The 127,016-nt window shown below is 34.1% G+C and overlaps 17 protein-coding genes and 1 pseudogene across 21 annotated transcripts; 11 read left to right on the forward strand and 7 right to left on the reverse strand.

Moving 5' to 3' along the window:
- The first annotated feature begins 5,024 nt into the window (after positions 1–5,024).
- On the forward strand, positions 5,025–9,001 carry LOC114735610 (phospholipase D alpha 1-like). 2 transcript variants are annotated; one of them, XM_028923306.1, is made up of 4 exons: positions 5,025–5,152; positions 5,471–5,567; positions 6,298–8,197; positions 8,318–9,001. In XM_028923306.1, exons 2-4 carry the CDS (start codon positions 5,478–5,480, stop codon positions 8,749–8,751), a joined length of 2,424 nt encoding a protein of 807 aa, XP_028779139.1. In that variant the 5' UTR covers positions 5,025–5,152; positions 5,471–5,477; the 3' UTR covers positions 8,752–9,001. The 2 variants fall into 2 exon arrangements, with proteins under 2 accessions (XP_028779139.1, XP_028779140.1); XM_028923307.1 differs by lacking the exon at positions 5,025–5,152 and having other exon boundaries at positions 5,468–5,567.
- Positions 9,002–15,369: 6,368 nt separating this feature from the next.
- LOC114735613 (uncharacterized) lies at positions 15,370–16,328 on the forward strand. Its single transcript, XM_028923309.1, has 2 exons — positions 15,370–15,568; positions 15,692–16,328. Exons 1-2 carry the CDS (start codon positions 15,388–15,390, stop codon positions 15,940–15,942), a joined length of 432 nt encoding a protein of 143 aa, XP_028779142.1. The 5' UTR covers positions 15,370–15,387; the 3' UTR covers positions 15,943–16,328.
- A 2,903-nt stretch (positions 16,329–19,231) lies between these two features.
- On the reverse strand, positions 19,232–23,788 carry LOC114735611 (2-(3-amino-3-carboxypropyl)histidine synthase subunit 2-like). The gene is given in 11 exon segments (XM_028923308.1): positions 19,232–19,789; positions 20,010–20,042; positions 20,045–20,145; positions 20,749–20,855; positions 20,945–21,060; positions 21,647–21,714; positions 21,815–21,884; positions 22,164–22,518; positions 22,680–22,788; positions 23,130–23,353; positions 23,571–23,788. Coding segments are annotated over 11 exon segments (1,509 nt in total). The 5' UTR covers positions 23,652–23,788; the 3' UTR covers positions 19,232–19,544.
- Positions 23,789–26,182: 2,394 nt separating this feature from the next.
- LOC114735612 (uncharacterized) lies at positions 26,183–29,726 on the forward strand (annotated as a pseudogene).
- Positions 29,727–30,586: 860 nt separating this feature from the next.
- LOC114735648 (26.5 kDa heat shock protein, mitochondrial-like) lies at positions 30,587–31,720 on the forward strand. The gene is made up of 2 exons (XM_028923348.1): positions 30,587–31,018; positions 31,112–31,720. The coding sequence occupies exons 1-2, from the start codon at positions 30,748–30,750 to the stop codon at positions 31,522–31,524; spliced, it is 684 nt and encodes a 227-aa protein (XP_028779181.1). The 5' UTR covers positions 30,587–30,747; the 3' UTR covers positions 31,525–31,720.
- Positions 31,721–35,609: 3,889 nt separating this feature from the next.
- Positions 35,610–36,673, forward strand: LOC114735614 (L10-interacting MYB domain-containing protein-like). The gene is made up of 2 exons (XM_028923310.1): positions 35,610–35,927; positions 36,014–36,673. Exons 1-2 carry the CDS (start codon positions 35,610–35,612, stop codon positions 36,671–36,673), a joined length of 978 nt encoding a protein of 325 aa, XP_028779143.1.
- A 9,503-nt stretch (positions 36,674–46,176) lies between these two features.
- On the forward strand, positions 46,177–48,138 carry LOC114735615 (uncharacterized; the record flags this gene model as incomplete). The annotated part of the gene is made up of 4 exons (XM_028923311.1): positions 46,177–46,310; positions 46,624–47,137; positions 47,238–47,410; positions 47,759–48,138. Coding segments are annotated over 4 exons (957 nt in total), but the record flags the coding sequence as incomplete, so codon positions are not given.
- A 1,094-nt stretch (positions 48,139–49,232) lies between these two features.
- LOC114735650 (glucan endo-1,3-beta-glucosidase 14-like) lies at positions 49,233–51,240 on the forward strand. Of its 2 annotated transcripts, none has more exons than XM_028923352.1 (3): positions 49,233–49,271; positions 49,709–50,745; positions 51,150–51,240. In XM_028923352.1, the coding sequence occupies exons 2-3, from the start codon at positions 49,711–49,713 to the stop codon at positions 51,213–51,215; spliced, it is 1,101 nt and encodes a 366-aa protein (XP_028779185.1). In that variant the 5' UTR covers positions 49,233–49,271; positions 49,709–49,710; the 3' UTR covers positions 51,216–51,240. The 2 variants fall into 2 exon arrangements, with proteins under 2 accessions (XP_028779185.1, XP_028779183.1); XM_028923350.1 differs by lacking the exon at positions 49,233–49,271 and adding an exon at positions 49,407–49,577.
- A 1,649-nt stretch (positions 51,241–52,889) lies between these two features.
- Positions 52,890–53,902, forward strand: LOC114735652 (cucumber peeling cupredoxin). 2 transcript variants are annotated; one of them, XM_028923355.1, is made up of 3 exons: positions 52,890–53,150; positions 53,340–53,631; positions 53,669–53,730. In XM_028923355.1, exons 1-3 carry the CDS (start codon positions 52,958–52,960, stop codon positions 53,676–53,678), a joined length of 495 nt encoding a protein of 164 aa, XP_028779188.1. In that variant the 5' UTR covers positions 52,890–52,957; the 3' UTR covers positions 53,679–53,730. The 2 variants fall into 2 exon arrangements, with proteins under 2 accessions (XP_028779188.1, XP_028779187.1); XM_028923354.1 differs by having other exon boundaries at positions 53,340–53,902.
- A 4,067-nt stretch (positions 53,903–57,969) lies between these two features.
- LOC114735651 (protein LURP-one-related 5) lies at positions 57,970–59,244 on the reverse strand. The gene is made up of 2 exons (XM_028923353.1): positions 58,877–59,244; positions 57,970–58,673 (listed from the first exon to the last, which is right to left on the reverse strand). Exons 1-2 carry the CDS (start codon positions 59,099–59,101, stop codon positions 58,254–58,256), a joined length of 645 nt encoding a protein of 214 aa, XP_028779186.1. The 5' UTR covers positions 59,102–59,244; the 3' UTR covers positions 57,970–58,253.
- A 9,584-nt stretch (positions 59,245–68,828) lies between these two features.
- LOC114735622 (pseudo histidine-containing phosphotransfer protein 6-like) lies at positions 68,829–69,825 on the reverse strand. Of its 2 annotated transcripts, none has more exons than XM_028923321.1 (5): positions 69,742–69,825; positions 69,427–69,557; positions 69,188–69,331; positions 69,018–69,090; positions 68,829–68,905 (listed from the first exon to the last, which is right to left on the reverse strand). In XM_028923321.1, the coding sequence occupies exons 1-5, from the start codon at positions 69,808–69,810 to the stop codon at positions 68,852–68,854; spliced, it is 471 nt and encodes a 156-aa protein (XP_028779154.1). In that variant the 5' UTR covers positions 69,811–69,825; the 3' UTR covers positions 68,829–68,851. The 2 variants fall into 2 exon arrangements, with proteins under 2 accessions (XP_028779154.1, XP_028779153.1); XM_028923320.1 differs by having other exon boundaries at positions 69,493–69,557; positions 69,742–69,817.
- Positions 69,826–78,908: 9,083 nt separating this feature from the next.
- On the reverse strand, positions 78,909–81,464 carry LOC114735645 (palmitoyl-monogalactosyldiacylglycerol delta-7 desaturase, chloroplastic). The gene is made up of 5 exons (XM_028923346.1): positions 80,825–81,464; positions 80,252–80,392; positions 80,005–80,145; positions 79,776–79,882; positions 78,909–79,449 (listed from the first exon to the last, which is right to left on the reverse strand). The coding sequence occupies exons 1-5, from the start codon at positions 81,371–81,373 to the stop codon at positions 79,251–79,253; spliced, it is 1,137 nt and encodes a 378-aa protein (XP_028779179.1). The 5' UTR covers positions 81,374–81,464; the 3' UTR covers positions 78,909–79,250.
- Positions 81,465–81,814: 350 nt separating this feature from the next.
- Positions 81,815–84,939, forward strand: LOC114735635 (uncharacterized). The gene is made up of 8 exons (XM_028923333.1): positions 81,815–82,054; positions 82,883–83,006; positions 83,160–83,244; positions 83,326–83,404; positions 83,634–83,747; positions 83,837–83,949; positions 84,184–84,294; positions 84,518–84,939. Exons 1-8 carry the CDS (start codon positions 81,964–81,966, stop codon positions 84,641–84,643), a joined length of 843 nt encoding a protein of 280 aa, XP_028779166.1. The 5' UTR covers positions 81,815–81,963; the 3' UTR covers positions 84,644–84,939.
- A 1,817-nt stretch (positions 84,940–86,756) lies between these two features.
- Positions 86,757–88,335, reverse strand: LOC114735634 (phosphatidylcholine:diacylglycerol cholinephosphotransferase 1). The gene is made up of 3 exons (XM_028923332.1): positions 87,710–88,335; positions 87,357–87,494; positions 86,757–87,195 (listed from the first exon to the last, which is right to left on the reverse strand). Exons 1-3 carry the CDS (start codon positions 88,118–88,120, stop codon positions 86,845–86,847), a joined length of 900 nt encoding a protein of 299 aa, XP_028779165.1. The 5' UTR covers positions 88,121–88,335; the 3' UTR covers positions 86,757–86,844.
- A 4,631-nt stretch (positions 88,336–92,966) lies between these two features.
- LOC114735616 (SNF1-related protein kinase regulatory subunit gamma-like PV42a) lies at positions 92,967–94,379 on the reverse strand. The gene is made up of 3 exons (XM_028923312.1): positions 93,934–94,379; positions 93,396–93,756; positions 92,967–93,302 (listed from the first exon to the last, which is right to left on the reverse strand). Exons 1-3 carry the CDS (start codon positions 94,377–94,379, stop codon positions 92,967–92,969), a joined length of 1,143 nt encoding a protein of 380 aa, XP_028779145.1.
- A 1,347-nt stretch (positions 94,380–95,726) lies between these two features.
- Positions 95,727–97,243, forward strand: LOC114735617 (protein TOO MANY MOUTHS-like). Its single transcript, XM_028923313.1, has one exon. It carries the CDS (start codon positions 95,727–95,729, stop codon positions 97,221–97,223), a length of 1,497 nt encoding a protein of 498 aa, XP_028779146.1. The 3' UTR covers positions 97,224–97,243.
- A 3,991-nt stretch (positions 97,244–101,234) lies between these two features.
- LOC114735633 (PTI1-like tyrosine-protein kinase At3g15890) lies at positions 101,235–104,706 on the forward strand. The gene is made up of 4 exons (XM_028923331.1): positions 101,235–101,705; positions 102,133–102,280; positions 103,366–103,628; positions 103,706–104,706. Exons 1-4 carry the CDS (start codon positions 101,662–101,664, stop codon positions 104,352–104,354), a joined length of 1,104 nt encoding a protein of 367 aa, XP_028779164.1. The 5' UTR covers positions 101,235–101,661; the 3' UTR covers positions 104,355–104,706.
- A 100-nt stretch (positions 104,707–104,806) lies between these two features.
- Positions 104,807–117,242, reverse strand: LOC114735630 (pre-mRNA-processing-splicing factor 8A-like). The gene is given in 27 exon segments (XM_028923329.1): positions 104,807–105,278; positions 105,402–105,644; positions 105,847–106,125; positions 106,206–106,403; positions 106,496–106,657; positions 107,231–107,704; positions 107,793–108,047; positions 108,253–108,359; positions 108,441–109,057; positions 109,455–109,708; positions 109,850–109,957; positions 110,108–110,297; positions 110,395–110,518; positions 110,602–110,843; positions 111,241–111,367; positions 111,460–111,914; positions 111,995–112,299; positions 112,415–112,729; positions 112,857–113,039; positions 113,321–113,406; positions 113,525–114,315; positions 114,435–114,918; positions 115,184–115,366; positions 115,369–115,573; positions 115,679–115,771; positions 115,883–116,006; positions 116,803–117,242. Coding segments are annotated over 27 exon segments (7,065 nt in total). The 5' UTR covers positions 117,069–117,242; the 3' UTR covers positions 104,807–105,083.
- Positions 117,243–127,016: the final 9,774 nt, after the last annotated feature.

Here is a 127,016-nt window from a genome sequence, read left to right on the forward strand (position 1 = left end):
TAGTTATTATTAGAACCACTTTTTATATATATAAATTACTAAAAAAGACATAAGTTAATATAATAATTCATAAATAGTGGATTTTATAATATATTTTAATTTGAAGGAATAAAATTGTTAATAATATATTTTTACCAACATAATTAATAATATATAAGATAATCTAATTAATAAACAATTAATATGTGTATATATATTTATAAAATATAAGATTAAATATGTTTATAGAAAAATAATTGAGAGGTGTTAAAGTCATATTACTTTTGAGATCTATTTTGACAGGCACAATCATACTTTCTAATTTGAGCCAGAAGCAGAATTGATTCACTTCTTTTGAAATTATAGTTTTGAACCCAAAACTACGGTTTTAAAGATTTGCCAAGCAGGTCCTAAGTTTAAAAAACATTTATATAGGTACTTATACATCGATTGATAATAAGATTTAAATTTATAACCTTGTGAAATATGAGTTGAGAATTAAACCATTTTTTATTGACATTTATGTGTACTCTTTATTTAATCCAATAAAAAAAACCCAGCAGGTAACCCTGGCGTGAAGTTTAAGGTACATCATTTAAAGGCAGAGAATCCAAAACAGAGATTTTATGTTAAATAAATGGAATTTAAAATGTACTAATATAGGTCATCACATGGGACCCAATTATCCCGAAGTTGATGAGATTTAAGAAACAAAGAAAGGGATCCCACAGCCCCGCGGGTTAGGTCAGCTGGCTGGGACTGTCCTAGTTTAATCACAAGTTTCGGGTTTGAGATGTGGGAACGCAGCACTTCAAGAGGTCAGAGGGCACCATCCAAAAGGATCCTTGCAAGCCCCTGAATTTGGACTAGTTTGAGGTCGCTGTCACAGCTGAAAGACACCTATTACTCTAGGATACGGGATGGAGTAATCCAAAAAAAGAAGAAGAAAGGGATCCCACCATTATCCCTCCGAAGGTGGAATGACATTACTGGCTGAAAAGGAGGGGATGTGACATGCAATCACAGAGAGCACTGTTGTTATAATCTTATCCAATCCTTTGCCCTCTTGCAACAAGCCTCATTTTTTTTTTTGAATTACTCCATCCGATATCTCAGGGAAATAGGCGTCTTTCAGTCGTGACAACGTCCCCAGACTAATCTGGATTCGGGGGCTGCAACAAGCCTCATTTAAAGTCGCTGTCTCGTATTCAATCAACATCATTGAAAAGAAGTGGGAAAATGTGGGCAAAGAAATTAATGTTCTTGTCTCTTTTACTTTAAAAATAATAAATACATAACATCAAATAATAACTAAGCTGTTTAGCATAAAAAAATAATAACTAAAATGTTTTGATGATATGACATTTATTTTCATTTTTTTCCCAATAGAAGACAAAATCTTATAAAGAAAACGAATTGAGCTTGTTGCTTTTGGAACATACATCCAACGACATTACAGTACCTAGCTCGGGGAATATGCCCTAGTTACCTAATACTAGGCTAAACAATATTGGGTAAACCGAATATCGCTATTTTTTCCTCCATCCAATACTATGATCTTATTTATATTCTTAGTGCATCCAACATCTCATAATTTTTTATTGATATTTAGCACCCTAATCGTATTTATAATTTAAGGTTTTGGACACACTATAAATAAGATTGCGGCATTGAAAACACTAAAAAAAAAAGTGCTAAATACACCATAAATAATACTTCTTTGATCCTTAATGTAGGATCTAATATTGACTTAATCTTGATATTAAATGTAAGATTTATTTTTCATGTTTATTAATTTTTTGTAAATTACCCTTAAAAAAGAAAGATATTAAAAAAAAAGACTATAGTGTTTTGAAAAAAAATGTTATATTTTTTATAATTAACTAACTTACTTAACTTTTTTAATATAATCAAATTAGTTAACCATGTCTTACGTTAAGGATCACATCGGATACTACTCTTTTTGGATATTATCACCAACTAATTTGGTTCGGGGATTATGACTTTTCTGCCCTATAAAAGTATCTCTCCTGAAACCCAAACTCGAGACTCAAAAAAATCTAATGATGCCTTGTGCTGTTAAACCAATTCTTTGTTAGTAGTCAGCTTTACCTAAACTATTTATTGTTTTTTTTTAATTTTCAAAAATCATCTTTTTAAACAAAAACTAATGAAAACAGTCAAAAACAAATAATTTAATCAAGTGCCAATGACTTCAATCAATTTCACAATACTACCTCCTGTCATTAATATAAGACCTTGTTTGACTTTTATTTTGATCCTAAATATAAGACCCTAATCCACTTTGTCTCTCATATTTATGTATTTTTTTTCCAAGGTAGTCCTTCTAATAATTGTAATTCTAGCCAATATGGTTGATTAGTAAGGATATTTTAAGAAAGACAACACCTATTTATTACAAATAACTAACTTAACTGCTTTTCTTAATCTCCTCAAATTAGTCAACTGGGTTTTATAATTAGGACCGGAAGTAGTAATATAATAGTCGCAGGAAAAAAGAGCAACAGGGTTATTAAGAAAAGATAATGGGACTAGACATCATTGTGGTCGCTTCTCTTAGAGTAAATTACTCTCTTCAACCCTTATTATAAACCTTTTGCCACGTGTTTTATAAAATAATATATTAATTTACGTAAAGTAGTTAATATATGATACTTCTCTGGTCTTAAACATAAGACTTTTATACTAAATATAAAACCCTTATATACTAGTGTGTATAAGGATTTTATATTTAGGACCGGAGTACTTTTAAAAAAACACAAGAGGAAGTGGGGCATATGTGTTTAATTATGCTCACACACGGGGAAGAAAAGAAAATATATTTTAGTTTTAAACCCATAAAAATAAAGCATAACTTTTTATGCTTGATTTGAATTAAAAAAAGATTGAAGGCATTATTATTTTGAAATTATTTCACGAGGAGCACCAGCTATTCTCAGTTATTTATGAGATCAAATCACTGTAATGTCGTTTTTTGACTAACGAATATTAATATTGATTGTTAACTCTAATTTTGATTGTAATATTCATGAATTCGTTGTGCAATTTTTCTCTTGGGTTAAAATTATATGAAAAAATCTTGGGTAAAATTGTACCTTAAAAAAAAAAAAAAGATCAACAGTCAAATTGCATAGTAGAAAAGTGAAAAATCATGAGTTTAAAATTTTAATTTAGTTATGATGACTAATTTGGAACTTTTCCTTAAAACTGTACTTTTACCCGAAATAAAGGAAATTGAACATTGCGTGTGGAAAGGGTGCGGTGGACAGATGAGCTTTAATTATTAGACTTCCCCAATCCCAATGCATTATTTCACGCTGCAATCACCGTCCTAACTCCTAACCTCAGTCAATGGCTTGTCCTGGGACTCCGCGCAACCTGAAAGCGTACAACTTCATACTGTACTGTAATAATGTGAAAAAAGGCAAAAACTATTACGCACGTATCCATAGTTCTCTGTTGCCGATAAATTTGGTTATTCATAATTTGATAAATTAAAATTTGATTTTTTATTAAGAGAAATGTTTACAAGTATTTAATAGCGCTTTGAGCCTCTAACAGAAAGATATCTGTGTTTAGTAAAAAAGTTTATATTTTTCTGTTAATTTTTAATTTGGGATGTCCGTATTTTTTAAAATTAAGAAGATAATGGTAGATTTAGCATTCGCAAATATTTTTTTTAAATACATTTAATATTTGAAAATATTTTGTGGTGTTTAACACCTTGAAATATTTTCTCAAATATAGTCCATATCTTAAAATATTTTTAGTATAATTTTATATTTACAAAATTTAGAATGCTAGATATGCTGTACATATTTTTCAAAAAAAGAAAAAAACACATGAAACTGTAGAGTTCTTCGTGAGTACCGTCCGCGTGCTAACAAAACAAAGTTACCAAAGCTAACACCACGACTCACGCACTCCTAAGTAATGCAGGCGTCCCTTGACGGAATCCAATTAATTAATGTAATTAAAATTTTGTTAGAAAATATTAATAACGAGCATAAGATATTAAGAAATATAAAAGGACGAATCAATTGAGGACCCCAATAATATTAATATCCAACTACATTGAAAAATATCGCACCGAGGCCGAATTTAAAGCAGAGGATTCAGGCTTCTTACAATTGACCCCTCCCCCATTAACAAATAACTGATTAAATCTTACGCTCCCTTTTTTCTTTAAAAAAAAAAGTCCTTTGTTTTTTTCTGCCGACTTCTAGATCGATCGACCACAATCAAACACGATCGGAACATAAATGAGATGATATATTTTTCTTAAATTCAATGTAAAAGCCGGAAAAAAAAAAAGTAAACGAAATAGGTGATCATAACTACTGAGTCTTTTTTTTTTTTTGGACTCGATCATAACTACGAGTCTACAACAATACTTTTTACCTAATTTGCAATAATTTTTACATGCTTTCTGCGAAAAATGGTTTTACAATCAGCAACCCGGGAGTGTTTGGTAAGTATGAAAAATGTTTTTTTAAAAAACACTTTTTTGCAAATTCAGATAAATTCTTCTAAATATTTACTTTATATACCATAAAAATATTTTTAAAATCATGATTTTGATTCCATCTAAATACTCTTTCAACATCGGTTGACGCGTCTTCACCAGTGTAAGGAAAACGGGGTGAAAGAAAGTCAAATAGTGGGTGAGAAATTCCAATCGCTTAGGCCTTATTTGGTTTTATGATTAAAATTATTTATAGACACGCTTTATGTAAGTTGAGATAAAATTTCTCTTACATATTTATTTTTTATTTTTTTTGTAAATCAAGATTAAAAAATTACTTATAAATCATTTCAAATGGTATTTAAACGGCCCTTGATCGGTGAAGAGGAAAGCAATTATCTTTTTGCCCGTTACTTCAGTGATAGTGAATACAACTGCTCCTTTGATTCTAGATAAAACTTATTTTAAAGTGTAATTTATATTATAAAATATATTATAGGAGGGAGTAGTTGTTTTATGGGATCCGTCTCTGCTTTATCTTTCCACCCTTTTCACTTCTCTCGGGTATCTTCGGTGCACCCCTGTAGTATCTTCTTGTTTAAATGAAATAGTCTAATAGCAAAGATCTGATCTGTTCCTCACTACCCCTTTTTCTCTTCCCTCTGGTATTCGGATCTCTCTGCACTGGTTAGTCTCTTCAATCTTCTATCTCCATTTCTAGCAATTCATTTCTCTAGCTGTTTCTATAATGAACTGGGTTGATGATAAGCTTTTATACTGTTGTTCTATTTATTTAAAGCTTTTGATCTGTCTATCTAAAATCATGCGCACGCCCATTTTCGAATAACTCAACTGTGATTTGATCAAATTATTGATCTCTGAGATCTTCTTGGGGTCTGTCACGCCATTTAATTCGAGTTGATTTGAGTAATTTTAAGCGTTTTTGGCCAGTTCATGTGATCTAAATCCCAGTGGGTTTGTCTTGCTCTCTGAATCTGGTTGCAGGTGAGAGATGGCGCAAATTTTACTCCATGGGACTCTCCACGTCACGATCTTTGAGGTGGATAGGCTGAAGAGCAGTGGTGGCAATATCTTCAGCAAGGTGAGAGTAATTTGTCTATTTGGATTAGCTTTTTCGCCTGATGATTTAATCTTGACACCTGACTTTCGACCTTTGGCTTCTGATGTATGCGTATCCTTTGTATTGAAAAACATGGAGAGACGAAATCTCTTGATGGTAATGATTCAGTAAATTAAACAGCAAAATGGTCATGTCAGCATGATCAGGCATTAGGCGATGTAGATGAATGAATTGAACAGCAAAATATGCTGGAGCTTTTGTCTAGATCTAATACCTTATCCTACCAGGTCAAAATTAAAGCATTCACGTTTCATTAATTGATTTTTAGTGAAGGGAGAGGTCTTGTTGCCACTGGCTTCTGAGTGTATATCTTAGTTGTGAAATTATACATCACATGACTCTTTGTATGTACTTGTGTTACCTCAGTATCCTATTCCTTTGTACCGGCGGTGCTTTTGAATTTCATTTTGATAGCTTAACTTTATAGTTATGATAGCCAGCTGGAATCTTTCCAATCACGGGCTTGAGTGCTTTGCTTTATCTATTCAATATTCTTGTAGAATGCTATGCTCATTCAAGATTTCTCTAGCCCTTTGCCCTCTCCTATCAGATAAATACAGTCATTGTAGATAAATTAGTAATGCTTGCGTACAGCAAATATATGTTCAATAGGTAAGAAGTAGTCGCATTATTTTTGTCCCTTTCATTTTCTCATACATCATATTTGATTTCTTTTATTGCTATTTTGCAGCTGAAGGAAAATTTTGAGGAGGCAGTTGGTTTTGGAAAAGGAGTTACTAAACTCTATGCAACCATCGATCTTGAGAAGGCCAGAGTTGGAAGGACTAGAATTCTAGAAAATGAACATTCCAACCCTCGGTGGTATGAGTCTTTCCACATTTATTGCGCTCACATGGCTTCCAATATTATATTCACTGTGAAAGATGATAATCCTATTGGAGCAACCTTAATTGGAAGGGCATATGTGCCTGTTACGGATATCTTGGATGGTGATGAAATAGACAGGTGGGTTGAAATCTTGGATGTGAACAAAAATCCCATTCATGGTGGTTCAAAAATCCACGTGAAACTGCAATATTTTGATGTCACCAAAGATCGCAGCTGGGCTCGTGGTGTTAGAAGTGCTAAATTTCCCGGAGTTCCATACACTTTCTTCTCACAGAGACAAGGATGTAAGATCTCTCTGTACCAAGATGCTCACATCCCAGATAATTTTGTCCCTGAAATACCTCTTGCTGGAGGTGAGAAATATGTTCCTCATCGATGTTGGGAGGATGTTTTTGATGCTATCACTAATGCCAAGCACTTAATATACATCACCGGTTGGTCTGTATATACTGAGATCTCCTTGGTAAGGGATAAAAGGAGGCCAAAGCCTGGGGGAGACATAACAATTGGTGAGCTCCTCAAGAAAAAGGCAAGTGAAGGTGTCAGGGTTTTAATGCTTGTTTGGGATGATAGAACATCTGTTGGTTTGTTAAAAAGAGATGGATTGATGGCTACCCATGATGAAGAAACTGAGCATTACTTCCATGACACTGATGTGCATTGTGTTTTATGCCCCCGCAATCCTGATGATGGGGGAAGCATCATTCAGGACTTGCAAGTCTCTGCCATGTTCACCCATCATCAGAAGATTGTGGTGGTAGACAGTGAATTGCCAAGTGGAGGATCAGACCAGCGAAGAATTGTTAGTTTTGTTGGGGGTATTGACCTCTGTGATGGTAGATATGATACTCCATTCCATTCACTGTTCAGAACTCTGGACACAGCACACCATGATGACTTTCATCAACCCAACTTTCCTGGTGCTGCTATCACAAAAGGTGGTCCCAGGGAGCCTTGGCATGACATCCATTCCCGGCTTGAAGGACCCATTGCTTGGGATGTTTTATTTAACTTTGAACAAAGATGGAGGAAGCAAGGTGGGAAGGATGTGCTTGTTCAGTTGAGAGAGCTTCAAGATGTCATCATTCCTCCATCCCCAGTTATGTTTCCTGATGATCATGAGACATGGAATGTTCAGTTATTTAGATCTATCGATGGGGGAGCTGCTTTTGGGTTTCCAGAGACTCCTGAAGATGCTGCCAAAGCTGGGCTCATTAGTGGGAAGGATAATATTATTGATCGTAGTATTCAAGATGCTTATATTCATGCCATTCGACGAGCAAAGGATTTCATCTATATTGAAAATCAGTACTTCCTTGGAAGCTCTTTTGCTTGGAGCCCTGAGGGTATCAAACCTGAGGACATAAATGCTTTACATGTCATCCCAAAGGAGCTTTCACTTAAAATCGTCAGTAAGATTGAAGCTGGGGAAAGATTCACTGTATATGTTGTGATCCCAATGTGGCCAGAAGGTATCCCAGAAAGTGCGTCAGTGCAGGCAATATTGGACTGGCAGAGGAGGACAATGGAGATGATGTACAAAGATGTTATTCAGGCGCTTAGGGCCAATGGAATTGAAGAAGATCCTCGTAACTATTTGACATTCTTCTGCCTTGGTAATCGAGAGTTGAAGAAACCTGGAGAGTACCAACCTTCAGAAAGACCAGATCCTGATTCTGATTATTCGAGAGCTCAAGAGGCCCGGCGCTTCATGATCTATGTTCATGCCAAGATGATGATAGGTGAGTTTGAAAGTTGAATCGGTATCCTTCATTAAACAGTCATAACCATATTTCTTTTGCTGTCTTCAAGATATTCTTTGATGGTAGCGGCTCATGGAGCTTCTTCCTCTTATTTTGCAGTTGATGATGAGTACATAATCATAGGATCTGCCAACATCAACCAGAGATCAATGGATGGTGCCAGGGACTCCGAGATTGCCATGGGCGCTTATCAACCATATCATTTGGCTCACAGGCAGCCTGCACGGGGTCAGATCCATGGTTTCCGCTTGTCATTGTGGTATGAGCACCTTGGCAAGCTTGACGATTCCTTCCTCCAGCCAGCAAGCGAAGAATGTGTCAGGAAGGTGAACCGGATGGCTGACAAGTACTGGGACCTCTATTCAAGTGAGTCGCTGGAACATGACCTTCCTGGACACCTGCTTCGCTACCCGATCGGGATTTCTGAAGAAGGAGAAATCACAGAGGTGCCAGGATTTGAATTTTTCCCAGACACCAAGGCTCGTGTTCTCGGTGGCAAGGCTGACTACATGCCACCAATCCTCACAACTTAACTTATTTCGTACTTGCTTCACATAAACTTTTGCTGCTACAGATTCAATTTCTGGTTTCCTTACTATAGTGGTTTGCTAATGTAATAAACACATTGTAGCGTGTGATTTCTCTCTGTAGATGTCACTATCTAGACGAGGATGGCCATGTCAGTTGAGTTCTTGGTGTTTCAGGTTCTGTGATGAATTGTTGTCGGGTTTTATGACTGGAGCTGTTTGATCTAATACGATGACTCGGTTTTATTTTTCTGTATGTTTTTTTTTTGCTGCTTTAGCATCACGTATCTGTTATTCTCTGGCTTTCTGGAATAACTCTGTGATGTCCCAACTTTGCCTGTGTTTGGAAACTTGTCGGCAACGAGCAATTGCAATTTTTAAGACAAAGTTATTCTCCCATTGCACATTTCGATCGAAATCAGAGGATTTCCAAACACACGCTGTATCAAATGAAACAACGTAAATGTCAGTTTCTTCTGGAGATATCATATCAAGAGTTTCTTGTACTCTATAAAGACAAAATTTATGGGGAAATTGGGCTGGGAAAGGAACTTGTGGAACTGTGATTTGACAGAGGATTCAATAATGGGGTAAGCCAGAGGTAACATCATGACATGAGTCGACAGAGAATTGAACAAAAGGTGTGGCTGTGAGAGGTTTCGCTGATCTGCTGGAATTTTCCCATTCGAGCTGCCATGTGGAATCAAACTACGATGTTGTTCTTAATACGCAGTCTCCAACACTACTTGGTTGCTTTCGTGTCATGTTCTCAATGAAGGGTCATAATTGTGAGATAGAGACTAATGATTCTAATCTAAACTGAAATTGTAAAAAAATGGGACCAGTGCCAATTTCTTCTGAAAGTCATTGAACTTATATACTGCCTTTAGAGCTAAATAATTAATTTAAATACAGATGTTTTAAAAAAATTAAGTTAGTTATATATAACAAATATATTTTTTGGTTTTTAAATTACCTTCTTTAATTACATATATTAGAGTTATCCCTTGGCAAAAAGTTATGAATTTGAGAAGCAAAGTAAATTGAAGTTTTATATATAGAATCAAAATGAACTTTTATCTAATTCTTATATTTAAAACTGTAACTAATTTGTAATACTATTTTATTTTACTTTTTAACATTTACCCATCATTTGTGGGTTCAGTAGTAAGAAACCGAACCCTTTTATTAAAAAAGGAGGGGGTTTGGTTATTCACCGCGATTCCTAGAAATGCATCGATTTGAGGTGCTTACGTAAACTTTGAGGATCTTCCACCCAAACTTTATATATGAATATATATATATATATATATATATATATATATCAACTTACCAACGTGTTTCTTGTGTACATTTTTTTGCTAAGCACATATATCTGAAATTAGATATAATCTTATTTAAGACACTGTTAAATATTAAATGTGAGCGCGTGTTTTTTATTATTCAAATTTGTCAATCATGTACTATGCGCGCAAATTATCAAGGTGATTTTATTTTATTTTTTTAAGCGGAGGGGTTTCTTTTTACAAGGTGGTGGAATGATATTCATTAGTTTTTTTTTTTTTCAAATAAAGTTGTTAGGATGATCAATGTCCAATTCACCTTTGGTCTAAGGGAATGTTGGGTCTCTCACAGTTTAAATCTCAAAAACTCCATTTCCATTATCAACATTTGCTAACAATTTGTTTAGGTTTCAAAAGCTTGTCCAAAATCGCATTTCCTCAACTGATCCATGGCAGGTGAAAGTTAGTTAGCAAAACCTTACAAGGCCTTGCTTTCAGCTTTAGCCTTTTGGATTTTATATCATTTTTATAATCTTATATATATATTTCGACATACCAATTTTTTTAGACCAGGACATACGAAATTTACTGTTTATATATTTTTTTAACAAATGAAATTTTATATTCTTTATAATAATTATATATTTGGAGAGAAGTATTCATATTTAGTGTCTAATTGTAATTCAAACAAAATGTCTATACCCTCTAACAAAAAGATACATATATGCTTTTGATAACCACGCAAGTTCAATGATCTCACAATACCCTCCATCCGCATACACAATATTTTTATTACTTTATTTTAATACTAGTATATTAATAAGGCTTTCTTCTCCTATAATGCAAAATGAGTTGTACCAATATAATTCTTTATATATATATTAAAAATTTATATATTGATAAATGATTCATTATAATGGAAATTGATCATTAATTAGTCCCTTTTTTCAGAAAGACATTAATCCAATGTAAGGGGGGAAAAAGAAAGACAATAATCAGCCTCTTCATTTTCGTCCCAAAAATTAATAATTAAAATATTATGCATACCTTTGATAATTAAAAAAAAACCCATCAATTAATCCAAGTGTTTATTCCTCTACTCCCTTCACTTTTATTTATGGCATACATTCTAAGAAGGTTTTCTTAACCTTTAACATATGTCATTTTTCAGTTTTTCTAAATATACCCTTTATAATTATAATCCTCCGATTTTTAATATAGGACCTAACTGTTAAGTTAATTTTAGTTCTAAATATAGGATCTATTTCTTATATTTATCAATTTTTTTTAAATTACTCTTGTGGATACTCCCTCAACCATAATCAAATAAGTGAGGGATAGAGAATATTAATAAAGATGATTATGATGTTTTAGGAAATACATGTCATATTTCTTATAATTAACTAACTTACTTAACTTTCTAAATCTAATCAAATTAGTTAAATAGATCTTATATGAAGGATCAGAGGAGTATTATGCAATTCTCTCTCTTTGACACCCTAATCTAATCAATTTGGAGAACAAAAACATGCCATAAACTCCATGGGCCAAAAAAAAAAAAAAACAGAGCCCTGCCTATCAATATGGTTAAAGACTTAATGGTAATTTTGGAATGTTATGTTAATTTAAGAAAAAAAATAAAACCACTAATTAATTGTAACCTTTTTTAATCAGTTAAGAATATTTATAGCATATCCTCTCCCACACTCAAACACTGGTTTTAGAGGAGCTAATCATGATAATTATTTAGCTTTTTAGAAAGCAAGGCGTACTCAAATACTGTGGTTTTAAATATTTAATAATCATGCACACGTGGTTTCCTCAGAAGCAATAATATTATTGTTGAAAGGGAAATTGTTGGATATTAATATATCCTTATTTTTATTTTTTTTCAGCAAAAAGAATATAAACATAGAGAGAAAAAAGTAATCATGAGAATGTCTTCTTAATTAATATTACATTCTAAAATTATCCATCAATTTTCTTGATGGAAAGGGTAATGCCTTGTGGTTTTTATGTGACGCGTGTCAAACGGTGGTTGATTAATTCTTCATGCTTGTGGATATGTGTTGATTTTTCATTGGCTCATAATCAATTAGTACTGATTTTCACTGGTCGTGTGTGAACAGCCGACTCAGATTACATTTTTCTTTTCTTTTCTTTTTCAAAAACCGATTTTTATATTTTATTTTATTTTTTTTGGTCCCCTTCAAAATGTTGGTGTCTTTATTTTCATGAGAACTTGAATTTGAGCTTAATAGTCTTAATTTATAAATGATTAAATCGATAAAAATATAGGGACTTAGAATGGCTTATATATAAAAGCCTAAATTAAAACTTGTTTAAAAAAATAAAGATGAAAATCAAAACTTACTAAATTAATTCACCAAGCTTCCGGCATTTGAATTGAACGCTCATTTTCTACGATTTTATTACTCTTTCGTTTCCTTTTTACAAACCACATTTCGGGTATATGTAAACATTTATTGTATTTTTTTTTTATTTTTATCTTCAGTTAATTATTTCTCATCTCTTTTTTCACTCTTTATCCCTTCCATTCATCTTTTCCAATGTTCATTAATAAGAGTTTTTTTGAAAAACAAATTACATTTTTACATATTTATTGATTATAACTAATTTTAATAATTTTTTATTAACGTGATTCGTTTAGTCGTTTTGGAGAAATGAACAGAGAGAGCTCTGATTATACTATTTCTTCTTTTTAAAATTCTAATTTCAAATATTTTGATTATAAATTTAAATAAATTAATATACTGATCCAAAATGTCATTCTCGTTACGTTAATTTCCCCACGCGGAAAAGTACGGATACGCGACATTAGATTCCTTCAACGGACAATATTTAATGGGCATCCGAATTCAAATTTTAATCAATTCCATGCACGACCTAAGCTTGTAGTTGTATTAATTATTTAATTTTGAAAATTAAGTTCTTTTTTTTTTATAAATTGAAAATTAAGTTCTATTTAAACCAGAAAAACTTATGGACATTATATAATGGGAGAATTACAATGAGGTCCCAAGTAAGGAAAACAATTGAAAAACAAGTCCCAAAAGTTGTCATTCTCACTATAAGACTTGTCATTGTAGGCTGTTAAAATTGTTATTGAGACTTTTTAGAAATTATTTCTCTGTAGGACTTGATTATAATTCCCCCTTATATAATTCGTATTATTTTCAGATAAAGCTGAACCGCAAATTAGTACTTATATTACAGTATTGAGTCATCAAAATTAGGCAAGCTAATGCATCATATGTAAATATATAAATACTCACTCGTTTCTTAATATATGACCTAATTATTAAGTTAATTTTGATTCTAAATATAAGACATATTCTTATATTTATTAATTTTTTTTAAATTACCTCTATCGATATTCTCCCAATTATAATCAAATAGAAAAGGGAGAGAGGATATTAAAGAAGATGATTTTAGTGTTTTAAAAAAAATCATATTTTTTATAATTAACTAATTTATTTAACTTCTTTAATCTAATCAAATTAGTTAATTAGATTTTATATTAAGGACCGGATGAGTATTTAAATATTTTTACAAGAAATTTGAAAATCTACCGACATGCCTGATACTCAATCAATGATCCAAATCAAATAATCGGATAGTCAGGCAGGTTGAATAGTCCGTGGACAAACAATTCTCCTTTTCATTTTCCAATTCTTAATTATCATAAAACATATTAGAAATATCAAGACAAAAAATCACATCTCAATTTTCTTGATTTCTCCAAATTTCCAGCAATCGGTTTGTTCCCTTTTTCATAGACATTGGTTGAAACAAACAATTGAAGTGGCAAGTGGAAACTATATATGCTGCTAAAAAGCAACAATTATATATGTTCCAAAAAATTAAAAAAATGAAGGAAAGAAACCAAAAGAAGAGAGAAGAAAAGCAAGCGTGTATTAGGCTTTAATCATCATTGTTAGAGGCCAATCTCCAACTTCTTTAATCCTCATTTTATAACCTCATCATGGAGGCCATTTTATTTTTATGCATCCATATAAGCATATCGACCATATCTTTCATAAAACTTAGAATAACACTATTTATTTGCAGATAATCTTTAGTAACTTAACTTGAAAAATGCTCATTTAATTAAGATAGTACCTATTTGCAATACTATTATAGTTATTATTTGCTAGTCAATTATTATTATTATTATTATTTTGGTTGCAATGCCATTATAGTAACTCATGATTAAACTTGTGTTTGTAAATATAGTGATAATTCGCCCTACCATTTTAATCACTTCACAAGTCTCAAAATTTTGATTGTTTTTTATACACACACATATGTATATTATTTTGCATTGTTTTACTAGGAAATTTACTTGTAACAAGAGAGATGACATATGAGGATTTTTTTTTTTTTTTAAGTGAGAGGCAGTAAGATCATCTCATCCACCTTTGCAGTTTGTTTGAATCTGCAATAAATAAGTATATTTCAATGTGAGTCAAGATAAAATTTTTCTTACATACATATTTATTCTGTATTTTATAGTTATTCTGTATTTTTTTGTTTATAAGTCATTTTGAATAAGTCCTAAGATCCTATTGTTGTTATGTCATATTTTTAAGGGAAAAGAGGAGGAATTACAATCAAGTCCCACAAAAGAGAAACAATTATCAAAAAATCCCAATAACAACCTTAACAGCCTATAATGACAAGTTCTATAGTAAGAATGACAATTTTTGAGACTTGTTTTTATTATTTTTCTTGTTTGGACCTTATTGTAATTTTCTTTATCTTTAATCTTGGGGGGATTAATTTGAGTTTTGAATCATTTAGGGGTAGTTTATTATTATGGTTTTACCCCGCGTGGAAAGAGCGGATGTGGAGAATTGGGAGGCCACTTGCAGAGTGTGACAACAAAATCCAAAGCCGACAAGTCATCCCAAGGACTTCAGACTTGACGACTCACTTCATTTCATTTCCATCAAAACAATAAAACCCAAACCGCAAACCGGATTCAACATTCATTCCCTTCCTTCTCTCCCTCTTCTCTCTCTCTCTCTCTCCATAATAGCTTCTTTCATTTTAGTAAGCAAAGCCCCACTCAAACTCTCTCTCTGCCCTTCCCTCCCCTGTTAGACAAATCCAGACGCTTCTTCTGTCTCAACCAATCTAACTCTTAATTCCTATCCTTCTTCTCTCTTTCCCCCCATTTTTCTTGGAAATTTCTTTTCTCTTCATTATCCTCCCCACCACCCCTCCCTTTTTCCCGTGACTCTTCATTACTTTACCTCTCTCTCTCCCCCCTCCATATATATATCTCTGCGGTCTCCTTTTTTGGTCAACACGAGTCTTTCTGTTTCTCTCTCCCATGGCTTCTTCTTCTATTTCCCAGGGTCTTGTTCTGACCACCGCTATGCTTGTCTCCAGCACCGTTCTTTATCTTGGTTTCCTCAGACAGAAGACTTTCCCTCTTCCCTATCTTCCCGGCAATTCAAATTCAAATTCCCAACACCCAAACAAGAAAGCTCTCCGTTCTTGCTTATACTCAGGTTACTTCACTTCCCCTGTTTTTCTGTTTGTTATTTCGTTTTCCTTTCTGATCGATGCTTCTTCTCGTCGCTCGCTTGAGAAAGTTTTGTTCTTTGTTCATTTTTTTTGGTTGGGTTTTCCAGAGGAAAAGAAAAGGGAAAGCAGGATGAAGAAGAAGAAGACGAAGAGGGTGAAATTCGCAGATAATGTGAAGGAAGAACCCGAAACCGAAACCAAGAAGAAGGATCTCCGAGAAAAACAGGGGAAGCAAAGCAGAGCATCGAGCAGTTGCAGATACGAAATCCCAGAGATCCGACGAATGCCAGAGAATCGAATCGCTTTGTACAACGGGATTCTGAGAGATCGAGTTCACAGGCTGGAATACTCTTGCTGACGATGAAGTCGTCGTCATCATCATCGTCATCTCAAGGCTTTCAGTTCTGGATTCATCGTCAAGAACTGAAGATCGAGATGCCAACAGGTACAGGAAACTCCAAGAGACGAACAAGACTTTGTCGTGTCCCTCTGTACGAAGCGTTTTCTTGCGTTTCGATCGTTTAATTTAGGAATTAATTAATGAGTTGGTAGTAATTTTCTGTTTGTGGAGAGGGAAGTTATGAAAAATCTGAGAGAATTCGTGTGGCTGTAAATAAAGAGAGAGAATAGGGAGCTTGGGCCAACTCAAAGAGGTTTTCCTTTCAGCTGTCTTCAACCCTCATGATGGACAGAGTTCTGTATCTCTTTCAATTTGTGTTTGGAATTACTTCTCTGTTCCTCCACGACATTGACACCAATTTTTTTTTTTTAAATTTATTCTCTTCCTACCCTCACATTTCTTCCCTTTTTTTGTTTTTTAATATTATATTTTTTCGTCTTCAGCTCCAAAAAAGATTATACTTTTTCGTCAAATAAATACTAAAATACTATAGATGTGGTGGAAACAAAATAGCACTGTTTTCATATTTCCAAGGTCGAACAAGATTTTTTTTTTTTTATAAGAAGACATGGTACTTCATAATATTAAGTTTAATATAATTTTTAATTTTTAAAATTGGATCTCATTTTAACTTTTGATTTAAAAAAAAACATGATTTCAAATTTTAGTAATGAAAATCAAATTAAATTTTAAAGATTAAAAATTATATTAACTTTAAACATTAAAAATTCTTTTAATATTTCAACATATAAATATACTTACACATGGAGAACGAGTTTAAAACTTTATAACCACTTTGAAAAAAGGATATGTGCTGTTAGACCCAATATGTTTTGACAACATGCTTTTGATGACCCAAAAAAAAAAAAGCAAGAAAAATTTATAATTTTTAATGGAGAGTTTTTTTTGGCCAACTTCTAATGGATGATTGAGGAATATTATTTATAATATACAGGAATTATACTTGCATTTTGAATTATTTTTACTTGTGTTTATAGAATATTGTTTGATAATGATTTTTTGGACCAAATTTTATTGATGAGAACAATTTTTTATGGCAATTTTCACGTGTTGTTGGAAATATTTTAAGAATTTATTCTTTAATACTCTTTAGGTACTAAATATAAAACTAATTTTATAATATAAATTATATTACAAAATAGTTCTTATATTTAAAATCAGAAGAGTATAATCTTTCTCAGAATCATTATTTTATCTTCCATAACTACCAAGATGGATTTTTTCCCCGCAACTTTCTAAGAATCATATTTTTGTGTCCTGTGATACCCTTTATCCAACCCATCACATTCAACAAACCTATTCTAGTATCTTCGTCAAGCCCCCAATAAAATCTTCCACTCAGATATATTGGTTTCATTATTTATGTTCGTTGGTTTTATGATTTGTGAATTTGTTTGTTTCTATGGCATGTTTAATCATGCTCTTTTGTTTGATTTGTTTGATCTTTTGGAAGAATGGAACTTTCTAATAATAATTAACGAGTTGTACCGTACTGCCGTCGCATTATAAGGTTTTATATTATATTACAAATGAAAATTATTGATTCATCATGTCTTAAATAAAAAGAATTAATACATGGATTTGCTTTGATGTTAAACATAAGAGTTTAATATTCTGGTAAAAAAAAAAAAGAGTTTAATATTATTTATCTCTCAACTTTTTTTCAAAATATCTTTTAATTACATATATACGTGAGTCTCCATCAATGAGGATTATTTCTAAGACAAATTATTAGAAGTATTTTGAGAAAACCAATATGCTCTTCTTTTTTTTTTTTAACAAATAATCAATATAACTATTTTTTTAATATTCATAAATTAGTTATCTGACTTCTATAATCATAAACAAGAAGAGTAGTATTTATGAAATGCTATTAAAAAAAAAATCTCAAAACAACCCGAGAAAAAAATAGGTGCCATGTTTGGACACTTCTTTGTTGCATTTTCCCTCTACTTTGTTACTTTTCAGGTGCTAAATATAAGACCCATATCACATACCATATATTTATCTAGATAAAGCTTATTCTAAGTGATTCGGGACTGTTCGAAGAAAATATATGAGAAAAATTTTATATCCTAGAATGCAAAAGTTTTTTTTTTCCCTCTCCCCCCCCCCCAGTGAAGGAAAATGGGAGGCTGGTGGGGCCTTATAGCCTAACGGCTGATATCTCAAGTTTAATCATGCATGCCATCTGTTAGAGCAGACAATGAAGATCCGTGAATAGTTGGGCAAGAGCAAAAGGAATCACATGGGAGGAGAAGAACCAAAGAAGCAAATTAGATCACAGAAATCCTTAAGGCAGCAGAAGAAGTACCATGATGATGCTCTGTGAAGATTAATGAAGGCAGCCCCAACTGATTTGACCAACCCAACTTTTGTCTCAAGCCAATCCAATTACCTAACATTCACCTTGATTTCCCACCACTAATCTTCTCCCCTCAAGTACCGATATTTCATGTTTCACTTTCTCATCTTCACGTGTTATCTCTTTCAACTCTCTGGAGTTTCACATATTCCACAAATTTCTCTCATCTCTCATGCATTGGTTTGACTGTTCGACTAGGTTCAACATTTGGTTACGGAATGGTTCGAGAGGGGCTATGATGATTTGAAATATCTAACGACATCAAGATTATCTGGACCCCACGTTCCCAAATTGATTGATTTATGTGTGTTGATGTGTTCTTCTCCAATTGGGTGTAGGTACCTACCTACCCTGCAAGAGTACCAAGTGCCTTGCAGCCAGCGCCTCTAGCCTGTAAGAGGAGAGTCATGGGTTTGATTCTGAAACCGAGAAGAGGGTTCGTTTGGCATGAGCCAAAGGATTAAAAAATTTATACTATGAAGTAATTCTTTTACTAATGACGGGGTATTTTGTTTAATTTGAACCAATATACTCAACTCTCATTAAAAGTTTGATTTGTTAAACAGATACTACACAGAATTTATATAGTTCCTCGGTTAGATTAGATTAGATATGATGTCGTTTAGGACGACCGTGTTACAGAGCCGCCTCATATATGACCAAATACAAGTGATACATTAGGCTCAATAAAATTCAAGTAACTTGAACTTTGTAAATGAAATAATGGAAGCTCCATCAGCAACTGGCTACAGAAGGGGAATAGTGGACCCACTACGAAAACAAGTGAACTTGGCCCAGCAGTGCTATTGTTGAATTTGAATTCTGGAACTCGTAGAAAAATATCTCCACAAAAAATCAATATGAATAAAGAAGAGCATTTAAATATCTCAAAAAGGAATTTCAATCATGCTCCAACATTAGGGGCAAAAAAAAAAAAAAATTCAGCCACAAAAGCTTGCTGCTATTCAAAATTCAAAATTCTCCAGAACTATTATACAACAAGCATGTTAGTGTGGAACTACTAAGTTAACCCAACTCACTAGCCAAAATCAGTACTTGCAACACAAAGCAAGAATCAAGGTTTGGCCCCTCTTTCCCATATTGACAAAGAGAAGGAATATCAGGGTCAGCCCCACATTCATTTATACTCATCATTCATCCTCAACAACTGCAACTAAGTTTCTTGTTGGCTTTTCTCGTCTTCATAGCCTGACGCCCTTCCTTTCCTTCCTATGAAATATGGCTCAGGTACAGCGTTTTCATCGTCAATATTCAGACCCTGATAAGATCTCGCGGCGAAAAACTCTGCTCCTGATTTAGCATCCCTTTTAATTAGAGAACCAGAGTTATCCCGCAACTGCAGTGCCTTCTCTGTAGCATTAACTAAAGCAAGGGCTTCTCTGTCTTCCTTGGCGTTTTCTGATTAGGTCAGAAGTTTTAAGCGATCAATAGTTAAATGGGAATATAGACACTCTTGGTTGGGAATTAAGAACAGGCAATGACAAGTAGATCAAAGGCCACATTTGCTTAATGACAAGTTATTAGCATTATAAGAGAGAAAATTATTGACAGAACCATTAACCATTCCATTATCATTCAGTTACAAGAAAGAAACAAGGGATAGAAAGTCAGGCAATACCATGGTTATCAATATCTTCCACATATCCACCTGCAGGAATGAAAACCGTGCTTCTTCCTGGTTTCCAGCTTCCACTTGAGGCAACTCTATTAGGTCTCGAAATTCCATTACGTACGATCCTGTCCACTGGCTTCCCCTGGGAACATAAAACACTTTAGCATAAAAATCGAGAAGGAAAGCAAATCACAACTGTCAAGCTTCTGAAAAAAGACACGTCATACGTGAGACATTCAAGCATTGATACCAATAAAGATGGAAACTAGATTCTGATAATTCATTGTATATGTAGTGCATTTTTGGCTACATAAATCAAGATCCTTTTGGTATTATGATACTTCCATTTTTTTTTTTAAAAAAAAAAAATGTAGTATTTTATTACTCATGCACAGAACCATCCCTTTTAATAACAGAAATGACCCTGCGAACTTGTTCTCAGCAAATACGATGTTTTAAAATAAAAATCTACTAAGTTCTGACAATGCAGCAGCATAAATAACATAAAATGGGTTTGACCGTTTGAGTCTCAATCAGTTCACAAAAAGATAACCACAGGAAGCTTGCTATTCCTAGAAAGAAAAATGTCATTTTCCAGTTAGTATATTTATGAATTAAAAAATGGAAAAAATAGAAACGGTGCAGGTGAAGCTGCATGGAACGAAGAAATGATTAGAATGGATGCCAGGAAAGGGCAAAAAAGTCTGATTAACAAGTTAGTTTGAGATATAACAGGATAGGATACCTGCTGAAAGCTATTGTTGCTTCATATGGAGTAATAACTGGGGCTAGATACTCTTTGCTATCCAGTAGAGCAGTTTGGGCACAGGAGACATAAATGAAAACGTCACACTGATGAAAATCAAACTGTTAACAATAGATTCTTTATTTTCAGTCATAAAAAAAGCTATGCTTGAAGTCTCGAATGAACCAAACATTACCTCAGGAAAGTTAGCAAGTTTAGCTGGGTTTGGTCTTCCCATGACCATAGTGTAGGCCTTCTTTCCTGCCCCAGTGATGAGCTCTTTCATCTGGTGTATCATATGAAGATAACCAGCTGCATCAGCAGTTTCAAATCAAACCCCATTTTTGGTAGAACACACAAGTGTTTATACAGAAACACTTGAAACACGTAATTTTTGTTCTTAGTCATTGAAAAGATAAAAGATAACATGCATGTGGTAAGGGCAACAAGAAGACTGGTTGCAAAGCAAAAGAAACTAAAGTTTTGGAACCAAAATAAAATGAATACGGTCTAATAAAGCAAAAGTTAATATTTATGCTTAGCCATGAAAACATGGAAAAAGAAATGAAGCATTTTATAAATGGAAAACTACTCAAGACGGGAGGAACTAGTACCAGTTCAATACATGAAAACAAGAAATGCACTTTCTTTTCTTTTCTTTTTTCCATCAATAACTACAAGAAATGCATTTTCAGAATTTACTCAATTTAGTGAAAAGCCTAGAGTCTGGAAACAGCCTCTCTGCTAGCGGGAGTAAGACTGCATTCCATTATCAATGACTACAGTGGTATGACGATGATGCCTAAATAATGGATGCAACAATATAAGTTTTCATAAACTAATAGTACTTTGGCAACATCCTTGAAAGGAAGACCAAATTTCTAACGGTAAAACATACCAACACCAAGAGTTCCTACCAAAATCCCAATGATATTTGCATCTTTAGCCCTCTCAACTAGGTAATATCTGCATAAAACATCAATCCAACTAGTTAACACCAGAACTAAATTAACTAAGTATTATTTAAAATATAAGATGATTAAAGTTGAGGACAGTGTTTTATTACCTACGTTTAAGAATCCTCCTCTGCTGAGACAAGTCAGTCACCATTCGATTCTCAGTTGCATCATATCTGACTACAGCCACCAGTATCACAATTAAATCAATGATTTACTAAGAATCTGTAGCAGAGAAGTTAATCAGGATTTACATTTAACACATACTAGATAGACAGCATGAGCAGAGATTTTGCAATACTTAGCAAAAGATTAGATATGACAGTGTTAGATTGTAGGTCAGTTATGCACAAGGATTAATCCCCATGTGCAACGTCTCGAGGCTGCACTGGATAAAGAAGACCACAGAAACAAATGAAGAAAAGCTGCAGGACTTTTGACATGGGGTAAATAACCAACCTATTTCACAGGTATTGAATGTAAGCACAACATTTGCAAATGCTGAATTATCATGTCCAATCCAAAAGATAAAGAAGTCATCCATGCGTTTTCCCTCCGGTAATTTCCAAGTCAATCCTCCAATGCTATACCTAGGCGCACCAGTCTCATTAGAACTGCCATTATTGTTCAAACCATTAGCTGGTTCCGCCAGCCCATTTAAGTTTTTGATATCTCTTGAAGGAAACATAGACGAAGACGGAACATCAGGAAAATGAACTTCCGGTTTCAACTCAGATCTACTTGACATTAATGCTTCTAACGTTGCTGTTTTAATGTGTGGTATTGAATGTGCATATTCCAAACCAAAAAGCACCTGCAATTGAGATGGAAATTGGACCAAATGGTAAATGAACATGGCCGGATAGCTGTTTAAATTATTAAATATCATGCTTCATCTTCTACTCATCACAAATCCAATTACTCTTTCTTCGGGAAAAAAATGAAATCACAGAAATAGTTGATAATTGGTTATACCATGATAGGCTTGCTACATGAAAGAGCATATTTCGATAGACTTTCAACACAGTTAGGTATGCTGATAGAAGCCTTCCCAAAAACAAAGAAAGCTGGTAGAGTTGTTGTCCTGCAAAGATCAGATAGAACTTTGTCACCAGAGATAGAATGTGAATCCTCACAGCAACGTAAAGAGTGCATATATGCAACCGAATTTTGCTTCAGAAACTGAGAAAATTTTGGCGAAATAGGGAAAAAAGGAATAAACAGTAGGATCCAAAGGGAACAATGAAATTGAGAGGCATGCATTTTCCATATCACAGAAAATGTAACATCCTAAATATTTATCATCCCAAACAATTATTTATGCAAATAAGATACCGGATTCATAGCATTAACACATCAAGGCAAAATTCAAAGTTCAGATTGTCTAGCTAAGGAAATCTTGCAGAGATCATCAGGAGTACTTACGGGCTAAAACATGTCTGTCCATAATGAATAACACAATCAGCATTGATGTGTAATGCCGCAACTTCATCAACACAGCAACTACCATACGCTGTGTCTGCCATCACGTACAACGCTACCTCTGTCATATTGACAGTTCCTGTGACATCGACTTCTCTTAGTGATTGAAGACGTTGGCTTAATGCTGCCACCACTTTCGTCGAATCTTTTAGAAGATCATCTGGAAACTGAGAAATTAATAAAAGAAAGTCATTACAGCTGCAGAACAAGTTGAGCATTTTACAGTTCAATACTCTACGATGGGGGTTCTTCAAAATAATTCTTCCCAGTGATATGTTATTTGGGGCAACAAGCATGTGTTTCCATCACTACCAGTGTAATATAAAGATTTGAACTTTTATCACGGGCAGGAACAAGCTGGAGAATTGAAGAAATAGGTCTTACTTGCAAAGCAACTCTGGTGAAGTTGCGGCTGTGGATGAAGTCGGCAGTGGCGGAAATATCGTAGCTTGATTCAAAGTCCATGGCCTAACGCGACAAGCGACGAAGAAACAAGCACTTGTCCTGAACTCCACTGTTAAACACACACAAACTATCAAACTCAGAACAAACGATAACCTCTAGCCGTGAAATTTCTTTTCTATTGTGCCGCAAGGTTGAAACTTGAATGCTTTTGCGCCAACCCCAGGCTAAAATTATTGCTTCGATCAAAAATCCTGCGTCTGTTCGCAACTTGCGAGCATATGATTTTATTAATTGAGGTGGGATTAATAATCTTTTAATGAAAATTTTGCATTTTATGTGAATTTTAAATATTTAATCTATGTTTTGTAATTTCTAATATTCATTTATCATTAACAAATCCAAATTCAATCACTACACAGCCCTACGAATCCGTTCTAAACACCAATTAACATCTAAAACCTCTAATTTCTGAAAAGCTCCAGTTTTCTCAACTTTAACCAACGAATTAACTTGACTAATCATCTATTCTGTCTCGGATAAAAATAATCTAGTTATTAAACTCAAATTTAATCATATCCTAACACTTTCTTACACAAAGTAAATAATTCAGAACACAGAATTAGATAAATCTAAATGGATTAAACACTTATTATGGCCTCATTAATTCATTTAAATGCAAATCAACTGTTAAAAACTTAAAGGTTTGGAATCTTAACTTCCCTGACTCTTAAAGTCTCAAAAATCATAAATAAAAGGGTAGAAAATAGGATAGGATCTGAAAACCCAATCCTTTCCCCTCAATATGAATGGAGTTTGTTTGGAGTAAGTGCCTATAAGTATGTTCATATAATTGATAATCAATTCTTCTAGCACACTTACTTTGTATTTAATAAATTATGATTAAAAAATTACTTTTAAATAATCCTATCATGATTCTAATATTAAATATAAGACCTATTTCTCATATCTATCAATTTTTCACAAATTTATGAATCTCCCTCAACAATAATTAAGTAGAAAAGAAAGATAAAGTATTAAAAAAGATGATTATTGTGTTTTAAAAAAAACGTGTCATATTTCTTATAATTAATTAGTTTATCTAATATTTTAATCTAATCAAATTAATTAAATAAATTTTATATTAAGTATACTATTGCTAGCATCACAAACAATTACTTCAAATTCACGTCGGTGCACTTTCTTTCCGACGCTGAAAGACGCTCCCTCAGCCCTTTTGGTTCCATATCGGGCCCTTGAATAAATTTTACTTAATTAAATTCTTTTTCTTAACCAATTAGACTTGTCTTATTCCCCCGTTTACTCCACGCCCATATGTACTCCTATTAACTATTAAGTTAGAGAGAGAGAGAGGATGTCAGGACTTACGCGTTAGGTGCTACTTTCTTCTTATACTGCCTCCTTTACTCATAATATAAAATCTTATTTGATTTTTATTTTGATCTTAAATATAATATTTTAATCTATTTTATCTCTCATTTTTATGTATTTATTTCAAATTAGTTCTTCTAATAATAATAGTTATAGTCAATACACTTGATTAGTAAAGATATATAGAAAATGCATCACCTATTTATGACAAATAACTAATTTAACTTATTTTTTAATCTTTTTAAATCAGTCGAGTAGCTTTTATAATTAAGAGCGGAAGGTAATATAATGGAACTAAATGAGGAAAGAAAGTATTAAATGAAAGCAATTGCCAAGTTGTGATGTGTTTGTGGTCGAATAATTAAAGCATTAGGTGATGTGATTTGGGAAATCAGACCCCTTTTGCGCAAATAAAACAAATGAAACTGAATTATTTTGGTTGAGTTTGATCTGATTTATGGATAATTTTCTATTTCATTTTTTTAACTATTCAACTATTTCAATCTTCAGTGGTACTATCCAATCACATCAAATGATAGTCAAAGTTGGAACCTCCGCTCACCAGAAAAATGTTTAATTTCACATCTTTATGGATAAAAAATGAAAATATTTAAGGCTGACTGACAAATAAATTTAGCCATTAAATTTCCATTTATTTTAGATAATAATTACATCCCCCCCTTTTTTCAAAAAAAAGGCTGAACAATGAGCGACGTGTGGGGTTCGGCTAAGTAAACATAAATGGAAGTTTCATCTTCACCACCTAATTTGTCTTCGTGTTCAAACATGATTACCCACTAGATATATTCCACCATACATGGATTAATAATAATAATAATAATAATAATAATAATAATAATAATAATAATAATAATAATAATCCCTCTAATTCATATCATAAGACACTTCTTAGGACAAAAATTTTTTAGTCCTTTTCTCAAAGACTTTATAATTTGTTTCAATCAGCATTAAATTTTTTTTCTATATATACCTATAATTAATAACATTAGTAGAAGAATATAAATTAATATGATTTTGAAATTTAATGTAGTTAATAAAAGTAATATTAGAAATTACTTTAATCTTTGTGATAAATTTAATACATTTAACTGTTTATGTTGATACCAGTGAATTAATTAGCAAAATAATAATAATAATAATAATAATGATTTATTCATTATAAATAAATACTCACTGCACAATCCGCCATTCTCTTTTGGTATTCTTGTGCTCGGAACGAACTTGAGGAAGAAGAGGAATCCGAGTCGCCGTCCCGTCGGTGTCTTGTGCATCAGAAGGGACGCTATCGATTTCGGGAATCAAATCTCCAAGGTACGCTCTTTATTCGTTTTAGCCATAAATCTAATTGCCTCTTTCGTTTTGTTTGTTTGGTTTTGTTTCTTCGAATATTCACCATCTGCTTTTGTTGCGTTCCGTTTCGTCGTTCAAATTTCTGGGCTTTCAGCATTGCTTTCTGATTTTTCTTCCTGGAATCGATTTTCGTCCTCTTCGATTCCTTGCAAAGTCCTTGTGGCAGATCTGATCAGGCTCTTGGGTATTTCAGACATTGCATGCATGGGGTATGTTTTCTGATTTCAATCGTAAATGAAAGGGTTAAGCCTATTTTTATTGTTGGTTTTAATTATAGTGGGATAACTTCCTAATTATATGAACTTGTATGCCTCTCTTGAAATGATGAAAGATTAATCAGGATGGATTAACGATCCACATGCCCCCCGTTTAGTTTTGGAATATTTTTTCTCCCATGGCCAAACTTTAAGTTTTGGAAATAAGATGAATTTAACTTAGGTCAGAGGTAGACCTGATTGCTGGCTGGCTAAGAAGCATGGGCACTTCATAGAAGGGTTTATTTGTGTCCGACGCCCTTGCAGAACACAGTTATTAGACACCACGGGACACTTAGAATTATATAAGATATTTTACATTTTGTTCTGTATCCATGGGTCCATGTCACTGTCTATGCTTCCTAACTGGTTGGACATCTTGCTCTATTTTACATTACAAGTTGTTGGGTGTATCGGACCAGTTAAAAAATTGACAAAAGTCTGGCATCCAGCTCATCATCAGCTCCAAGCCTCCAACCATGATGGAGTTCTGGATATGTGTGTGTGTGTTGGATAAATTTGGCCATCATCTCAGGTTTTAAATCATTTGAATGGTTTAGAATACTCAAACCAGGATGATGGACAGCATGATGGTATTTCGTTGCTATCTTTGGGTCTAGTAAGTTTACTGTTTATATGTGTGATCAATCTGGTTGAAACAAAGAGTTTGCTGGCTATGTCTAATTAGTTGTCTTTTTGAAGTTGTTGACGATCATTCTGGTCAAATAGTAGTTCCACAGGATGCGATATTCGCCTGAGTGCTTGGCTTCAATGCTTAAGGACCAGAGTAGGAACATAGATGTGAAGGGGAACATATTCATGAGTTGAGAAAGCTGTTGTAGACTCTGCATAATTCGGCTTCCTAACACGTTCAATTGATGTGTGTGTAAACCAAATTATTGGTTGGTTATTAGATTGTGGTGTCTAAATATATGGTAGCTTTTTTGAGAAAATCATTTAATATTGTGATTCATAACAGAATTTAATGTGATTGTAACAGAGCAGTGGTTGTGTTGGTTGCTATAGAAGCCCACACTAATTACACTGGAACCAAAAGAATTTTCAAAACAAAGCAAGGCTGTGAAGAAACCTAGCACATCTGACGATTTCTGGACCACCAGCACGCATGATATGGACAATAGTGCTGTACAATCACAGGGAAGCATCTCATCAACCAGTGTAACAAACCAAGCCCCAGATCCTCATGGTGGTTCTAGCAAAACATGCAATCCCACTGAATTTGTAAATCATGGTATCTTCTTATTGCTCATGTTTTTCAAGGACATTAGGCATTAAGCATCCTTTGCTTCTGTGCGTTTATTGACTTCTTTTCTCACAAGACTGAGATAACGAAGGATGGTTGCCTTTGCTACTTTGTGCATGCGAACATGTGTATTTGCATTTTTTTTTTTCCTTCTCCTTTTTCTTTTCTTTTCTTGTTTTTTTCCCCTCTCTTTTTGTTTTTGGATATAAATGCTTTTGGCTGTAGACAAAGCTATTAAAAGTAGGTTGAATGGCCTCGTGATTTAAATTTAGATTTTTGTTTTGTTCTAACTTTATCCAGGTGTCTTGGTGTCTTAATTCATACATGACACGCTGATGTATTTTTAATAAAATAATTTTTTCTTGGATTGAATAGTTCAGTTATTTGTTTTTTTCCCAAGGCTTCTAGGTTGCTGGCTAGGTTTTTTGGCTATATTTTTATTCTTTCAATTTATCTCGGGTTAGCTGTTTGTGTTTTAATCCCATGAAATTTTGTTAATAAGGTTGGTGGCTGAATGATTAGCAATTTAACTTGCAAGGTCACTTGTAGAATTCAATAAGGCAAAGAAAGAAAAAGAAAAAAATCACTTGGAACCTGTGGTTGCAGGTCTCATTCTCTGGAATCAGACTCGTCAACAGTGGGTAGGAAACAAGAAGCCTCAAATTCAATCACAGCAGCTGCGAGAACCCAAACTGAGGTAATTTGGGCTGTTGGACTAATTTGACGCTTTTTTTCCCTTAATTTTTGAACCCGTGTTTTGGGAACTGGAGTGGTGACTTGATATATCAACTCACGTTGGTTCGTGCTTTGATCACTGATGCTTAGAAAGTGAGAGCGAATCAAGTTTAAAGTTGCATTGGAATGTTCTCCCATAACAGTTTAATAGAAGTCAAATGTAGTAGTAGTTTTTTCTTTTCTATAAATCCATGCATAAATGAGTTTTATGATAATTCCTTCTTGTCTTTAAGACGTTTGTACTAAGTTTATAACAGGGAACTTTGAGGTTATACTAATTTGTTTGTTAAAAAATTAAAATAAATGAAAGAAGCCACCTTTCTTTTACGGGCTGTTTTGCTGAATGATCAGATAACTTCAAAGAGTTATATTCCTGAGAGAAATGACTTGTGTAAACTGGAAGCCTCGATATATAACTATCCAATTGCTGTCTTGGTTACATAGCATATTTTTGAAATGTCAGCACCACTCCACTGCTGGCTTACCAAAATCTTTGCGCATTAGGAATACGTAACATGATTCAAGTGTGGTAAATAGGATAGAATCTGTGGCTAATGAGCCTTGCTTTTTCCCCCTGTCAATATTTATGAAATACGTTTCTTGTATATTGTCAGCACTTATTGTCTGTGCCTTGGCATATGGCTTTGCAGTTGGAATGCGACATATGAAAGTTTACTTGGAAGCAGCAAACCATTCCCTCAGCCTATCCCTCTTCCCGTAAGCATCTACTTCTGGATTCTTGCAGATTAAGATGAGTTTGGTTATCTGATGGCTTGTTGCTTGTCAATATTGACAGGAAATGGTAGATTTTCTAGTGGACATTTGGGAACAGGAGGGCCTATATGACTGAAACACGAGTGATGTTGGATTTAAAATCCTTGAAATAATTTTAGTTCTTGCTCCTGTGTTAGGAAGGGGAAGATTGAGCTCACTGCATTTTGTACATCAATTGTAATTTTATCTGCCCCATGTTATCTGCTAGTGATGAGGCACTAATTTTCTCTATGCTGCAACTTTGTCTCTTTTAAGTGATGCTGATTGGCCATCTTTAGTGCATGAAGGAGCCAGTTTTGATTGAGGGGGTGAAAAAGCCTTCTTTTTCACGCCAGCGGATTAGTGTTACAGTTGCTCTCCAAAGCTTCTTCCAACTTCACTGATTCTCGGCCACCTCACTTCACTCAATGCCACATTATAAGTGTGCTGACCCACTTGGCTGCAATTATTGCAAGTATTTTCGTAATTATAAATCTAGTTTTTAAAAGTATCAACAATTTAATAATTCCTAGGGGTAAACGATCAAATTGGGCTAGTACGTGTGGTTTCGGCGCTCATCAGCTCATCGTGGTGTTAAAATCTCTACTTTCAAATATAATTTCAAGTGTCTAGATAGAAATTTTTAACCAATGATTTTTTAATAAATTGTTTCTTGAAAAATTGATAGTTAAGATATTATTTTCATTTTAGATCTTGCACAGATTAAAATAATTTCTTAAAAGAATAAAACTAAAAAATAAAATATAATTTAAATTATTTAAATGAGATATAGATGGTGCATAATAGTGAAAATCTTAGTATTACGTGAATATAAAATATGTGAAAAATTTTATCTTGATTTGCAGAATAATCATAAGATCTTCATACATAGTAAATATGTGGAGGGTTTATTTTTTAGAAATTCACGTGGCAATTTGTAAATTTTTGCAATTATTTGTATTGTGCTTAAATTATGCATGGGGAAAACACTTGATATATTACAAGTTTTATCATTAAATTTTAGTTTCCAACGGTATCTCATTAAGCAATTAATTTTTTGAAAACTAAACTATAAGTAAATTCAGTAAGTGTAGTACCCTCTGGAACACTCTTGTGTGATCGTCACATAATTGCCTGAGAAGCAACAAGAAGTCTCCATTCGCCAATGCTATTCTGAAATTCCATGAAGCTTTACCTTCTCATATGCCTTCTCCTTTAAATCCTAGAACCTCTTGGAGACTTCTCAAAGCATCCAACGCCAACCCCTTCTTTATTTAAGTTGTCTCAGTTCATCGCACCATTATCCGCATCATAATCAACAGCAAACCGCTCCTTTCAACCTCCAAGGTCTTCCGTTTGAATTAAGAAGTCTATAATTTCAACACCTCAAATGGCTTTAGCTCGTTTAGCTCTGAAACAATTGCAGCAAAGGGTTGGCTCTGCTTCTGCTTTGGCTTCTTCTTCTCCCTTAGTGGAAACGAGGCCAATTGGTTCTGCACAGCAGCTGCTACCGAGAAGCTTTTCGACTGAGAAGGGGAAATCTGATAAAAGCTCTGAGGTTACTGTGTCTGAAGGTAAGAAGTCGAGGTTGTTTCCTAGGAGACAACGAAGAAGATGGCCATGGAGGAACGATGACAGAGACTTCCCCCCTGCCCTTACTGGTACCTACTCTTTTCTTCATACTTACACTACTAAAATCTGATTAACTCGATAAAAGATCATAAACTCACAACATTTTCATGATCTTGTGACAGAGTTCTTCCCTTCAGGGCTAGGGAATGCACTGATGCAAGCGACAGAGAACATCAACAGGTTATTCGATAACATGAACATAACACCATGGTCAGTGAGTGGTCGTGTGAGGGAGAAGGACGATCACTACAAGCTGAGGTACGAGATGCCAGGGATTCCCAAAGAGGATGTGAAGATCACCATTGATGACGGGGTTCTGACCATAAGGGGAGAGCACAGGGAACAGAATCAAGAGGAGGAAGATGATGAGTACTGGTCTTCAAGTAGCTATGGCTACTACAACACAAGCCTGGTCCTTCCTGATGATGCCAAGGCTGACGAAGTTAAGGCTGAGTTGAAGGATGGTGTGCTCACTGTTACTATCCCCAGAACTGAGAAGACTAGCAAGGATGTGAAGCAAATTTCTGTTCAGTGATGGTTGATTCTGGTCTGGACTCTTGTTATTGTGAAAGTCTAGTTGCTAAATCTTTATTCAATGTATGAATAACCAGTGTGTGGTGTTGGCTCAAAAGAATAACCTGTGTATTTCTGGTATAACATGAACCAAAGTTTGAACTTTTATATTTTTCCCTTTTAATTTACATGAATTCTGGCAAGGGTTTTCATATTCACTTCCGGTTATCACTGGCTATGAAAGTTGAGATTGTATGTGAAGTGGGCTTAAGGGGATTTCGGTGAATAGATGGGCCAACCTAAGTAGGCCCATTTTCAGTTGGGCATCAGATATGGCCCGTTTTGAGGCCCAATCAGGAAAGATGATGAGGGAGAACAGAACAGGTGAATGAAAGACCAATGAGACGCTGACAAGAGAACAGAGATGACGTAATAAAAAGGAAGGAAACAGTAACGTGCGGGTGCGGAGGAGACGATAAAGAGAAACGTCCTATCAACAACTTTCACTCCTTCCCTACAAATATCTTGCCCCTCTTTCTTCTTTCATTCTGATTACTGGAGCCCCACGTCATCAGCATCAATCCTTACTTTTGAGTTTTGAACCCTTCTTTTTGTGATTTTTTTTGTCATTTAATCATATTTTTATTTAAGTGAGAGCTTGTATTTTTATCACCAATCAGTGAATGGATGAGGTTTTGTTTTTTATCTTAAAAATGCGTCATTTCATAATTTCACTCTCAGACAAGAGACTATTTAATATAAAAGCATTAGAAAATAAGGAAACTCTTGCGTTCACATGTCATCAGCAAATACAGATTTCACAAAATAGATGCTTTCTCATTAATATCAGGTGCTCGTTGAGTCCAAGAAAAAGGGGGGAAAACATATATCCAAGAAAAAGCAGAAAATATGTGTGTGTGTGTGTGTGTCAGGTGCGTGCTAGTTGGAAACAGACTTAAAATATGAGATTTTGCTTATCATAATGTCATCATAATAAAAGCCTTTCATCTCATGCATCCCTTTCAAATGACACAGGCAAAATTACTCACTGAAAAGGAACTTTATTCACTTCTCTGAGAATATCACATTGTACAAAAACATGTATTCTTGTAAGGGTCAGGTCAACCCAACAATTTGGCTGAATAGGGAACAAGTAAATACCAAAGTAAGTGGGTAATTTAGTGCCCGACAACAACAAAAAAATGTCATTGGGAGTACCCAAGGTTTATTTTCTTGTCTTCTTAATTCACTGTCTTTCACTGTTCCATTTCACTTCACCATTCCCCCAAAAAAAAAACACTTCACTTTTTGATTGGTGAGTAATGGCCATGGAATCTGGTCTCTGTCTCTCCTTCAGGAAACATCACTCCGCTTAACACTTCTGTTTCACCTATCACTACTCGTCACATTTCAATTCAAAAGTTCAAACACACCACCTTTTTCACTGTTCCTTCTTTGCCTTTCCCCCATCATCAAAATCATAAATCGTAAATATATACAGTATTATTATTCCCCTTCTCATCTTGCCTTCACTTCACTGTGACTTACATCACCTTCCCAATGGCTTCACTTTGTTGTAGCAGTAGAACTAAAATCTACCTTTTCCATGGAACTATGCGGGTTTCAATCACTGTGGTTTTCATCTTTTGCCTCACTGTTCTACTTCTACCTACCAAATCAGGTAAATGATACGACCCTATATATATCTATCTGAATCATCTGTTACTTCCGAGAGTCTTTGCCCTAATCATGGCTCTGTCTCAAAATCCACTTAGCCCCATGGTCTATTCTCTTCTTTCTTGCTTCATTTCTGTCGTCACTGTCCAGATTTGAATCTTAAAATACTATTTTGGTTAATTTGGTGGACTTGTGTGTGTGATGGAGCAGGTGGGTCAGGGTTGTTCAGCAGCACAGAGAGAGATGACAATAATATAGAGGAAAGCATGAAGGTGATAGGCTCAAGGCCTCCTAGTTGTGTGAACAAGTGCATGAAGTGCAGGCCATGCTTGGCTACACCGGTGGCTCCTGATCACCAGAGGAAGAAGAACAGTAAGGGTTTCAAAGTGTGGTCTCGTGGTGGGGAAGATGATGATGATCCCTACTATCTCCTTTCATGGAAATGCGCTTGTGGGGATAAGCTATTTCAGCCTTGATTTGATTGATTGAATCATACTCTCTCTCTCTCTGTGTTACCATTTTCATTCATTAAACTAGAAAAAAGAGCTGGGTTGAAGCTTAACTGTAGTTGGAGTTTCTGTCTTTCTTCAGAAGTATATGTATATACAGAGAGATCTTAATGTTGGTAGTTAATATATTCTCATTTCAATATCTAACAATGCATAGAATACAATGTTTCTTCAATCAAAGCTGATATGGAAGGTTATGTCTCCACGATTAAACGCCTCAGGGAAGGAACTAGTGTTGATGTGATTTATTTTAAAAATAAAACATAATACATGGTCACCCTATAATTAGAATATGTTACTATATGGTTTTAGACACTTTGCAGTTTGCAAGCTAGTGACTGTTGGTGAATTTGGAGTTGTTATTAAGTGCCTCTTTGGATTCACTTAAAATGAGCTTAAAGTCAGCTTAAATTTTAAAATAAGCTGGGTTACAACATGGACCTGTTTGGTTTCACTTAAAATCAATTGGGCTTATGGAAAAAAAGCCTGATAGAACGCCCAAGAATCATAAGATAGAGGAAGGAGCTTATGCTTAGCCCAGAAGAGCTTCTAGCGGAAAAAAAAAGAGAGAAACTGTTGCCCGTTGTCAGATACTCAGGTCCTTTTTTCATTTCCCATTTTCCTTTTCCTCTCACAACTCGTTTCTTTTTCACCGAGGAGTCGCACGCCATCGCTGGTCGCCCCGCTGAAGGTCCCTCTCTGGTCGCCGTGAGCTGCGGCGTTGTCATCGTCGTGTGCTTTGAGTCGTGGGTGTGAGGTGTCCGTGGTCGGCTGGAGGTGCTTCTTCCTTGCAAGTCCGAGCTGGTCCCGCCGTCTGCAACCGAGGTCGCCGCCGCCTGCCTGTGGTTTCGAGCTGTGTGGATCTTGTCTTGCGAGTCTGATACACGGTGGGATCTATCTTTGGCTGCCTTCGATTCGGTTGATCTGTTACAGGTTGGTGAGTAAAATTTTTTCTTTCTTTTCTGGTTTGATTCTTGCTTGGATTTGCTATCACCGGTGGAAGTGAAGAGTTCTTTGTCGCCGCTGTTAGGTTTATTATTTTTTCCGTCTGGTTTGTTGCAGTGCTCTGTTTCCGTCTGGTTTGTTCGGTTTATTATTTTTTCGCCAGCCTCTGTTCGCCGGTGGTTTTTGTGGTCCTCTGTTCCTGCTGGCTGGTGGATAATTTATTGTTTGCCTTTTGGTTTTCCGATGTCGCGTGGCTGTGCTTGCTGGTGGTTTTAGGTGAATTAACGGGGAGCAGAACGTAGAGCTTGTATACGTGATGATCATTCTTTTTTTTTTTGGTGAAAACGTGATGATCATTCTGGATATTGTATAAGTGCGTATGAGCTTGTGTATATGTGTATATCAGAGTGTTACACTGATCATTCGGTTGCAATGGTCCTGGAATTTTGAAAGAAAAATGTACAAAAAAAAATAATTTTTTATGTGAAATAGATTGAAGTGTATATCAGAGTGTTACACTGATCATTCAGTGGTTTTATGTGAAATAGATTGAAGAAAGTAATTTGATAACAATTTTTTAGTCCTTATAATGCTGGTTTTTAATAACGTAATTAACTACTGAATTGTCTTCCCTAATTAAATTTCTATTAAATAAGTCATTATTAATTAAGTTTCTGTTAAAATATGCCAGTTCTAATTGAAAGATGAACAATTTTTTTTCAAACAATAAGAAAAACAATTGATTAATTGAGTTTTTGAATAAGAAAGCAAAACAGTTTTTGCAATTATGATGTGTTAATTAATATTTGACGACTTCATAATAATAATTGAAGTTTTGATAACAAATGCATTTACAATAATATTAAGAAAATAGTATATATGTTTGTTTGGTGATTACATAATGTGGCTTTCATTATTACATATTTAGGGTTTTGGTTGATTCAGTTAGTTTTGTTTCCATCAAAAGGATAAGGAAATGGACAATGATAAGGGAAAAGCGACATGGGATCCTTACACGACAAAGATTCTAATCGATGTTTGTGCCGAGCAAATAGTGCACAAGGAACGACAAGGAACATCATTTACAAGGCCTGTTTGGGGAAAAATTGAAAAGAACTTTCAAGAAAGGAGCGGGAGAATGTATGACAGAAGGCAATTGAAGAATAGATTTGATATATTGCGAAAAGATTGGAAATTGTGGGATAAACTGATGTCTGGAGAGACTGGGATAGGTTATGATGTAGCCACAAATAGGATTTTGGCCTCCGATGAGTGGTGGCAACGAAAATTACTAGTAATTATTTCCGTTGGTTGAGTTTTAATTTTGAATATCTGTTACGACTTTGTTTGATTTTGCCTAATTATGTTAATGTAATGTAGGTTGACCCTAATTTCAAGAAATTTAGATATCAGGGGTTGATGTTTGCATCAGAGCTGCAGAAAATATTCAAAGATGTTGTGGCTTCAGGAGAGTATATGTATGCACCATCAGCCTCACAGCCCCAGTCGACACCTGTGACACAGGCTGGTACAGAAGAGGAGGAGGATGTTTATAGAGTTGGCCTGGACCAACAGGAAGGGTCAGGGGACAGTGAAGATGAAAATTTTGGAGTTGACCCAATAGCCAGTGCAGGATTCACCGATGACTTTGCCAGTTGCAACTTAAACACCCCCGCAAGTACTGGACCAAGTGGCTCAGGAAGCTATGGAAAGAGGAAGAGGGGTGAGACGTCTGATGTAAAGAAGAAGAAAAAAGTTGCCGCGTCTACTAAAATTTCTGATAGCCTTAGTGTTATAGCAGCTGCTTCTGACAAGCGAGCAGCAGCACTGGTTGAAGATCCCCAAATAGTTGACAAGGTTTTAGCACACCTGACTACCGTTGAGGAGCTTAATGATGACAATCAACTATATTATACATGTGCCAAGATGCTTACGCGGTTGAGGTGGGCTAGGCGAGCCTATTTGGGGTTTATGCATGATAGAAGCAAGTTGTTGGCGTGGTTAATACCGGCAGCACAAGATCCAGACACATGGAAGTAGGCACCTCTAGAATAGGATTTAGTTTAGGATTTAGTTGTTGCACTTGTTAACTTGAAATGTTTGTTGTTTGAACCTGAACTGATGTGACTTGTTGTAAGAACTTTAATAATGACTATGTAATATATTTATGCTAATTTCTAATTGTCATCTATGTGTTTGGTTTTTCTGTTTGCAGTATGAAAATTATTTACATGGGGTTTAGTGTAGTTCTTATAATGCTTACACTTTGTTGTTATTATAGTTACAGGGTTAACTCCAGAAATGGCTAATTGGAATGATGATTCACAGTGGAATGAAGATACTTTGAGGGATTGGAATGATGATTCACCGTGGAATGAAGATACTTTGAGGGATTGGAATGATGATTCACAGTGGAATGAAGATGACCATTCAAGACGGTTATCCATGATTAATGAGGAATTAACACAATATGAAGCAGTAGGTGCATTGGTTGGTCATTACTGTGAAATGTATATGTTTAAACAACCCTGTAGAACTAGTGAGCAAACAGGAAATTTATGGGTACAAGACATTATGAATGGGTATGATGATCGATGTCCTGAAATGTTTAGAGTGGATAAACATGTTTTCCACCTCTTATGTACTAAATTGGAGGAACATGGTTTGCGAAAGTCTAGGTACGTAGGAATTGAAGAAGTGGTCGCAATGTTTTTAAATACGATTGCACATGGACAATGTAATAGGATGATCCAGGAACGATTTCAACGTTCAGGGAAAACTGTAAGTAGGCACTTTCATAATGTACTACAAGCTTGCCTTAGCCTATCAAGTGAACTTATTCGACCTGTAGATCCTACATTTCGTGGAACTCATAGAAAAATTGAGAATGATCCATGTTATTATCCATTTTTTAAGGACGCAATCGGAGCAATTGATGGTACTCACATACCGTGTGTTGTCCCCGCTGCAAAACGAGATAGATTTATTGGTAGAAAGGGAAATCCATTACAAAATGTCATGGCTGTATGTGATTGGGATATATGTTTCACTTTTGTCTTGGCAGGATGGGAGGGATCTGACATGATGCTTGTATATTTGACAGCGCTATTACAAATTCATCTCTAAATTTCCCTCATCCACCTCCAGGTATATGTTTATATGTTCCAATCATGCACGTTTTTAATTATTTTATATTTTCATTCATTTCATAACGTCTGAAATTGTTTCATGAATCGTTAGGGAAATATTACTTGGTTGATGTGGGATATCCAACACCAAATGGATATCTAGGTCCATACAGATCTGAGCGCTACCACCTTCCAGACTTCCGACGACAAGTAGGATTCCGAAATAGTAACGAAGGCTTCAATTATTATCATTCCAGTTTAAGGTGCACAATAGAAAGAACATTCGGTGTCTGGAAGAATAGATTTCAAATCCTACGAAATATACGCAGTTACGACTTCCAAACACAAGTGTACTTGGTTTGTGCAACAATGACCATTCAAAACCTTATAAGGAGACATTCAAGCTCTGACTTCTATTTTCAACAAGCTGAAGATGGTAATGTAATTGGCGAACATGATCAGACTGAAGCTAGTCAACCATCACCTTCAAATGTCAATTCACAGTCTTCATCTCATATGAATCGCATCCGTGATGCAATCAGAGACCAAATTATCCATAGCTTATCAATTAATTAATTATGTAATATTATTATTTTATTTCACTTTGTCGCAATACTACTAATTGGAGTTCAAAACAGTTTTATCCGTTCAAATTATGTTTTGCTTTTATTTGCCTAATATTTTTTTATGATTTCTCTAAATTTTTCAATTTTAATTCACTCTAAATTTCACCTCTTCATTATATTATCTCAATTCTTTTTTTTTCATGTTTCACTTTATATTTCAAATATTTTTTGATTTTTTAAAAATTTTATAATTTAATCCACTCATTAAATTTTATTTCTTCATATTATTTTATTTTAATTTTATTGTATTGTCTTAAATCAATTTTTCATCATGTTTCATTATTTATTAAAACTCATGCCCATTTTGGTAATTCTTTGGCCAAAATTACTTTTACTCAACTATAATCCAAACAAGCTTTTACCAATCTCATTTTTGTAAACTAGCTTGTCTGAACTCCAATCCAAACACAATTCAGCTTATCCAATTTAACTTTTACCAACTTCACTTTTCTATAAGCTATTTTTTTTATAAGCTGATTTTCCAATCGCTGATTCAAACGGACCCTAAGTTTTAACTGACTAGGCATGCCAGCGGTGTAGTCACCTTTATGTGATGCGGAATTTTCACAGATTTCCAAGGTCCTTTCATATTTCCTCGCATTGGTAGCCTTCATGCCTAAGAATTTAAGACTTATTGTTGCGTTAGAAATTATTTATATACACATAGCTCAAAACAAAAAAAAAATTTTAACCAAATTTTTTTTCTTCTTATGCTTATTTCATATTTCATAAATTATGATTAAAAAATTATTTATAAATTATTCTAAACAGGTCTTAAATTAAAAGTGGATAAATATATTGAACAAAATAAAGACCCTAAATTCCTAATTATGATGTCAAAAACTTTGTCCTAAACTCTCTCTTTTTTGTTGAGAGAGTGTTTGGGTAGAAATAAAACTATGATTTTAAAAGTATTCTTAAGATATATGAAGTAAATATGTGAAAGAGTTTATGTTAATTTACAAAAAAAAATTACTTTTAAAAAACACCTTTAGGATTACTCAAATACCCCCTGAAGAAATAATTGGTATTCTAAACTTTCAAATGTCATTATAATTCTATGGAAGTTTCAAAAATACTGCAGACCAACGTTGATTGTTAATTAAACAATTTTGACTAAGAATTAGAGGTCAATTTTACCTCAGAAGTTTTGCTGAAAGAGCAATTAGTATCCTATACTTCCCCCGTGTAATGTTTCCTGGAAGTTAAAAGAAATGATATGTCATTTGACTGAACGGTACTTAAGATAAGAAGTAATTAGTTAATTTAGATATATTAAAAGAATTAATTAAATTAATTATTTGTAATAAATAAATATTGTCTTTTTTAAAATACTCTTACTAATAACTTGTATTAATTAGAACTATCATTTGATGAAGCACTTAACATGTATAACCACTACAAGAATTACCTTTAAAAAAAAAAGATAAATATAAGAGACAAACTAAATTAAAGATATTATGTTTAAGACCAAATTAAATATCAAATTAACTTTTATATTAAATATTAGAGATAATATTTTTCGTGTGGAGTGGGGCTCACATACATCACATGCCACACGTTGTACCGGGAGGAGGTTCCATGGTTTGCCCAAACTATCAACGAGTAGTTCTATTGTTATTACTTTCCTCTACCCGGTTTAGCCAGTCTTATCTTCGCATTTTGAATTATAATATGTTACTAATTCGAATATTGATAACTAGAAAATATTTAAAAATTTAGAATACCAGTTACTTCTTTAAAAAACACTTGGGACAAAATTGCCTTCTAATTGTAGTATGAATTGTTCAACTAACGTTAGTCACATTTGACTATAGTCTATATGTTACTACAGTGACCTTGCTTTTTTTTTTGAAAAATTACAAATGAAGACCCCATAATATGTAAAATTACCATTTAGGACTTTAAATTGGAAAATAACAAATAAGGACCCGGTTCCACTTTTGCAAATATGAAATCATGATAAAATGTTTGAAATGCCCCTCAACCAAATAACTAGTTGATTATGAAAAATGACAAGTTCACTTTAGCAAATGATAATTTCAGTAGACCAAATCACAACTTGATTGAGGGTATACCAAATAACGAATTGATTATAAAAAATGACGAGTTTACTTTAACGAATGACAATTTCAGTAGACCAAATTACAATTTGGCTGAGGGGCATTTTAAACATTTTACTCACATTTCATATTTGCAAAACTGGGATCCGGTTCTTATTTGCTATTTTTCAAATTGAGAGTCCTAAATCATAATTTTATATATTGGGGATTTTATATATTAGGAGGTTTTTATTTGCAATTTTTCCTCCTTCCCCCCACCTAGGGATGGAAACAGGCCAGGCGGCCTGTCAGGGGCCTATGGCCTGGCCTGTATTTGGCCTGGCCTGGCCTGGCCTGTTTCCCAAAAAAGACAGGCTCAGGCCTGTTTGAAGGCCTGTTTAATTAAACAGGCCAGGCTTAGACTTTTTAAAAAGCCTGTTAAGCTTGTTAGGCCAGCCTGGGCCTATTAAGAATTTATAATTATAATATATATAAAAATTAATTAACGCTATTGTTGTTAATGTGCTCTTTTAATTTATTTTTAATTTTAATATATAGTTAATAGCTTAATCTTTTCTTAGATTTTGAAGTTTAGATGACAAGTGAAGATAAAAATATAATTTAAAATAATAATATTAATAAATAATGTGATTTTTAAATCTTAAAAATATTAAAAAAAATAGGAAAGAAAAATTTTGTTTCAAGAATGATAAATTAACTAACTTACGTATTATGTTAATTTAAGTATGATATCCTCTTTATTCATTATAAAATTAGTTTTTTTCCTCTTTATTTATTTGTCTTAATTTTAATTTTTTGTGTGTACTTAAACGTAGTCTTATTCTAAATTTTAACATATAATTACAATTAGTTTTCAATAACATTCTTATAAATTATAATTAAGATTTAAAATAGTACTTATGATACTAAAATTTAAATAAAAGACAAGACTAAAAATTTAATTATTATGTACGTTTTTTTTAATCTTAGCTTTTTTAAAAAAATAATAATTATAATTTGAATTTTTTAAAAATACAGGCCTTTTAACAGGTTTCAGGCCAGGCCAGGCCTTTACACAGGCCAGGCTCAGGCTGAAAAATAAGCCTGTAACAGGCCACAGGCCAGGCTCAGGCCAATAGGCTCCAAAACAGGCCTGGCCTGGCCTGTTTCCACCCTTATCCCCACCCCCCCCCCCTTTGAATAAAACATTGCATTACTTTGAAGAAAACATTACATCAGTTAAAAGTCCAGGACAGAAAAACTTTCGACCCAAAATTGCTTCTTAACCTTTAATTTATCTATTTATTTTTAGAGTGATTCTGAATTGTGCCATCAGCCCAACCCGAACAAAGGAAAATAATGGGTCAATAGACCCATTCGGGTTGACAGTTAGCCCACAAATACCTGGAGAAACTGTAACAGATTTGGTTCAATCATTTGCTCTTCAAATGGCTCCCCTTGTCTCTACCACCCCAACCAGTGTCCCTCTCTGCTTCCTCTCTTTCTACGCTTTCTCTAATTCCTCCAATCCTTCCTTCTTCCCAATCCCTCCTCGCCCTCTATTTCAACCTCTTACTTCTCATTGCACCATGGGTTGTCATGGTCGGTGTCGCGCCGCCAGCCCCCGCCCTCCTCCTCCTCCCCGAATCGACCCACCTCCCGGGAACAATCCAAGGAAGCTTCAAGGTGAGGACTTTTCACGCCTTTTTTCTTCATTTTGATATCAGTTTTGGGTGTTCAGTTGCATTGAATTGCATTTTTTTTTTTTTTAAGTTTTCTAGTTCGGTCTCAAATTAATGTGGTATGAAGTGTAAGACCATGGTTGTACGATATTAGAAATTTTGGCATTATGTTTTGTCTGAATTTTGCTTTCGGTTCGAACTGAAAGAGGCTAGACGATGTTTTAGGTCCATTAGTTAATGTTAACTTTTGGGGGAAAATTTGTCTTCTTTAAGCAGAGACTCAGTATTTCAAGTTTTTAGACTTTAGTTATGTCTTTTGGAGGTGTGATTTGGCACGGTCTTCTCATTTTTCTATGGTATAGGATAAAAGGCCTAAGCCTAACTCAAAGTCATGGCTGAATTTGCTCCTGTCAGAGTCAGCTGTTTTCCTGCACGGCTGTGCTCCAATTCAAAATAACCCCCATTTTGTTGATTCTAGGATTGTAATATGTGATGAAAATTCTATTAGTATCAAAGGAATTCGCAGATTCGTTGTAGCAAATCGAGATCAGGAGATTGCATAATGCCGATGACCTTTGGCTTCCGGTAAGCAATGATAAGTGGAGAAGCTTTCCTCTCTAAGCCTGTGGGAAATTGGGACGACTCTTGAACTTCTCAAGGGTTTGCTGCTTTTCAGTAATTCTTTGTTCAAGACAATGGAGGCAACCTGTTTGTCAATATTCAGTTCGGAGAATATAAGAACACTTAATAATTGTTTGAATTTGAAACTGACACACTATGTCCGTAATTACCATTTGACTATATCAAGTTATAACCATGTCTAAAATTGGATTACATGGTATGTTCTTCCTTTGATATAAATTGACTGTGCTAGTTACCAAAAGTCCGGTTTCTATTCCTCAGATATCAGGGGCTTTCTAGTGAGCATGCTGCTAAAAATTCAAGAAAATTTAAATGTTGGCTATATAGTAATATGAGTGCCCTTTGGTTTAAAGAATCATAGGGAATGTAATGATAGCAAATAATGAAATGATGATTACAAAGCATTTGTTTGGTATGCCATCAAGGAATCATGGAATGAAATTCATATTTTATCTAGAAGGAAAAAAATAAATGTGAAATGATATTTTTAACTCTATCAAGGTCAAAAATGGAGGGTATAAATGTTTAAGTACTTATTCATAGAAGGTATAGATGTCCATACGTTGATTCATATAAGCTTAAATCCAGATTACACAGGCAAAGTTATGTAATGGGATTACTTGATTTGTTATAATATGTTATTATCAAGATTGCATTGAATTACTTTACTATGTCAACCAAACACGTGAATCAGCAAAATCCATGTAATGTACAGAATTGAATCAAACATACCGAAACTGTGGATCAGAAAGAGATAGTAAAATTAAATATGCTGATACAACAGTATTGAAAGCAAGAACCGTGTTTCTATTGCTGTAAAGTGCAAGAATAATTAACACAAAATCACTTCCCCAACTTGCAATGAGCTGTTGTTTGGTTCTCCTCGAGTTATATAGATTTAATTTTGCATCCCATCACTTCTATAGGCTACGTCTGTTTTGACAACTGCAAAAATGTATTTGTTATTAAGATATCATGTTGATATTTCTTCCATCATATGATGATCTGTTTGATGCGCAATATTGTGAATGAATCATCCATGCCTGAATGTCTCTTGCACGTTACAATGTTTGATGCATGTTAGTGTCTATGGTGTATTTTTTGTGAGAACGATGGCATGTTTTGTCAACATATGGTTTATCAGGTATCCTATGCCCAGCTTCATTTTACGCTTGATTTGCTTGTTTCTTCTTCTATGGCCAGGTGCAGCTCGCAGTACTGACCGACCCTTTTTTTTTTCTGTTGATTTTGGGAACCAGGTCTTTCTACATCTTTGTCCAAAATTAAAGATAGAGTACAGATCTTCTTTGCTGTTCTTTTCTGGATGTCTCTATTCTTTTGGGCGTCTGCATGGAATGGGAGGAATAAACCAAACAAAGGATCAAGACGTAGAAGATAACATGCGAAGCATTTCACTTGTATATATATCAAATTATAGCGTAGGGGATAGAATTGGAATATACAGTGATGGAGGGAAAAAGCATTTAAATGGGTGGAATGAAATGTTCCTGATCCTGAGGCTCCATTATTTTTTCTCTCCTGAGATTTTTTGCATGCTTTGATTGATCCGGTTTCTTGCTAGTTGACAAGGCAACTCTTTAACTAGCCTTCAAATGGATTTGAAAGTCCAAATTCAGGGCTGGAATTTGGAATCACTCCTATAGAGAGACCAGGAGGATCAATGGTTAATTCCTTTTGCCCCCATGAACGAAATCGGACGCAGACAGAATGAGCACATCAGAAGACCCCGAAAATTAGAAACAGCCTAAGCCATTACTATTTGGAACTCATATTTGTTTTGTGAACTAAAATCGTTTTTCCAATGGAATTACTTTAGACACTGACCCTATCGCCCATGGTAAGCAATAAGCATTGGTATAATAGTTTTGGGAAATAAAATGCACCTTCTAGAGTGACCAACTTTGTCTTTTCCATGGATAGATAAATAAAGCTTTTGGTTTCCATTTTGATGATTGGAATTTGGAAGTATCATTGTGTTAGACGCAAGATAAAATATTAAATTAATCTACAACTGGCCAGGTATTTGTCTCCATAGTACATGACACAGTCCAGGTTTACACTTGAGATCCCCTGCTAACCCCCTTAACAATCTTTTTCTTTTACTGTTAATTATTGCGATTATTGCTAATTTGATTTCTAGTGGGTGGGCTGGTACATCATGTAAGTATATAGTTAATTAATAGTCTTACAATATAACTTCTGCTTTACGGTGCTGATATTTTCACAATACTCATTAGTGCATGTAGACTACCGATGGGAGCAAGTGGCTTGCAATCTTTCAATTAACTGTTGCCACCTTCATGAGGCGTGCGATATGATAATTGATAAAGACAACATCTCTTGTTGTTTTCTCTGACCTTTGTACCTAGACAGAGAAGCCAGCGGAAACGGGATAGTATTTTCTGGGAGCGCCACACTATCTGCAATTAAAAAATATATATCTGATACACTACTGCAGAAAATGCTGTGGAATCATCTACCTGGGTGCTGTTTGGATTTTTTCTTAACTTGGTTTTCAACAGCCAGATTTTCACAATAATTCGGATGCCATCTATCTTATGGGTTGTGTTTTCATTGGTCAATATGTTCTGGGTCCTGTGTTTACTACTATTGTCTGTTTGTCTTGTCTTGGCTGTCTTATCACCTATCTTGATTGCTTCTAGCCTGCTTAAGAAAAGCTTAAGCTGTCATGACATGGTCCCTTTTTTGGGTCACCACGCGCACACTTCTTCCTTCCTCACGGACAGGGCTTCAAGCCCAAGCACCCCAGTACAGGATAGAACCTGTGACGTAACTAAGGACTCTGCATGCCATGAGGCCAAGGTGCCTCGGCCACATGGTCCTGTTAACTAGAAGCTAGTAAAGCACTCATGTATGAGCATAAACTTGGGATAGAAGTTATCCTGGTGGGTGAACCTTATACCATGCATATCTCAAAATTTGGTGAGATTGTTGTTTGAAATGATTTATAAACAACTTTTTCATTACAATTTACAAAGTATAAGATAAGCAAGTAAAGAAACTTTGTTTTAGTACATATGAACGTACTTATAGATGATAGATTCACTTAGAGATAATAGATTTAAACATGCCTTTGTAAAATGATACTCTTTCCGGTTTTAAATATAAGAATTATACTACAAATATAGATCTTATATTTAAGATCGGATGAGTACTATTTATGTGACTTGTGTCTCCATTATTCGCAGGTTAGCGCAGCCAAAGATTCCCCCCCCCCCCAGCTGCTGAGTAGGGGTACAAATTTATAATTATGCGATTATGTCTATTCATTTATACCATCGACGTTGACATCTCAGAAGGTGAGGGAAAGTGAAGAAAGCGTAACGTACATGGATGAAAAGATAGATATAATGGTGACAAAAAATGGAGGAAAATTGTTAACCCACGATTGGTTCGCCCCATTTGGGAGCCGTAAAGTGCCAAGGCGAAAAGGATGCCACTTTCTGTCACTCGTCCACATACCATACCAGCTCTCGGCCGTTCATTTTTCCTTACTTCAAATCCTTAAATATCACGTTCGTAAGCTTTTTGATTTATCTACAACTTTCTTAATTTCATTCTATGTGAGACTTTTTGTTTGTTTTTATTGACAATTAATCCCAGTAATCGCCTCATTGAGCTTCTCTTATTATTAGTTTTTGTTCAAACTATCTCTCTCAACACGCACACATCTCTCTGTTCGTCCGTATGATCCCTGCTTTTGCTTTTCCTCGACTTATATTTCTCTGAATTGGGTACTCAGGCTCTTGTATTCTGCAAGTGCTCTTCTTTTTCTTGTTCTTTGTCACCGTCTTCTTGTGTTTCTGAAATGCAAAATATGCTACTCAGAACATCTTCAGCTCCGATTCCAAGCTCATGGCTCCATCATTATTTCGGATACTGTTCCTTTCCTGAATCAGGACCCATTCTCCATCTTCCTCGAACAAGACCAGTTTCACTGACCACGTCAAAAAATGCAACTCAATCCTTTACCTCTGACGCAGACTCTCTCGACCCATCAAAGCTTAACAGCAAAAATCGCTTACCCCATCGACATGGTATTTCACAAAAGAATCAACAGGGCTTTGAGGTCAAAGAAAGTGATGAAGTAGAAAACTCACTTGAGAAAACTTGCTCTGAACTTGTTCCTTTCTCTGGTTTGGATAAGAGTTCGGTGAAGCATGAAGAGGATGTTGAAATGATGGGTGATGGAGTTGGAAGCAATGGATGTAGTGGACATGGGAGTGGATGGTTTTCCTCTAATGATGGGGGAGATAATACGGATTCTTATTATCAGAAGATGATTGCAACTAACCCGAATAATGCTCTTTTGCTTGGGAATTATGCAAAGTTCTTGAAAGAGGTATCTTAACTAACGCATATTTAACGTAGTTATCGGAGCATATTGATCCCTTTTTTTTTTTTTCCTGTTGGAATCTTTCTGATTTTTAAAGTGTGAATAGGTGGTTGCAGATTATGATAAAGCAAAGGAGTATCTTGAAAGGGCGATGTTAGCGAATCCAGGGGATGGCATTCTTCTGTGTTTTTATGCAGAATTGATATGGCAAACGGAGAAGAATGCAGATCGAGCTGAACAGTATTATGATCAAGCTGTTCAAATCGCCCCTCATGATTGGTGAGAAATGAACCTCTATATAACTTCTAGTCCCATTACTTTTTCCCAATCATCAATTCAGTCCTTAAACTTTGACTCTAAACAACTCAATCCTTATAATTTATTGAGCTTAGGAGTTATAGGAATTGAGTTGTTTTCGGAACTTGTTCTGAGTCAATACTATCAGGTCTGAAATGTTACGAGTCTAAGATTCAATGATTGAATTGATAATTGAAGGCAAGTTTAAGGACCAAAGTGATATTTTCCCCCCTTTATTTCACTAATATAATCAATAACCAATATTTATAAAGATCTGGTTTGTTGTTGGAAGTTGATGAAGCTAATGTGGAGACCTGTAATGATGTGCAGTTATGTGCTTGCTTCATATGCTAACTTTCTGTGGGATGCTGAAGAAGACGAAGAAGCCAAAGAGTGGAACCAGAAAACTGATGATGGAAAGCATACACGTGCTTTAACTGCAGCCTCTCGTCTTGATCCAAAATAAGAAATCCCAGTTTTTCAATTCCTAGTGTTCCAGAAAGTTTTGAACTTGTACATCTTTAGCGTCTGAAATTGTGCTAGGAAATAAAGAGCAGCCCTTTTTGTTTTTATTGCCATTTCCCCACTTCCAATTCACCCTTTTTTGGTCAAATAATCAGCATAACTATGATCCCGATACCATATTGCAATGTTAGGGGCTCAAATACATCTATAAATACATGTATGTATGGTACGTATATGTGTATGTATGGATGGTGTGTATATTAAACTTTATGAATGGTATGTATGTATGGTGTGTATATTAAACTTTATGAATGGTAGGCATGTATGCATGGTGTGTATATGTATGTATATGATCGAGTACATGCTTAATTTAAAAAAATGGGAGAATTACAATGAAATCCTAATAAAGAAAAGTAATTACTAACAAATCCTAGTGATAGATTGAAGTCGTTATTTTCTACTCTAAAACTTATCATTACAGGCTACTTAAGTTATTATTAAGATTTTTTTTAATTATGTTTCTTTTTTGAGACTTAATTACTTCTCCCTAAAAAGATTCAGTTTTTTTTTAAATAATGTAAAAAATTAACACTCTGTGAATTTGACGTAGTAATACCAGATAATCAACAATCAATAATTTATATATATATAAACAAGAAAATAAATAATTGAAATAACTAATTTTAAAATAGACTAATAATTTAGTAATAATACAATTTGATATAATTCAAAAGAGTCTCCTGGGGGGAAAATCTGCATAGAATAAGAAATTTAACCGATTTTAATGCTTCAGTTATAATAATGAAAAAAATTTTATTTGTGAGAATAAAATATGTGTGTGTGTGTGTGTTTGATATTTGAAATTGTTTTTTCTTGCTATAACTCATGTGCTTATTATATCCATAAAAAGTTGAACTTACAACTTGGATGCCTAAAAAAACTCAAGGGAGCAGCTTTGTATTCTTGGCTACAAGACCCCGATACATTTGAAATTGTATTTGTGTAGGCAAATTAAATAATCAAAGTAAAATAATGAAGCTGCGCAAGTCTAACAATATCAATTTTGATGGCCAAAAAAAAAAATCAATTTTCCTGTCGGCAAAATATCAATTTTCCTGCTATCTGAGATTTCTTACCCTCTGATAAGAAGTTTAAGAAGCCAGTTTCGGCAGTTACCCATGAAGCCACGAAAAGTATTTGATGGGTCGCTTTCTCACAGGTTTCTAGAGACACAAGTAAATGAAAACGACACTTAGAGCATATGAAAGAAACAACAACAAAAAGTGAACTTTAAGATCCAGAGGCAAAAGGGGTCAGCAGGAAAGGGAAGAATCTATTCTCTCCAATCCCCACAAAACTGCATCGTCTTTGTCTTCAGGTTAAGAATCTTTCCTCTTTTTGTTAGCTTTCTTCTTTGATGCAAGGCTAAGAATCTTAGGCCTTCTATGGCATTCCTGCAGGAAAAGTATTGCATCATGACAAGGATTGTTTATGGATTCTCCTTCACTAATGACGTTACCCCCATTTTACTGAATTACATAATACAGCCTCCCTTCCCCACATTCTTTCCATCATTGGAATGCTCTTCATTTCTAAATAATAATGCTCAATTCCCAGATGGTCTTCTCTTCTTTCCTCCTTTGGCTTCTTCTTCTTATCTTCTCTGTATTTACTTCCCACTATGGTATCATCATCCACTTCTCCTTCTAATTACATTCTTCATGTCACTAAACTACATGTTTTCCATGAGTTTTGTTTATTTGATTAATGTAATGTGATCCTCTAAACCAGTTTTTTCACTTGTTTGGAACGCAGTTATGGCGGATAACTTCTTTACAGGAACATATGGAGTGAACTATGGAAGGATAGCAGATAATCTGCCTTCACCTCACAGTGTGGTGACACTTTTAAAAGCTGCGAAGATCAAGAACATCAGAATTTATGATGCTGACCATAGTGTCCTCACGGCCTTCAAAGGGTCTGGGATTGAGATTGTGATTGGACTTCCCAATGAGTTGTTGACAGGAATCAGTGTAGGGGAAGATCAAGCCATGACTTGGATCAAAGAGAACGTTCAGCCATTTCTTCCCGGAACTAAAATCCGAGGAATTGCAGTGGGAAATGAAATCCTTGGAGGCACAGATTTGCAGCTATGGGAAGTTCTTCTTCCTGCAGCAAAGAATGTCTACAGTGCCCTTGATAGGCTTGATTTAGCTGATGACATTCAGGTTTCAAGTCCACATTCTGAGGCTGTTTTTGCCAATTCATACCCTCCATCATCCTGCACTTTCAGAGAAGACATTGTCCCATTCATGAAACCTCTCTTGCAGTTCTTCTCACAGATTGGCTCTCCTTTCTTCATAAACGCATACCCTTTTCTGGCCTATAAGAATGACCCTGAACATATTGACATTAACTATGCTCTTTTCAAGAAAAGCCCCGGGATTTATGATGCAAAGACAAAACTGCATTATGATAACATGTTTGACGCTATGGTTGATGCAGCCTATGCTGCTTTGGAGAAGGCCGGGTTTGAGAAAATGGAGGTTATTGTGTCTGAGACTGGGTGGGCTTCTCGTGGGGATGCAAATGAAGCCGGAGCCACGGTGGAGAATGCCAGGACTTATAATTATCATTTGAGGAAGCGGCTTCTGAAGAAGAAGGGAACTCCTTACAGGCCAAAGATCAAGGCAAGGGCTTATGTGTTTGCTTTGTTTAATGAGAACTTGAAGCCTGGTCCAACCTCAGAGAGAAACTTCGGATTGTTTAAGGCTGATGGAAGCATTGCCTATAACATTGGCTTCACTGGCCTTAAGGCTTCTTCAGCAACCTCTTCTCGTCTTTCCTTCAAGGTATGGAATACACATCACGAAAACATCAATTATAACCTCAGAGCTTTCTTGAAAATCCCATGTTGTCTGCCATCTTCTTTTAATGTTATGAATGTTTGTTACCTCAACTTCATATATTATGAGTACTTTGTCACATATTTCTTAGCAGCCGTGAACTATTTAGGCACCGAGATGTCACAAGGCAATATGTAATCACTATTCACATCTCTCTGTTTGCCCTTGCTACCCATTTTACTCAATTTCAGGGGAGGCTTAATAAACCAATATGGTGGATGTTTCACTATAGAAACTTCATGGTTAGGTGTTATCTGAGATAATTAGCATAGAGACAGTCAAAAGTTTCCTGCTTTTAAGATAGATCTTTCATGGGCATATATGTTTCTAACATCTATTTTGGCCTGCAGGGAATTGGGTGTTCATACATGTTGGCTATCACAACTAGTGTTGCTTTTCTTCTTTTAACGTTATGATCATGATCGGTCAGAGATGATTGAAGGCAACAAGCTTATTGAATGAAGCATTTCATCAGATTGTGGCATGCCCAGAATGTTTGGGACACTTACCCGTATAAGTAATCAAACCTTAATTATTCTTTGCAATTAACCCTCATCCCAGCATTGTACCCTTAACTAGGCATTCTTTCTTGTCTTGTTCATATCTGATGATCCAATCTTGTTGTTCCCTTTTCCCTCCTTACATCTGAGCGGTGTAATATTTAATCATGTCTGTTTTAATTTATGATTCTTCTCCATGCTAACTTTCTTTGTAATAGTACGCGCGCAAAACTTCACAAGATATAAATAGAAACTTAAATTTATAATAAATTCATTTTATAAATAAAACAGGAAAATAAAGTTTATGAATTAGTACACAAATTATTTTTCCATTCCATAAAAATTCACCGACCTTTTATTTTAAAAAAGAAAGAAAATTCAGCAACTTTTTTGCTTTTTGGGGGGGGGGGGGAGGAACTTTAGAGGATTGTTCATGGGGATAGAGCGGTGGAACGTGCAATTGGGGTTGGGAAGTCTATTTTGACTTTGGAAAGTTTAGAGAAAGTTGGAGGGAGGGATTTTCCACAATTCCAACGCCTTGCAACCAAAAAGGCTGTGCTTTCAAACTTCAAATTACAGACACAAGTGAACGTTGAACTTTCTCGTTGGTCCCATTTACACAATTTCGTCCAGACTTTGAATGTGATTGAGAAAACTAGTCATTATGGCCCCCACCTATCAATCATGCATGACTCCTTAAACTATATATATATATATATATATATATGAAAATATATTATGGGGTTTTTTTCCAAGAAAATTGATATGAGTCAAACTATTCACATACTAGTAATATAGTGTGGATTCATATAAATTATATATATATCTATATATATGTATATATCATACATACTATAAATTAGAGATACTGTCTCTCACGTCATCATTTGGATATGCTTATTTAAGTACTTATAAATATATGTCACGTAAATTGAAATGAAACTCTCATCCCATATTTATATTGCATTCTATAAATTATAATTAAAAAGTTACTACCTCATGTCCTTAATATAAAATCTTATTTCACTTTTATTTTGATCCAAAATATAATATCCTAATCTATTTTTTCTTTCATATTTATCTATTTTTTTTAAGGTGGTCATTGTAATAATGATAGTTCTAACCAATATATTTGATTAGAAAAGTTATTTTAGGAAAGACAATATTTATTTATTATAAATAACTAATTTAACTAGTTTTTTTAATCTACTTAAATTAGTCAACTAGTTTTTATAATAAATATCGAAAGTAGTATTAATAAGTCATTTCAATCTAACCCTGACGTGTCCGGTCGTTAGTACTTTGATATTTATTCATATTATGGGTAGCGACGTGAAATGGCAAAAGGAGATGAATTAGTTACTTTGGCAGATTGGTCGTGTGAGCGTATGAGAATGGGAAGGACGACCCCGCTGCAGCAGTGCATTGATTAAACACAGCAAGCTGAGTTGACTGGCCAACTTGGTCTTGTCTTTGCTTTGCTCAGTCCCGCGTGTTGAATAATCCACACACGCCTTCGCTTTCTATTTATACCCATACCCCTTCTCTTCCATTATTTCCCACTTCCCATATTGTCATTCATCGTTCTTTCTTCTTCTTCTTCCTCCTCCTCCTCATATCTTCAATTAAATCCCACTTAATATAATTAATTATTAAGCATGGCCAAAACCTGTGATTTTTGCGTTGCTGCTGCTTCTGCATTAATATTTCTGCCTTCTCTGCTTCTGAATTGCGCCGCTGCCCAGACTGTGCACGTCGTCGGAGACACCACCGGTTGGACTGTCCCCTCCGATGCCAATTTCTACGCCACTTGGGCTTCTTCCAAGACCTTTCACCTCAACGATGTTCTTTGTACGTACACACACACACATATATGTATATAAATCTCCACACACACACATACACTTAAAGGTGTTTGGGTGATTTTTTCTCAAACCATGGTTTGGTCCCCAAACACCCCCTTAATCTTCATCATTTATATATTCTTATCGATCTTATTATTAATTAGTTTGTTTTCTTTTTCGTTTTTGGTGGTGGTAGCGTTCAACTTCCCTACAAACGTACATGACGTGGTCAGAGTTCCGAAAGCTTCGTTCGATGCTTGCACTTCAGGTAATCAGATAGGGGCCACGATCACCGCCGGCCCCGCCAACGTTACCCTCAAAGAAACCGGCACCCACTATTTCATTTGCACCGTCGGCCAACACTGCCAGGGGGGACAGAAGTTGGCCGTCACCGTCGGCTCCGGCTCCTCCCCGACCCCGGCGGGTGCTCCGTCGTCGTCGACCCCACAAATTCCTTCTCCTCGGCCCAGTTCTGCTCCTCCTCCTCCGTCCAATTCTGCTCCTCCTCCTCCTGCCCTTGCTGGTTTCTTCTTGATCATGCTTTGCTTCGCCTTGGGGAAACTGGTCCTCTAGAGATGATGGCTAAACCTATATATAGATGATGGTATATTTTCTCAGTTTAATAATTAGCAGGATACTGTAATGGTGGGAGTTTTGGCATAGTGTTTGCGTTGGCTTGGGATCTATTTTCAATAATTGCCTTGTATTGTTGATGTCAGGCCACATAATAAAATTTTTTCCATATTAAAGTATTTATAATTTCTTTCTCTTTACAATAATATATTTTAATTTGACGTGTTATTATATTCTCCACCCGTATTTTGGATTTATTAATTCGCAAAGAAGCTAAGAAATTGACTCATCATTTTCCACTCCGATTGATTCTTTCAAGAATGAGACGTCACAGACCTAGTGCCCCCTTCGATTGAAACACTCGTTAAAGACATTTTTGGTAGAAACAGTAATTTTAACTAACTCAGCATATATAATTTTTATGGTATAGAATAAATAAGAATATAAGTAAGGAGGGAAATGGTTTAAACAGAAGAATATTAAATTATATAAATATTAATAAATATTAGCTAATAATATATATTTATTAATATTAAATTAAACTAAAAATCGTAACGAAATGTTCTAATAATTAAGTTACAATAATAAATAAAAAAATTAAACCGCCACGTACTTACTTTGCAAACTCACAAAATTTATAATTACCAGAATAAAACCTTTGACCTCGTCAATATCGATGGGATAACGCGCAGTCTCAATTCTCAGCGTTTAATGACAACAATTGATTTATTTCGATAAAACTTTTATCGTTATGTAGATAAAATTCATACATATATTTTTACCTTATATAAAAATTATTTAAAATTAAACTACTTGAATCAAGTAAGTTGGTAGAATTAATTTATTTGAGATGATCGCATTTCTTTTTCTAAAATTAAAAAATGAATATAATACACTGTATTCTCTCATGAGAAAATGATCTGCACCTAGCTTGGTGATTCTGAAAATTAAATTGGTTTTTAATATTCCTTTAATAACATAAAAATATGTGGGCGTGCAAGTTCCTCAAAGGTATTTGATTCTTGACAATATAAACAGAACTAAATTCTCAGAATAAAATGATTAAATTTAAAGTTAAAAAAGAAAAAAGTTTTGTTCCATATGGACTAGACGAGAGACCCAGTATGAACAATTGAACATGCATGTGCTTTTTTATTGAACGCGCTATTATAAGCTTTTTATTGATATTATCATCTACTTTATATTGTGAATTAATAATTTAATATCACAGCAAAAGAAGACCACGGAATTATTATATTTATGAGTCTAAAAAGATATTTTTGTGCTTTTTTTTTTTGTGTGGCATTGCAGCATGCTCCCGCAAAGAAACGGGACCAGACTCTCCCGAAGAAAAGAAAGCAACAAAAACGAAATATGTAGGACGATATGTATTAAAGATTGAACGTTTTTCTTAATGATATAACTGGTTTGATTTGGTCCCCGAAAGTCACATAATTCAACTTAGAAATAAAACATTTGAATGGCCATTTTCTCGTAGCATGAAGCTTGAACTTAATTGAGATTTATTGAAAAAAGAAGTGTAAAATCACTCGAACCAATTGTGATTTATACGGTTGAGATTAAACCTTATCATTTTTCGGGTGAATTAATGAAAAAGTTTGTAATATTCTTCAATATATGTATCTGGTTCGATTTATAATATTTTAGATTAGTAAATTTATATATAGTATATATTATATATACCAATAATTTTACCATCAATTTGTTTTTTTTTACATTGTTTTTTTCCTAAAAAAAGTGCGTATTAAAGAGGAATAAAATTAAATAATTATTAAATATTAGATCAAATTAATAACTTTTAAGTATTTTACTGCACATGGAGAATGAGGATGTATAGTAGGATGTGTGTGTGTGTGTTGTTTTCCCTTTGCAGAAAAGGATATATTCATGGCTATTTCAAAACGTGATAATTATATGAATTTGGATTTTAGAGATATCAAAAGTTGCAAATAAAATTTTTTTAAGAAAAAAAACAGTGGGCTTTATTTCAATATCATTAGATTATAATTTAATACTCCTTTGGTCTATGTATGATCTAATTTGAAAGTTGATGTCAGTCCTATATGTAAGATTTATTTCATATATTTATTAATATTTTTCTAAACTGACCCTCTTAATATTCCCTTAGTAATAATCAAGTAGAAAAGGGAAGGAGAAAATTAAGGAAGATGATTAAGAGTTTTTTTTAAAAAATATATCATATTAACTAATCTAACTAGTATCATTAATCTAATCAAATTAGTTAATTAGATCTTATATTAAAGATAAAATGAGTAGTTGATATCTCAATGAGATTAAATTGAGGGATCAAATCTATAATTGCATTGTTTTTAGTTGCATATTTTGATTTTTTTAAAAAAATAAATTTGCATTATTTTAGATGCACTGTCTTTTTCTTTGGTACAGAAAAAGTTAAAAAAAAAATAAAAGGGAGGAACACGTCTCATATTAAATTTTATTTGAAATGATAAAATAAGAACAAAACGTTTGGGATTTGAATCACAGAATGAGGTGCAATCCATGTCGGGCGAAGGCGGCACTATCATCAACAATACTTATCTGTTCCTAGTCATAATAACATTAATAAACAAAAACAAACAACATATATATAAATATAAATTTGGCTTTATTAGTGATTCCAAAATCTCATATCTTTGATCTTATTATCCTCCCATTCTGCATTTTTCTTTCCCGATATGACATTGATATCATCAACTTCCAAAAGTGAACCGCCCATCTTTTTATGTATTTCTTTAGTCCAAATTCTTTAGTATTGATAAATTTTATTAGACTCTGAGTAATTTAAATAGAATTGGATAGGACCATATATGTATAGCATTAAATTCCCGTCTTTGTCATATTTTTAAAAGGATACACATACAAGCATCCATACTATAATCTGGCAAAAGAAGGCGACTATAAGACCGTTTACAGCATCTTCATTTTGGGAGAATTCAGAACTGAATCAAAAGGGCATGGGATTTCAAGCCATCCCCAGGCGAAAAACTCTACCCTATTTTAATACCCAGTCTTTAATATAAAATCTAATTGGAGAATTGATATTGATCCTACATGTAATATCTATTTTCATGTTTATTAATTTTTTCTAAATTAATCCTATTATATTCTCCCAATAATAATCAAGTAGGAGAGGGATAAGAAAATTAAGGAGGATGCATGTGGTGTTTTTGGAGGAAAAAAACATTACATATTAACTAATTTAACTAACATCCTTAATCTACTCAAATTACTTAACTAGATTTTACATTAAGAACCTGAAAAATATAAGATCTAGTTATAGTTTAATTTGACCAAAAATAGTAAATAAATAGTTAGGGATTGTTATTTGGAACAATGACAAAAAAGAAGCTAGAATTTTGTAAATGCCAAACAAGAAATGTCAACAAAAATTTATTATTATTTGCAAATTCAGACTTGTCAATACCAAATAACGTTGTGTTACCAACTTTATTTGGAATTTATAATTTTCAGCTTCTTTTTCTGTCATTCTCCCTTATTATTTTAGCTTTGATAAAATTTTGCATAGAAGAAGTTTTATTATTTATGGCACTACTTTCTGATAAAGAGAATAATACAAATTTAAATATCGAGAAATATATTTATTAGGACAATTTTAATCTTGATACTCGTAACTCGACATGGATTATTTTCAAGTTCAAGATGATGTAGAGAATTAGGGGATGGCAATAAAATGATTAGAAAAGCAATGGCACGTTAGGTTGTTGGAAAGAATACAAATGGAATACAATGAGATGATAGGAAATAAAATGGACTAAGAGGGTGTTTAACAACAAAACGAAACAAATTTTTTCACATATTTATTTTGTAAACCGTAAAAACACTTTTAAAATCATAATTTGATTTCTATTCAAATACCTCCTAAAAGATAATGACCACCAATTTTCATGAAAGATTAGAAAGAGACTAATAGAAGGATGAAAATAAGGACACACCCACCATATGCTCGCTGAGGTCTTCGTCGGCGGGAAGGGCATTAGCGTTAGGATTTAGTTCACAAATCCTTCTAGTTAATTCGTTCCCCTTTGATTGTGACTTGTGAGTAAAAGCAAAATAATAGCACTTCCAAATTACTATACAAAATGAACCGTATATTTAAAAAGTAATATATTTTTTTTGTTTTCTTTGGATTTTTGGAGGAAAAGAAAGGCAGGAGAACCTTCACTCAAAATCTAAATCACAAGGCCGACATGAATTTTAAAATGACACATATTTTATATATACCCCCTTGTGCAAGTCACTTGGCCGTTCATGAGAAGTCTTCATTTAAACTAATCAAAAGCTAACCTTTTAACTTTATCAAATATTAATAAATAATTTACACAAAGCCACTCTCAAATGACTTGCATTACAAAGTACAATTATTATTTTAAGGGCACATGAGCCTGTAAAAAAGGGCGCACTAGGTTCCCTTCCAGAGGGACACTTCTTCAGTGGGATCATAATAGTAATCGTGTACAGGGATAAGCTTACGGTTTTAATCCTCCGCGGTGGGGTGCACCGTAGGCTCTGTTCCATTGTCCACGTAATCGTCGCCGTTGATCTGATCCAGAACGAGGACCAATCCCATGGCGAAGGCTCCATCAAACCCCGGCTTCACGCAAAGCGTGAACACTTCCTTCCCCAGCATCACGCTCGTTGTCTGATCCACCTTTCGTCGGATCTCCGCCATGGATTCCTTCGTCGCATTGTACACCGTACAGTTTCTCTGCGGGAAGCAACCTTCGATCTGGTAGTATTGCTGCTCTTCTCCGCCGCTGTTGTCGTCGTACAACTCCACCGTCACGCTCGCTCGTGCCCGCCCGATGATCGATGATCTCTTCACGCTGAAGATCGGCTTGTCGCCGTCCATCCTCTCCCCCTTGTACCCTTCCCACCGTTGATGCAGGCTCGGCCTCTGTTTCACAAGGACAAAACAATTTATCCAATTATAACTGTTGAAGAGAACAATTGACATGACAAAACAACTAATTACAGTGAACCAGCAGTAGAAGTTCAATTCAAGTATGGAACCATGAGAATGAAACATCAGCGTTTTGATGTGAGATTGGGGCCGGGGGGATGAATCTCAGGAATGAAGGATGGTGTATGTATGGTTACCTTCCGGCGAACGGTGAGGAGGCAGAGGCCGTGAGGATCCATGAGGACGAGCTCGTCCTTATCACGGGCGTCGGGTCCGTAAGTGTCCACCCGGAAGACAAGCTGGCCGTGAGAATCGTAGACGGTGAAGCCGTCGCCGGCGAAGAAGAGAGAGGTCTTGAGAACGGTGAGGAGGGTTTCTTCTTTGAAGACGTAGGAGTCTTGGACAACAAAGGACTCTTTCATAGCTGAGAGTAGTGGAGAAGAATTGAGAGCAGAGGAGTGGGCTGACAAAGTAGAGGAAGGCGGGGAAAGGAATATATAGAGGGGGGAGAGGAGGAAGGAAGAAGATGAGAGTGGGGTGGCTGGGAGCAAGCGTGTGCGTATGAAATGGGCGTGAAGGGATGGGGCAAGGGAAAAGGCAAGTGGGCTCAAAAAGGAAATGGCAGGTTATATGAAGTAGTTGCCAACGGTAGCTATCCCCCACAATTTTGACGTTGACGCTGACAAATTTCACAAATGGCTTCATGTCACTTCAAAGAGTTACCGTGTATGCATTTGGAAAGATTACCGAACGCATTTTAAATACTGGCTTTTTTTTTTAAAAAAATTAATTTTTATCCTTATAAATTTGACTCAATACAACTCAATCTTTGTTGTTTTGATTCTTTTATAACTTAGTTCCTAAAGTTTAATTTACTGCAATTCGATTCCTATAATGTTATCTATTTTATAATTTAGTCTTTATTTTAAAAAAAAAAATTACATGTATAGTAAAAAGGGAACTAAATTATAAAATGGTTAAAAATAAAGAGACCAAGTTACAGCAAGTCAAACTTTAAGATTTAAATTACAATCGAATCAAAATTATAGGAATTGAATTGCACCGAGTCAAAATATAAGAATTGAGTTACAAATGATTGAAAACTATAAGAACCAAAAGATTAATTTTCCCTATTTTAAATTTATTTATTTTTCTTTGCGTTATACAAGGATTTTCATCCATGAATAATTATTAAAAAATATTTTAATGAAATAAGCATGCATTTATCGTCAATAAGTATATAAATTAGGTGTATAATTCTAAGTTTAAAATGAAAAGAAATTCTAATTTAATTATAAACTAGATTGTATTAAGAATTGGACGATGGAGTATAGAGATTTAAAGCCATATCATCATATAACTTCCCTTGGAATTTTTAATCATATCGTATGGTACAAAACACATATATAAAGCAACTAGAGTGTGGTTGGTTTACCAAATTAGGTAAAATCTAAGGGTGGCAATATTAGGCTGCCACTCGTCAAGCTAAACGCAATTATTTGTTAGCTACGTTGCGCATGATCATATTACACTTAAGTTTTTATCAAATTAGTGTGAATTTATATGCGTTATGTGAAATTAGAAATATATTGGCCAAAAAAAAAAGAAATTAGATATATAAATGAGTTATGCTATTCATTATCTACAAGTATTGTAATTTATTTAAAACTTTATATATAACACTATATTCAGTGCTTAATATAAGATTTTCTCAACTAATTTGTGTGGATTAAATAAATTAACTAAATTAGTTATTTGTAAAAATATGTATTAATTTTTTTAAAACGAACTCTTAAATTATTTGCATTGAACCCATCCCTTACTACAAACTCTCTTAACATATACAATTGATAAGAAATAGAGATAGTTTAAGAAAACAATAATAAATATGGGATAATAAAGTAGATTATTAATGTCTTATATTTAAAATCAAATAATTTAACTCCTAATTAACTTTTATAGGAGTCTTGACGTATTTTGTGTATAAACTTTGAAAAAAAGACAGACACACAGACACTGGACACTTGTTGATATATGTTATTCATAACTTCTAAGAGTTACTTTATTCATTATATGTTCATATGTTCATATCTTAGTATTAGGATCTCTTCGAATGTTTCATTTTATATGTTTATAAAAATTTGAAATAAATTTTTCTAAAGTTTTATTTTAATAACATAAATACGATTCAATAAAATGAAAGAAAATTCTTTAACTGACTATTATTTTAACGAATAAATGCATAAGCTGATTAAGATAAAAAAGAAACTTTAATTAAAAAACTTCCTCCTCCTCGGGTATGTTTTAGAATAATAAATATTACTACTTCATGTCCTTAATATGAGAGCTAATTTGATATTCAATTTGGTCCTAAATATAATACCAAAATTCACTTTATCTCTCATATTTATCCTTTAAAAAAAAATCTTTATAGTAGTCACACATTTTAAAGGTTTCATCATATGGTAGTTCTAACTAATAAATATGATTAGCAATGGTATTCTAGGAGAGACAACACTTATTTATTACAAATAATTAACTTAACAAACTTTTTTTAATCTACTCAAGTCAATCAAGTAGATCTTATATTAAGAACCAAAGGTAGTAATATAATTTCATTACTAGGTCAATGACGGTCCTTGTACACCTCCTTCAGTCCTTAATATATAAGACTTAATTGATTAATTTGAAAAAATTAAGGAAACTAAAATATTACTTAATCATAATATATGTTACATGATCTCTCTAAAATACTAATATGTATCATTAAATTATATGTCAATTTATTAGTCAGAAAAATTAGTTTGAAAAAAAAGTGGTAAATTTATTTAACTTTTTTAATCTTTTCAAATTAATTAATTGAATCTTATATTAAAAACCGAAAATGGTACTACTTGTTTTTCTTTTCCGGTATTCTCCTTCGTTATACTACACGTGGCAAATATAAATAGTAGCATATTAATTATATATGCTAGTGCATGTGGGAAGACTTTACCAATTTTTTTATCCTCAATATTATATATAGATATACATAATTATATATATACATACTATCTCCGTTTCTTAATATAAGAGCTAATTTATTAGTTTGAGTAGATTAAAAAAGTTTGTTAGTTAGTTATTTATAGCAAATATGTCTTATTTTCTCTAAAATATCTTTATTAATCATATGTATTAGTTAGAACTACCATTCGATGAAATATTTATATATGTAACTATTATAAGGACTATTTTTAAAAAATATATAAGTATGATAAACAAAATAAATTATAATCTTATATTTAGAATCAAATTGAATGTGAAACTAACTCTTATATTAAAGATTAAAAGTAGTATATATGTGTGTATCCATTGGTCTGCACTCAAGGGTTGGAAACTTTCGTTACACATGTGATAAATATAAACATATTCTAACATGTAAGTCTCACTAGATTTTTTAAAAAGAAATAAAAATAAAAAAGGCGACCAAACCATGCAATAATGTATTTATAATTATGTTAGTGCATGTCGGAAGACTACCAATTTTTATCCTCAATATATAACTATATATATATATATATATATGCGCCTATATGTATATATGGTATGTATGTATGCATGCATTAATTTGCACTCAAGGGTTGGAAGGATTTCGTTTTACATGTAACAAATATAAATATATATTCTAGTATATATAAGTCTCACTAAATTATAAAAAAATAAAAAGAAAAGAAACTCAAGTCAAGTTACTTCTATTAATATATTCATTATATCAAATTATCTCAACATATATAAACTGTGTTCTTTTTTGTTTTATATAGATTTATAATTAAATGCTATTAAATACTAATATTTTAAAAATATGACACATGATTATATATGACTGAAAAACTTAATATAATAGATATGAGTAACTTGATATAAATATTGTCTAAATAAATATAAAAAGGTTCAGGCAAAAAAATAAATATAAAAAGGTTAATAGAATGTTGAGTAATGCTAGTAACCATGCAATAACGGATTTATAATTATACTAGGAAGACTTCACCAATTATCTTATATATATGTGTGTATATAAAATATGTATGTGTATGCATGCATTGATCTGCACTTATGAGCAGGAAGCCTTTCAGTATACATGTGATTGTTACCTCCTATTATAAATATAAGATTTAATTTATAGTATAAATTGCGGTAGAAACTAAATCTTATATTTAAAATCAGACGTTGTAATGTACAAGTCTAACTAAAAAATTTTAGGGGTAGAAAAGGCAAATGGCATAAAGAGTAAAGCACGTAATGTGGAATATATTATTATTTGATATGATTGATTCTCTTTTTTCTTTTTTACAAAATAATCTGATATTATTGTGGATATGTATACTGATGACTTTTCCAGCTTTGACTAGTCCGTCGGTTTGTGAGGAATAATATGCTTCTTGTGATTAAATGTGGTCCTTGTTCCCTTAATTTAATTATTACGCATGGCCATGATTAAGAAAAGTGAGATAATTATATATAATAATAACGTTGTCCCACATCTTTCAATTATATAATCAATCACTCCCATAAAAGTAACTTTAATTTGGGATACAGGCAGCTCACGACTCCCTTCATGCAAATCAATTAATCATGTATTTTGATCTTTGGCATTCTACTTTCTGCAATCTTCTGTATAAAAGAATTTTCTTTGGTTAAGTGGGTTGGCTGGTTTAACTATATATTTGACCCCTTTTTTTAAATAAATAACATTACTTTTCTTTGGTGGAAAACAAAATTTTTTTATAGCATATAATTAAGTAATTAACTATTAATAAACAAAAACTAGTAGACTCATAGTCTAGCCCAGTTTATCCCTCGCTCATAAGAGTCCAACCCAAGTAGGTCAAAGTGGCCCAATTTAATTTACACTGCTACTTGTCGTCCTTAATATAAGAGCTAGATACTAACGGGGGTTAGGTCTAGCGGAAGGGGCTAGTCCCTCACAACGTGACGAACCAAGGTTCGAATCCCTGCTAGAAGAAGTGTCCAAATTTAGTGCCCGACAGTGTCTCGAATAGGATTACCTCTAATAAGAGGATACCTTTGCTTTAACAAAAAAAAAAAAGAGCTAGATAACTTATTTATGAATATTAAAAAAATTAATTAAGTTAGTTATTTATAATAAATGAGTGTTGTTTTCCCTAAAAAAAAAACTCTGATTAATCATGTGCATTAAAATAAAAACATGCTAACATATGCAATCATCATAAGGGCTATTTTGGGGGATGAATAAATATATGAGATAAAGTGAATTAAGATCTTATATTTACGAGCATATTAAATGCGGTTAAGATGCAATTTTAACTTTGATTTAATTTCTCAGATGCAATTTTGTCTCTAATCTTTCAATAATATAATTTTGCCCTTGATCTTATTTTTTAGGTATAATTTTGTCTCTAATCTCCTTTTTTTTGTATAATTTTGTACTTGATCATTAGGTGCAATTTTGCCTCTCGGGATCAAAATTGCCAAAAAAAAAAAAAGGGTCAAAATTGCACCACTGTAAAATCAGTATTAAAATATCTAATAAGCTTTTATATTAAGAAGTAAAAGCAGTGTATTTTATTTATATGTAATTAATCACCAATAATTTAATATACCTAAAGGTAGGAGGCTGGCCGTTTTTAATTTCCTGTTTCATGATGGGCCAAACCAGATGGGTCTAGTCGACCCATATTAATTTTTATGGGCTAAACAGGGCCATATTAATTTTACCCGCACTAACTTGTGAATGGGTACCTAATCATAAGTTTATTATCATTTCATATACATGGATCATATGAATAAAAGGAATATAAAGAAGTAAAATTCTCAAATACATATTCACATTTTTCCATAAAAGGTATGCCTTGTCTTGTCGCCATTTAATTAATTAAGCTACTTTGCACATATATTACTCTTCTTGGTGAAATTTAATCCGTCGAAATTAATTAAGATACTCCAAGTAAATTTGTTTTTTTATGAGGCAAGTAAAATATTTATTGACAATAAAAATTTGCTACATTTTATCATTTATAGCTCAACATTAATTTTTGTAAAAAAATTTTTGAGCTCAATATAATTGAATTTACTTGATTATTTAATTTATTGATGTTAATATATTGATATGCTATATAAATTTACAAAAAAAATAGTATCCATATTTATAATGTTGGCAAAAAAGATCAACATTTATAATTTCTTTGCAACACATCGTCATCTATAAATTACAAACTGTACTATTCATGAAATAAATCTTGCATACTCCTAAATTTAATACCATTACCCAAACCAAGTGAAATTTTGGGAAAATGACCCAAAAATACCTTTTGAAATTTAAAAAGACAAATAGGTCATGTAAATAAGTGAAAGGACCAAATGGGCATGAGGTAGGAATTTGGGATTTGCAAAGTTTGGTAAAAAGACTAAACTGCCACTACATAAAATGAAAAGCATCAATATGTTTTGTAAAGTGATTGACAACTTTCAAATTGAACTTAACTATTTTCACAACGTGTTTTACAATTTGGTATTAGCCATTTACAGACTAGGAAAAAGTCAGGGAATTAAGTTGAACAAAATTACTAAACATGTAACGTGACTGATCAATTGTGAAATAAAAGTACCTATTTTCATAATATATTTCCCAACCTATTATTAACCATTTCCAAACAATTTTATTAAATATGTAGCATGATTCACAACTTGTGAAATAAATTTGTCCATGTCTATGACATATTTTGCACCTTGTTATTAGCCATTTTCAAATAATGTTACTAAATAAGGAACATGATTAACAATTTGCAAAATGAATTTAACTATTCTATAATGTGTTTTGCAGCCTGTTATTAGCAATTTCTAGACAATTTTAGTAAACATGTAATGTGATTGACAACTTGTGAAGTGAAATTGACTATCTCCATAATATATTTTGCAACTTATTACTAATCATTTTTATACAATTTTACTAAATGTGTAACGTAATTAACAACTTATACAATGCATATGACTATTTTCATAACATGTTTTGCAACATGTTATTAGTCATTTTCAGATTTGGTGTAATTTTTTAGAGGGCTATTAGACAAATTGACTAGACATGTAACGTGACTGACAACTTGAAAAATATATTTGACTATTTTTATACTATTAACTTGATCAATTTCCACCAAGTATAACCTTTTGGGAGAATTAAACAATGGGGTTAACGTTTTGAGAAGTTAGTAGATAGTAGATAAGTACACCTAAGGCATGTCATAATAAACATGTTAATAATAACTTTCATGATTTACTACATTTGTAATATAATTGACCATTAAAATAATGATATTTATCAAAAGCCAGTAGCCTTCTGAGAACAATTACATCATATATATTTAAATGAGGAATGAGAAACCTCATGATACAAATATGTGTTCTTCAAGCGACATGAGAAAGCTAGAGAAATAGAGAAGTAGCCCATTGTATGATTGAAGAATTGTAACATGAGGAACGTAGAGGTAATTTAAAATAATTTTGGAAGTTGGAAGTTTGGAGGAACCCTAAACAAGTGAATTGGAGTTGGAAGTTTGGAGAGGGACGATTTGGAAGTGAGGAGAGGGTTTGTAATTGTTCTTAAAGAGAAGGACGTCGGAAACATTGCGAGGGAGAGAGAAAAGAACCTAAAGAGAGAAAGAAGAACTCTCTTTGATCTGATAAAAAGGGAATGAAAGAAAGGACATGTAGGTAAATTGTCAAAAATTACAAATCCCAAATGAATACATATAGACTTATTTGTTCTTTATAAAATTAGAATGACTAATTTGTCATTTTAAAATTCAAATAGTATTTATATGGGATTCTTCGTAAAATTTTTACTTGTTATATATGAAATGTAAAAAGGTCCGTTATATATGCACAAAAGTTTACCCATGAAAAATGTACTCTTTGGTCCTATTTATAGAGCAAAAAGAGAAGACTTTTTTTACTCCTATTTATAGGGCACTGAAAGAAATTTTTTGTATAGATATATAATTTTACCTTGTATATTAAATAGGGTTAAAGTTGAAAAGTTGAATTTTAAATGAGAATTAATGAAGTTTAAGATTTTTTTTTGTCTATGTGAAATATGTTAGAAGTGACTTATAAATAAAACCAGAGAGTAACATATATGTAGTTTGTTATGCTTGTCCTTATTATAGTTTAAATAACTAATTTACGGATAACAAACAACTAGTTAAAATTAGTTCAAATAATAAAAAGATTAGAAATATACTTTTATGTTCAAATATGCCCTTATAGCAAATGAGAAAAAGGATAAAAGAAAATGTGTGGAAAAATGTGGCAAGAGAGAAATAATTAAAGGCAACATTAAAAAAAAAAAATTAAATGTTAAGACAAACCTAAATTGAAATTTATAAAATAGACTACACCCTTTCCCAAATTTGAAACTTATAAATATGATTGGATGGAGTACATTGATTATAATCTAGCACTACCTCCTCTTCTTAATATAGGATTTATATAACCAATTATGAAATATTAAAGAAATTACTTAAGTTGGTTATTTATATCAAATATATGTAGATTTTTCTAAACTTTCCTTTTCAATCACACGCATTAAAATTATCTTTAGGTAAGAATCCTTACAATCAACAGAGATATTTTGAAGTAAAAATTATAATTTTGGAAGACAAACTAGTGAATTAAGGTCTTGTGTTTAAGACCAAATACAATCTTGAACTACTTTTTTTATTAAGAATTGGAGGTAATAGCTTTTGTTTTCATCGAACATTATCTAGTTAATATAGAATAATCTTCAGCACAAATATATTATTGACAGTCATGAAAGGTTATTCTTTTTAGGAAAATGAATGGTTCAATTTTATTCTCATAATTCTTTTCCAAAAATATGGACTTTTTTTTTTGAATTAGAAGTACAAATACTAATAATTTGTGTTTAATGTATGACCAGATTTATAACTTTTTTTTACCAACAAAAATTGATTTAGTCATGTGATAAAAAAATTGATTTAGTTAGTAACAAATCGGTTAATAATCAGTAAAGTTATGATGAGGTCGAATAATACTACCAATGTAAGGATCTTATTCATAAGAGATTTGTATATATCTTTGTAAGTGTTTTCTGAGAATCAAAATATGCTCTAACTCTAACAAATTATTGAAACTCAAGTCACCTAAATTTTTTTAAGGAAAAAAAATGTATAACTCCTTTCTTGTGAGATATGACTTCATAAGAATGTTTTCGTACTACTAAATTTTGGTTTTATTATAATATAATATGATAGAATTAAAATCTAGAGGCAAGGAGCTTTGGAATGGTTGGGGTGAAAGCAGAGTTGTAGGATCTATGGTATCTAGTGCCATGGTTGCGGAATGTTACTGTATGTGAGTTGGACCCCCCGCTGGTTTTCAGTCTTGTTGCAGTGATCACAGTTGGAAAACACATGTACTCTCTCTCTCGTTTTGGCCTTTCCCCAATTTGACTCTCAACCATCAAATGCCTCCTTTTCCTCATCAAATTAATGAATAAATAAAATAATAAATCCCATAATAAAAAGAACCAACAGTGTTTCTCTTGTGTACTGAAAAAAGTTGGACAGACACTGACCACAGAGCTATAAATACTGTAATAAAAGTGATGTTATTTCATGCGTCGTCACATTGTACTGAAAACGAGAACAACAGAAAACCCTTGCCTTAGCTAGCTAGCTCTGCAGTACTAGCTGCTTAGAATGATGCAAGTAAGCCAGTTTTGGCATTCAATACATATATATATATATGTGTGTGCATGTATATGTATCCAACTGTGAGAGAGGCACTGACATATTCAAACGTAAACATGAGAATATATTATAAGCACGTTTCTTTCTGCCAACTTCCCACCACAACATTGAGGTAATATTTCATACAACTATCATGAAGAAACATGATTAATTATGCCACTACGTACGTACACTATCTAGTACCTAAATTCCAAGAACAAAACCCCAGAGCCATCCGTCACTGACCACCTCAGCACTAACAAAGTACAAAAGAGGCTTTTGATTTTCAACCAGAAAGGCAAACCCTAGCCTTACATACAATCACTACAACCGCAAAACCATATTCCTTCCCATCTCTATCTGATTCATCGTCCTTTCCTCTTTCTCTTTCATTCACCCCGGCCCTCTTTAATTCTGCGCTGGGTACCTCACTCCTGCTGCCAAAGCACGTTCTTGCTCTATCTGCATCATTATATAATTACATATTAATAATTAATGAATAATATAAAGTAATACAAAGTACGAGTTGTTTGAGGAATAATAATAATAATAATAGGGCAGTGTAAAAGAGTACTTGGAAAAGTTCGTGTAATTTGTTCTTGAGATAGCAGTACTCGTGTTCTAGCATCTCCAAAGCTCGCAGGCATCTGAAATGAAGCAGACACAGTACTGCAAAGTAAGAAGAAAGACCCTAAACTTTATATAAGTGGGAGACTAATGAAGAAGAAAGTGGGAGGCACGTGCCCGGCACGGTTGTTCTGGTCAGTGGCAGCACGAAACGCGACGCAGACGTTTCGAACTCTGTTGGCGCCAATACTTGAACTGCTTCCCATCAACTGGTTCACATGGATTCCCATTTTCTTGTAGTCCGACAGCTCCCTATCCGTTCTGCACCCATTTTCGTTATTAGCATCGTCATAAGTTAGAGAAGAAACAGATGGGAATGGACATATATTTATATATATCTATGTATATAGACATACAGCAATGATCTGAGGTTTCGGAGAAGCTTCTCGGACTCGTGGAAGTAAATGTTGACAACCTCGGACACGAAGTTTGGAGAAGACTCGTCCTGAAGCTGCTGAAGCTGCAGGAATTGCTCGTCCAGAACTCCCTGCACCGTTATAACAACAATTTTAATATTCTTAAATGAACGAATCATTATATATTCATATGAAGCGCGTAACTTCGTCTTTGTTGAAACTGTTAACCATGACGTTCGTGCGTTGTTTGATGAGCTAGAACTGAAAACTGACAACGTTAAGGAACGGGTTATGTAATTAAGGTTGTTGTGAGACCTGGTGGAAGAGGAAGGCGAGGAGGCGGTTCATGTCGGCCCACAGTCGGTCCGCGCCGAGCCCAAGCATCCACAGTGGGAGACCCGTTTTGACACACTCTTCACTAACCTCACAAACCACAGTATAGCCAATGTGATGAAGCTCTGAGACCAAATGGAATGTGACAATGCGAACGAAGAAAGCAGCAGACAGACACAGAGAGTGGCTTAGCTTTCTCGTTATTGGTTTCGAGCTTTCTTTTGTTGTATGTCGAGGGAATGCTGATAAGGTTGTAATAGCAAGCTAGGTGAGGCCTGATGGGGTATTTAAAGAGAGAGACAGAGAGAGGAGAGAGAGAGAGAGAGAGTGACTGAGGAATGAGAATGGAAGGAGGAGGAATAGGGAAAGGAACAAATACCAAGGAGGGTGACAAGTACTGGAGAAGAAGAAAAGTGCAGAAGAATAAGAGAGTGGAAAGGCGTGCAGGGGAGGGGAGGGGAGGAAGGGGGTGTGTTGTGGGGTTTGATTACCGAGGTGAATGCGGGGTATCTACCGGGCCATTCTACGACCTCACCCCATAGCTGAGACCTTCCTCACCTGCTGTTCCCGTACCCGGTCATCTCGCGTGCCCTACCTCCTCCATTAATTTATTACCGTCCTCCTTCACTTTCATTTCATTTACTACTGCCTTAGCTTAGCTCTTCTTCTCCTTTGATTTGTTCACTGCCTTAGATACTTAAAAGCTTTCTTAGTTTAATATTATCTCCGGTCTTAATTATAAAATTTTGTACAAAAATTTTATAATTAAGACCGATAACAGTGTTATCCTTAAAATGTTTAAGAAAATATTACTCCTTCTACAGCGTTAATTTCTTTTAACACTTTTAAAGCTGTATTGAGATTTTTTAAAAAAAGGGAAAAAAAAAGTTTGGGATGGACCGCCCAATAAACAAGGGTGTGTAAGAGTATGACAGGCGGAGGGATGAAAAGTTGTTGGCTTCACCTGACCACCTGGCTGCTTCATTCAGAAGCTTTTGGTGCTTTATTATTTGTCTTTCTCGGGGAAAATGAAGTTCTGAAATCAGCCAGCCTTTTCTGAGGGCAAAAATCATGGGCTACTCTCCTCCATTCTACCATTCATCCTCATTCAGACCCGAGCATGATGAAGCTCTAAATTATAGGTTCTTTCTGCTCATATTAATTTAACGGTCATCTTCTAGTTGCAAATTACTAGTAAATCATTATCCTCATACAGGTATGATCTTAAAGTGCAAGTCATTTAAGAAGAAAATTTTTGATTATAAATATAAATCACCTGTGGTATATTTAATGCTTATTTTCAATTTCATTCTTAGTCAATTCTTATAGGAAAGAGAGAAAGAAAGAAGAGATTTGAGAATGATTCCTAAATGTAGAAATATAAAACTTTAATAAGAAAATAATTGAAAATTTTGGACAATTTAATGCATTTCTTAGCATGCGAGAATGTGTTATAAGTAACTTATATTTAGGACCATAGTGATAGTTTCCCATAGGAAAAAACTTAATTAATTGGCATTTGTTAAAACTGTAATTGTGGGTATGTTAAGATATACGAAATCTCACATCGCACAAAATTAAGTTAATGATATACACACACGTTATGTATATTTTTCTTATACTTATTATAAATCACTTCTGATTTGAAGTTAAGAAAAAGTAGTTGAGTCATAAATTTTCTTTGAAAATAACTTTTTTCTCAGTTCTAACCTTAAATAATATAGAAAAACACACAACTTCACGTCTCCTCTAAATGAATTTTAATGGGAAATATTTCAAAAAGCGTTAATTAACGACCCGACGAGTTATTTATACGCGAGACAGACATCAGTTTCTTTTAAAAAGCATGACTGCAAGATATGAGGGAGCAATGGTGTATGTGTTAGTGAAAAGATGGAAACAAAAACTTGGATTTTTAAGTTTTATTAGATTGAAGTATAGTGTGGAACTCACTTATATTTTTCTTCTTATGAGTAACACAATATTTTTAGTTTTGTCTACTTTCCCAACAAGTGACATCAAAGTTTAATTTTGCTTGAGACTTATGCATGCCACCCCATTTAAATTCTATATTAACAAGTAGCATTAAGGCTTGATTTTGCTTGCATTGGACTAGTCCTAATTTATCTTCAATGGAAATTTGATAGGGTAAAGATGCATTTAGCATTTTCTGATTTTATTTCCCGAGTGCATTAAGCATTTTAATCTTATTTTCCCAATACATAAGGCGCTCCAATGTTATTGTTTTTAGTTACATTCAGTATCCTCATCTTTAGAGTACTGGATGTATTAAAAATAAGATTAAAATGTTAGATGTACCAAAAATATTACTAGAATACTATATACAAAAGCTTTAAGATCAGAGTGCTGAATATAATTAAAAAATAAGATCGGATGTATCTTTACTCAATTTCATAAACTATGGATGCATGGTAGAGTTCTATTTCAATGCTGTTATTTGTCGTAACAAGTTCTTTGAAAAAACTGCCATTTTCCATATGTAAAATTTGATTTGTACATCGCTAGAATAATTAAGCAAAATAATAGTAATCCTCAAATAATCAACAAAGACCACAAAATATTAAAAATCTTACCAGGTTGTTTCGCACGTATTCAAAATAAAAGTTTTCAGTTTAAAATTCAAGATTAATTATATATACACCATCATGGGAAAATGAATCGAATAGCATTGTTTTCCTATTCATCATCAATTTGAGAGACGCAGGATACATGTGTGTGTGCGTGTGCGTGTGTGTGTGTGTGTGTGTGTGTGTGTGAGAGAGAGAGAGAGAGAGAGAGAGAGAGAGAGAGAGAGAGAGTTTAAAAACACACTTTAACCGTACAAAGTATGAAAAGCAGTTATGGGTTAACCGATAATTTAACCTTTAAACAATAGTAACACGATTGGATTATAATATATGGTGGCATGTTAATAATTAATTAATACTCCCTCCGTTCCTTATTATAAGAGACATTTGATGCTTATGGCATGTTCCTATATATAAGAGACACTTAAAAGTTGTCTCTACTTTTTTGTGTTGATTTCCTATTTTACCTATATTTATTGTCTCCAACTCACTCTCTCTCTCTTTCTCACTTCTCTTTCTTTTAATAATTTAATTGTTCTCTCTCATGCTCTCTCTCCTTATTAATTAGGGCATTTTTGGAAAAAAGATTATACTTTTTACACATTGATTGTTCTTAACTAATTTTAACTGTTTTTTTGATCAACGTAATTCGGTTATTCGTCTCTTATAATAAGGAACGGAGGGAGTAACATATAGGACTAAGTTCTTTATTTTTATGGACACCTCGAAATTGTTGCTTGAAAGGCATGCTTTGGAATGACGTAAGCATGCAATTTCTCTGCTTAACATAATAATTACTGTCTTTGTATTATTTATGCATTATTATGCAGTGTCAGATAAATAATATAGCACCCAACTTTTGGCAGTCTTCGTATGGGAACTGAACCACTCATGCTCACACCCTGTAGTCCCATACTTATTATTATCTCTCAAATTTTCCCAACAAAATTAATTAATTGCCTTTTCACCCATGATTATCATAATCAATAAGTCATGTGAATGTGTGCATATACAGTAGTAATAATAATAAAATTATTATTATCATTATTTTAGAACAACGTAGCTAGCTAGATAGTTTGAATATACCAATGTTTGAAACTAAAAACAATAAACCGCAGAGAGAGCTAGGTTTCATGATTGTGCTTTTTAAATATTCTCCCGTGCATATTTACCGTGGCTACTATTCTATTCTATATTATTATATTACAAACAAGCTAAGTAATGCCTTTTGTGAGTGGCTTTGTGTGTGATTAATAATTAATAATAAATATAGTTGTTTGTGTTTTTGTTTTACATTATCCGATGGCTTCGAAATTCCAAATGTTGTTATGTCGCATATAATTAAATATAATTTTTGGTGGAACCTCGAGGTGATTAGAGAGAGCATGGTAATTCTTCTGTTAAAGTTGAAGAGTAGTAATAATGAATCATTTGGTGCTTCTCGATGCTCAAGGTTGGTTTTGTTCTTTTTTGTTTCCTAAAGTGTTTGTGCCTAATATGTCTATGTTTTCAAATTTGCCTTTTTTATTTTTTTTCCCTGAATTTTGTGTTCCACTTTGAGAGTCATTCTTTTTCTTCGTTCTCATTAAAAGAAGTGTTAGTATACGTACTTTAGTTAAGTGGTGACTGTAAATTTAATCCAAGAATCAAGATGTGTGTGTGGGTGTGTGAATTTCAATTATAATGGCATGAGCTCATTAATTAACCTTGGATTTGCAGGATGTGTTTAATAATTATATATACTCCCTTTAGTGCGTATTATAGTGTGTATTTTAGAATTAATTCATGGAAAAGTCACATAGAAAATTAATATTCTTCCGGTCTTTAATATAGGACCCAATTGTTGAGTTTGTTTTGGTTCTAAATATAAGAACCATTTCTCATATTTATCAATTTTCTCTAAATTACTCCTATGGATACTCCCTCAACTATAATTAAGTAGAAGAGGAAGATTGGGTATTAAGAAAGATGATTATGGTATTTTAGGAAAAACGTGTCACATTTTTTATAATTAACTAACTTACCTAATTTTTTTAATCTAATCAAATTAGTTAAATGGGTCTTATATTAAGAATCAGAGGAGTAATTAACATTTTTTTCAATTTACCCTAAATTTATTGAAAGAATAATTTCATTTTGATTCATTGTTTTTATATGGGTTGGCAAAGCTGAAAACAAAAGTTTTGAGTTTTAAAAGATATGCCAATAAAAATTAGTCTATTTGAGAATAAGTCAGTTCATAATTCATAAAGTTATAAATTTAAATCTCGTTATCAATATGAAAATTTTATTAAAGAGCGATTGTAAGTACTCTATTAACTTAAAGACTAACCCTGGTGGATATAGTGGATCGTCGCTAGAGCGAAGCAAGTCAGAGTCTGGCATGGTCACGTGGAGGCACGTGCCCTGTGGGAAACTGAAACTTGATATTTTTGCTGACCTGCAAATGAAACTGATAAAAGTATGCAAGGAAGACTTTTTGACCCGTGTGAGATCAGCGTTTGGGGAAATTCTAACAAGTCTAATATACATTATTAACATGATTAAATATAAAATTTTAACTCGTTTTGTTTTTCTAATTTATTTTTTTTTAAAATATCTCTATTAATTATAAGAGGTTTTCAACAAAGGATAATTCTAATAATTCTAATGTACATGGTTAAATTGGGTAATTCAAGGAGATCAACACATATTTATTACAAATAACTAATTTAACTAATTTTGATAACCACTCCAAATTAATTATCTACTTTTTAGATTATGGATGGGAGGTAGTAATTTAAAATGACCCATAAACGTGATTCATGTTTAGATTTCAACCTCTAATCTCTTATTTGACTGATGGCTAAAGTATTCAATATTCAATAATCCCATAGAGTTAGTTGCAAAGTTAGTCTTGATTTTAAATATATATATAATATTAATACATTCTATTTCTCATATTTATTGTTTTTTCTTACTCTGATTTATTTAATTTATAAACTGACACATAATCTAATATTATATAGGAGTATTTTAGAAAGATCAAGTCATATTTATTAAAATTAAATAATTTATCCAGTTTTCTTATTCATCCAAATTGGTAAAGTAATTCTTATAGTAAGAATTAAAGAAGTATAAGGGAAAAAAAGAGAGTAAAGTACACGTTTTTTTTAATAGTTTCAATTTAGTCTCTTAAATTTTTGGTAAAAAGATTTAGTCTTTTAAATTTATGAGGTGTGCTTTTAATTTTTTTAATATTAAAAATTGACAATCTTATTTAATAGAAAATGCTAACTTAACAAATGCGAAAAACATGTCTTGAATTTTAAATCTTTAATATAATTATTTTTATTTTTTAAAATTTAAACATGATTTGTCAGCATTTCATTAAATAAGACTGATGATATTAAAAGTAAAAAATATATATACACACTTTAAAACTTATGAACTAAATTTAATTTGATAAACTTATATTTCAGCGTATAATAACAACAACAACAATAATAAAGGCAAGGCATAATTATTAATTAAGGAGGACGGTGCGCAGATTGCAAAAAAGAAAGTGGACTGTGGATGATATAATTTGGAAAAAGAAAAAAGGGACAAAGAAAAGTCATACATGTAGGTTTGGTCTGTATCATTATAGAAGAGGCTTCTTTCACCAGATCTCATGCAACATTTCTGCCGATATCCCCTTCTTATAATCTAGTGGCATACAAATGCTTTATATTACATCCGGTCTTTAATATAAGATTTTTTTATTTTTATTTTGATCCTAGATGTAAGATCCCAATATACTTGTCTCTTATATTTATATATTTTTTTTCAAGGTAATCATTCTAACAATAGTAGTTCTAACCAATATACTTGATTAGCAAGAGTATTGTAGGAAAGACAACACATATTTGTTACAAATAACTAACTTAACTTTTTTTTCTTAATATCCTCAAATTAGTCAACTAACTCTTATAATTAGGATCGAAAGTGGTAAGTTTTAACGGGGGCCGGGAAAAAAAACTCTTATAAGTAAGAGGTTACGGTCTCCCTTCCCCAAAAAAAAAAATTCTCAATCTAGTTAACTATAAATTATATTATCGTCTTTGTTCTATAATATAATTAATTGAAAGTGGGATCTAATCTTAAATATAAGACTTTAATAAATTTTATGTCTCATGTTTTAATTTTTTTTTTGAACCAGTTTATCTGATTCATAAACTTATATATATAATTTAATGTTATGCAAAAATCTTTTACTAAAATTATATCACATTTGGTATAATTAACTAATCTATTCCTTTTTTTTTTTTTTGCAATCCATTTGACTAGAAATTGACAAAAGTAGAGTAGGTAATTAAGGAAGCTTTTTGTTTTTTTGAGGTCCTTTTTCAAAAGCGACATTTGCGTGCGTAGTAAATATTAAACGTTTAAAAACATCCGTAAGCATGATTCATATTTAAATTGACCTTCAACCTCCCTAATCTCATGTTGATAAAGACGAATCAATATTCAATGTCAAGAGGGATAAAATAATAATAACAGGGGAAAATTGATTATTTGATCTTTGCTTCAATTGTAATCTCTATAGTTTTAACTCATTTCTTAAAATTTGACTTAGTGCAACTTAATGCCCGCAATTTAATTATTTTAAATATTGGTTGTTGAGTTAAAAAAAAAAACTCTAGTCTTTATAATTTTATTTTCTACAATTTATGGACTAATGTTTTAGATTATTAAAATTATATGAACTGAATTGCACCGAGTCGAAGTTTAAAAATTAAGTTTTAACTAAATCAAAACTATAGGAACTTGAATTGCTCTAAGGTAAAGTTTAGGAACTAAGCTACAACTGATTTAAAATTACAGGAACCTAGTGATTAATTTTTCGTAATGTAATAATTAGACAGGCTATAATTAAAGTGGACGGTGTGCAAATATCAAACAAAAAAAATGGACGGTGGATGCGGTATTTTTGTTTTTTGTTTTTTTGGGTGGGAGAAAAAGGAAAAGAAAAGCATCTTTGAGGCGTATATATTAGGCATGGCTTGTGAATGTCACTGTAATTAAATATGGTGACAACACAATGAGGTGGAAGTGAATGATATGGCAGCTATGCCATGACTGTATTTAAATATCTTAAGCAAGTGTTTTATTTAATCTTTATTTAGTGAGTTATGATTGTGAAATCATCATGATATTACTTTTCTTTTTTATCAGATCGCATGATATTATTTTATAATTAAGATTATTCTATAATCATCTTAATAAACAAAAAACATGTTAATGTCAAACTCAAATTTAAGAACTCATCAAATGTGGCGGGAGCTGTTACCATTAGAGCTACTTGTCATTGCCAACCTCTTTTTATGTATGGCTTGATCAAGCTATCTAACCAATATATATATATATACATACTATATACTCTTTCGGTCTTGAATATAAGATCTATTTTGTAGTATAAATTATACGACAAAATAGATCTTATATTTAGGACCGGAGGAGTATATAATTTATAAAATTACATTATTTATAAATATTTCTTAAATTTTATAAAAGAAGAGTGGCTAGTCGTGGTAATATTGGAGATAAGATTTTGTAGAGTATTGCAATTTTTTTTAAAAAAAAAATTAAATTTCATTGCAGGCTTCTAGAAAGTAAATGAGTTCCAGGAATATCACTATAGAAAAAAAAAATACTTCTAACCTGGATTGAAGTGAGTACTTATAAGCTCTTATCTCTTAAATAAATAATTAGAAGTTTGATATTTACGATTTGAGAATGACTACCCCTCCTTTCGAAGAAGTAGAGATTTTAAGGGCCCCAACATAACAGGCTTTGAAGTACCTTGCAAGGCAAGTTCAATCATGAAAGTAATTTAATACCACACCATTATTTAAGAGCTAGTTCAAAATTTAATTTAATTTTAAATATAAGATTTTGTTTTATTTTATTTCTTATATTTATTTATTTTTTCTCAAAATAATTATGATTGCCTATGTTAAAGATTCTATAAAATAATAGTTTTAATACATATGATTAATAAGGACATTTTAACACAAATGATACATATTTATTATAAATAACTAACTTAATTACTTTTTTAATATTTGCAAATTAGTTATCTAATTTTTATATTAATGGCAAGACGCCGTGCCAATTATAAATGTATTGTATTATATATATTTTATAATTTTGTTCCTGAACAGAGACCTTCATAGAGATTAGAGAATGACGATAGAACCACTGAACACACACAAACGTGTTTTCAAACAACGACCAATTTGAATTAGGGAGCATCGTCGTGGCTTTCACCTAACTATGCTTTATCACGTTGCTGAAAATGAGCTGAGCAAGAACAGAGAAGTGGACCATTATTAAAAAAGATGTGATAAGAAGACAGAAACATGTGGAACTGCATTCTTGTGCGCACATGCACCAAACATTCTTAGATATTGCATATTTATTTCATTCTGGTGTACAGTAAAGAGGGATTCCACTATTTTCTTATGTACCAAGCAGGGTATAAATCTCTCTAGTAGCGTGGAGCCATGCTAGTCCCACCCACAATGGGCAATAGTGCACTGAAATTCAACACTGAGGATTGATTGACAAGGGGTAATATCATTGTGGGTCCTTACAATTTGATCTAATTTTGGTTTTGGCACCTGTGGTTTCAAATTGTTGGTTCTGGCCCTTATAGTTTTATAAAGACTTTGTATGAATTTCAAGTATAGGGACCAAAATCATAACTCATTAAAAGTATCAAGACCATTCATTAAACTCAGACCAAAAAATACTACATTATAGGGACCAAAATCAAAATTTAACCGGACAATAAAGACTAACAATGATATTAACTCATTGACATGGGATGAAAGCAACGCTTATGAGCTGATCAATCTATTGTTGAGTGCCATGAATGCGTCAGTTGTTGAATGCCATTCTTAGTCTGTGCGCTTGTGAAGGAAGCTTGACTTCACTGGCCAGGCCAATAAGTTGCAGAAATCTCACTGCGTACCAAGTCATGTCCACTTGCCACCATTCTAGGCCATGTCTCGCAGAGTACTCAAAAGCATGGTGGTTATTGTGCCATCCCTCCCCAAATGCTAGCACTGCCACCCACCTGCTCCATCATGGTGAAATTCTGTTTCAGATACTGCTCAACCATGGCTGTAAGTTAACACACACACACACACACCTGACAGAAAAACAGAATTTTCATGGGGGAAAATTGTAACACCGTCATTGATTAAGTTGATTGAGTGAAACTTGATTTTTGTGAAACAAGATGAAAAACTATTTCTGGAAGCTATCTAATTAGGCCTTATAATACTCAAACATGACCCAATAGTAATAATACTAAGATACCATGTAATTGCAGGATAAAAACACTTGACAGGAAGAGTAAAAAAGGGGAGAAATTTTCAATGAGGGTAAAAGTAAGTATACCAATTATTTCTGGATAAGTCCTTGGTATTCCAGGCTTGCTTCCCCCAGACATGGCAGGCTGAGTTTACTAGCCAAGTGATGTGGTATACCCAAACAATTCTCATACCCTGCAACAGTCATACCATATATATGCGTGAGTTTCAGTTCATTCTTTATTTTAAAAAAAAAAATGAGGCTCTTTGATTGATTCCCAGGATGATAAAGAAGAAAATAAAAGAGATTTCCTTACCATTCCCCAAACAAGGAAAGGAAAACCTCCCATGGCATAAAGCAGCCCTCCCAAAGCAAGGGGGTGCAAAATGTAAGTGCTTCGGAGGAATCTATAAAAGTACTGTTTATCTAAATCTCCAACATTGTTTGGTTCTCCACACTGCACATACACATCCCAAAACATTTGCAACAAGGTTATGAACTGTGATTTTCGCTTGTTAAGAAGTGATGGGATACAAAACCAGGGATTCATAGATCATAGGTACCCTCTCAACCACAGATTTGGTATCAAATAACCAGCTCATATGACTGAACCAGAATCCTTCTGTGGGGCTGTGTGGGTCTCTCTCTGAATCACAAAATTGATGATGGTACCTATGTGTGCTCACCCAATCAATTGGGTTCCCCTGCACACCAATCAAAATCACCAAAGGAAAAGGAGTAAATTTTATTTCATCTCTCAGAGCTTAGATATCACATGTTCATCTTTCAAAGACAATTCTTGTGTTTTTTTTTTCTTCCCCCTCCAAAAACTTGAATTCGTTTCAATATAATCTGCTAACAAGATGCTAACGGGAGTACAGTCTAACAAAATGGATAATATGAGACTCAGTATCCGAGGCTATAAAAGCTCTGCTCTCATAAATCATATGCTCAAATCTTTAAAATTTATGAAATGCAATATTTGACATAAAAAAGAGTATTTTTGATAGCCAAACTCCTCGTTTTCTTATGTCAGATGCCTTGGTACCATTTGGTAATGAAAACACTTCTTGCAAAACCAAAATATGAAAAAAAAAAAAAAAATCAGAAGAGAGCTTTTAAGAACCAGAATTTACCTGAAGAGCGAGAACCCCACAATACGCAAAGAGATACTCAAGCCATTTGGGAAGTTTGAAGCTCCGGTGAGAAAGATTTCTGTGGAAAGATAGCGTGATGCCAAAGAGACCCGTCACAACATACAGAGCCATGGCCACCCAGAAAGCTCTCCAATTGAAACAAAACGGTGCAAAGAGACTAAGCATATGCATGGCCAATACAACACCAGCAGTGCCCAAATCCAACGAATTCCATTTCCTCCCAAAGAAAACTCGTCTCTCTCTCTTCACCTCTACGTCCGATAGCAGAATTCTCCTGTACTTTGCATTCCCTTCTTCTGCTGGTTCCAATGCTTCTGTCAATGCCGCATTGGCAGATATAACCGGCACCGTTCTGAAGGGGTTTGTTCTCAGGGAAAGTTTGTTCGAATTTGAATTGAAGTTCGAGACTTTAAGGGCTCTAGCATTGTTTGAGAAGGACTCAGAATTAGTTAGCCGGGGGATTGAGCGGTGAAAGGTGGTAAAGTTATGGAGAATGGGGTTTTTGGTCTGTGAGGTGATCAGAGCCATGGGCGAAAAGGAAAGGCCTGTGTTATTCTCGTCTCTGTATTTGAGGTTCTAACGAGAAACGAGGCCTTGAGGCTTGAAGTCGTTTGCTGGATTGTGTTTTAATGAGGCGATCGATTTATATGCTCAGCGCATGTCGTTGTGTGAAATGAAAGTTTAAGACTTCAAACCACTTGTGAGACTTGTTATTTGTCGAATTGGGGGCTAAACTTGAAATTTTGAACTAAAATGTGGGCTAAAGAGAAGGAGAGGGAAAAGTGGAAAGAGAAATAATAGGAATTAGGAAAAACAGATAAGGCGGTGAAACCCGCGACGGGTTTTGGCCAAGAGTTGTGTTCACGAATGAGGTCGGAGAAATAAGGTCCAGATATTTTTTGATTCTGAGATAAACCCTTTCGTTTTATTTGTCTCTATTACAAGATTTTTCGGTGTTTTGCCACCAAAACTTCTGCCCTATCTGCAAATTCTTAACCCGCGTACATATACTGAAAAATATCACATCTTTCCTCTTTATCTATAAACATGTCCAGCTAGTGCATTGAACTTCAACTATTTTCATTTCTCTCCTCCTATAGCGAAAGAAAGTGTGAAACATGGCGGCAACAAATGGGTCAATCTTCGCATCTTCCACGCAACCATTCTTGGCCAAGCGGTCTGTCTCTTGTGGCGTTTCCCGCACGCTCGGTGAAGGCTCCATCTCTTCTCTGTTCTTCTTTTTGCTATGTGTTAAATCTTAGAATCGAGTCCATTTTGTTACGTACTTGGACGTCCTAGTAGGAAATAACTTCCCTTATGCTCAACGATTCTGATAACGTTGTGTGCAAACTTCGATTAAGGAAAAATCTTTTGTTACTCTGTTATGTTAATCTTAAGGAAAGTGATTGAATACTCGGTGCTAATGATCCATTTGGATCAATGATATGAGGAGAAATTTGCCTTTTTCTTTGTGAAAAAAAGGAGTTTCGGCTTATAGAGCTATCTGAATCAACAAAGGAGCTCGTATTTTTCACCAACCCTCAATAGAAGTTGTCAATGAAATAAATTGAAGGTGTTTTTTTTTTTTTTTTGCCCTGGTCATGCAATCATACAATTTTTTTTTTTTTTTAATTGTTGATGGATTGATGATGGCCCATAAATCTACATCAATTTTGACAATTTCATCTGCATGATGCCATTGCTGGGAATAAGTTCCTTACTTAGACGAGAACCTAAAGAGCTTCTTTCCTCTAATAGCCAGTTATCGTTACTACAACATAAACTTCACGTCATTCCTCAGCTCAATAGTACAATGTGCAGAAATATCAGAATGATTTCTGTAGATGCGAAGAAAACAATTTGTTTTATTTTTTAATTCAAATTTCCTTTAAGATATGATACCTATTACCTCACCCAGTATTGGGAAGATGTGGATTGTCAGTTTGAATGGCAAAAAGCATTAAACTCCGAATTTGCATAAAACTAGATCAGTCTTGTATTTTTCTTATTGTTACAGTTGTATCGTTTCTGATGCAGCCAAGAATTTTCTCAATGTGCCATTGACAAATTCTTCACCGGTGAACAAGAGAAATGTTAAAGTCAGCAGAAAAATCAGTGCCGCTGCTGTTTCTGTGGCAGCCCCAGCTGAGGAAATTCAGGAGTATGAAACTCCAACTAGATATCTTTTACTTACTGAAGTTTCTAGTTATTGTCTCAAGTTGCAGGGTTCTTTGTGCTCCAAGAGCATTTGATTTCTCAAGAATTCAGTTATCTTTATGTGCAATGTTACAAAATCTACTATGATGCTTTTTAGGTACAAACTTCCTTCATGGGCTATGTTTGAACTTGGGATAGCTCCTGTCTACTGGAAAACCATGAATGGTCTTCCTCCTGCTTCGGTAAGTATGATGGTACAATATAGAGTTCAGCCCATTGATAGTTTCTTGTCTTAAATTAAGTATCTTTTCACATCCTGACAGGGAGAAAAGCTAAAGCTTTTTTATAATCCAGCAGCAACTCAACTTGCCCCCAACGAAGAATTTGGAGTTGGTTTTAACGGTAATTTTGATGATCTCACTTAATTATCCCACAAATATTTTCACGAAACGTAGAAGAATTTAATCCTTTAAAGTTCAAACAGTTCCACAGATGATTCAGGAGACTTCACTATTTGACTTATCAAGTTATAGTGAGGCTGCCCTGTAGTTCATATTACTTCGGATTTGATGGTATTCATATTGCTAGGCATGTTTTTTGGGATTAAGTTGTGAAGTTACACGCTTTTCAGGAGGTTTTAACCAGCCAATTATGTGCGGTGGTGAGCCAAGAGAAATGCTGAGAAAAGATAGAGGCAAAGCTGATGCCCCAATATACACCATCCAGATATGCATTCCTAAGCATGGTACACTTGTTTCTCTGCTTGTTTTTCCCCTCTTGTAAAACCATTTATTGTCTTCTCATCATGTTCTAATTTTTCCTCTTCTATTTTAGCTCTGAATTTGATCTTCTCCTTTACAAATGGAGTTGACTGGGATGGCCCCTACAGGCTTCAGTTTCAAGTTCCTAAGCGGTGGCAAAACAAGCCAATTGACTTCTTTAATGAGGTAAAACATGACAGATTCTCTAACAGACTCATTTTACAAAACATAAGAATGTCAAGTCCAGTATGAATAGATTTAGGCAGACATGTCATGGCTGAGTCTTAAAAAGTGTGCTTGGCATGTTTCAAGTGTAAATGAGCTACTCGAGGAACTAAATATGTGAAAGTTCAAAAACGGGATATGTTTGGGCACATGGCGGAAATGATACTGAATTGGAAGTTGTAAATCTTGTGATAGGGATTGGCAGAGGAACTGAGTAAAGAAGGAGCATGTGAGAAAGCAATATTCCCAGACACAAATATAGTCGTTACTAGATGTGCAATGATTGGTAATCTTTCTAAAGAAGGGGTGAGTACTAAACAGCACATTCTTCAAATCTTCATTATGTGCTTCTTTTTTTATGAGAATGATTATTTTTGTTACTTCCAAAGTTCAAGTTAAATAGAGTTGAGAAAAGGGAATGGGGTCCACTTCAGTGAGCTCCACTAGATCCCATCCACCTCTCCTCAAACCATCTTCTTTATTCCTGATGTGGTTGTTTTAGAAACTGAAAAAATAAATAAATCTGCAGGGTGACAGGTGCAGTTTGGATTTGGTTCCTGGGTGTACTGATCCTAGCTCCCATTTGTACAACCCATTGGCCAATGTAGATGATGGTACATGTGCCTTGGACATGGATTCTGTGTCTGAGGAATAGGATTATTGTTATTATACTTCATATACAGATGTGTCTCTCAGTCAAAGTACGTATAATTGCTCCTCAACACTACAGGGGACACTGTAAATTCCACTCTTAATCCCACATAAAATTGCAGTTACAACCTTATTACATGTCTGCTTCGTTATGTCTCCGTTTTTCTCCTCCTTCAGAGGCATTGTTGCTGCATTGGAGCCAAATAATGTTTGCACTGTAACTTGTCAGATTAATGAAATGTCAAGCTGGGTCAGATTATATAGATGTGAAGTTTTATCAGCAATAATTTTCTCCAGATACCAAACTTAGATTTGAGACATTACTTGAGAGAATAACAAGTGCAAAAATCATTTGAACTGCTGTCATCATTGTTCTTTCAATCTATTTGTAAGGATAGTAATTTTATTGCCTTTTCATTAATTCAAAAGAAAATTAATGAAAAGGCAATACATTAGAGGGTTACACAGTTTGTTGGCCAAAAAAAAAATCCTGGAGCATCTTTTTTCCCAAAAAAGCATGGAAGTTTTGGGTTTTGTGCAGGGAATAAGTTATGGCAACTGTTTAAAGCAACCAAAAAAAAAAAATCACCAGTGGACTACTTATATTGGAAAAGTATGTTTGTTTTTTTAACCTCAGGAGTTTCTGTTAATTACTTATATTAAAGTTTGTGTTTGATGCTCCAAGTCTGTATTAAATTTCAGTTTAGTTTTTTAAATTTATAAATTATATTCTTAATCCTTAATCTTAATATCATTTGTCTTATTTAATGAAAAATAGTGAGGCAACCAATTTTAATATAAAATAATTTTCTGATATTATGACTCTTGTTTAATAGAACAAAAAATATTAGATGATGTGAATCATTTATCCATTAAGCCAAGGGATTTACTTGGGTGTTGAGAATAGCATGAAAGATGGTATTTATTATAGAGGAGTGCACTATATTCAACTCAGACATTTAATGTGTTCTATTTTTGGGATAGTATTTTTTTAATTATAGATTCACATGGCACGTGATATTTGAACATTTGTTATAATAAATATAAAAAATTTGGTCTCCATTCAACCGGGTTTCATAATTGCTACTATCATTATATTTGAAAAGAAGGCTGAATAACGCGTATGAGAAGCTCGTGGAAGTGGGGAAGCCAATTCACTTTTTTTTTTTTTTTATTGTTGACATTCAAATCTACCACTCCAAAGGCATTCATATCCATCCTGACAAAAAATAAATAAATAAGTCCCATATAGTTATATCCCGTATTTTAAGTCAACCTTTGCAATTACTAGTATTTCACCCTCACCACAAAACTCCCAAATTCATGTGAAAATAAAACAAATATAATAATGACAACCAAACATTGGTTTCCCTTTTAAAATTATCGTGAACTTGAAACTTTTAATTGAAAAACAAAATGATCATACAAAACGAATTACCTTAATTGCCAATACCTAATCAACTCTGCTTCCTCTCGGACAGTTGGACTAACAATAGACCTAATTATTGTTAATATACTCCTCTGGTCCTATTTATAAAGCATTTCCAATAAGTTTCATACAGACCAAGAAAAACCTTAAACTGCATTAACTCTTTATTAAAATATAGCAACTTTTCAACTTTACCCCTATTTAATATATACCTATTTCAAAAAAATAACTATCTACACTATAATAAATGAAGGGCAACATGGTAAAGTCATAGTAAAAATTTAATAAGGTGACTTATAAATAGGACAAAAAAAACCTTCTCTCTCTACCCTATAAATAGGACCAGAAGAGTATATATGTATATTAAAACTCTAATACATTATACAACTACCAACGGGTCAGATCTGATGGATTGGAATCCCTATGATAAAATTGCTCACATTTTTCCCTAAGTTGAAAGCATTTTTACCCGATCTCTATTTTCTTTATCTTTTTCGTCTAATATTTTTATTTTGGATACATTTTAACTCTAATCTTAAATAAGAACTCAATTTTCTTTATCTTCTCCATCCAATATCTTTTCTAACATTGTTCTCATTAATTTCATATTTCTCTCTTTCATTTTTTTCCCTTTCACAGTTAATATCCACAATAAAATAACGAAATTTTAGAGAAAGAAACACAATTATTAGACAAAAACAATAAATAATCAACTTAAACGATTTTCTTAATCCTCTCATATGAATCTATATGTTACGGAAAATGCCTCCTTTACTTTACTTAGTGGTACAAGACATGAGGAGAGGCTCTTTGGTGGAGCCGTTACTGGGAGAAGAGACAGCTAAAAGTGTTGTCTTCTTCTTGCTGTCTTCGTATCTGCCAGCCAAAGAATCAAACAGAATGCCAGCTCCCAAACCCACTGCTAAATCTATGGTGTAATGGCCTCTCGTCCCCAGCAACCTCACTGATTGAAGCACGTTCAACACATCGAACGTCCACGCAAGCTCCCACCTCTTCATCCTCCTCATGTCCAGCGACGCTATCACCGATCCAGCCACGTGCCCGGAGAAGAACAGAAAGAACGATACGTTCCCCACCGGAAAATCCACCCCCGATCCCACGAACCCCTGTTTCACACCATTCAAATCAAACCCATCTCCAATTAAGTCCCTGATACAGCCAAACATGTAATGTACACTTCCATTTCCCACACACATCCCCATGTTTTTCTGTATGTGGCAACAACAAATATTTCAATCTGGAGAATTATCAGTATTTGTTCGTTTACCTGGGGTAAGGGAAGCTGCGTGGAGGAGCCTAGAATGCCTCGGCATGTGAACATGAACAGAGCTGAGATTGTGGCTCTGGGTCGCCCTTCGATGAGCCACGTCCATAGGATGTAAGTGGTTTGCATTCCAACGAACACCTGTTCAGAAACCAAAGTCAATAAATATGGTCATAAATGAAGAGATCAGAGGGATCAGATTTTGATCCTACCCCACCTGCTTGGGTTTGGTCCAACAGATTTAGATTCTTTTCTGTACCAGCAAAAGAACAGAGAGGAAGAAGAGCGATTTGATTCTAGAATGTCGTTTATCGAATAGGTTCAGATCTGAAACTGGGATGGGGGGGACGACGTACCGTGTTGAGGGCGGCAAGGAGGGTATTGAGCTGAGGCGATGATTGAAGGAGACGGTGAAGGGACCGAGTGGCGACGAACCCCAAATCAAACGGCGGAGATGAGGACGGCACCATTCGGAGGGTATACTCGACGGCCATAAAAAAGAGAAGGCCGAGAGCGAACAAGCAGGGAATCCAATGGAATCTAGCCACGTGGACGGCGTCGGCGATCGTCCATTGCATGAACGACGCCTGACTGTACACACTCTTCTTCCCCATGTCTTTCACACGGCGATCTTCCTCAACGGCGGACACAGCAGCCTCCGGTGTTCTGCGTGCGTGCCTGCGCTTGACGGCGGTGACAAACGTCGTTGTTGTAGCAGTGGTTGCTGGCGTGATGGCGGAGAGTGGGTGGGCATCAACGCCGTCCATGGCGATTGAAGAAGAAGAAGAAGAAGACAGAGAGGAAAGCCATTGGGAAGAGAAGAGAGAGGCGGTATTAATGCAGGGGATGGGAAAGAAGAAGGCGGAGTTCACGAGGATTAATTTGGTGGGAAATTAGGGATGAGGAAGAGGATTAATGGGAAAATTCAGTATTGCTGAAAGAGTTTGAAGAGTTTATTCACAAAAAGAGAAATTGGAGAGACGTGAAAAGGTTCGGCGGATTTGATTCTTTGGGCCTGGAGGTGAAGCTATGCTGTCTATTGGTGTAGGCGCGGATGTAGTGGGGGTGGTGGGGCTTTTTCATTCATGACCACGCCTCCGAATTTTTTTCTTTCTTATTTTATTTTTATTTTTAAAATTTTAAATTTCTGTTCATGTTAACGCGGTTGGAGTTGGACGGTGATTTCTTTTTCCATTTGAAAATATTTTTTTTTGGTAATAATTTAAAATATAGTATTTCGTTTTAAGAGTTGTGCCGCATTCGGTATATATTTACCAAATTTACCCATCTTGGACTACAATTATTCTGGTCACAGCAAATAGAAATGGATATTTAATTTGGAAACAGGGAGCATCCGACATTCGAAGTATTTTCTCGTATATATCCAGTATTTTCCAATCATTTTATATCCATTTAGTATTTCACTATTGTCTAGGTGTGTTTAGGCACCTGAAGTTTTTTTTTACCTTGGTGATCGATGCAATCCACAAAATATTTTGATATACTGAATACATCATAAAATATTTATTATTTGTCACTTGCAGAAATAATTAGAATGTGGAGCATGTAAATTAAAGGATTAAGTGTACATCCCACAACTAGTTAAATTAGTTAAAAATAATAAATATGTTAAAAATATATATTTGTTTTCAATTATGCCCTTATAATAAATAAGAAAAAGATGAAATAAAATTTATTACAAAATACTATAAGAGAGAAATAATTTAAAATAAATATTAAAAAACACATGAAATGTTAAAGCAAAAAAAAATTAAAGTTTATAAAATACATCACGTCTATTCCTAAATTTAAAGGTTATAAATAAAACAGGTGAATGAGGAGCTTTTTAAGTGAGAAATTAAAAAGAGCTAGCGGTGATCTTTTAAATTTTGGTTGTTTTTCCAATGTTGCTTTTAATTAAATCCCATCATTTTTTTCAGCTTCAATTAAATATATTTTACTACTAAACAAGGGTGAGAAATGCAATTCTAATAATTAAAACGGACAATTTAGAAAACTATTTTAATTGCTCCTGGAACTTGGTTTTGTGTGAGTGTGTCTGGGATTGGGAACAGTAAGCTCAAAATGAGGAAGGTAAGGAGTATACATTTTAGCTAAAAAAAAATCTGTTAAAAACAAAGGTAGAACAAGAGAGTATTATTTTGTAAATGTTTTTATATATATTAAAAATATTAATATTTATTAATCTAGATTTAATTCGGATCAAAGTTTTTGTTTATACATGGTTGCATACGTGTCATGATTCCAAGATTCCAAGGACACATGTTGAATTGGATTGTGTGATCCACGTGTGAGGAACAAAGTCGTAGGCACTTAATGTGATGGTACTGTGTGTGGGTTATTCATGGCGCCGTCCAAAGTGATGGGAAAATGCTAGGGGTCTCAACCTGTTTGTAAATAACCTTCAACACATTTCTTATGCAATCTCCTGTTAATTTGACACTCCCTCCTCCTGTCTAGTTGTATAAACAATAACCATCGTCTTTTTTGGTATTTTATAAATTTTTTATTTTATCTCTATTAATATCATCTCTCTTCATCACACATTCTCTTTCTTTCATAATTCTTTTTATTATAATAATTTTCTTATTTTCTTTCTTATATCCTCTTCCCCCATAAATAAGGGTATTTTGGAGAAAAAAATTTAATTTTTATATATGTTGTCTTTAACTAATTTTTTGATCTACGTAATTGAGTTTTATATTGCTATAATAAGAGACGGAGTCGGAGGGAGTACTAAATATATGAGAATCTAATTTATTTTATTCTTTTAAAATAATAGTAATTGTACATATCAAATGTTTTATCAAATAACAGTTATAGTTAATACACATGATGAGTAAGGATATTCCTAAAAAGATAACACCTATTTATTACAAATAACTAACTTAAAAATTTTTTTTATTCTCTCAAATTAGTCATTAAGCTTATATTAAGAATAGGAAATAGTATATAAAAAAAACTTAAATTTCATTAGTTCTTTCTTAAAATTTAACAAGTTTTTAATTCTATCCAATATTTAATATATATTATATATCATTAAAAATAAAGTCCACATAATAATAAATAAAAAGTAAAATTATACATTTCAGAAAAATTTCTTTCCTTTTTACTCTAGAACCAGAAAATTAGTACTTTTCTCGATTTTTTGACTAAGATCAAGGGGATATTTGGGAAATTATAAAGTACTTTTGAAAATTATTTTTTCATATATCGAGATAAACTTTCACATATTTTGTTCCTTATATCATAAAATTATTTTTTAAATTATTATTTTGTTTTTATCTAAGTACCCCTAAGTATAGTGCAAAACCAGAGGAGTAAGTCGCAGACACAACATGGCCACCCCCGTTCTTAAAAAAAAAAAAAAAACCTCTCCTTGTTCTTTAAGGAATGCACTATTAGATTATTTTTAAAATTTTTGAAACACAAAACATGACATCATTTAGAGGTGGGAATCAGGACCGGCCCAACCCTCCAGGACTGGCCCTTCAAAGCTGGCGGGCTTAAAAGGGCCGTCTTTCAGGACCAAAATTTCAAAAATACCCTAATTTGCTAGGCCCGGCTCTTAAGTTAACGGGTTCAGGGTCGGCCCGCGAGCTTTTGGCCTGTTTAAAAAAATATTATTTTTTATATTTCTCATATTTTTTATAAAAAAATGAAAATAAACCAATAAAATTGTTAATAAAAGACATAAATATGAATAAAATTAAGTTATAAATATAAAATATCATCATATATAAATATCCATCAACATCGAAGAACATCTAAAACATTAATTAACAAGATAATAACATCTAAAAGTTTTATCTATAGTGCAATTGTGCAATAAATAAACACTATCATTAATCTTTTAAAACTTCATCATCACTATAATCAACTACTCTTCTTCATAAGTATGATTTTCTTTCGTAACAAAAATATGGAGTTTTTCTTCTTTATAGGAATTTTACTTTTAAATTTAATCTAGCTATTATTTTACTTTAATGTAAGAAACATTGTTGTTAAAACTCATGAATTTCTAATTCAAATTATAGAATCACAAGTTATATAAGTATACTCTATTATTAAATATATATAGTTTAAAAATATTAACGCATATAATATAAATCAAATCATTATTAAAGTCTAAATTAAACCATTTTTTAAAAATTTAATTGGATAAATTATTGTCTAAAACTAAATAAATCAAATCATTTTATAAAATTTAATTTTAAAATGATAATAATAACTAAATATTTGAAATATTATTAATATATAAAAATTAATAATATTAGAATTATATTAAAAAATTTAAGAAAAATTATAAAAGAGCTTAAACAGGTCAGCCCTTTTAAGCTCTCGGCCCTCTAGGGCCAGCCCTCCAGGGCCTATTTCTAATTTGAGGGGAAAAATTTTAAGCCCGTTCTCATAATTTCAGACATAAACTGGCCAGACGGGTTCAACCCGTTTTCCCGACTCTAGTATCATTTAAGTATTTAAAGGGGAACATCATAAACAGAGCCAAAATTCTGGTTTGATTCGCTGAGATTGGTTTCATATTTGTTGAGAATTATACAGAGAGGCATCCAGCCATCCACGCAGTGGCATCATTTTATAAAGGTTTCCCTTTTGATCAATAATATGGATTATTCTAAAAAATATAAATTTGTAATAAATAATTTTAAAATTTAATTTCAATTACACATTTTGTACTTCATAACAATATTTGTATCTTTGAAAAATTTTAAATTTAAAAATTTATCACTTCCTATACTAGATGTTTACATATGTTTGACACTTGGGTATAATAAGTCATAAGTGGATGAACATACAACTAACGTGATCCGGTTTGTTAGGTGAATGAGAATTTGCGAAGTCTCTTTAATTAAAGTTAACGCAGAATATAAACAATTTCTTTACTAATAATAGAACTAATCTAATATTTAAACACCTCTAATAAAAAGGAATAATATAATTTATTCGAATATATTTATATTATAATTAATTTATCATTCTGATTTTCTTAAGTAAATAGAAGGAACAAATCAAATAAAAAATATGTAATTTTTTCAAATAAAAAAGCATTGATGTCACCGGAAGACAAGGTGCAAACAAATAAGTAGAAGTGAAGGGCTGTTAATTTGTATCATCTATGCCACAAATAATTATTAGTAACAAGTAAGTCATTTATTTTTATATTTGTAATTTACCTCACCTATTGGATCTAATTAATTAAATACCTAATAATTTCATTGCATCTCTGTCCATTAATTTAGTTAAAACTCATTATCATCCAACTTTTGTATGTCACACCTGCGGAAAAAAACAATTAAAAGGAAAAAAAATTCTTAGAATAAACAAGAGATTGCATCCAGTTATTTATGAAGTGTCCGGTGCAACAAGAGTCCAACCCACCCCATGTGCTGCGGATATTCCACTGGTCTTATAAAATCCAACTCCAAATCTGCATCACGCACTCAGATTCCCCTCTTGAAGATTCTATTTCTAAGGATAAGAACCAAGAAGCTAGCTACATGAACTCCCTAATGTGCACAGAAAACAGATATTTACATTGTTAGGTATAAAAGCCTTTTTGAAGACAGAATTTAATTACCACTTTGTGCTTAGCAGACAAGTCCTGATAACCCTAATTATGTCTGAGAGGGACACAACTCCAACGAGCAAACCTTCTTGGTCCACCACCCAGATCCTATGAACATGTCTCATCACTGCCTTGTCAATTACTTCAGACAAAGCAGTTTCAGCAGTGCACGTCACTAGTTCTCTTCTTGATGTACTACTAGTCTCCTGTTGAGGAGTTTCTGATGATGCCATCTGTTCTGTGAATCTTAAAGCACTTTTGCCTAACCAGAATCTCAGTGTCTCTATGTCACATTTCCTCAAGTCAGTTGCAGAAAATGTCCCTATCAGCTTCCTGCTTCTTCCCTGCCATTTACAGGACATATTTCATCACACTTTCTCAGTAAAACACAAAGAAACTAGAAAGTGTATGTGTTTTTGTTTTGATCTGAGACTTACATTAAGAAGCTGTTTGTGATCATCTGGGCCGACTTCCGAGGCATTAACGATTGGAACCGCGTTGAGCATGGAAGCTTTTAAGCATCTGATGGCGTCAATAAGTCTTGTGCGTTCAGTAATGGCGTACACTTTATCTGTCACTGCGCAAAGATCTTCAACAGAGCGTCCCACAATGTGGTTCAACTCGGAAGCATGCTGTTTCAAGAACTTGATCACGTCCATTTGGGTCAGCATTTGATAGCCTGAAGAAGATTCTATCAGTTCAATCCCACCACTTTCTGATATCTGCTGCATCTGGCTGTCCACTGGTATCATAGCTCGATGCACGCCTTTGCTAAATACTTCCATACAATCCGTTAAACTACATATCCAAGCACAAGTTAATATATAAACGTTTAATTATGCATGTTGATGAGTAACTAAGTGGGATGAGAAGTCCTTAATATTTAAATATGGGACTTAGTATCTCATACAACTGAGTCCCCATCCCACATATGAAACATATAGCCCAAAAACTCTTGTGTGCGTATATATTCACCTGGTATTAGGACTGAGCGTCCATAAGTTGAGACCTTCGACGCAGTGGCCTATAATGGAGGACACTGGAGCAGACATTTTTTCATGAAGATCTTCAACTCCATCATCGTTCTGGCTCAAGCGATCATCACCAGCTATGTGAGCGGCGATATCAAACATGGTCACGATCCCTATGTAATGCTTTCGCGGGGTTCCCGTTTGCTTATCTGTTTCCACGATCATTGAGCCGCCGGCCCCGATCCATTGCCCTGGTGGCGCGACCGCCGGCACCGCCACCACGTTGTTGGCAACCAGCGTGCCCATCACCTGAGACAGCGACGCCGTGTACGGCACCTCTACTAGCCTCTTCGCATTATTTGCCATCAAATCTTTCACCTTCTTGTCTGTAATAATCCTCGTGCTTTCAGTCCACTGCATGTTGGCATTCGCCTCCTTTATTTCTTGCATGCTTTGCGTCTTAAAAGACAATAAGTTTATGTTTCTGGGTTTCAAAAGCAAAGCAGTGCTTCTCAATGAAACGATGCTGGTTACTGTAGTGGAACTATATAGAGGCATAGATGTCAAGGTTATGCAAATTGCTGAGTTTATCACTTTATCTCCAGTCTCTTATTGGTTTTCATTTTTTGTTTGGTCTACTATATGATTCTACGTGTTGCTCTGCAGAGATTCGAACCATTATGTGGCGTGTTATGTTCTTCCCAAGTGTCCATGTGCTGTGATAACTCATGGCAGGCCCATGCACAGGACACCTTTAAAACTCGAGAAAATTGTTGAAAATTTCTCACCGGAAGTTTTATTGAATACCTGAAATTTGCTGAAAATTCCCCGTCAAAAAATCTGAGCAAGTGTAATTGTTTTGAGTAATAGGATGTAACATATCTTTTATTATGAAAGTTTTATTGTTTTGAAGACTTTGGATTGTACAAGACTGTTATATCTTAATTTTTTTATAACTTAAAATATTCTCAAATCACTTTTATCTTGAGATTAATGTTTTTAGGGCTAAGAGCTTTAAGGTTAAAACCCTCCCACAAGTATGCTTTTTAGAGTTCAAACTTGTATTCTCCTCCTTACGGGAATGAGACCACTTATTATTTCAACCAACAACTTAGTGGTTCTGTTGTATCTTTATTTATTATATATTAATAATAATTATAATTAATAATAATATTTTTCTGTTAATCTCTTAATTTTTTAATATATTTATATAAATATATTAAAAAAAAGGGTCAAACCTTATGAATAGGAAAAAGAAGTTGTTCATATACTATTTTAAATTAAAGGCCAAATGGAAGACATAGATTTGCTCGTGGCTAAATATATGTTAGAATTCAGTTAAACAAAAGTTTGCACAGGTCGAAAATGAGTTGCTCCTTGTTATGGACCTACAAATTTCATGTAGCTCTAGGCTATAAACATGTCAATATGGGATTTTCCAGCAATTTTTCTTTTCTTTTAAAAAGGCACAATGGATCGAGAATGGGCCATGCTGAGTGAAAAGGCCCATGAGAGCCCAAAGTAATGAGTCATTTAGCAACAGAGGTGGTCCAAATAGGAGGAGCCTTATTGGGGTCCTTGTTAAGCGTTACGGTGTAAATCCCGTGATACACATAAATGCTCATTCTCTTCTCTCCTATTTATAACCATTCTCCTCATTCTCGTGACCACATAAATTAGCCTTCTTTAATCTCTGCACCAAGCCACCAACCTCATTTCTTACCACTTCTCTCTGTCTCCCCCCCCCCCTCTATTTAAGAACCCAAACCCCGTCGTCGTCTTTCACTAAATTCCAAAATGATGCTTCTCTATCTTTTCCTCCCACTGCAACTCCTAGCTCTCATGTTTTTTCCCCACCTTGCTCTGTCCTTCACGGCCATCATGTCAGATTCCGGCGTGCCTTCATCTCTTGTAGATGGCCCTCAGACTGGGTTCTCCATGAGGCAGGACGGCGCTCGAACCGACTCTCACGAGCAAGAAGCAGTCTACGACATCATGCGAGCCACCGGCAACGACTGGGCCACCGACATCCCCGACGTCTGTCGCGGCCGGTGGCACGGCATTGAGTGCATGCCCGACAACGACAATGTCTATCATGTTGTGTCGCTCTCCTTCGGAGCTCTCTCTGACGACACTGCTTTCCCCACATGCGACCCGACCCGGTCTTACATTTCGCGGTCCGTCACCAAACTGCCCCATCTCAAGACCCTTTTCTTCTACCGTTGTTTCAGTTACAATCCTCAGCCAATCCCTACGTTTCTCGGCAAGCTGGGCCCCACGCTACAAACATTAGTCCTCAGAGAAAACGCCCACGTGGGGCCCATCCCAAACGAACTAGGCAGCCTCACCCGTTTGAGAGTCCTGGATCTTCACAACAACAACCTCAACGGGTCAATACCGTTGTCACTGAACCGGATCACGGGTTTAAGGTCGCTAGACTTAAGCGGCAACAAATTATCCGGGCCCATTCCCAATTTAACGTTCCCAGCACTAAACATACTAGACCTGGGCCAGAATCTTCTGACTGGCCCAATACCATCCACCTTAGGAACCTGCCTTTCTCTAATCAAATTGGATCTCAGCCACAATCATCTCACCGGACCGGTGCCGGAGAAAATCTCCGGGCTAAAAGAGCTCATGTTAATGGACCTGAGCTACAACAAACTCTGCAGCCCATTCCCAAAATCCCTCAAAAGCCTGAGTTCTCTGCAGGCCCTGATTCTCAAAGGGAACCCAATGGGCCCAGGCCCAACAATAATACCCACCGACGGGTTCACAGGTTTGACGAATCTAATGACCCTGATACTATCCAACATGAACTTACACGGCCCAATACCAGAATCCCTGGGCAAATTACCAAACCTTCGTGTGGTTCATCTTGACGGGAATTTCCTAAACGGGTCGGTCCCAAAAAGCTTCAAGGACCTGAAGAACCTGAGTGAACTGAGACTGAATGATAATAAACTAAGTGGGTCAGTCCCATTTAGCAGAGAAATGGTGTGGAGGATGAAGAAGAAGCTGAGACTGTATAATAATTCTGGGCTGTGTTATGCAGAGAAAAGTGGGTTCAGTACATTTAATAACTACGACATTGAATTGTGTGATGGGAGCTCAAATGGTGGTTCATCAGAAGGATCACTGGGAACAGTGCAGCATTATTATCTTCCTGTGACTCATAAGTCTGAGCCAAACACCACAAATGTTGTTTCATCGGATGCTGTTCTTGTTGTTGCAGTTACAACAAGGTTGTTGGGGCTGACTTCACTGCTTCTCTTTGGTTTGATTTTATTGTAAGCAATGAAAAGATTTAAGATTGTTTGTGGTATGTATGTATGTACACGAGAACTAGTAGAATATTATTATAGGTTTTGTTTCTGATTGTGTCATAAATAAAGTTGAGTTTTCTGTAAACTTCTGACTTTCTGTGTTGTGTGCTAGAAATCTAGAGGTTCAAGTTGAGAAAGGTTGGTTAAAAGTAATTGTAGAGTGATTGAGATTTGACGGTGAAGGGTTAGAATACACTGGTTGTTAATATAAGAACAAGATAATTAATTTAATAAAATTAAAAAAATTAGTTAAGTTGGTTATTTATAATAAATAAGTATTGTTTTCTTTAAAATATTCTTGTTAGTCATATGCATTAGAATTATCTTTTAATAAAAATTCCTTAACATGTGTACTCACTATAAGGGATTACAAAAAGAAGAATAAATGAATATTAAAAATAAAATAAGTTTGAGTCTTATATTTAAAATTAAATTAAATTTCCAATCAGATTTTATATTAAAAACGGGCGGCGGTATATCTTTGGTGTGCACCAATAAGCATCCGAAATGGGACCACCTCGCAGTATATGCCCTCTCAGTCAACAAATATTCAGCTACTTAGGTTGGCTCTTACTGAGATACACTAAATGTACGTTAAACTGTTTGGTAGAAAATAACCCATCATGCTTTTGAAATGTCTGTTATTTTGGGGTATTTTACAGAGATTTGGGTTGGGTTGGGTTGGGTTGGGTTGGGGGGGGGGGGGGGGAAGAAAGATCACGGAGCCTAAATTATAATAATATATTACTTTCGGTTCTTAATACAAGACCTTATTTGATTTTTATTTTGATTCTAAATATAAGACTCTGATCTATTTTGTTTCTCATATTTATGTATTTTTTTCTAAGGTAGTCCTTCTAACAATGTTAATTCTAACCAATGCACTTTATTAATAAGGATATTTTAGGAAATACAATACCTATTTATTATAAACAACTAATTTAACTTTTTTCCTTAATCTTCTCAGATTAGTCAACTAACTCTTATAATTAGGACCGGTGGTAGTACTGCTTTCCTGAGATATATACTCTTTCACTGGTTTAATGAGGTACTGTCTTCAGTATTCTCTCTCTATTTTTTTAAAAATTAAATGCAGAAGGTAGATGAACTGCAAAATAAGGGGAAAAGATTAGTAATAGTTTGATATTTCATTGGAATTATAAAATGATGATGATTTTAATAAAATTACAAAAGCTTGAAAACGACGGACATTTTAAAAGAAAGAAAATAACACATATAAACTATTCATTATTATTAATAACAACATGAAAATTCAATAGCATGAGAGATGAGTCTCAAATACTTTCACAATTCTAAATATAAGAATGATATAACTTGTTGATAAAGATTAAAAAAATTAATTAAGTTAATTATTTATAAAAAATATGTGTTGATTTTTTTAAATTACTCTCTTTATTCTTTTAATAACTTTCATGGAAAACTACTCCCTTAATGAACTTAATATATGCAATTAATAGAGATAGTTGAGGAGAAACATTATACATTTAAGAGACAAAAAAATTAAGATCTTATATTTAAGATCAAAACAGATTCACCAGCTCTTATATTTGGGAATGCGAAAAATTAACATAGTATTTAGTTTAGGTAAAACAAACTCACTAGCTCATAGTCTCTCTAAATTGTGTTTGATTCAGGTAAAACAAACTCACTAGTCCATAATCTCACTAAATCCTCCCAATTAAGAGAAAATGAGGGGGGGAAAACTTAAATTGAGGTACTTATATTCATTATATCAAGCCACTTAGTCAAACGTCTGTTTTAATTTTTTTTTTATGTGGGTTTATAATTAAATACAAATATTTTAAAAATAGAACATATAACCAAATGTGATTGAAAAACTTGACATAATAAATATAAAATTTTTTGTATAAATATTGTTCAAAAAATGATTAAAATATTGGTGATATTATGATTGAGTGAAGTAATCCCTATAAGTATTTATGAATATATTATGATGAGGTGGAAGCTAGCCAATGGTCATAGAATAAAAGAACAGCTCATTTCATTTGTATGGAATTTGTCTTTTAAGGCTTAAGGGACAAGCACTTGCAGTCTATTCTGACATCAATGATTGACAACTTGATTCTGCTAACAACACCTAATTAATTAATCATTGAATTTAATTAACATCATATAGTCATTATAATTATGTTATTGTAATATATACATCCTATAATGCTCTGGTAGAACATTTTTTGCCCATCAATTCCTTAATAATTCAATTAATGTTTTCACCAAACCAATCATCAGTCATCAGTCAATAGACTAATATTTTGCCCGTATTATAATAAGTGCCAAAACTTTCCGTCTACTTCACAGCCAATAACACCACTTACCGCCCTCTTCGCCCAAAATAATTCAGGGAAAGATATTAACTTATTATACATGCGTGTGTGTATTAAGATTAAAAGAAAAAAATTACAATCAAGTCCAAAATAAAAATTATTTTATGAATCTCATTTACAAGTCAATATTTAACCATCCTTAATGTAAGAGCTAGCTGACTAATTTAAATAGATTAAAAAAATTTGTTAAGTAAGTTAGTTATTTATAATAAATAGGTGTTTTCTTTCCTAGAATATCATTGCTGATAATATGCATTAGCTAGAACTTTTTATTGACCTGACTATTAGCTAAAACTAATATTTGATAAAATCTTTAATATATGCAACTACTATAAGGAATATTTTGAAAATAAATAAATAAATACGAGAGATAAAGTAAATTGAAATCTTATATTTAGAACCAAATTAAAAGTTAGACTAGTTCTTACATTAACGATAGGAGGTGGTAGCAAATTTCATAATTTATAAATGGTTGGGATATGTGGGTAATTTTTTTTTTTTGGTTACCATGAGACCTATATGACGTGTAATTCTCCCCCTTTTGAATGGAAATTTAAAATCATTCTAACATTCTGTGCAAATAAACATAATTCACTTTCATTAAGGGGGCAAAAATAGATGTTAAAATAAGAATAGCACTTGTATAATATTTAGATGGAATCAAAACTATGGTTTTAAAAGTGTTTTTATGATATACGAAATAAATATGTAGAAGAATTTGTCTCGTTACGTAAAAAAGTTCTTTTGAGTGCTTCCAAATACTTTTTTAAATCTTCTACTCCTATATGCATATAATATATCGTGATGAAAATTATTGTTTTTCACCCAAGTTGCCAAAGAAGAAAAATCCAAGTGGATAAAAGGCAGTGAAGAAACAAACAACAAAGGAAGCTAAAGCACATGCCATGAATGTCCTGTTTTAGCAGTCTCAAGGAGACATACCCGTACTAAAGAATCAGCCTATCACAAAACCTACCCACTTAGCTCATTTAAGAATTATGCAAGTTCTGAATATTTGTGTCCCTGCCTAGTTTTTGCTTCTCTGTTCTAGAGAGGAATAAAATAAACCAATATTCCCAATATCTTGCCCACCTTTCTTCTTCTTACCAAACAAGGAATAATCGTTTTTTTTAATGTGGAATTATAAAAAAAACATTATTATGGATTAAATTTTTGACAATATATTTATGAGACCGAGTCATCTATCTCTCTTTTTTTCCACAGTAATTCCCTCAAAAATGGTTTTTTTAAATATATTTACACTGACTTAGATTTGATTCACATTTGTTTGCTGATTGTTAGTTTTCTCATTTTAATTTGTACTTGAGGGTCTTTGGTGGCCTGTATTATTAATTCAGAAAAAATGCATTTGTTGACAGTATTTTGGATGTTAAAATCTTATCTCTCACTATTTATAATAGCTAATTGACTAAAATAATTAAAAAATTTAAATTAATTAATTTTTATAATAAATAAGTGTTATTTTCCGTCTCCTTCAAAAAAAAAAATTGCTTTTTTTATTTTGCAGATCATCACCTCATTCTTATTTTTTAAAATGGAAAATGGACCCCATGTAAGTGCTCCTGAAAAGCGTGAACAGCTGGACTTAAGGCTTGGCAAGGAAGAAGAGGAAGGATGACTTAGCTTACACATCTCTTCATCGGCGGAAAAAAGAAGAAGCAATTTTTCATCTTTGGCTCTCTTTTGGGTTTTCCTTTTAGCTGAGCGCCAACGTTCGCGTGACGATACATCATCAGCTTTTGCCCACTGAAGCATGTTTTCGGCTTCTCTCTCGGTGTTACGCTTGGCATCTTTTTTCTCCCATCTTTTTTCCTTCACACCCTCTTTGTAATTCTTCTTCGCTCTGGAAAGAAACAACTTCCGCAGTGGTGGAACGATAGGAGAATCTGATTTGGTTTCCTTGGTCAATCTCAAGTTCGGATTTTTATTTACTTCCTGGGTTTGACTGAGAGGTTGGAGGGTTCAGAGAAGTCATCTACAACGAAATACGAGAAGGTGGGATTGATTGGTCAGAAGGGTATGGCTTTTTGCCCAATCTTTTGTTGTGGAAAGGGTTCGGATCGGTACGTCAATGATGCAATATTCTCTAGTTACTTACTGCTCTTTGGATTTTTTCCCCCTTGATTCTTACTGTTTTGGACCAAATATATATGATATGACCTCAATGTCATGGCATTTTCCACTTCACTTGTGTTTGGGTGGAAAATGAAACTAAGAAAGGGTTTTAGAGTCTGGGTTTCGCGTGTTCTAGGGATGATCAAATGACTCAAAGCATGAAACTAAAAGCAACCTACTGGGCTAGTTTGGTAGGTGAAGAGAACATTTAGACTCTGCTCCTAACTAAATTGACAGAATAGGAATTTCCGGGTGTGTTTGTATGGTTGTTTTATGACCTGGATATATTTCAAACTATTTTTTTGATAGGATTTAAACTTGTTTGTATCTGCATCTTCTAATGGAAGTTGATGCTAAGAGTTTCTAAACATGCAGCAAAGCACGAGGGAAGGCACAACCAACATGGCGAGTCTTTTCCTTAAAGGAGCTACACTCAGCTACAAATAATTTCAATTATGATAATAAACTTGGAGAAGGGGGATTTGGCAGTGTTTACTGGGGCCAGCTTTGGGATGGATCACAAGTAAGGGAATACTCTTGTTTTTATTCTTGATCGTTTGTTGCCAATGATCATTTATTATTTCAACTCAAGGCAAGACTTTGAAGGTTCAAAATGATTATTTGCATTTAGTTTTACTCTCTCTCTGCCCATGGCAAGACTTTGAAGGTTCAAAATGATTCAAAACCCTTTCCATCTGATCATGATTATATAATATTAATGAAGCAACATCTTCTTCTTCTTCTTCTCTTGGCCTCTTTGATATTGGGAAGGGCTTTATTTTACTAGCTTCATCTGAAGAATCAAGCATGACAAAAATCATTTGTGAAGGACATTGGTAAAATGTTGTATGGGACTCCTTTCTTCTTGCTAAAGATGATGGTTCAATTGGTATCTGATGATTGTTTGAGTCTGCTTTGATAGCTTTGAGTTATACAAAAATTTTCCTTAAATTTCACGAGAGTGTAATGGTTTTTAAGAAAATCGGTAATTGTGGATGCACTGTGTGGATGCAGAAAAATTGATGGTTCATGAGTTTTAATAGTCACAGAAGCAACGACATTCAAAGAAAGTAGCGCTGTGATCCCTATGACATTCCAAGTATTTGACTCTTATAATTAGTACTCTTAGAAACAATAAGCGTTTAAAATTTAATATTTGAAGCTAAGTTACTTTTTAAACATGTTCTGACATATGCTAGCTAAACACGTGTTTATTTATATTTTCATACGTATGCATAGTAGTACTTGTGTATTTGTTGAATTTTAAGGGTAATGCCTCATTTTTTATGTCTAACATGTTTTAAGCGGCTGTCAACATATATCAGCGGATGCTTATCACTCTCTTAACTGAATTAGGGCCATTTTTGGGATTGCCCTCACAAGGGGCTGTGTTTCATGGACTCGCAGAAAATGTTTTTGATAAAATGTTTTAAGGTGCTGTCAACTGATTTTAATGAATGATTGGGGAAATGAAGCAGTTCGAATTCAAATAAGCTTAATAGTACTTGATGTAAACATTTTTCTTTCCAGAAATCTCTTTGGGCTGGCTGCTAGTAATTATTTTTATCCCCATAAAGCAGGAAGTATTAAAAATGTATACTCATGCAGATTGCAGTGAAAAGATTGAAAGTTTGGAGCAACAAAGCAGATATGGAATTTGCTGTTGAAGTTGAGATATTGGCAAGAGTTCGACACAAGAATCTTCTTAGTCTGCGGGGCTATTGTGCTGAAGGACAGGAACGATTAATTGTATATGACTATATGCCAAATTTGAGCTTACTCTCTCATCTTCATGGACAACACTCAGCAGAATGCCTTCTGAGTTGGAGCAGACGGATGAGTATTGCAATTGGATCAGCAGAGGGAATTGCGTAAGTACTGATCTCTCTATTTCTTTTATAAGTACTGTGACTTCTGTATATTAATCATATAATGTATTTCCTTCCAGATATCTCCACCACCAAGCAACTCCACACATCATCCACAGAGATATTAAAGCAAGCAATGTGCTCTTGGATGCAGATTTCCAGGCTCAGGTTGCAGATTTTGGTTTTGCTAAATTGATCCCTGAGGGGGCAACACATGTGACTACAAGAGTTAAGGGTACCCTTGGTTATCTTGCACCTGAGTATGCTATGTTAGGTAAAGCATCCGAGAGTTGTGATGTCTACAGTTTTGGAATTCTCTTGCTGGAACTTGCAACTGGCAGGAAACCAATTGAAAAACTGAGTGCGACAGTGAAGCGCTCGATAACCGAATGGGCATTACCGTTGGTTTTGGAGAAGAAATTTAGTGAAATTGTGGATTCAAGACTAAATGGTGACTATCTGGAGGAAGAGCTTAAAAGGGTTGTTTATGCTGCACTTGTTTGTGCTCAGAATCAGCCTGAGAAGAGACCCAACATGCTGGAGGTGGTAGAGCTATTGAAGGGAGAATCTAAAGTTAAGTTTTCTCAGCTAGAGGATCATGAACTTTTCAGAAGCCCTCAACCTGCTGATTCCAACGACGATAGGATACAAGCTGCTGAAGATAGTTCTGACTTCATATCAGCAGAAAATGAATCAAAACCTGAGTTGAAGGAGAACCCTGAGCCATAAATTATGCAGTATTCTGAAAGTGGTATAAGTGCAGGTTGTGAAGCTTCCACTAATTGCTGTTTATTATAGTTGCAAGGCTAGTACCATTTATATTGGGTGCCATGGACATTTCTTCTTTAGAGCAACTGATGTTTGTGCAGTTTTTTTCCTTCCTTTTTTGGTTATCAGTTTTCGGGTTTTACTTGCCGTGCTATTTCATTTAATTTGGACATAGTCATCTGAGAAATTGTTACATGCACTTCAAAAGGTCAATAGTTTGTAAATCTGCATTGCATCTTGTTTATGTACATCATGCTGTGCCTTTCAAGGCTTCATGTACGAGATGGAAACTTTGTATAGCAAGTTGTTTGTTGAACCGTCCTAATATCCTTAGCGCATTTTCATTTCCATTTAAATTTCAGATGGGGAAAAAACAAAAGTCCTGTCATTCCGTTTACAACGACAAACCATGCTTAAAAAATGTGCAAGTTGAAGAGAAATTCCGAATTTACAGGCAAAAGCTTCCGAGTCCTTGAACTTCACTCAATTGGATTAGCGTAAGCTGCATAGCTGTATTCAGCAAACCGTAATCCAAAACTTGACAACCCAACTGCAAAAGCAGAAGAATTTGACTAGTGGTTCTCTAACATATTTACAGTGTCGTAATAGCGTCGTGACAAGCAAAACTAAAGGAAAATATTACAACATATTCTGCCAATTACAGGTCAAAATTACAAAAAAGAAAAAAAGTTAAGTGAACGTATCCTCGCGGTCTCCCTCAGCAACTGTTTCCCCTTCCTCCATATTGCTGAACTCTAAGAAGTGAGTTGGTCTGTGATCTTCATGGTAATACTCGCGAGGTGTCCCCAACTTCACTCCATACTTCATTCCAGATGCATGTCTCACCCCCATAAAGTTGTAATTCCAAGGCCCATTATCAGGAACCTAAGAAATTAAACCAGAAAACCATCAAGACAAGTACTTATCAAATTAAAGAGGCGGAGCTCAATATTAAGAGGAAGCATTCCAATCATAGAAGGACAAAACCCTATAAGAAGATAGACTTACCATGTAGAAACCATAGAAGCGATCGCTGAGGAGCATCTGAACCTTCTCATAATGAGTAGGAAGATAACCATGAGGATTGCTTCCAGTATCCTTATTGACACGTCCCCACTCGTAACCAGATGGAGTGAGCTTGTATGCCGTTAATGAACAAGACCCTGGAGTAAAACTGCAAGTCAAGATAATGCACTTCTCGCCGTCCCATTGCTTGTTGTTCTCTAGGATCTTAGCATGCGAAGTGAGATCCTGCAATGTTTCATACTCAGGTGAGATGATGTATCATATGTCATAAGAACAGCGTACTCTCCCTTACCAATGTAGAAGTTCATTGATTTCATAGTTTTGTTTTTTGGGGTCTATATCTCGTTTTTTATGGTAATATCAGGCGGACTAGGAAACCTCGCAATATTACTATTTAAAATTAATAGCAACAGAGTTGAGCAAGAACCTGAGGAGACAACTGTGGAAGTTCATTTGGTTGAGTATGCATCCATCCCAAAGGCTCCAAATCATTCAAGAAATCATGCTCTGGAAGAGCTGATGGGAGATGGACTTGCTGATGAGTCCCCCACTGTGGTGGCATCGCAATGCATCGGATTTCTTTAACCTGTGGGTTGTCTGGAGGACTTATACCATACAGGTAGCCAGCAATTTGTGTCCGAAGATCAGCTATGCAGATAAACTTCTTCAAAATGTTCTTGGGCATGATGTAGGTGTAACCAGTTTCCTGCACAACCACTCTGCTATCAGCAGATGATACAGATTATAATACGATTGACAGAAATGAAATAGGAGAACACAGCTGACCTTTATATCCTCAGAGTTCACGTAAATATGATTAACACGAAGGTACAGATTTGTTGCTGAAATTGCTCTGACACGCCAGTCAGTCTTCGAACCAAATGCAGCCTGCTCATAGGGACTAGTGGTGGTGACAATAAGCTCATCACCATGAACATTTGTTGTCTTAGTTGTTACAGCTGTCAGTTGACTGGCTTCTTTAGCCTGCAAAAAGGTTGAACAACTCCAGTAAACATGCGAGCCATGATGGAATTCTCTAAAATTCAATATCTAAGAAGAAAGAAAAGAATAAAAACCTGTTTCTCAATCTCTGCAATCTGTTGCCGCTGTTGAGAAGGAGGAGTGATCTCCGCTCCAAGTATAATGTCACGAATCTCAGACTGAGTTAAGGCAGATGTATTGACATTGTTCTTCTTGGCATAATCTGAGAGTATGAGATCTCTTAATGCAACCTCCACCTGTCCACGCATTCAGTACAGGTTATGTTATATTAAAAATAACAAGAGCAGCATAATGAAACATAACCAACTTGAAGAAAATGGGTATCAAACAATTTCATTAATTGGTTTTCTAACAGCTTTCCATTAAAATACCTAACCTTAGGTTATTAACTGATGTAGGACAAGAGGAAAGAAGGGAGGGAGGAGTTGTTTCAAACGAGCAAATTGAAGGAGAATAGAGACCCTCGGGGGGGGGGGGGGGGTTTGAAAGATAACCGAAAGCAAAATAGTTGTCACTAATAATTCATCAATAATCTGACTAATGAGACCTAAATATGTTATTTAAATAATAAAGCGAAAGCCTAGCTTTTAAACCAAAGATAATTAGCACGCATAAAATAATTTCAATTTTTCCACAAGGTCAAAGAAAAATCTCCCCTCTAACCTTCAGCCTCAACTGACAATGGTGGCATAGCAACTATTTTTAAAGCACAAACATATAACTTCCTAAGCATAGATGTAATGCCTTGGATTAGTTCTTGATATCGGAATGCAGGGAAGAAAATTCTTGAACTGTAAGATAAAACTAACCTTCATCCACTGGTCATCACTGAGAGAAGGCCAGATGTGATGTGGTTCGGTAATAATTGTTTTGTCAGGCTTTAGTAACATCTTTGCCTTCTCATTATTTACGTGCAGGGCACGGAGAATCAAAATCAACCTGGAGAATGCAGTGTAAGATGAAATGCTTTTCAGCCAGTCATCATAAATGTTGAACAAAACCATTTGAGGTTCTGTAGCCTTCAAAATAAGATCCCCAAATTTCTCAATCTTCAAGCATGCTTGGAATGGGAGCTGCAGCTCACTTCCTTTGATAACAATGTTGGGGAAGTCCAGAAGGTGAACCTCTAAAGGATCCAGCATTCCTTTACGAGTGACAATAATTTGCTTAGGCTGTTCTTCAACAGGCAAAGAACGTACAAGAGCAGCAACTTCTTCTGCTGTTTTCCACTTGGCCAGCTGACCAAGACGCTTCTGACCAGCCCAGACACTTGTATGTATAACCTGCATTAAAGGATAAAACACATCACAACCTGAACAATCATTGTCGGAAAAACCCTAATAGGAAGAAAAGAATTGAGAGGGAAAAAACCTTCAGAAACAATTGGCCAGTCCTTGGATTAAAAATGAAGATGGCACCATTAATGGGTTTTGTTGTAAGATTTCCTTCAAAGGTCTTATGGATTGTAACTCGATACACATTAGTGTCGTCAACAAACCATATAATCTGATTGCTGAATATCTCTCCATAGTTCTGGGATGACAGGTATGGTTCCGTCGGCTCCGAAGAATACAACTGAAGCCCCTTCCTTATACGCTCTCTCAAGACATACAATGCAGGATTTGACTGGACATGCAAAATACAATCAGTAAAACAACTGGTTGCACAATTAAAAAGTATAAACATGCTCAAACGTATAACATGGCCACCCAGTTTCAAACCAGTATATTAAAGGGGCCAAAATTTGGGTAAGGAACTTAGGTTCTACCCTCAATGGGACTTATGAACTAAAATGTACACAACATGACTCTTTTTGGCATGGTTGTGCTACCTTCATAATCTTATTCATGGCCTGCTGAAGCAGCGGCTTTGAACCAGGGAACCAGTTGCCAAATGCAGAGTGCAAGTTATATGCCAAATCAAGGCCAATCATCACCCCTGCACAGAAAGCAGCAATTAAGCCAACGGTCTACTCAATAATATAGAAAACAAGCTAGTAATAGGACAGATTGGAAGTACCTGTAGGAGATGGATATATAGACATATTATCTGTTGTATAATCCATAAATTTGGCCCGTGTGTAACGCTCAATATCATGAGAGTCATAATCCCCCCATCTAAGCTGCACATCAATCCAGTATTTATTGCTTGCCTTCTGATCAAAAACATCCTTAGATTCAGCTACCAGACTGGGTTTTGACATTGGCCACCGGTGGGCCGCAAACAGAAGAACGTCCGCACAAGAGCTGTTCATTTTGTAACTTTTCCTTGGATGGATTGTTTCCTTCTGGACAGTCTCAATCTCCAAAGCATCCAATTCCTGATCCAAAACCTGACACAGATCCATGACAACACTCTCATGGATCTTCTGCCACAAGTGGGCTCGGAATATCTGAATAAGTGATATCTTCAAAGTAGGTATCTTTCCATGCATGAAAATACCAGTCAGATCTAACTGCACTTGAAACCCCACATAAACATTGGCTCGGTTTATGGTTGGTGACCACCAAAGAGTAAACCTACGATTAGGTATCTGGTTAAGACCAGATCTCTGAGCATTCGTTAACTTCTTATACTTCATAGATTCCTCAAAGCCTGATGCCTTTTCCCAAAACAGACCTTCCCAGGTTGGAAAGCTGAAAGTGAAAAGCAGCAGCAAGTCAGTTAAAAAAAAAAGTATTATACATTAATCATAGTTCATAACTAGTTTTTTTTTTTTTTTTTTTGGTGATATAACTGGTACTTCATTTAATTTTGATTGTTTGGATATTAGTTATCTACATCTTGAATAACCTGTTTAAGCTTAGGAGTCTTACAGTTAGAAATCTTTGCTTACTCATTGGTTTATTTACCACATCGCATGCAGGCAATAGGAGCTAAATACGGAACACTTGTGATTTCTAGTCCCAACATTTCTTGAAATTTTATACATGACAACCTTCAGAGTAATATTCTCAGCCCCATAAGGTGGTTAAGCAGTTAGGAAACACCCGCTAAATGCAACATTATACTATCAGGGAACAGAAAACTTACTATGTTCCTTTGAATAAAGTATGTTCAAGGATTCCTTCAACACCTCCAAGGGCTTGGATAACATCAGTACGGTAATTGTTCAAGTTCCACAGCTTCCCATCATGCCTCTGGTGTGTCCACCAGAAAGGGTTTTGTTTCAGAACCTGGTATTGCTTAAAGTCTGTACGTACCCTCCATCCTTTATCATATGCCAAGGTGTGTCTATCCTTTTGGAATAAAGTGTTAATACGCGGTATACCTCTGTCCCATGAATCCTACCAATTAGAACAAGGAGATATTAATGTCTGTAAGTCAAGATAAAATACAAAAGTAAAATTTAGAAGACATCCCCCATCAATGCCTTTGCTTTTAGGGGGAAAAGCAAAAGATACAGTAACAAATAATCAGAAACTCACTTCCAGATCTTCCAGGGTCAAGCGCCTATTTTGTGCTTGTGCCTCTTGCCTCTTTAATGCATATTCAGCCCAGACACGTTGTGAGTCAATGAATTCACTCTCCCAAGGCTGTCAAACGCCAAGATTCAAAAAAACAAAAAAGGTTACAAAAGCATATAAGGCATTAGATTGTGAAATTTACTTCGGTGGTGGTTTTATATGTTCCTTTCTTTTTCTTTTTTTTTTTTTTTGGGGGGGGGGGGGTGGAAGGGGGTTCACCTGAATGTAGCGATAAAGGTTGGGGATCAACTGGTCCTCTTCATGACTCATTCCACTCCTGAAGTGTGTCACGCCAACATCAGTCTGCTGACTGTATCGGAGATCACTTTGTGGAATCAAGATGTGACCCATGGACAACATACCAAGTCCTCCGATTTCTTTTGGGGTGTAAAAAATGACAGGAGGAAATCTGATAGAAAACAATACATTAGTATAGATTTCAGCACAAATGCTGTGAAAAAGAGTTATGAATGATAAAAAGTTAACGATAGAATCTAGTTACTTACCTGCTAGGCATTTTTGAGTTCAATCCAATCTTTATACGAGTCTGAATCTTATTTTCACATTTAACTAGCAAATCTAGCAGCTCTTGAGTGTGTACAGTTGCCTCTCGGAAGTATGTCATAAGACCTGATGGAAGTTTCAGTTAACAAACTGATGACAACAACTACAAAGAGCTCCTAGGGTTACTAAAACGAGTTAACTTCACTGACCTATCAAAGCTGTGTTCCATTTATTGACAATTTTTGTAAAAGTAGTTGATCCGGAAGACATGAGAATCTGCCTCACCCGATTCTCAAAGACTTTCATGTGTTCATCATCAACTCTTAGAAAGGCAACGGCCGTCCTTTCTTTGGTCTGTTCATTTTGTAAATTCCAAACACCATCTCTCGTATTGCTGAATGCCTCTTGAGTCATTCGAATTTTAGGGAGTATCCGTACTTCAAATCCACACCTACAGGTCATTGAAAGATGTGAGCAAACAGAGTCTTCTGGTTCATATAAAAAGAGCCAGCACAAGAGAGAAAATAAGGACAGGTTATGTAAAATAGTGCTCAGCCATTCTTGGCAACTAGGTAAAAACAGCAACCAACAGCTATAGGGATATCCAGTATTCCTATCAGGGAAAAGATAGATACTGAGAAAATTGCTCGGATCCTGTACAGCTACATGTTCTTTCTATTGTTTCTACTTAGGTGCCAAGCTGAACATTAAATCATTACTCTACATTGCAAACGGAGTGCGCGAAGAATTTGATTAAGGCAACCACCTCAGTTAAGAACAAGAAAATCAAAACAAAATATTTTTAAACCATTAAATATTTATCATCAGAAAAATCAATAAATACTTACATGCTGAAAAGCAAGTTTGGATTATCCTTGCTGTACACAGAAACAAAGCTGTTCTCCCACTCTAAAGTTGTTATGCTTCGAGGAAGACGATTCTTCATGTCCCAGAAGACACTCCTCCCAAGATTGACTGAAAAGGACACACACAAAAATTTCCAAAACATGACAACTGAGCTTTAACATAAATTACAACCCACTCAAGATGAAAGGAAAATCAAGTACCATCATGTTTCATGAGTCTCATTCTTGCATCTCTTGGCCAGCACTTCTTATTGTTATAGCCCACCATATTCTCATTGTTAGGATCAGGATGCTCCGTGAGGTAACGCTGTATGAGGTCTCGGGCCTCCTCATGAGTAAAGCGAAATAATATATGAACCCGATCTATGTACCGAGAATAAAGCCTAATGGGATGCCTTGTCTCAACTTTTGTGTCCCAGTAAGTGATGAATTCATTAGGCATTTGTGGTGGGCCAGCAATTTCACTGGCTCGAGTAAGTCCAAGAAGCAACAAATCTAGCACAAGCCCATAATATTGGACAACAAATGATGCAAACTGCAGCCCACGTATAAGACCATATGAATTTGTATGGCTCATATCTTTGTATGATAAAACGACATTGTTTTTTGCAGTGACATAATCAGCAATATTATGGTCAAGAACCAGACGGAGAAGCCTGCAACACAGGAAGTTAATTTAGAAGGACAGCACTGAATCCTGGTTACATTTGATTTAGGTGATTTGCAAAATGCATACCTGTTTAGCATTGTTAAATCAATTTTGTCAAAGAACTTCTCAAACTTGGTCTGCAGCATCACAACACACTGGCCCTCACTGGTATCCCATATACCTTGCAGATTGTTTATACCCTGACACCATTTATAAACCAAAAGTGGAGGTGGCTCTGAATCCGCTGGCTTGATCCAGTTGGGAAAGAGATGTCGCTTATCACCTTCATACCATAAATACTGATCAAGATAGGCATCTGTAATCTTCTCAAGCGGCTCTATCTCATAAACTGGAATCAAGTAGCTATATAAATCCATAAACTCTATCCCAACCTGCCACAAGAGAGAACATTCATAGCTAAGATGAGCTAGATTTCCATCCAGGAAAAAAAACTTGAGCTAGATATCCATATCCTCAAGTTAAACTTTCAATTGAATAACAACATACTTCTTTGAAAGCACGCTGAGTGAGGAGATGTCGCTTGATTCTTGACAAAGCCTCATGTGGATTGTCATAAGCTTGTTCAATCAGCCCCAACTCTTCCCTTTGAAGTTGATTCAACCTCACTGCAACACTGTAGGATTCTTTCAACCTCTCAAGAGCAAGAATCAGCAGCTTAGTATCATGCTTGTAAGACAGAGGAGGGAACGGAATGGGGGAAAACTTCCTTGACTCCAACCAATGAACTGTGGTTGTATAGATAGCTACAGCTTCTTCAGGAGTAACATATGGACCGTCTTTCAAATAATTGTGCTGCCGCTCCTGTGACAAAGATAGATGATCAAGGAATAAATATTGTTATTACAGTTTTGAGATAGAAACAACAAACCGTTAACTATAAAAAACGGCATAAAACATTTGAATGACTCATGAAGGAGGCTAAACAGACCTGCTCTGCCTTCAGCCATAGTCGTGTTAATCTTCCAAGATTTTTACGACATACAGTCTTATCAACAGTTGCCCCTCTTCTGATACGTTCACGATTATAATGGGCAACATTTGTCCACCAGTCTGCTTTAGACTTCACATAACGGAGGATCATGTTTTCAATGGGCACTGGCAGGCCAGGAACCTACATAACAACAGAGTATGAAAATCAACAATAGAACTGCAAACAAGAAGAGGGGCAAAAGTAGCCTCTCCCGGGCAGCATTAGCAAATCATTTTCCAGAACTAACATTGGAAAATAATTTTCATAGACAGTTGTATCTGTGCCTGGCTAGTCATATGCCAACAAATTACTACAATGTTTATATCTTGGTTTTCTCTGTCGCCAGCACAAGAATCCTACTTTTGTTAGTTTACTAGGAAATTAATATTGGTCTTAAAAGCAAAAATTAAGGGTTTCTCTACCTTCCAAGGAATGTTTGCTTTCCAGCAGCGCCAAGCCTCACTCAAATGCTGCAATATAGTCCTGGCCTTATTCTGCTTAATGCCCTCTGCCATTCAAAGGTTGGGAAAAGCACCATTACTTAGCAAAACTCTAAATTCCAAAAGCCACTTAATGAAAGGAAATACAAAATTCTAAAATCACAAGTGATACTAAATAATAAATACCTGGCATGGCATCCAGCACATCATGCATGACTGCTGCTCGAAGCTCTAAGTCAAAGTGGCTCTCAACACGCTGCTTAGTGACAGTCTTTGCCACCCCTTTTGAGTGGCGTCCCTCAAACTGCCGTGCAAGTAAATTGCCTAGCCATCGTTCAAGAAGTGGAACAATACCACGAAGAAAGAACAACCAAACTCTCCACATAGGAGCCCAAAATCCACAGCCAGGCCCCTTCCCAACAGGCCCAGTGTTAAACCGATAGTAAATCAAGTGCTTTAAGTCTTTGCACATTCTAATTTGCCGCATAAGCCTGTACTTGTACCGATACATACCAGTCAACTGACCAACATGCGAAAAAGTATACTGCAAACCATCAGCCAGTTGGAATGCATCCACATTACCCAGACGGAACTGGACATTAGCATCCACCACAAGCTTAGTCAAACGGAGAATTTCACGGCAAAGATGAAAAGCATTTCCAAATCGCGATTTCTTCCTTTCTTTTGTAGTAAGGGTTTTGACAGGCTTCAGATTGAAATTGTAATCAAGGTGAAGATAATTCAAATTTTTTCTGTGAATCAGGAGATTCAACATATTATAACCCTGCCTGCAAACTTGAAGACCAGCTTCAACCCAATCGAGTTCAGTGGTTTGGAAAAACTTAGTTGCTTGAAGAGATCTAAATAGATGCTTCTTCTTTTGAGCCTTAGGAGGTCTATGATGCAGCTCATTCAACACAAAGCATTTCAGCAACTTTTGATAACTAACTCGGACTTTAACTGGATATGAAGGAGGACTGTTGGGGCAAAAAAAAAAAGGTTATTTTTCATAATAGGATAAAAATATGGGGTACATATGCTTAAACCAATGAAAGACTAATCATACAGCATTTAAGGGAGGAAAGTCACCACTTACCAATGCTCCTTATACCACTCTGACACAAGGGGAATATCTTCCGCGCGACGTGTGCGACCAGATCTCATGTTAAAAGGACGAGGAGCAAATAGTAGTGAGATACCAGCAGCAGTGGTATCCGTGTAAAGCTGTGTATCTTTAAGCAAAGGTTCCACTCCTTCTGGTAATTCCCACTCCTCATCCTCTTCCTCATGAGTTCTCTTCTCACGCCGCTCCTTGTTGGCACTAGTTATTGGGTGTATCAATGGATCATAATAAAATGCAGGTAGATCAGGATCTTCAGTTTTTATGAACATGACCATTGGAGTGTGGTACACACCAAGCTTTACTTTGCGAGGCCTGTTGTTATAGAGATGAGGAAATGCAATTCTGTACTCTGTCCTTAGAGGTGACCTTATAATGAGTTTATTGATGTCATTAAACTCATTCCAGTCCTCATCTCCCTTCTCCATGTCTCGGTAAAGGGGCTCAAACTTAGGACCACCTGCAGGAGGTGCCAGGAAAAACATTAATGCCTAACTTTGACCTTGCACAAAAACACACATGTTTTGCCTCTCCAATTTTTTTACATCATATAGAAGCAAGATAAATTAGTATGATAAACAAAGCCAGCTTGTCCATCTCACAGTCGAGTTATTAACCATGGTGATCAGATAAAAACAATTACCCCACATCAATATCAAGATAATCAAATTTTAATAGAATTAATAACTTTTTAATTATTTATACAAGAATAAAGAACTACATACCAGGTATGCACATGTTCAATGCTTTTGCTGTAAAGAATGACTCCATGTCAAACAAATAGAAATAATTCCGGTCAATCAAATCAGACAAAAGCTGTCCTGCAAGCCGATGCAGAGTGGCCATTATTGGAAGGGAAAGATGCCATTTCCGGTAGCTAGGACCGTTTATGAGCTTCGTCTTCACAGAGGTTTATGGTCATAAAACCAAGTATATACAGCAGAATCTTCCTCTTCATCCAATTCAAGCTGAATCGGCTCCAGAGGATCAACATCTAACAAATTATCAGCATAATCTAATGGAGGCTCCTCATCATCAAATGGAGGAAACCGCATTCTCTTGAAATGCCGCCGATCCCTCTTCTCCCTTCTCATCATGATCCACATAGTACCCCACTGTAAAATATTTAACCTAGTCAGAATTATGTGAAAGAAGAAAAGGCAAGGAGACGTCTACAAGCTGATATGCTTGCACAATAAGTACGAGAGAAAACAACATACCTGTGCCAGATATATTGGCTCAACAACCCATGGTATTTCATTAACAAAAGTAATTGCCCCAGATATATGGTACAAGACCTTCACATCTCGGACCTAAATTATTAAACCAAAATCCAGAGCTGGTATCAGTAATGGGCCCTCATAGCAAGACACGTGAACAAGTGAGAAAGAAGTGTAACACCACAAGTGAAAAATAGTGAATACCTGCTCCCACGGCATAGGCATATTCTCCAGGAGCTTGTAAACTGCATGCGGAATAAATTTAAGAGCTCCAAGATAAACACGTTTATCGTGACGGTATTTTTTTGAGGACATGTCACCATGATCCCTAAAATAATGAATAAAAAAGGGAAATTACAAAGTGGCTCTGGAGGTAACAACAATAAGACCACCGGTATTACAGATATTTTTTTTGGATTACGATAACAAGAAGGCTAAGCTAAATGGACCAAAGAGAAAGGCAATATTTCTTATTTACTGCCAAAAACATCCTTCTGCAGAATCAACCAAACATTGCATGTCTGAAGGCGTTTCATCAGTATAATTCCTTACACCAATGTTTAAGCTAACTAGAACCTCAATCAATCCTAAACTAGCAAAACGACGACAATATACCTGTATTACAAGAAATCTAAATTCATGCTTAAGAAAAAAAGAAGAAAATTCCTTTTAAGTGCAAGGAGCTGCATTGGGCTTATTCCACCTCACATTACTCACTAATACCATTTCTAATCCGCAATAGTGACAAAATGGCAGCTTAGCATCCTGGAAAGTTTGGTATATAAGTGCTTCTTTCGCCACAACGTTAAAGTAATTACCATAACCCATAACTTGTAGCAGCGAAACGAGTTTCTGAGAAATCCTACTGTAGCAACGCCACCAGAACTTAGCGAATATTTTCCGAACTAAATAAAAGAAAGGAAAACAACACTCTCGGGTTGTATCATTTGCCGAAGCTCTTAGCTCAAAAAGCCCAGAACAGAAATGATTGAAAGAAAGGGGGAGACGTAGTTATACAGTAATTCACACAAGCGCAAATTCTGAAAACTGAGGGCTCGAAATGCCATAATCAGTGAGAAACCTTTAAATTCCCGACCCAGCATACAACGGTAGAGAACACTTACCTGATGATTTTCCGCACATGTTCGGGCGGCATATCCTCCTTCTGCGTCTCAACAAACCCAAATTTCCTCTTATCACTGTACCGCTTCGAGTTCAGCTGCTGCCATTTCCTAGCCTTCTCCTCGAGCTTCGCCTCAGCATCAGCCTCGGTCTCAGCCGGGGCTGGAGGCGGTGGAGGCGGCAGCACCGTGTACGACGGTTGGGCTGCAGGAGGCGGTGGAATGGAAGAGCCAGTTCCAGGTGGTGCAATCTGACCGTTGTTCCACATCTTGAAATCTTACAAACCTATCAACTCAGATGGACTCGAACTGGTAAAATTACTGAACAAGAATTGCTTATACTTCCCCAACTCCTTTGGGGTATCAAACGAAGAGCCTTTGAGAGCTCGTCTGCAAGCTTCCAGTTCTAGGGTTTAAGACATAAGTTCCCCTCTCAGTGAAGAGAGAGCCAAATGAACTAGTGCCTGGGGATCAGAGATGGCTTATAGGTTGTCGATGAGCACTATGGCGGCAGCACGTGCCGCCTTTCTGAGGCCGACTTAACAATTGGGTTGGCCCATTGTACCAAAAACATTGGGTGGGTCCATTAACAATCAGGGGCCCAAAAAGGTGACAAAATACCCCCTTGTTTCAGTTCAAAAGGAATTAAAAAAAAAAAAAACCAAAACGAAGCAGATGCAAAATGCTTGTTGGAGTCAATTGGGTGCGATGAAAGTTAATTATCTTCAAAAATATATGTTTTGATACATTTATTTAAATTAATTTAAGTAAATTGAAAGTGTTTGGATAATAGAAATAAATAATACTTTTAAACATGTAATTACTAAAAATGACATATATTTAATTATATGCAATTTTTGTCCGGTAAAGTTGATTTTTTTTGTTGAAAAAATGTATAGATAACATGAAATTGAAATATATTTTTGACCAGCAATGAAATTGAATATGTTGAATAATGGAAATAATATAAATAATATAAGACATGGTCTATATAAATAATATAATTACAATAAAAATGACATAAGCTTGTCTACGTTTGGTAATATTAATGTTTTTTGGGCCAACGTGTAGTATTAAATATTAAAGGTCCAGAGCTGCTTATAGGGTAAAATTTAATGTTTCGAATAAAAATGCTTATAAAAATATCTTTGTTGATGTGCATCTTGTCACTATTCAGTACCTATTTAGAGCCACGTTTAAGTATCTTTTAAGTAGCTTTTCAAGGTTAAAAGTACTTTTAATATGTTTAAGTGTGTTTGGAAGAGCTTAAAAAATTAAAAGCTTATATTAAAATCACATATTTAAACCAAAAGCTAAAAATTGCAGCTTATAACATTAGAAAAGTGGAAAGTGGAAGACAAAATATGAGTCCCGTTTTTGAAACTGAGCTAATGATCAAAAGTGAAAAGTGAGAAGCTTATCATGGAGTTCTTGGCTTCTTGCTTTGCTGGTTTTAGAAGAAGAAAAAAGGCATATTTTTATGTTATGATATGAATTATGATCAAGAGAAACTGAGTGCAAATGGTAAGTACGTATTAGTTATCAGTTCACGTCTCTTTCTTTTCTTTTATTTTTAAAAATTAATTCACTCATTAAAATTTACTTCTTCATATTAATTAATTTAATGTAAAATTATTTTTTAATCATGTTTTATTATTTATTAAAACTCATACTCATTTTGGTAATTTTACAAAAAAACTTACTTTTACTTAATTATAATCCAAACAACATTTAACCAATCTCACTTTTACAAACTAACTTTTTTAGACTCCAATCCAAACACAATTCACCTTACACAATTTAACTTTTACCTAATCTTATTTTTTTTAAAATCATATTGGAAATAAGTTACTTTTTCCACCACCAATCCAAACGGATCCTCAATGTAGTTACTTTATTGTTGTTGTAAACCATATTACTTGGTCTACTCCTTTTACTATACTTTTGATAACCAATCAAATTCTACATGATATTGTATATAATTTGAGCCATCTAATATAGAAGGTAGTTATTTAAATTAATTAAATTTAGTCATCAAAGACAAATAATAAAGGGATTTTTTTTGTTTTGAAAATCACATTTATTTTGTAATTTTGGTAAAATCCACTTTCGTAGATTTAGATATAAATTTTTTGGATTCCTTATTTGATATTTTAATATAATATTTTACGCCTAATCAAACTACATACGATATATAAAAAATGCATATAAGGAGAAATATAAATTAAAATATCCATTTTTTTAAAAAATAACATTACAAATATTAAACGTCAATTTATATCTTATAACTTCTACACCGTCTACAATGTCCCCAATTAGCTACTCGAATATTGGTTTAATTAAAAACACAAAATAAGTCTTTCTAATAGAGGGGAGGGAACAAAATTTTAATAAGTTCTATTTAAAAAATTAAAAAATAAGGTTTTAAAATTTTAATAAGGAGAATAAGTAGTACAAAAGAGTACTAAAAAATAATTAAAAGCTTTCTAACCAATTTTTCTAATTTTTCAAACCAAGCTTACTAAAATTTTCGCTCCCCTCCCTCCCCTTCAATTTCTCTCATGCTAAAAAAAAAAACAAAATTCAATCAGCTGAAAAGACAGTTTCTTTAAATGAAGAAAATAAATAAACAAATGACATTCTTAATATTATTTTCACTTTTTAGAATTTGACCTCATTCTGATTTTGGGTTTTAAAATTTAAAATTAATTGTTTTTGTTTTTTTAGTTCTTGGAACCTGTTCCAAGAACCTAAGTGTTTTAAATTTTATTGATGAAAACCAAAATGATAGGAAATTTCAAGAACTTAAAATCATATCAATCCTTCTTAGTTTACCAAAACAAAAAAGCCAAGAATGAGCTTGTTTGGTGCTGAAAGTGTGGGGAGGAGGAGAATCAGTTTCAGTGCTCATCATCTTAGGGCTTGTTTGGATTGCCGTTTGGAATGCCAAAAACACACGGGAAAGTGTGAAACTAAGGTTTGTGGCTTATTGTAGCTCAGAAGATTGTTTGGATTGAGCTTCGTTTCTAACTGACTTATGAAAAAAAGTAACTTTTCTAACTAACTTATCCAACGCAATCTGGATCAACTTTTCTAACTGACTTATAGAAAAATTGTGCAAAGCTTACGATCTAATTAGTTATGTGATTCTATTTACTTTAATTAAAGACCAAATAAGTTTTAATTTATATTCATGTTTGTTCATTATGTATATTTAATTAATTATCTACAATATATTTTCAAATTTTTCTCCGTAACAAATATTTTTATTTTATAATTTTACAAATAAACTATTTATATTTTATCATAATAATTTTACGTGTTTCTTTAAATTATTATCATATTAAAAATATAAAATTTCAAACACTACTCCATATCCTTTTCAGTCATTTTGCAACTAAACTAACTTTTCTATTAATCATCCAAACAACTTTTAACTTTTTCAACTGATTTTTTAAAAGCATCTATCCAAACATAAATTGCATTACACTAACTGACTTTTACTCTAACTTTAGTTACAAAAGTCAGTTGGGTTAGAAGTCAGTTTTGCCCAACGCCAATCCAAACATACCCTTAATGAATACTCTAAACTTATCGATTTGAACCGTCTATATTTGATTTGAACAGTCTATATTTTAAATCTTTAATTAATTATTTATAAATAGAAAACTATTTTTTGGAAAAAAAACTATTTTTTAAAAAATGATAGTTAAGAGATTATTTTTATTTTAGATTCTATACATGTTAAAATAATTATTTTAAACAAATAAAAAAAATCAAATCTAGACCATCCCAATAACATATAGACGGTTTATATACGCCCGTTAGAGGTATGAGCAACTGGTAACGTGCGGGAGGTGAGAGAAGGACCCAAGGAGGAAAGAAGTGAACATTAGGCTTTGTTTGGTACACGGCGTATGTTGAGATTGCCCGCTTTTAGCGTTTACAGTCTTGAAACTACACAAAACTGCTATTCATATCACTGCTGCCAGTATTGGAGAATCAATAACGGCGCTGCATATTTTTATACCAAGTTACATTTCAACCTATCTTCCTCATCTCTCCCTTTGTTGTCCTCTCACTTCCATCCTCCCTTGTCGACGACGTTCTTCCACCCACGGCAACATCCTTCTTTCACAGAGTCTTTCTTGCCATCAAGGGAGTAGATTAGAAGATGAAATCTTGCAAACCCATCGATTCACTCTCATCAACGACGAAAATTAAAAAGGGACACCTTGGAAGAACCAAGGGATGAAGAAGATGGCGCAGAGAGAATGCGTTTTAAGGTCATTTGCTTTAATGCGTTTATCCACTCCCACTGTGCAGAGAAGTAGACCAAATGTGTTTTAAGACGATGAAGAGAAGCAAATCTAGAAGAGGAAGGCGCCATGTTTGGACGTCGTCTGGTTTTCTGGTCATTTGCTCCGACTACCATCGACGGCATGGTAGTCTTAGTAGTGATGCTTGGTTGCTGTGTAGAGTGGCAGACACCATAAAAGGAATGTGTTTTGGGCTTATACTATCTCCGATCCTAAATATAAGAACTAGTAGATTAATTTAAATAGATTAAGAAAATAAATTAAATTAATTATTTGTAATAAATAGTTGTTGTCTTTCCTAAAACATCCTTACTAATCAAGTTTATTGATTATAACTACTATTATTATAAAGACTATCTTGAAAAAAAAAAAAGATAGATATGAAGGTAAGACTCTATTTATTTGGAGGGTTGTTGAGGGGAAGGGAGAAGAGGGGAGAGGAGGGGATGAGAGAAGTGTGTTTGGTTGGGAAAAATAGAGGGGAGGGCAAGGAAGAAATTTGTCTTTTAGTTCTCCCCTCTAAATTTGGGGTTTTTTAGAGGGAAGAGAAATATTATATCTAATGTTGACTAAACTACTCATACTAGCTTTTCAATATTCCAAGTTTGCCCCTCTTATTAGAAACCCTTTTCTTCCTTCTTTCTCTTTTCAGCCAGTATTATTGTACTATAAGGGAGGTTACCGACTTATTACTTAACTGTTTGAGAAGTCAAAGTCTTTGTGATCGTCAATATACCTGCATACTTAATTTATACATGCTTGTTTTCTATTAAGTTCCAAGTTCCAACTTTTATGTGTTGATATAATAGTGTAGCATGGCTTATATTTTGCATAAATTGAAAACGAATAGGAAAAAAAATACTCAAATTGAAAATAATTTTAATCAGTTTTTTGATAGTAAAACTAATAAAAATATCATATGTTGAGCAATTGAATTATTTTTCATATACACCGATTGAACTAAATTGAGCAAGCAATGAATAACAAAGTTGACTCTAACTTCTGAAAAAGTCTTGGTCTATTACTAAATTGTTATAACAATATTAAGAGTTAATTAAGCAGATAAGATATGTTGAATATAAAATTGCAGGTCTTTGTCAGATATGGGCAGCAAAGCTGCACTCTTTTCTTTATAGGTTCTTACAGAACTTTGTTTGCAACTTCTTCTTCTTGGTGATCTCATTTTCTTTGTTTCTAATTCCTCTCAAACGCTTCATCATCATTCTGTGTTGTTCCAATTTCTTTGGCGGTTTCCTTCAAACTACGGATGAAATCAATTCAAATCGAACTTCTAATTTTCTGAATCGTTTCCTGTTTCCTATATTTGTTTACTTGTTCTCAATTTTCTGATCGAGTTTGTTTGGGTGATTTCCAGATATAAGCTACATCTCCAAAAAAAAAACTGTTATTCTTCTTTCGCATTAAGTTTGTTGTGTTCTTGTCGATCATATACCCATAAAAATATTTAAAAATCAGAAAAAAGGAAGAAAAAAAAATCTCCTCCGATTTTTCTCCCGCCTGTCTCGTTCAATATAAACTCACTCAGAAAAAAAGGTTGGTGTTTTCGTTTAAAATCTGTTTTGCTGTCTCTCTTGTTTTGCATTGATTAAGTTGGTTGCTTTCTTGACAATCTTGCCCAAAAAAAATCCGCATCTGATGATAATAATCATGATTGACGTGGTGGCAATAAGGATACTGCCCGAGGACAGTTGATTAGAGATACTACAGCAAATGAGATGGTGATAGATTATCAAAATAAACTAATGAGACATGGTGGTAATGTACCCTAATCAGTTTGAAGTTTGTGCTTTGATGAACTTGCTGTTTCATGTTTATTTGAGGCTTGAAACTTGATGTTTTTAAGTATGCCATGTAATAATAACTTTAAAGTTAGACTTTTATGTATTGTATTTAATATTTGAGATTGTTGTTTTTAAATTTGGTTGTATTGTAATAATTTTAATGTTAGGCGACAATTTTATAATGAACTAATGATATTTGATAATGATAATATAATATTTCTATCATGGCAGTAATTTTTTTTCGTAATATAATATGACAAGTATACATTAATAGATGGTGGTGTATTATAATTATATAATATACACATATGATATATATTAATTTGTACATATCACAACATGTATGTATTATAATTATATATGATGGTGTGTGTATTATAATCTCAAACGGAGTGCAAACATGCATATATATTAATCTTAGTTCTCAGATAGGCTGCACACGTGCATATATATTAATATATACATAGCGTAGCATGTGTGTATTATAATTATATAATGCATACATATCATATATATTAGGGAAAATTCTAATTAAATCCATTTAAAATAAAAAAATCCTAATTTAAGCCTGCATTTTTAACAAATTCTTAATTAGGCCAAGAGGCCTAATTGAAGATTTCTAAATGTTGCTAAAAGACCAAAATGCCCTCTGTAATTAAAAAGCCTAATTTCAGTTTTAATTCTTTTAATTGAATTTAACTAACATGTTTTTTCTTTAAATATTATCATATGAAAATTTGGCCAAAAATATTAGCATATAAAAAAAATAAAAATCACGATTATGGCCAATAAAAAAAATTGAAGAGTCAAGATTAAAAAAATACATAATTTCTAGATATCCATAGAATTACAAAAATATGGGAACTAATAAAAATTTTATGATTTCAAATGTCAAAGATTAACAGGATCAAAGATTTTTGTGTGAGAAAAAATCAAATAAAAGATTCATGAAGTTCTTGAATATCTATCAAAATTAATTTTACTGTTTCAAAAATTACATTGAGACTCATCAATTCATCTTCAATTTTTCGGTCTCCAAGATTTATTCAATATCAAATTTTTATTATATAAAAAATAACTAAAAGGCCATAAATTCTAGAGTTGACATAACATTTACAAGTACGAAACACAACTTTGACATAAAGTCTAAGAAAGACCACATCCTCATTAGTAAATCTACTAAAATAATTAAAACTAAAATTAGGCTTACACCTACATTCAATTTTCCTTTTTGATTACAAAGAGGCATTTTGGTCTTTTAGCAACATTTGAAAATCCCTAATTAGGAATTTGTTAAAAGTATAAGCCTTAATTGGAATTTCATTATTTCAGATGGATTTAATTGGGATTTTCCCTATATATTAATACACATGCGTGTGTATTATAATTATAAAATTAACGAAATAGAATGTTAAATTTTTTATCATATTTTCTAATTTTTTTTAGTTTTATCATAATTTTTTATCACATATAAGTGAGGTAATTGGTTTTTTTGAAATTGATAAATTAAAAAATAATAATTTTGATATAAATATTGTAATAAACGAATAAAGTAGTTTAAATATATAGATAAGGGCATATTTGTCAATTTATAATTACCTTCCCTTCTCTCCCCTCCAACCAAACAAAACCCATGACCTCCTTTCCCCTTCCTTTAATTAACTTTCCCTCATCTCCCATGCGTTGAACCAATCAAAGCCTAAAATAAAAGTTAAATGAAGTTTTATATTAAGGACAGGATGTAATAACATTTTTTGAATTAATTATAAGAGCATTATAGTCTGTTGATATTTTTAAATTAGTTATAAAAAAGAATCCATGCTCTATATCAAATGTAATTTCAAAGCTTCATCCTCGCTCTCATTCTCATTTCCATTCTTATTCCCAATCCATTAAAATTTAGGTGAGTGTACCAAATAGGGCCTATGGGTGTGGTTGGAATTCATTGCTTCTTGAATCGCGCCCTTCAAAATTGAGACTTTTTACAATAATTATTGTTTTTTGACCTTGTTTTACAATAATTTTTGTTGCACTTTATGAGATAAAACGAATCTCGCATATTTATCTTATGCATCCTAATTCCTAAAAATACCTTTTTAAAGCTAATCAAATCCGACACTAAGCATGTGAAAGGCTGCTCCTCTTGCATCGTGATTTTGATGCCTCCCGTATTTTTGTCGCTTGCCAACTCGTCTGGTTTCGTCTTATGGGAAAATGGGTTTTGTTCTTCAAAATGGTGTTTCGGCTCCCCTTTAGAGACAACCAAACAAACATGTACTTAATATTTATCTTTTTTTCCCCTCAAAGATATAGAAACTAACATATCTAGCTGGTAAAAAAAAAAAAAAAGAAACTAACATATCTAAGTACTTGTGATTTTTAATATAAGAACTATATAATTAATTTAGAATTATTAAAAAAATTAGTTAAATTGGTTATTTATCACAAATGTGTGTTGATGAGTTGATCTTTTTAAACTATCATCTTAAATCATATGCATTAAATGATTGAAATTATCTTTTGGTTGGAATCCCTTACAATCAACAGGGATATTTTGAAAAAGATGGGAAACAAAGTGGATTGATGTCTTATATTTAAAACTAAATCTAACATTGTAACTGACTATTATATTAAGTACCAGGTAATATATAAATATCTCAACTATGAAACCTTAATTTTAATTTTATATTACCTCCGGTTTTAATTATAAGAGCCAGTTGACTAATTTGAGAAAATTAAGAAAAGAAGTTAAGTTAGTTATTTGTAATAAATAGGTGTTGTCTTTCCTAAAATATCATTACTAATCAAGTATGTTGGCTAAAACTATAATTATTAGAAGGACTATCTTGGAAAAAATTGAGTAAATATGAGAGACAAAATGGATTAAGGTTTTATATTTAGGACCAATATAAAAGTCAAACAGGGCCACCCGAGGTAGTATTACATTATTCATAAATAGTGAATCATATGATTCATTTTTTAAACTACATGTAAACTAAAAAGTCCATATATTTATGTGAAGGCTCATGAAAAAGAGGTCTTCCAACAGTACCGGTATGGGGAGGGGCGGTACCATGTGAGTTGTTATTGACTTATTATTGGCCATACAAATTTCCTGGTGTGTGGGAAAAGCAGACATACGAATATACACTAAAGAAGGAACATATTATCCATATCAGGACCTAGCAAGAAAGGATCTGTGTTATCTTGTCCTCCAGGGCAAGATGGGGCATGCAAGTAACAATGTACATTGTTTAGATTTCACATGATCGAAGGAAAAGCCTTACTTCAAGCTAAATTTTTCACAGCCCACATCGGAGGAATTTAATTAAAGAAATTCATATAATCTTCTTCAAATCAATCATATAAAAATATAATATTTAGTTCTTTCAGTTTCTAAAATTTCATGAACTATTAGCTCGATATTTAGTAGTTTTGAGTGGTTAAGCTAGTACATCTCCTATCAATTGGATTGCTCATTTATTGATAATCTAAATATGTTCACCTATAAAAGCTTTGAGAATGAGCATCCTTGACCTTGACTCAACATTGATACAAGAATTCAAATTCAAATTATTCTTTGACCAAAAAAAAAAATCAAATTATTATATTGCAATTTAATATGTTCTTGTTTTATTATTTCATCAGATATAATCTTAACATGGAAATTACCTTTTTAACACAAACACAGGAGTTATTAAAACAAAAGTACATAACAAAAATAGATGAAATTTTAAATATTATCAAATTAATTAAGATGAAAAATCTCTTATTAGAAAATTAATTATTCAAAGATAGTTAGAGATCTAACTTTTCAACAAGGGGTAATTCTTTTTTAGTTATGCGTAACCTATATTCAACTATGTGCAAAGTGAAAGGGATTTTAACATAAACCCATATTCAACCACGTTCAAAGTAAAAGGGATTTTAATATAACTGAATAAGAGTTGCATCTGCGGAAAATAAACTGCATCTAAATCTTTCAACAAATTTTAGGTGCAATTATACTATTAATTTTCCAATCAATGACTTTCATCAAATTTTTTAATTAATTATTAATTTAAACTTGCAAAATAGGGTTGGCAAGAAAATCAGG

The sequence above is a fragment of the Neltuma alba genome, unplaced genomic scaffold, assembly GCF_004799145.2.
Source record: "Neltuma alba isolate B1F8T4 unplaced genomic scaffold, ASM479914v2 tig00013242_pilon, whole genome shotgun sequence".
NCBI lineage: Eukaryota > Viridiplantae > Streptophyta > Magnoliopsida > Fabales > Fabaceae > Neltuma > Neltuma alba.

Excerpts from the sequence above, each read along its gene's own strand:
- LOC114735652 (XM_028923354.1), top strand. The coding sequence starts at position 52,958 with ATGGCCAAAACCTGTGATTTTTGCGTTGCTGCTGCTTCTGCATTAATA. Across the intron at positions 53,151-53,339 it reads TCACCTCAACGATGTTCTTT|CGTTCAACTTCCCTACAAAC; the intron begins GTACGTACACAC and ends TGGTGGTGGTAG.
- LOC114735622 (XM_028923321.1), bottom strand. The coding sequence starts at position 69,810 with ATGCTTGGGCTCGGCGCGGACCGACTGTGGGCCGACATGAACCGCCTC. Across the intron at positions 69,091-69,187 it reads GACCAGAACAACCGTGCCGG|ATGCCTGCGAGCTTTGGAGA; the intron begins GCACGTGCCTCC and ends GCTTCATTTCAG. Across the intron at positions 68,906-69,017 it reads AATTACACGAACTTTTCCAA|ATAGAGCAAGAACGTGCTTT; the intron begins GTACTCTTTTAC and ends ATAATGATGCAG.
- LOC114735651 (XM_028923353.1), bottom strand. The coding sequence starts at position 59,101 with ATGAAAGAGTCCTTTGTTGTCCAAGACTCCTACGTCTTCAAAGAAGAA. Across the intron at positions 58,674-58,876 it reads TCCTCACCGTTCGCCGGAAG|AGGCCGAGCCTGCATCAACG; the intron begins GTAACCATACAT and ends CTTGTGAAACAG.
- LOC114735635 (XM_028923333.1), top strand. The coding sequence starts at position 81,964 with ATGGCGGCAACAAATGGGTCAATCTTCGCATCTTCCACGCAACCATTC. Across the intron at positions 83,245-83,325 it reads ATGGTCTTCCTCCTGCTTCG|GGAGAAAAGCTAAAGCTTTT; the intron begins GTAAGTATGATG and ends ACATCCTGACAG. Across the intron at positions 84,295-84,517 it reads GTAATCTTTCTAAAGAAGGG|GGTGACAGGTGCAGTTTGGA; the intron begins GTGAGTACTAAA and ends ATAAATCTGCAG.
- LOC114735650 (XM_028923350.1), top strand. The coding sequence starts at position 49,496 with ATGCTCAATTCCCAGATGGTCTTCTCTTCTTTCCTCCTTTGGCTTCTT. Across the intron at positions 49,578-49,708 it reads TGTATTTACTTCCCACTATG|TTATGGCGGATAACTTCTTT; the intron begins GTATCATCATCC and ends TTTGGAACGCAG. Across the intron at positions 50,746-51,149 it reads CTTCTCGTCTTTCCTTCAAG|GGAATTGGGTGTTCATACAT; the intron begins GTATGGAATACA and ends TTTGGCCTGCAG.
- LOC114735645 (XM_028923346.1), bottom strand. The coding sequence starts at position 81,373 with ATGGCTCTGATCACCTCACAGACCAAAAACCCCATTCTCCATAACTTT. Across the intron at positions 80,393-80,824 it reads GTGGGGTTCTCGCTCTTCAG|GGGAACCCAATTGATTGGGT; the intron begins GTAAATTCTGGT and ends ATTGGTGTGCAG. Across the intron at positions 79,883-80,004 it reads CTTTCCTTGTTTGGGGAATG|GGTATGAGAATTGTTTGGGT; the intron begins GTAAGGAAATCT and ends TGACTGTTGCAG.
- LOC114735614 (XM_028923310.1), top strand. The coding sequence starts at position 35,610 with ATGGACAATGATAAGGGAAAAGCGACATGGGATCCTTACACGACAAAG. Across the intron at positions 35,928-36,013 it reads GGTGGCAACGAAAATTACTA|GTTGACCCTAATTTCAAGAA; the intron begins GTAATTATTTCC and ends AATGTAATGTAG.
- LOC114735616 (XM_028923312.1), bottom strand. The coding sequence starts at position 94,379 with ATGCAAGAAATAAAGGAGGCGAATGCCAACATGCAGTGGACTGAAAGC. Across the intron at positions 93,757-93,933 it reads ACGCTCAGTCCTAATACCAG|TTTAACGGATTGTATGGAAG; the intron begins GTGAATATATAC and ends TTGGATATGTAG. Across the intron at positions 93,303-93,395 it reads ATCACAAACAGCTTCTTAAT|GGAAGAAGCAGGAAGCTGAT; the intron begins GTAAGTCTCAGA and ends TGTAAATGGCAG.
- LOC114735610 (XM_028923306.1), top strand. The coding sequence starts at position 5,478 with ATGGCGCAAATTTTACTCCATGGGACTCTCCACGTCACGATCTTTGAG. Across the intron at positions 5,568-6,297 it reads GTGGCAATATCTTCAGCAAG|CTGAAGGAAAATTTTGAGGA; the intron begins GTGAGAGTAATT and ends GCTATTTTGCAG. Across the intron at positions 8,198-8,317 it reads TCATGCCAAGATGATGATAG|TTGATGATGAGTACATAATC; the intron begins GTGAGTTTGAAA and ends CTTATTTTGCAG.
- LOC114735634 (XM_028923332.1), bottom strand. The coding sequence starts at position 88,120 with ATGGACGGCGTTGATGCCCACCCACTCTCCGCCATCACGCCAGCAACC. Across the intron at positions 87,495-87,709 it reads TCCTTGCCGCCCTCAACACG|GTGTTCGTTGGAATGCAAAC; the intron begins GTACGTCGTCCC and ends GTTTCTGAACAG. Across the intron at positions 87,196-87,356 it reads CGCAGCTTCCCTTACCCCAG|GGGTTCGTGGGATCGGGGGT; the intron begins GTAAACGAACAA and ends GGTGTGAAACAG.
- LOC114735633 (XM_028923331.1), top strand. The coding sequence starts at position 101,662 with ATGGCTTTTTGCCCAATCTTTTGTTGTGGAAAGGGTTCGGATCG. Across the intron at positions 102,281-103,365 it reads AGCTTTGGGATGGATCACAA|ATTGCAGTGAAAAGATTGAA; the intron begins GTAAGGGAATAC and ends ATACTCATGCAG. Across the intron at positions 103,629-103,705 it reads GGATCAGCAGAGGGAATTGC|ATATCTCCACCACCAAGCAA; the intron begins GTAAGTACTGAT and ends ATTTCCTTCCAG.
- LOC114735617 (XM_028923313.1), top strand. The coding sequence starts at position 95,727 with ATGATGCTTCTCTATCTTTTCCTCCCACTGCAACTCCTAGCTCTCATG.
- LOC114735648 (XM_028923348.1), top strand. The coding sequence starts at position 30,748 with ATGGCTTTAGCTCGTTTAGCTCTGAAACAATTGCAGCAAAGGGTTGGC. Across the intron at positions 31,019-31,111 it reads CTTCCCCCCTGCCCTTACTG|AGTTCTTCCCTTCAGGGCTA; the intron begins GTACCTACTCTT and ends ATCTTGTGACAG.
- LOC114735613 (XM_028923309.1), top strand. The coding sequence starts at position 15,388 with ATGGCTTCTTCTTCTATTTCCCAGGGTCTTGTTCTGACCACCGCTATG. Across the intron at positions 15,569-15,691 it reads CCGTTCTTGCTTATACTCAG|AGGAAAAGAAAAGGGAAAGC; the intron begins GTTACTTCACTT and ends TGGGTTTTCCAG.